The 127,969-nt window shown below is 37.3% G+C and overlaps 1 protein-coding gene and 1 long non-coding RNA gene across 2 annotated transcripts; one reads left to right on the top strand and one right to left on the bottom strand.

The window, feature by feature from the left end:
• The first annotated feature begins 5,037 nt into the window (after positions 1–5,037).
• Positions 5,038–71,778, top strand: FAM171B (family with sequence similarity 171 member B). Its single transcript, XM_027055088.2, has 8 exons — positions 5,038–5,412; positions 44,437–44,670; positions 50,557–50,649; positions 53,757–53,915; positions 57,954–58,124; positions 61,459–61,575; positions 66,990–67,113; positions 67,399–71,778. Exons 1-8 carry the CDS (start codon positions 5,199–5,201, stop codon positions 68,741–68,743), a joined length of 2,457 nt encoding a protein of 818 aa, XP_026910889.2. The 5' UTR covers positions 5,038–5,198; the 3' UTR covers positions 68,744–71,778.
• LOC113597927 (uncharacterized) lies at positions 49,711–62,634 on the bottom strand. Its single transcript, XR_008295476.1, has 7 exons — positions 62,459–62,634; positions 61,677–61,804; positions 61,451–61,569; positions 59,061–59,217; positions 56,608–56,715; positions 54,987–55,138; positions 49,711–53,611 (listed from the first exon to the last, which is right to left on the bottom strand). It is a non-coding gene; the product is annotated as an uncharacterized LOC113597927 (long non-coding RNA).
• Positions 71,779–127,969: the final 56,191 nt, after the last annotated feature.

Raw genomic sequence — 127,969 nt, forward strand, 5'->3', positions numbered from 1 at the left:
ATGTTGAGGTACATTTCTTCAATCTGATTTGTTGAGAATGTTTTTTATCATGAAAGGGTGTTAAGTTTTGTCAAATGCTTTTCTGAAACTATTGAGAACTTTTAAACTATTAAACTTTTATCCTTCATTTTGTTACTGTGGTGTATCACAACTGATTTCTGGATGTTGATGGATGTTGATGGAGGCAAGCATGGTGCCTGAATCAAGGAGGAAGTCCTGGACACAGAGTCCACTTGAGCCTGGGTGCATGGGTGCTGGTCTAGTGCTGTGGTGGGCCTAGAGACTGGGGCCATAGGGGCCATTCAGGCAATGGAGCAGGCCTGGAATTTGGGGCCATAGGAGCTAGACTGGACGCTGAGTCTGAAGGTGTTGGCCTGGTATATAGGGGGCTAGCCTTGCATTAGGGCATGCCTGGATTCTGGGACTGCAGGGGCAGATTCTTTCTTAATTCTTGATAGTGTTCATCTTTTTTTCAGAATCATTTGACTTTCCTATAATTTCTTTTATCCAATCTTTCTTACTTACACCAAAAGAAATGTATTATATAGATTACACACACAGGAGTAGTTCCTCCTCATTCATGATTCCATATTTCTGACTTTGCCTGTTTGCTGAAATGTATTTGTCACCCCCAAATCAGTACTTTCATGGTTATTCACGGAAATGTGCAGATCAGTGAAAAATTTGAGTTACACAGCATTCACATTCCCAGCTGAAGTCAAGCAAGGTGATGCTCTTCCTTCTTCCTTCTGCTCTCATAATAAGTGTCCTTTTGGTGGTCTACTCAGTGCCATTTTTTTTTCAGTTTTGTACTTTCCATTATTTATTCTGTTGTTTAAAATGGCCCTTAATTACAGTGCTGAAGTGCTGTCTAGTGTTCCTAAGCCCAAGAAGGCTGTGATGTTTCTTACAGAGAAAGTACATGTGTTAGAAAAACTTCTTTCAGGCATGAGTAATAGTATTATTGGCTGTGAGCTCAATGTTAATAAACTAACAAAATGTAATAAAGAAGGTGTCTTTAAACAAAGACACACATAAAACAAGTTATGCATTGATCAGTTGATAAAAATGTTGTGAACCAGAGACTCACAGGAATCTAACCCTATTCTTCTTAGGAGCAATCCATTTTAAATAATAGAATTCTAAGGGGAAATATGAGGTGATGTGAAAGCTCATATGAGGGGCACCTAATCAAAGCTAAGGGTGTTAGGAAATGTATTCTGGAGGAAGGAATATTTAAACTAACCTTTCGGGCTCTATGGGAGCTTACCAGTTAAAGATGTGAAGGACTAGAGTTCCAGGCAGAGGAAATCAACATGTGAAGGTCTAGGGGCAACTCAAATAAGTCTAATTTGAGGGAGTAAAAGAAATGCTTTGTCTCTTCGCTGGTGCTCTCTCTGTACACGCTCTGTGTGTGTGCGCGCGCGCGTGTGTGTCTGTGTGTGTGTGCATGTGTGCATAGCAAAGTATGTTTATGTAGCAAATATTCAGAGATGAGCCTAGGTAGTCAGAGGATAGATCGCAAATGGCTTTGTAAGTCTATTAGGGATTATGGACTTTATGCTAAGAGCAATTGGGAGGTACCAGCAGATATTAGGCAGTAAAAAGTTATTATATAATATATGTATGGTAGTATACTTTGCTTTTTGATGGCTCTGGAGTATTTTTTTTAAATAAAAATGAATTTCTAACACTAATAGTTACATTGTATCAAGCATGAACAGTATCCTAGATTATGAACTTGAAAATAACTTCCTACATCAGTTGGCAGCTTCCATTCCTCTGTAAAACACACTGACTGACAAGTAACCCACATGGAGTTAGCAGGATTCACCTTCCGGAAAGTCTGCTTGGTTTTGCTTTCTGCGTGTGTGCCAAAAATTCAGTTATGTCTCTTCTGAAACTTATTTTTGCTATGTATTTTAAGGAATGGGTGAAATATAAATTTGAGCAAAGTGTATTTTTCTATGAAAACAAAGTTTAACACAAAGTAGGTGAAAAAATTGTAAAAAATTGGGAAAAAATTAAATAGAACGAATTGGCACTCAGCTTGCTTGTCAGGAGTCTTTAAGAGCTCCTTCCACTTAAACTCAAACTGCAAATCATAGCGGTTCATTATAATTGTGGTTTATGACTTCAAACCCTAGGTTGTGGTTAAATACTTAAAAAATATCTTGGCCCTATATCAAAAGAGTAGTAAATAAATGTAGATTTACTTATTTTAAGATAAAACAAACAGTTTAAAACATATTTAAGATCTATTGATTTGTCTCTTGACCAACTTTTTTTGATTCGCTAAATGCTAGCCCTGATCGCATGAGATAATATGGTTTTTGTATATTGCGCAGAAATTAGGCATAAACTATATGAGTATTGGAACATTTAAAAATCCTCTAAAAACCATCTTGATAGGCAAAGCTTTTCCTTAACCACTCCACAGTGTTGAAGGATTTGATGTCCACCCTCTACTGGGGCCATGAAATCAGTGGCTTTGCCTCTGGAAGGTCAGCTTTTAACATATTAAAGAAGATCTGGCCACCATAAGGCAGATGACAGAAATCCTGGCAGTCTTCCTTCCCTTCTGATCTGCCAGTCAGGTTTTTGGAGCCATTTCCATTTTCTCCTTTCCTCTCTCCAGGAGCAGAGGTAACTTGGAAGAAAATGCAACAAAAACAGCTTGATGAGGCTGATAAAGGCTCCCTGCATTCCACCCCCCCCCCACCCCCCACCAGTAGCTCCTGCTCACACAGGCAGGGCAAAGCAGGAGTGGAACAATAGTGTTTAATGTGAGGGACCTCACTTTGGCATCTGTTTTCCAAAACTTACATAGCTCACATAGTTTATTTTTGTCTAGAAATCACTAAACAGCTCATGTAGCTTCAAAAAGTGCAGAAAGACAAAGTCACATATTATTAGTACAGCCTTGAGCAAGACGGTAAGTAGCCTCTCTGATCTTCAGTGTTTCCATTTGATAAACAGGATAATGAAAACTAATTCGTAGGATTGCTCTAAAGATACAGTGAGATAATATATATAACATGCCTATTATTATTATTATTATTATCTTTGTGGTTAAACAGGTATTATTTTCATGACCTTGGGCAAAGAATAATTTTCCACTACCAAGGAGTTTGTTTTTTTTTCCAGGAAGTTGGAAACATTAGGAGGAAGTCACATAAAAATGGTGAAGGTGGAAAGGGACATCCAATCAACCAAAACAGCTGAATCAACTATGATGGAAAATGATATGATGTCACGATCAGATAACATTTGTATTATATTAGGAGATCTCCAAATGCAAAGAGACCACAGCTGAACACACAGCCTATCATCTATTCTGTAGCCTATATTACCAGTCAATCTTGATGATGACATAAGCAGCCACTCAAGATCCTCAGTCTGACCATTTGGGTGTCATACTGAACATATCTCCCTTCCCCACCCAATCAACTATCTCTGTTGATTCTAGCCCTAAAAACTGAATCTCCCATGCCTTTCCTCTCCCTTCCAGTGTCACAAGACTTCTGCATCTCCTCACCGGCTTTTGGAAACACCTCTGAACTGGCCTCCTCTCCTTCAATCTATCCTTCAGTAATCCCACTTTCATACTGATAGCAAAGTGATCCTGCTAGGTAGACTGGTGCCAAGTCCCTTCCCTGATTATTTTCTTTCACTACTTCGTAATTACTTGCAGTGTATGTCAATGTCCTTATGTACATCTGGAGGGTTATTACAGGAGTTAGCACATATGAAGTGCTTAAACAGTGCGTGGACACAGTAATTACTATAGAGGTGTCTGCTATTATTTTTTAAATGACCTGATCTTCACTCTCCTTTTCAATCTAAAATACTGCCACTCTGTCACAATCATTGCTCAAATTTCCAAGCACATGGTACTATTACACATCTCTGGGCTTCACACACGTAGATGGTGCTCCATTAAAAAAATTTTTTTTAACGTTTATTTATTTTTGAGAGACAGAGACAAAGCATGAACAGGGGAGAGGCAGAGAGTGAGGGAGACACAGAATCCGAAGCAGCCTCCAGGTTCTGAGCTGTCAGCACAGAGCCGGATGGGGTCTTGGACTCACAAGCCATGAGATCAAGACCTGACCCGAAGTCCAACACTTAACAGACTGAGCCACCCAGGCGCCTCTGCCCTGTTGTTTTTAAGACTACCTGGTTGTACCCATCTACGAATGGAACTCTTATTCTTCTTAAAACCCCAGGTCCTCTGGTGTTTCATAGCCGACTTCCATATACCACATAGTTAATTTCTTCCAAACTCAGTGCAACCTTCTGCACGTACGTCTCCAGTGGTAACCACCACCTTGGATTATAATTTGCTTGTATTTTCCCCTGCCCTAACAGGTAGAGAACCCTAGAATGCAAGCAAGACTGTATCTTGCTTATTTTAAGCACCTGAGTGAATGCTGACACATAGTAAGCACCTAGTGTGCATTTATTTAATAAATGTTTTTTGAGTAAGCGAGAAGTGTAGGCTACAATCACACAAAATGTAATCAGGGATATTTTGTAATAAAGAAAGAAATTCCCACTTGAGCAGAAAGAGGAAGTTTAGTTAAAATTGGTAGAACTGTAGTTTAAGTGTTGGATAACCAATGATGGCTGTGATGCGGCAAAGCCCGAATGGCCACAGATCCTGGCTAATTGATGGGTGGGTGCTGCGTTAAGTGTTTTAGGAGAGTAATCAATACACCACCTTTTCCTCTACTTTGGGGCCAGGTGGGGGCAATTTTATTCCCATTTCTGCAAAATTTCCCGATGTTTCCGTAAGGCTGGAGGATCTGAAGGCCGACCAGCCCCCAGAAAGGCTCTTCTCGCTCCTTTCCCCTCGGAGGCCGCCGCCCGGCCCCGAGCCCCAGCGCTGCGCGCGGCCCCGGCCCTCCGAGCTGCCCCGCCGCCGGTGACAGCTGAGCCGCGGCCGCCGGCTCCCGGCTCGCCCCGCCCTGCGCATCACGTGCTTGAGGATGCTAACTTCCCCTCCTCCTCCACCGCCCCCCCCCCCCCCCCCCCCGTCCCCTCCGCCTCCCAGGCCTCCTCCTCCCGGCGAGGGCTTGCGAGGCAGACCGCGCGAGCGGGAGCGAGCTAGCGGGCGCCGCTGGAGCCCGCAGCCCTGGCGTCCGTCGCCGCCGGGAGCCCCGCAATATGCCGCCGCTGCCCTCTGGCTCTCGGCCATGGCGAGGCTCAGCCGGCGCGTCTCTTGTACCCTGCTGCTCGGCCTGGCCGCGGTGCTGCTGAAGGCGCGGCTGGTCCCCGCGGCCGCTCGAGCCGAGCTCAGCCGATCCGACCTCAGCCTCATCCAGCAGCAGCAGCAGCAAAGGCAGCGGGAGGAGGCTGAGGAGGAGAGGCCAGAGGTGCCGGGGGCATCCTTCACCCTCACTGTTCCAGGTAGGTCCCGGTAGCCCGGCCCTGCCTTTCCATCGCCGCGGGGGATCTCAGCTGGCGTCGCTGGCCTCCTCGCTTCTCCCGTGGCCGGCTCACTTCCAATCGCTTGTCCCTACCCATCCCCACCTCCCCGATCTCCCCAGACTCTGTCCAGGACTCGAGCTGTGCTCTGGTTTCGGGAAACTGCCCTTTGGGGTGCTGAGCTTTCTGGGAAGCGCAGAGCACTGCAGTAGGGTGGGGAGGGGTCGGGAGGGGTAGGGGTGAATGACTGCCTCGATTGATTTTTTTTCTTTTCTCTTCCTTCTTCCTGAATTCTTCCCTTTGCCCTGAGAATGACTGCACGCGAGCGCGCGCACACACACACACACACACACGCACACACACACACACTCCGTTCCCAAATCCATTTAGCATTCTGTTCTTTATTCTTTTCTTTCCTAGAGACGGGAAAATCTTGCAATAGACACCCACACGGCTTTTCATCATCTCGCCCCGCCTGGTTTATTTAAATTTAGATCTGGAGAAAGAAATCTTGATTTATTTTATTATTTCTGTCTCTTCTTAGCCCAGGAATGGTTTAGGTCAGTTTGCAAGAATACCTTCAATATACTAGGATGAAATAAAACAAAATGGAATCGGAGTTTGTAGTTGAAGGAAAAGGGTAAAGGGGAGGTGGAACGATACGATAAGTCAGTAGTGATGTGATTACAGCAAAGCCTGCCTCCAGAGAGGGGAATCTCCTTACTTGTTAGTGGAACTTAAGGAGGCAGATTCTTGACACTATTCATGAGGGTGAGGAAATGCACTCTAGTTTGTGTGGCTCTAACAATCCCTCAGTTCCTGGCTGGTTTCCCCCCATTAAAGCTCGATGGGTAAACAGAAAGCTGGATTATCCATTTTAATAGCCTCTCCCCACCCCCCACCCCAGTGCTCTTCCCTGCTGTAGATGCTGCCTGCTATTTAGAAAGGAAAAAAGCTATCGATATTTTTGGCAAGTGGGCCTGGGTTCCCACAAAACCAAAGTGAATTGTATTTTGACATTTGTTTTTGTTTTTAAAATCCTGCTTGGTAACCTATGAAATGCTGAAAATGAGATTTTGAAGAGTGGAATCAGCATCTTATTTTGTACTGCTTGCTCATCATCAAAGAGCAATACTCAGGCATGCCAGCTGCGATTCATGACAGACAGGATGATTTAATTTATCAGAGTGCTGGGAACATAGGATGAAATCACCGAAGTGTGCAGGAAAGCTTGTGTTTCTCACACCCTCTTAAACCAATTAATAACACTCAAGCATGGCTAGAAGTCCTGAAAGGTATGCATTGTGTGATGGTTTTCCTACCTAGCTTTTTATAACTGAAAGTGCCACCAACAGGGTTTGGGCGAGGCTGTTAAACATGCTGTTTGCTAAACTTACAGAAATTAGATGTAGAAGCACAGTTGAGAGCTTGTCTTCATTATGAGGGTCATTTCACAAACTAACCACAAAACAGAATTCTGAGAAAGTGTTGATGGACTCCGTGGTTTGACACGTATTTTTATTTCGATATATTTATTGAAATTATATATTTATTTCAGGAATATTAATTAGTTAAAGGGGGTTTTGACTACTATGATATATGTTGTGATGAAGGTTATGAAAAGCTGCGATAATATGAGAACTTTCGTGTGTAGCTGCAAATTAAAATATCTGTTTCCTGATATTTGTGAAAATATTTTTGAAAAAGGTTATTTTGCAAACTAGCAGTTTTTGTCTTACTTACCTATTGTTAGGTCCATTGAAATAAAGGAATCACTAGTAGGTCAAATGAGAGCCTGAAAAGTAGTCTCTTTTGACTTTTGCTTTTCCCTCAAAAATGAACTCCCCAAAGCCAGTGGCAAACAAGAGAGCAGTCCAGTTGATTGCAGTTTTAGTTACTGGAATATGGAGTATAACGAAGTACAACCAAAAAACAAATGAGTTAAAATATTCCTCTGAGCGCGTTGTGATCTCTGGATCGAACTGGTCTTCCTGTTTCAACCTTTGTTCCGCTACTGCCTGTTCTCCTCTCGCAGCTCCTGATCTTTTTAAAAACATTAAATAGGACTGTTTCTGCTCACAGTGCTCCAGTGGCTTCCCATCTCTTCCACACTAGATGCCCAGACCCTGAAAATGGCCCAGGAAGGCTTAGAGCCTCTCGGTGCCCCTCCCCCTCCTATCTCTCACATCTCTGACCCTAACTCACTCCACTGTAGCCACACTGGCTCCCTGTTTCTTCATTTTCCAAGTGCCACTCACAAAGGATAGGGTCTTTGCACTTGCCATTTTCTCTGCCCGGAATTCTGGAACTTCACATTCCTCAGGTTTGCTGCACATCGCTGTAACAAAGAAGCCTTTCCTAACCAGCTGTATTAAGTAGTAATCTGCATGCCCTGTTGTATTGATCCTTCTCCGTGCACTTATTCCCCTCAATCCTTCTTATAAGCTTGCCTCCTCTTACTGGAACATAAGTTCTGTGAGGGCATCAACCTTGTTTTGTTTGCTATTAAATTATTATACACATTTCTAGTACCTGGAAGAGCATCTGTTGCCCACAGGCATAGATAAATTTGTTGAATGAATGAATGAATGAATGAATGAATAAACAAAAATGCTGGCATCAAGGATCTTTTGAGTGTTTGCTATTTACTTTCCTTGTGAAATTCTTCACTGGAATTTAGCAGGGGATATGTAAAAATAAAGGAATGTTATGTAGAAATATTTGTAAGTAGAGATTATGAAATTTAGATCTTTAGCTAATTTCAGTGTTTATCTTATTCTGACCATAGAGAACTGTTTGATACTAATACTTGACAAGACATAATAAGAGGACTCAAGGTTCTTTACCCAAGTGCACTTATAATCCTCTTATGACCTAGGAGGGTATTTATATACCTTTATATAGCTGTGATTGAGCTTGAGTTTATTCTTTGCCTCTGGTGCTTCTGATTCTTGGGACTATAGAACTTGTTACAGGCAAAATTTGGAAATCTAATAAGGCATAGTTAGTGACTGGTATATGACTGAGCCTTGTCAGTCCATAATAGAGAAATTAAGCATTGTCCTTGATTAGTATTCTCTGGATTTTGTTATTCTGAAAATTTATGTCTCTTTGTGTTGCTGAGAAATTAGGAAGTAAGGTTAAAGAAGTTGAATATGAGATTGAAATAATCAGGATGTAAAAAACCTGAATTTTCATTTTCTCATTAACTTCTAAAACACCAGCTTCAGAGAGTAGTGAGAATAAAGACTGAGGTCGAGGTCTGTCACATCCATTGTTTTCTCCAGTGTATGCAGCAGCTCGAATTTCTCCATCTGCACCAGTAGTTGTTAGAAATAAATATTTGAGAGACCAGGGGAGAATTAATTTGGGGGCTGGTGGTAGCTGAGAAACCATATCATATTCACTCTGATGGTCCATTAGATGGGAGACATGCTGGGGGTGGGGACGAGGTGAGCTGGAGAAAATAATGAGCTCCATTTCAAATTCTCCACGTGAAGCACAGACACAGGGCACCTCTGTGAATTTTTATAAATGTCTTCTGCATACAGAAAAAGCTTCTTGAGAGATATATTTTCATGGTATAAAATTTTGATTGTACATTTCACTGATATATATTTCTAGCCTTTTTTTAATTTTATAAAATGTTAACTATATAGAAAGTAAACAGACTAGCATTAAAAAAAAGCCCACACCTGTCTCCTAGCTTTAACAGTGATTGAATTCTGCTGTTATTGTTTCACCCACACCTCCACCCATTTCCACTCTGTGGGATTTTTTTTTGGGGGGGGGATGTACATACATTGAAATGTACATACCTTAACTGTACTATTTTGTATTTTTGGTATATGGATAGGCCCATGTAACCATCATCACCCCTGTGAAGATATAGAACCTTGACATCACCATAGAAAGTTCCCTCCTGCCTACCTCCCAGGCAATTCCTGCCCCTTATCCAGAGACAATTACTGTTCTTTTTTTGTTTGTTTGCTTATTTATTTAGAGAATACGAGTGGGGAGAGTGGGAGAGAGAGAGGGAGAGGGAGAGAATTCCAAGCAGATTCCACACCCTCAGTGCAGAGCCCTAGCGGGGCTCAAATCCATGAATCAGGAGATCATGACCTGAGCCAAAACCAAGAGTTGGACGCTTAACTAACTGCACCACCCAGGCACCCCAAGACAACTACTGTTCTAATTATTTTTATAGATCAATTCTGCATTTTCTAGAGCTTCATAAAACAGAGTCATATAGCAGGCACTCTTTTGTGTCTGGCTTCTTTAGCTCAGTCTAATTTCCATCGGTTTCATCCATATCGTTGAATGTTCAATAGCTTATTTCTTTTTACTGCTGGGCCTTATTCCATTGTATGAATTACTCCACTTTGGTTTATTGCTTCTTTCTATTGATGGCTATTTGGGTTTTTTCCAGTTTTAGTCATTGTAAATGAAGCTGCTACATTCTTGGACAAATCTTTGTGTGGGTATGTCTTCATATCACTTATGTAAATGCCTCAGAGTGGAATTGCTGAAACCCAGCACACTTCTGTATAGCTGGAACCCACCACACTTAACCTTTTTTTAATGTTTATTTATTTTTGAGGGAGAGAGAGAGAGAGCGAGCAAGCAGGGGAGGGTCAGAGAGAAAGGGAAACACAGAATCCAAAGCAGGCTCCAGGCTCTGAGCTGTCAGCACAGAGCCCGATGCAGGGCTCGAACCCACAAATTGTGAGATCATGACCTGACCTGAAGTCAGATGCTTAACCGACTGAGCCACCCAGGCACTCCCACACTTAATAACAATCAACTTAAAAATTTTGAACTTTGATATGGACTATTACTATATACTTTCTATTAAATTCAATAACTTGATTTAAAACTTATTGACTTAAACAACCTGATGGAAATCTATCTGTGAAAGCATTTATTTACTTTTTTCTCTTCCAATGAATTTAAAAATCAGTAGGAGAAATGGGGTTAGAAATTGACTGTTCTATCTAAAGTACTCATGCCTTAAAGGCCATGTTCCCAGATGGGGTAATTATGATTTCTTTCCAGGATTTTAGTAACCAAAGGGTGCTATATCTTGGTGTTGATTACTGCTTGAAAAACACATGCCATTGTGTTGAGTTTGAGTCCAGTTTGTTTTAGTGGTGGTTTTCTAATGTTTTTAATGTGACTGAACAAAAACTACCAAATATTTTTCTGAAACAAAACTCTCTTCCCGCCACACCTCCACAGCCAAGTGTATAAATAGTGAACTGGATTCTCTTTCAATGTTCTGTCTGACTAGGTTAACTACAGTATTGCCATTCATTCACTTGGCTTAGTGTAATGTGCCTTAATTTCTTTTTGTCCAAATTGCCTTAGCTTGGAAATGGATACAATATGTTCCATCTGCTATTGTTAAAAAGTATACTTTATAGTAGTTACCTGGAAAATTCTAAAACTTTGAAAACTATGTGTTGTAATGCAATACATCATAAGCTTAAGAAATAGCTTCTGTTTGCTCTGAAGATTGTTTGGAGAGGTCTCTTTAATTGGCCTTTGTGTACACATAATCCATATGTCTAAAACATACAAGATTCTTTGCCTTTTAAATTCTCTTATGACTGTTTGTGTCATCGGGACCAGACAGTATTCTTAAAGTACTTGCCGATGATGTCTGTGAGTATAAAGGCCACTTTACTTGGGCCTGAAATGTGTGATTTCTTTTTTTTTTTTTTTAATTTTTTTTTAACGTTTATTTATTTGTGAGACAGAGAGACAGAGCATGAACAGGGGAGGGTCAGAGAGAGAGGGAGACACAGAATCTGGAACAGGCTCCAGGCTCTGAGCTGTCAGCACAGAGCCCGACGCGGGGCTCAAACTCACGGACCGTGAGATCATGACCTGAGCCGAAGTCGGATGCCCAACTGACTGAGCCACCCAGGCGCCCCTGAAATGTGTGATTTCATTTCATGTAGGGTAGAGTGTGTCAAGGAAGTGGTAATCATTTGCCACCATTACTAACATGTCGAATCTGCTTCTTTGGTCTAGTGAACCCAGACTGTGTCATGCCTTGATACTGTATTATGCTTCTCGAAAGCTTCAGTTGATGATGCCTGTTAAGATCTCCATGTTAAGGCTCTATGTCTTGCACAGAAATTAAGATTTAAAATGAATTTTGTTTATATATGACTGAGATTTCAATTTCCATTTAGTGTGCTTTCTTTCTGAAGTAAGTTTCTATATCATAACAAGTTAGAAAATAATTGAAAAATTAAACATTCATTCACATTATCAGTTATTGTACTTAGTCCAGTTTTGTTTCTGTTCAGTAGAGAATTACTTAAAAAGTATGTAGTTTTAATTCACTTGTTAGCTCTGTTGAAATGTAAAACACTTCTATAGCCAAGCCAATACCGATTCATATCTATGGACTTAAATGCTAGTTGGGTTTTAGGTGACCAGTTAGTTGGAAGCTGGTAGAATGTCCAGCTCAAACCAGAGCTCATGCGTTGAGGGCCCTGGGTTATCTCTGGGGTAAGTCCTCTAGGGATATTGTATAATCCTATATCAATTGGCTTTTCTAAACTAAAATAAACCCACCATCCATAGTTTTATTCCCACCTACCTATTCCTCTCTTTTATTACAACAGAAATAGAAACAGGATGGATAGATGGATGATTTGTTTTTCCTACCAGGTTAACTATAACCAGGAGTTGAATAGAAGTGTGTTGGGGTTTGTGACTTACTGGATTTTGTCACCCATTCCACTCATGCTTGCTCTCATGTTTTTGGAAAGGGTAGAAATTAAGTTGTCAAAATATGACTCTATATAGTTAAACGGATTATGTTTCTTCAGAACTTTAAACATGCTGCATGTTTGTATGAGTAGAGTTTGTTTGTAAATGTCTGGGTGACTGAGACAAGATTACCAAAGGTACCACAAGAATTTAAAATGATTACAATAACACTTTACAATTAAAAGAATTGTAAAATGAATTTATTGTAAAAATAAAATACAGGGAGGCTGTGCTTTTTATGTAAGGGGGAAAAATGCCTCCACGAGTAATGGGTATAGTAGTATTTTTAAAAAATATTTCACTAAGTAAAATGAACTAGGCATGGATCAGTGATGAGAGTGTGTCATGAAACACGGATGATATTCAATTCAATTTATATACCTGAAGTTTAAAAAAAGTCCACCTACTTATTTATATTAAATGAATTAGTGTATTCCAAGTATTTACATTTAAAGACAGATAACTTCTCTTCATAAAACAAGTACTTTCCAAAGTACAGTGTATGATATATATCTATTAGACTCTGGACTTTTAGCAGAAAAGCTGTGGCTTAATACTTCCTAAATCAGAGTTTAACTCTCATTCATGATCACAAACAAGAAAAATACTTGATAGTAATGTATGAAAGAACTAATCTGATCTTCCAGTGCTGTTTATAATGGAGCAGTGTCTAATATCTATGAAAATATGTAATAATTAAAAATTAAAAATTTTTCACTTTGTAGATTATAATAAGTCTTCTTGAAATCCCATGCTCTTAGAACTAGAATGGTAGAAATGACCTTGCCCTAAGTGCTTTGCCCTGGCAATGTTTGAAAAGTATATGACATAAGCTAGAAGACTTCCACATCTTAGATGTTGTGGTACCACCTGGCAGTTACAAAGTCTGATAAAAACTGATAGTTAATGATTTGATGATTTCTTTCCTAGTAAATATGGCTAAGTCGAGTGATCCTAGTTATAATCTAAACTTTGTCTATCAACTGACTCAAGTTTGTGAATGAGAAGAATCAAAAGGATGTGTATTTTAAAATTGCTTCTGAATCATAGTATTTCAAGTAGGGAAGAAGTCTTGTGAATTAATAAAGCTTGGTAGGTGTGGGATGTGAAAATGTAGGAAGTGAAGTCTGGAGGCTGAGGCTGAAGAGAAAAGAAGTCAGAAGTAATAGAGCTCACTGTGACGAGTAGGAGAGGGGGTCAAGTAAGCAATTTCATGGGAGTGAAAAGCACTTACAAGTTGTGAATGTTTTTTCCTTCCTGTATGTATAAGGGACTCACTGTCCTTTTTACCTTTTAAGATAGAGGTTCTAGGCAGCCAGTGGAAGGGTGTGGGGTGTTTATGAACACCCTGAAATTAATTATGTAGTCTGCAATTATCTTGTATTCGGAGTATCTGTAAGATTTTCAAAGGAATCCTTGACCCCAGAAATGTTAAGAAAACCTGCTATGGTTAATTAGGCCTTTGTAAGTGGACTCAAGAAAAGAACAAAGGCAACATTCAAACTCAAATAACAGTTTTGTATGTTCTTAACATGTGGAGTTTCTCTGTTATTGTGCACATGTGATGGGTAAAATTAGTAAGTGTGACCGCAGCATAACTAATCCTGACAAAAGGCTTTAACCCTTAAAAGAACTGGTTGCTTAGGATGCATGTGCCTTGGTCAATTCTTTCATTCTCTAGCTTTTCAATTCCATTTGAGGAATGGCTGCCATTCCATTTGTAGAATGGCTACCAATATGCAACATATATCTTTTGGTAAATCACATGACTTCGAATTGTTTTATATCCAGTTTTCATTATATAATGAACTGGTAGGATACCTTATACCTGAAAATACCCTCTGTTCAGAATTATTTGGCAGTCAACACAGAAACTCTCTGCGTCTTGGCTCTTGGCTCTTCCACTGAAGGGTAGGGTCACTGAGATTCAGTTAACAAGGGCTCTGATGATTTTGTGAGTCATCTAATCCCTCCAGGTCTGATTATAAACCTCAATCAGTTTTAGCAGATGAGGATGTACACTGGTTGTTATTAATTCCCCAAGAAGGCATTTATAAAAACCTAAGCCTTTCCTCACCCACTGAAACATGCATTAATACTTGGTCTTTAAACAGTTTTGGGGTCAAAATAGTAATTTCAGCTTACAGTGATTTAAATCTGCTAGCAATTAAACTTGCTGTTCTGGGCTTTGAAAATTAATATTGTTTCTAAACTCACTGAAACCCATATTTTTCTACTCACTTTTTTGATTCATGCCTTTCCCAGTTTCACTAATAACTGATTACATTGGGAGAGTTAGATGCTATGAAGATGAATGGCAGAGTGAAGAATTTTCTTTGTTTTGAGGAATAACTTTGTATTGCAGAATTCTTTCATTTGAAAATCCAAATGGAGAAATTTGTATTTCAACACATTCTGATGTTCCAAAGATAAATAATAGCATGTGTTGTGACTTGGAATGTTGTAGCTTCAGAAAACAGCATGGGGCACAGACACGGAGGTAGAAAAGGAATAGGCGCCCCTGACAAATCCAAGTCTTACTGTGATCATTGTGCTTCATGTACATAAGGACTGGTTCACAGTCCGGAACTCTATGCAGGGACTGTACATGGGGCCCATCATGGATCCAGTAGCTTAAAGATAGAGATCTAACAAAGGCAGATGAAAATCTGCTGGCCCAATGTACTCCCCTTTCTTCCCTCTCAGTATTTCTTAATTTTTTAAAAATGTTTTTATTTGTTATTTTTGAGAGACAGAGACAGAGCTTGAGCAGGGGAGGGACAGAGAAGAGAGGGAGACACAGAATCTGAAGTAGGCTCCAGGCTCTGGGCTGTCAGCACAGAGCCCGACCCAGGGCTCAAACTCACGAACTGCGAGATCATGACCTCAGCCAAAGTCGGATGCTTAACCGACTGAGCCACCCAGGTGCCTTTCAGTATTTCTTATAAATAATACAATCTCAAGTCTGTAGATTTGAATAGTTTGCTATGCAATAATTATGTTATTTTTAAAAAAGTTATGCTTAAGTATTAATATTCCAACCATCAGATGTTTGATACTATAATATATAGGTAGCTAAAATATCTTTATATTCTAAAACATAAAAATTGAAAAATAGTTTATTTTTTCATTTAATTTAACATTCTCTGACTCTCTTCCCACTCTTGCCTCTCATGAGGTGATCTCATCCACTTAAGATGCTTTAAATACCATCTATATGCTAAGACTCCCTAGAGCTCGCTCCTGAATATATCCACCAATTATTTTGACATCTTTATGTGGATATATCATAGGTATTTCAGTTTAAGCATGTCTAAAACCAGACTCTTGATTTTTCACCACAACTTCCAGAATAGAAAAATCTCCTTTATTCTTTTGTTCTTTTTAACTATAATCCTCAGGGGTGCCTGGGTGGCTCAGTCAGTTGGTCATGATCTCACGGTTTGCGTGTGGGTTCAGGCTCTGCGCTGACAGCTTAGAGCTTGGAGGCTGCTCCATATTCTGTGTCTCCCTGTCTCTCCACCCCTCCCCCCCTTTCAAAAATGAATAAAATATTTTTAAAAATTTTCAAAACCAATGAACTATAATCCTCAGAATTTATGTGTCTTATCACTGGGAGTTTTTACCTTTTGACCACCTTCTTCAAACTTCCTTCCATTCCTTATTGTTACTAAGAACCAGTGAAGTGTCTCACTAGCATACGAAGGAAAGATGAAGGGAAGGAAAGCTTGCCATTTTCTCCACCTTCCCCGTCCTCTAGTCAGTCACCAAATCCCGAGTCGATCTCCCAAGTATTCCTCATCTGTTAAGTTTTCTCCATCTTCACTGCCCCTGCTCTGGCTGAGGGTATTCTTATACTCTGGTTCAGGTTAGCATAGTAATGGCCACCTTCAGTCTGTTCTCAGTGCTTGAAAATCCATATTTCCCAGAGCAACCATGGATATCATCTCCTCCCCCACAATAGTAGTTATTTTATTTATTTATTTATTTATTGAGAGAGAGAGAGAGAGAGAGAGAGAGAGAGAGAGAGAGAGAGAAAGTGCTTGCGAACAAGGGAGGGGTAGAGAGTGAGCGAGAGAGAATCTTAGGCAGACTCCAAGCTCAGCATGGAGCCTGAAGCTGGGCTCGATCCCATGAACCCTGAGATCATGACCTGAGCCAAAATCAAGAGTAGGATGCTTAACCGACTGAGCCATCCAGGCACCCCTGGTTATTTTATTTTTAAGTAGAGATCTGATCAAGCTTCCCATGACCTTTAGAACCAAGTCAAAGGTCTTCACCTCACCTACAAGGCTTTGCAGGATGTATGATTCCAGTCTTCGCTTCGTTTTCTCTTTATTACTATGCTTCAGTTCTCTGTGCCTTGAGTGTGATAGGTTTTGTACCTCATGATCTTTGACACACACACACACACAATTCACCTGGGTTATTGCATTCAAACTTCAGATATTAGCTTAAATGCTACTTCTTTTAAACAGGTTTTCTTTGGCTTTTCAAACTGAGCTAGGTTCCTCTGTTATGTGCTCTCATAAGCACCTCCTACTTGTTCAAGGTATGTAATTGATTTGTAGCTAGGCACCCAGTCCATATTTCCATATTTGTCTTCTCTAGATTAGAGGCCAGATGAGGCCAGGTGCAATAATTATTTTGGTTGGGGTTGTATCCTGTATAAATATTTATTGAATAACTGAATGACTCCAAATAGAGAAATAGTTTATTGAATACCTTCTTTCATACCCAGGCTTGAGTTGGCTTTTCTAGAGAGTGTATATAGAAAAAGGACATAATATAGAGAAAAGGCTGTAGGACTTTCGGAATGAAGTGGCCAAAGTATATATGTTTTGGGTCAAGAGTATGCTTGGTTTGAAAGAAATACATGGGAAGAGGGATGTATTTACTTGAATTCAATATAACATATGCTCATTTATATATGGGGCCAGAGATAACATATAAGATTCCTACAGTGACTGATTTCATTCATCTTTTTTTTACTTATTTTTTTTAAACAAAACTCGCTGAATTTCTATTTGCCAGGCACTTCATCATGACTGATTACAGAGTACACCCAGTGGGGACATAGATAAAGAGACCATAAATGATAATAGAGTGTGGTAAGAGCTATGGTGCTGGAGAGTATAGGATACTGTGGAGACACACAGGTTGGGGGAAATAATTGGGCCTGTTTCCTGGAAGACAGCACACGTAAGGTGAGTTTCAAAGTGATGTAAAAAACAAAAGAAGGAAATTGTTTTCTTATTTTTGATTTAGATTTTTTTCCCACTTCCTTGATAACAACATAATAATAGAACAATATAATATGTAATAATATAACAATACAATAATTCTATTACCTTTTATCTTTGGTATTCTCTAGAATTTTTTTTATTTCTTACTTTTATGGCTCATTGTTTTGAGGCTTTTAGAAAAGAAAAAAAATAACGTAGCTTCTTCCACAGTGCCCACATTTCTTGAAGACACCAGATCGATGATGCATACTCTTAAAGGAATTCAAACATAAGGCCATTTCTTTCAGTGTAGATCTGCTGTGACCTAGCAATCAGTACCTTTTGCATTTATAGTGAAATATTTTGCCATTAAAACAGTTGGGGTATCATGACCAAACTGTGCTGTTTTCTTTTTACATTTTTTTAATGCTTGTTTATTTTTGAGAGTGAGAGAGTGAGTGGGGAAAGGGGCAGAGAGAGGGAGACAGAGGATCTGAAGTAGGCTCCTTGCTGAGAGTGGAAAGCCCAGCATGGGGGGCTCGAACCCACAGATCACGAGATTGTGACCTGAGCCGAAGTCAGACGCTTAACCGACTGAGCTACCCAGGCTCTCCTGTGCTGTTTTCTTCGTATGTTAGTCCTCAACATGAACACAACACAGACCAGTTGTTTCTTGATGTCTCCTACCTCTTTCTCTTTCATCTGTACCAGCCTGGTGGCCATTTCCCAAATCTGTCATGAAAACAACTTGGCTTCTCCTCTTTCCCCTTCAGTGACCCTAAATTTCATATCCACACCCCACCAGAAAAAAGTGAGTGATTTAAAATATATTTTGTTAATGATTGTGGTTGACCATCTGAATTGAGACTTTTAAGAAAGGTAATTGTACAAAGCAGTTACCTGGTTTTTTGCTAAATCAGAAAGTTTATAAAACCTAATAGATAGGGATATTATTATTCATGAAGGTTTCTCCATGAAACTTAATCTAGAGACGTACTCCTAGCAAGAGGCCATTTAGCTGAAAATTACCAAAGCAAGAGAAAGGGCATCACACTTACTTTCAGCTATATACATTGATATATTTTTTGTGGATATAATTGAAGTTTGCTCTTACCACTTAAAACATTCTATAATGCAGTTTTTGAATTTCTTTAAACTCCTGAAGTCTTGTAAGTCTTCCAAGCTAGGGGAATTGAGACCCTGAAGCAGGTGGCTTACCAGGGAAAGCATATGGGCTGCCTGTGGCTGTTCTCCCTTGGGCTCTAGCCCCAGTGTGTTTGTTTCTCAGGGTACCTGTGTGTTGTGTTGGCTTTTAGAGACTAAGGAAGAGACCACCTCATACCCCACCATTCAAAATGTGAACTGTATTTACATGGAAGAGGCAGTATATAAATCTGTTTAATGGAAGACATTGTCTTAACCCAGCAGATCTGCCCTCTGCCCATTATATTTATTCAATCCTTTCTCTAACTATCTGACCTGCAGAACCTGGAATCATCATTGATTCTGCCTTCTCCCTCTCTTACCATTACCAGTCGGTCACTCAATGAGTTCTGTTAAGTATCTATCACTGTGTCTTCAGTGTCCATTCCTTCTGTTTTATTTTTACAGCCACGTTCTCTGTCCGAGCCCACACTTCATTTGTTTGGTCTGTTACAATAATCTGTTAGGTCTCCCTATTTTTCCTCCCTCTAACTCAGACGATATGCCCTTACTGCATGCATCTTCCTGCAACATTGCTTTCTTTTCTTAAGCTTTCATTATATTGTCATTAAAATTTGAAGTCTTCTGTCAGCCTTCTGCTTCCCTCCAACTTTTTATAATGAATGTTTTGAAATATACTGAAAAATTGAAAAAAATAATACAATGACTATCCACATATCCTTCACCAGGATGCAGCAGTTGTCAAAATTTTGTTGTATTTGCTTTATCTCTATTACGATCTATCTTTCTACACACACACACACACACACACACACACACACACACACACCCAAACGCTCAATGTTGCAGAACCAGTTGAGACTTAGTCCTGTGCATCCTGACTTTTCATCCCTGAAAGCTTTAGCATGCCTCTCTTAACAGCTAGGTAACTTTCTGTGGGTAAGTAATAATTCTTTTGAAATGGTAAAATAATTATTAAGAACTTTTTAGTGAGCTGTATAAAAAATAATGAGGAAAAGGTGGAGATTCAAGTAACAAATGAATAAAGAAACCTTATAGATTGTATGTGACAAATTCTTAAGGTTTCACTTTGGCTTGCTATGTTTATGCAAATAACATTTTATTTATATTACACGTATACCATGTTGTGGTAGGACTGTGCTTTGTATAAAGGGAGCATTTTAGTCAGTTATGTGGCTCTCCAAAATGAGATGTTCTGCTAGGCTTCCAATTTATTTTGTTCTTTGGTCATTGTCCACCAATCTAGGTCAGCTGTTTTACGTGTAACTTCTATGCGGTCATATGTAGAACGTCTGGTCCCTTAGTTACCCTTTCCTTTGCTGCCCCCATCCATCCATGTTTGGTGGTTGGAAATGGTAACCTATAAAACCTGGGAGTTATCATCAGCCTTGCTTGCTACTATGTGGACAGAGCCAGTAGCCTGTGAATGGGAAGGAAGAAGCCAGTATACAGAGATGGGGTTACTGGTTTCAGTCATTCCCAAGATCCAGTCAGATAATTGTTATCCTCATGTTTTGCTTGTACAGCCTTTCCTTGAATGAGTTGATGAATTCTCATTCTTACCTCAGCAAATTCTGGTTGGATTTCTGTTAACTAAAAAGCCCCATAGCTAGCTCAATATGTTATTTCCTGCACTAAGTTCTAACTCCAGGAAAAATTTAAAATTGTAGATATTTTCTTTCCTCACTGGCACTGGCCTACCTCTGTCTTACCCCTAACTCCAGCAGAACCCAACTTTGTTCTACTTTCTCTGTGAAGCTTTCCCAGGCCATAATTATTTCTGTCCTACTAGACCACTTACAATCTCTATCTGGTGATTCTGTATTTGATAACATGGTGTTTTAAATTAGTGTCTAATTTTAGCTTTCTGATGTGTTTTTGTCTTCTCTTGAGCTTCTGAATTCCTTCAGATCATAGATCTATTCATTTACTCATTTACATCTGGATGCCTAATATCCAGTAAGTACTCAATAAAAGTGTGTTGATTCATAGCATGTTATGACCATATCCTTAGAAATATCTATGGAACTCTCAGTATCTTTTATTATTTATGTGTTTACTCCTCATGCCTATCACAGTGCTGGGCATATACTACGTACTCCAAACACATGGTAATTAAAAAAAATATGCGTTCTTAGACTTATGAGTTTGCGACAGATGCTGACAGTATTGAAATGAATTTAAGAAACAAAACAGATGAACATAGGAGAGGGGAAACAGAAAATAAGATAAAAACAGAGAGGGAGCTAAACCATAAAAGACTCCTAAATACAGACAACAAAGTGTGGGTTACTGGAAGGGTGTTGGGTGCGGGGATGGGCTAAATTCATGATGGGCATTAAGGAGGGCACTTGGGATGAGCACTGGGTGTTGTATGTAAGTGATGAATCACTCAATTCTACTCCTGAAATCATTATTACACTATATGTTAACTAACTTGGATTTAAATTAAAAAATAACATAAAATCTTAAAATTCATTTTTTTAAGTTTTTTTAAAAGATGATGAATTGAATAATACTATATGGTGCTTTAAGATTGAGAACTGTCAGTCAGTCATGATGTTATTATACCAGAGTTGATGACTTAAACCTGGAGTGCTTTTCAGAGTCCTTCCCTTTCCCTGCCCTATATTTTTGTTTCATTCCATTTTTACTTTTATTTACTTATTTGTGTCTCTTATCAACACTTAGTTTTGTCACTTTTTGGTCCATGATGATAAGCTCATGCCTCTCACTCTCTGCTCCCCTCCTTTTCCCACCTTCATTTTCCTATCACTTCAAGGTGCTAATTTAGATGTGGGATTGCTGACGACAACCTTTTTATCTTCTCAAAATCCTGCCCTAGGGCCTCTGAATTATAAGAACAAATTTCTAAATCTACATTGCAAACAAGTACATTTAATTAATCAGTCTTCAATAATTATCAAACAAAAGTCCTCTTTCTCACAGAAAGCATAATAAAAGAGGGCAAACTTTTTTTTGGCACTGTAAAGAACTGGATGCTTAGCTGAATATTAGCTTATGGTCGTAATGTTGCAGAGGAAGGAGCCTTCGTGAATTTGAGACCTATAAGAGGGCCAGTATGGCTGCCCCGGAGAGCGTGAGATGAAGCACGGTTTAGGTGTTGTTGGGGAGGGCAGAGTATAGGGTTCTCTGTATTCACCCGAGTATCTGTGGTTAATTTCCTTACCAAGAGAGGCGTCATTCTAAGGCTGCATGGCTTGGTGGTTAGACCATGGGCTTGGGGGCTCAGGCAACTGGACTTCAGAAATCTGCTCTGCCTCCTTAGGTATGCTCTTGGGAACTGGGGTACCTTGTGGAATTGTTATTAAGCATTAAGTTGATGTATGTGAAATACCTGGAACTTAACAGATGCTTGCCAATTACTGTTATTAATAGAGATTATTTTTAGGAAATGAAATATTTCAGTACAAATATTCTGTCTTGGTTCATGTTCTTGATAGTATGTTCGTAAGGGTTTTGACTAGGTAGACAGGAAAGGTAAATGTGCCAGTTTTACAACTTTCTAGTAAATGAGGCTGAATCTGTTTTCATTGTTTTATTATGTTTCTTTGTAAATTAGACTCTAAAAGTGCATATGTGTTTCTGTAATAAGAAATATTAAAGTATATTTGGAATAAAATGACTGTTTTCTTTTAAAACAATCTAGAAACAACATTGTTTTTGGAATGTTACCTCAAGCAAGCAAAATCTACTTGAAAGCCAAAAAACAGTGAGGTATTCATCCCTGAGCTTCAAGTTTTCACTATTATATTGATTCCTTTTGTTTTGCTAAGAAGACAAATTGGCTTTTAAGAAAGGCTGAATTCAAACAGTAGTTCTTATTATTCTTTTTCTGTCCAGAAAATCTTAACATGAGCTGGCATATCCTCAGCATGCAAATGAGCCAAGGAATCCTGGCTCGGGTCCTTTGGAAGACTTGGTATTCAAAGGACAGTGTTTCTTTTTTATGGAAGAAACAAGAATGTTTTGCAGTTCTCCCTTTTCGCTAGCCTTGGCATTATGCTGGGGGTACTATTTGTTCATTAAAATAGTGCGTCTTGAAACACTCTCCTTAGAAAAGAATGCTGCAAAGCAGATGAAATCTTATTTATTTTTGAATGCATACCTCAGAGGAGCAGTAAATCATGTTTGTCTCCAGTACTCAGGTACTGCTCCACAGCAGAGAGGGACATTCACATCCTAATGGAGGCAGCTGATTGATTAACATATTGATTAGATCTAGAGGATTGTGTTCTGTGAAATTCCAGGCTGACTGAATTCTCAAATCGGTATGGCAGTTGCACCTAACCAGTTTAAAAAATTTCTAGCGTTAACAATATTCACAAACAAAACAAATTTCAGCAGTTTTCATTAAAAGATGGGATGAAAGAATGGGATAGAATTATAAACTATACATTATGAGAAAAGTGGTCAGAAATGATTTGCTATTCTTATTTCTCTAAGTAGGAAGCAGGAGAAAGTCATGAATTATAAAGGCCAAATAGAATTCATCAGGAATTTATTAAAAATTCCTAGCCATGATATATATATATATCTATATATATATCTATATATATCTATATATATATATATCTCATGAGATATAATTTAGACACACACACATCTATATATATATATATATATCATGATATATAATTTAGACACACACACATCTATCTATCTATCTATCTATATCTATATCTATATATATAGATATATGGGTTGTGTCTAAATTAAAGTAATAAACCAGACAAAGGTTTGGAAAGCTGATAGGACAAAAATAAACCAGAGCAAGTAGTGTAGGAATTATTTTTTTGTCCTCTTTGAATATAACTGAAAACAAAGGAATGAGCCATGTCAAACTGATCTTTTTTTCTCTAAACTACCAGAGCCTGGCAAATGGCAGGAATGCAGTATTAACCTTGGACTTGTGTGGGGTTCACAGTAATAGCTTCCTGAATGGTTGGATCAGTGAATAAATGTGTGCTTCTTGATTGGTTAGATGAAACTGATTGACAGGTGTGGCAAAGGCTAATAAGAGAGCTATGTCTAAACTGATGGCTGGCTAAATATAAGATTTTATCACTCATTAAAAAAATTTTTTTTAATTTTAGATAGAGCACAAGTGAGAAGATGCGAGCCGGGGAGAGGCGCAGATGGGGAGTGAGAGAGAATCTTAAGCAGTGAGCATGGAGCCCCGATGTTGGGCTAGATCTCACAACCCCTGGGATCATGACCTAAGCTGAAACCAAGAGTTAGTCACTCAACCAACTGAGCCACCCAGGTGGCTGCACCTCTATCACTCAATTTTTAACATACAGCAGCTTATGCTATTCTCTTAGTCTTTGTCATAAGAGAAAGAATTAGAAAACTTTACTTTAGAGATGGTAATTTCTTAGTCTATAAAGTCCAATAGTGAAAAATTAAATATATGGAGATTCTAAGATGGAAAATTATTCAAACAAATAGAGATGGGCATATAGTAGAACATTGAAGAGCAAGTTTTCTACTCTCAAGATATCTAATGTTTATAGGGGGAGAGGACATAAGCATATATAAATACAATACAAGGCAGGATGTTATAATATGCCCATTAGAGTTTAAAAAAAATTGTTTTTTGCATTTATTTATTTTTGAGAGACAGAGAGAAACAGGATGAGCAGGGGAGGGGCAGAGAAAGAGGAAGACACAGAATCAGAAGCAGGCTCCAGGCTCCGAGCTGTCAGCACAGAGCCCCATGAGGGGCTCAAACCCACGAACTGTGAGATCATGACCTGAGCCGAAGTCGGACGCTCATCCGACTGAGCCACCCAAGCGCCCCAAGAGTTTTAAAGTGCTGTGGGAACAGGAGGGTGAGGAGACAGACTTTCAGTTATTAAGGGGCTGATTTTCTGATTGTTTATAGCTTAATTACCTGCTTTTTGATCACCACAGCTTTAGAACCTATGTAAGGCAGGGTGGCTGGAAAGAAATAGAATTTTTTTCTCCTATTGTGTCTAAAAAGAAGACTAGCTGGTAGAACTTAAGTCAGGAAATAGAAACTAAGATTTTGGTTTGTATTTTTAGAAGTACTCATATCTTCACTGTAGAAATAAATTCCTGTACTTCTGCTTTTATTTAAAACATTTTCATCTTAATTATGAAATATTTCAAACATAAAAATATGATCTACATATATTGGACATCCATGTACTCACCACTGAAGTTAATCAAATATTAGCTTTTTGCTGTATTTGCTTCAGATTTGTTGTTCCCTCTTTAGGTAATAAAGATTGAAGATTCATTCCTTTACCCTACATTATCCAGAATTATTATATGTTATATAATAATTATTCTGAAGTGGGTGTCAATATTTTTGTTTGAAAATCTGTAAGAGATATATGTACATATTATACATATTGCAGTTTGATGTTTTTCATTCAACATCGTATTTGGGGGACTTGTTGATATATTCGCATTTCATTAATTTGGGTTAATTACTGCATAGTATTCCATGATATAAATAAGGCACATTGATGTACAATCAGGTTTTACCTATCAATTTGCTATTATGTAGTGGATAGTGGTCAATCTAGCAGGTGTCTCCTTCTAGATGACTCTAAGAATTTATATGGTGTTCATACAGAGAAATGGAATTGCCAAATCGTATGCTGTGTACATTTTTAATGTTTCTGGGTCTGTCTGATTAAGTAATTGTATAACTTGCATTTTCCTGGTTATAGAAAGGTGCCAAACATTTTTTTTTTCAAAAATTTCTACTTTTATTCTCTGTGAGTTGTCTTTCTTATATGCATTGTCTCTTTGTGTCTTCTTTTTTCTTATTGATTTTGTAGTTTTCTGTATCTTTTGAATAGTAGTCTTTATAGTTTATATATATTTTTTGAATATTCCTTTTTCCAGTGTCTAGCTTGTCTTTTAACAGTGTTTTTTAGAGTCTTTTGTGGAAATTTTTAAACATTTTGATGTAGCAAAATTTCTTAATCATATTTATGTATCCAGCTTAAGAATTCTTTCCCTAATCTAATGTAATTTAAAAAACCCTCTGTATTTAATTCTAAAAGCTTTTCAGTTCATATTTAAGTGTTTAATCCATCTGGAATTTATTTTTGTGTACAGGCATAAGATGAAATAATTTAAATCTTTCAAGTTCTTCAAAACCCGTATGTATTACATACTTTATTCTGTTTTTAGTTCCCAGTAAGCTTCAAGAAATATTAGAATTACATATGTATTTTCTCGTAAATTACTTTATTTATGAAGTAATCTTGCTTTCAAAGCTTTCAAAGTGAAAATGATACTTACGGAAAATGATCTCATGTCATACCTAGTACTCGTGTGAAAGATGCAGCAAGCAGTATTAGGCTTCGAAGAATGTTAGTGAAATTATTTTTTCACGTGGGAAATATTGTGTTTTGTGTCTGCTAAGACCTGAAACAGCATCTGTGTGTCAAAGGATGAGGCTACCCTTTGATGTCTGAAACAAACAAACAAAAAGTGCTAAATTTATTGCTTACTGAGAGAGGGAGCCATGCTAGTCAGGCACAGATTTTCTCAGCAAAGGAAGAAACTGAACTCACATAATGTTTCTGAGGAAGTATTGGATTCAGAGGTTGGGGAACTTTCAGAGGTGGTGATAGGATAACGTCAGTAGAAGCTGGCTTCTCTGAGATTTTTGCTGTTTGGTTGGCATACAGAGGCACTGTTATCGTAGTGAGTCCTTTCCTCATTGGCTGATGTTTGAGACCGTTGGTTATTGATTGGTTGCCTTACAGGAATAAGTTCAGTGAGCCAAGTTGTCAATGATTTGTTGGTTAAAGGAGCTTCACACCAGTTCTGTGGTTCTAAGGCTATATAGAACTCTATATTGATTAAGGAAATTTAATGCTTGTTCTTGTGGCTACCTATTACCATGGTTGCAGAACAGTCTGTCTTAGGAGTGAGGGTGCCTTCTTTTATTCTTGCATGTATGATTTGTTTCTAGAGTTGACTGCTTCAAAAATTGAATTATATAGCTTCTATAGAGAAACCTGTATTCAGATTTGGGAGTGGAAAAAAGGAGTGTATCTTATTCGGTAATAAATATGTCTCTCTATATATACAGTTTTGGCATTGCTTGAGATGGGGAAAAGAATTATATAGAAGTTCATCTAATGTTCTACAATATTCCACAATGACTGATATCACCTTTTGGATGCCTGAATTTTCTGCTTGAGAAAGAATAATGTCTTTAATTGAGCAACACACTATCTTCACTACTTTTGTAGCAATGAGATGTGAGTGGTTTACTTTTTGAATCCTGTTTCCTCATTTGTAAATTGGGTTTATGAGACTTGAGATGAGTTAATAGATACAACACAATGAGAACAATGTAACTCCCTGGGCAAAGTGTTCTTATCCACCCAGTGTTAACCTTTCTTGCTTAATAAATGTTTGTTGAATACATAACATTTCTTATTTGAACTAGACTTCTTTTTTATCCAGTTCATTCCAGATAGATTAAATGAAGGTTAAAATGTATGATTAATACCTTTGCCTAACAGAAGTAATAAAGACTAATGAAGTCTTTTTTCTCATTGGTAATTCACAAATGTGAATCATTTATCAAAATTCACTTAATATTTTTGTAAATACTAATTATTCTATTGCATTATACTTATATAATTTGTCTTTCATGCAAAAGTATCTTATTGAGGTTGTTTAGTTTCACAGAAGTAAATAGCCTTACCAATTTCTTAAAGTAAAAGAAAAATGTCCAGAAATGCCAAATTATACAAGCTAAAATGTGTACAAAATATGTGCTAGCTTTTCTGGGGAGGTTTTAGTGAAGTCAGAGCATTCCTTAGAGATATTTTCAGAAGCTAAAAAAAAATATTTACAAGTATGGACAAATAATACTAAACATTAGTATAATGTTCATGGTCAGGTGCTGTCTTAAGTACTGTATATTATTTCATTTAATCCCCCATTAACCCAATGAGGCGTATCTATAGTCAGGTGCTGTTATTGTTCTCATTTCACAGATGAGATTGGCACAGATTGGCTGTGTAACTTGTCACAATCACTTTAAGTAGTAAGAGACGGAGCTGGGATTGGTACTCTGGCTGTTTGGCTTTTAAAATAGACCATACTGGGGCACCTGGGTAGCTCAGTCGGGTAAGTGTCTTGACTCTTGCTTTCAGCTCAGGTCATGATCTCATGGTTTGTGAGTTTGAGCCCTGCATCAGGTTCTGTGCTGACAGCATGGAGCCTGCTTGGATTCTCTCTCTCCCCTCTCTCTCTGTCTCTACCCCACATGTGTGCTCGTGTGTGCTCTCTCTCTCTCTCTCTCTCTTTCTCTCCAAATAAAAAACTTAAAATGAACTGTACTATCTCTCTGGGAAAAATGACCCATGTGTATCCATAAAGTTAAAACACAGTTTTGAAGTTAGCAGTGATAGTTCTAACAGTCATTTCTGTTTTCAAAAAATGTGACACAGGGAACCTGTTGATGTCCTTAGCAACATTTAGAAATTTAGTTTATGGGAATCTTTGAGCTCAGTGAAATCACAAGCAACATTTTTGTGTATTTATGGGTACATGTATTTGTGTATGTGTGTGTTGTGGGGGTGGTAGTAAAGAGAGATCATAGATCCATCAGATTGTCAAAGGGATAAAAAAATCGCTGCTCTGGTATAAAGAGGGGGAAATCTCTTAAGTGGAGTTAGATCATAATGACCAGGATGGGCAAATTTGAAAGCTCATTTAATTTATATTTCTTTCCAGAAGGACAGTAGATGAATCTACTGTAATGGGTGCTTCTGTTCAAATGCCACTCTTTCTTCTCCATCCCCTTTTTGGTTCCATTCTATGCTCTCTTGTCTGTAGTTCCTGCCCTCTGCTGGCTTAAGACTCAGCATTTTGGCCCAGTCCACCTAGAATTTTCTCCTGTCTGCGTGGTTTCTTTTGTTAAGGTCACAGGTGCTTTCTGATATCAGCTTAACTCTCACTTCTGTCAGGAACCATAGTGGACCCTCGAGATCTGGCATGGTGTCCCTGATCTGTGTTTCCATAGCATTTGAGGTATTGGAACACTTTGGGTGCTCAGTTGAAATGGCCTGTCGGCTTGCCTGTGGCCTCCCACTGAACTTCCTGGCACACTGTCAAGATCTTGTGCTATTTGGCTAAACATCAATGCCTATCACCTTGATCAACAAGTATCAGCTACTCAATAATTGTTGAATAAAAGAGTATTTTTTCTGTTCCCTTAGTCATTGAAACTCAAAAGTTTATTATTCTAAGTTGACCTCAACTGCAATATCGTATCAGTTGCCAGATGATGTTTTTGCTTCTGATCCTTCTTTATACTGCCTCTACTCTAATTTTGACTTTCTTCATTTGATCCTAAAGTATTTCAATAGCTACCTCCGGTTTCTCACTATCCAAGTCCATTTTACAGATTGCTCCCAGGGAGATCGTGCATGTCTCTCCTGATCTTGTCACATGCTTCTCAACCTTTCATTACATAGAGAATAGAATGAGATTCAGTCATTTCCCATTGTTCCCAGATTCCTTTTTTCTTACTTGCTACAACTGACTGTTATTCCCTTATCATTGCATTTACATCGAGCTCTGCACTGAGAGTGCAGAGCCTGCTTGGGATTCTCTGTCTCCCTCTGTCTGCATGCTTGCTCATGCTCTGTAAATAAATAAATAAATACAACATTAAAAAAATAAAATTTATCTCTTCCTTCAAGTTCAGCCTCAATTCATTCCTACTTGAAAACATCCCTCATTTAGAATTCATATTTCCCTTTTCTGTATATAATTTGTTTATATTATTTTTGTATACTTTTCCCACTGGATTTTCAACTAGCTCAGACTTGAAACTGTGTAATATTAAATCTAATAACATACATAAAAAGTTGGCACAGTTTATGCACGAAGAAAGTGTTGAATAAATAGAAGTTATGGTATATGCTCCCTCTGGACTTGGCATTTCATCTGATGCCTGGTCAGGATGCAATGAATGTTTACTCAAGTGAGTTTAATTGATATCTGAAGTTCAAAAATACTGCAATGCTACCTATAGGCCTTTCTTTCAAACAAAATACATACTGCATGCGCATTGTCATATCTGCTTTGTCTTTTAAGATCTTTCAATTTCATGTTAGTTTTTCACTGAAAAAATAAATTAATGAATGATTCGTTTTGCTTAAAATTTCCAGGTCTGGCAGTATATTGGCTATCTACTAATACTAGGCTGCATCTTGTATATGTTGTAGAATTCATGCTGTGCTAATGCTTTAGGCACTCGATGTTTTTGGTGTAGCACCTGAATTTCCATTTACTGGTCAGTATTCCTCTCAGATGTCTAATTACCAGGAAAAGGCTACTAGAGTGTCAGAGAAGCATTGGAGAAAATGCTGGACTCATTCTGTTTAAATCTAACCACTCTCCCAGCAGGGTGGATCTCATCTGCTTTAACGAAATGCTGATAGTAGGTTTCAAACCCTTTCTAAAAGACACGCTGAAGCATGTGTCTGGCAGGTTCTAAATAAATTCCATTTTCTCTTTATTGATTTCAACATACTTTGCATATAGAAAGAAGAAAGAAAGACTCTGTAAAAGGGAAAATGGATGTTTTATTAAATCCTTTTCATTTGATTTTACTGTGAATAAAGTCCATGAATTCACCAGTGCAATCCCAAAACAACCAAAGAGGGTATGATGGGCTCCTGTTATTCTTACGCTGTTGTTCGTATATTTAATTTTCTTCATAAGAGGCTCTCTCACCCTATCAAGAGGTATGAAGAAAAAACAGGACAAAGCAACTAACAATGTTGGGAATAAAAGGTAAACTTAAAGGACAATAGAATGATTTTGAAACTTTACTGAATATTGGTTTTCACCTTAACTCCCTGGGGTAAGGGAGCAGTCATGTTGATGATATATCAACTATGGTAAAATAAAATATGAAAACTCTACATTTACAGTATAAATGGATGTAACTTTCTGGAAAGCATTTTAGTAATACAAATCAAGAAGCTTTAAACAGTTTATACTTTGACCTATTATTTCTCCTACCAAGGCAATAATTGAAAATTCAGATGAACATTTATGTACATGGATTTTTAATTAAAACATTATTTGCAAATGTGAAAAATAGAAATGACTGAACATACACTAATAGGAGAAAGTTAAATGAATAATAACATATAGAATGTTCTTCAGTAGTGAAATGTGGTAATTTTGAAAAATATTTAATACTATTGATACATGTTCACAATACAATCTTAACTGAAAAACCCGGCTTATAACATTCTTTACTGGCTTATTTTTTTTTCTTTCCTACGTATAATGCAAGCTCACTGTAGTAAGTCATGTCACATGTTGTAGCAAGTGAAATGGTATTCTGTTCCCTCAGTGACCCAATTGATATAGTTAATATTAATGTGGTGAGTTTTTTTCATACCTTACTTCATGCTTATATAACCATATACACAGTTACACACATATACACAATGTAATCTTAATTTTGTAAATCTATTTTTTTAAGTACTGGATTAAGTATTTTCAAAGTACTGGATGGAATCCAAGTTACTTCTGAGAGGTTGAATTAGGAAATAACTTATTTTCCTCTGTTTTTTCTGTATTTTCTATATACAACATTAAAAAAGAAGAAAACTAATGGAAAATATTGAGTGGTGCCAAACCCTTTTAAATATGAGGACACAGAGGTGACTCAGTTAAGCAGCTTACTCTTGATATCAGCTCAGGTCTTGATCTCAGGGTCGTGAGTTCAAGACCCATGTTGTGTTCTATGATGCACATGGAGTCTACTTAAATAAATAAATATGAGGACCCAGAGATAAGGGATTAGAAAATGGCAGCTATCGGTGATTAAAAAACACACACACACAAAACCTAAACAACTAACAATAACTATCAGCAGACGCAGCCACTAAGGTTAGGTTTTTTTCACATCTGTGTCCTATATCTCCGATTCTCTGGGGTGCTCATGCCTTTAGGGGTGAGCAACAGCAAGAGAGGAACCACCAGCAAGCCCTGGAGTAAATGGGCAGGCCAATTCAATCCAAGATAAGTAATTTAAATTCTTTTATATTAAAAGAGACAGAACAATTGAACTGAAGAGGATGGCTTTAGGTCATATCCCTGCCCCTTTGGGATATACTTATTCTTTATCCTAGGTCAGTGGTTTCAACCTTGGCTATGCATTAGAATCATCTGGGACCTTTTAAAACTGTGACTCCCTGGACCCCATCTGCAATGATTCTGACTTAATTGGACTAGAGTGGGGCCTGGGAATACAGCAAAAGTTCCCCCAGATGATTTTAATGTTTACCCAGGTTGAGAAACCATGTCCTAGGTCAAGGGAGTCGAGTGTCCTAGAAACGGTAACAATAGTGACACTTTATGCAAACTGATAATCTTGAGGTTTTGTAAGATTTTCATTTAATATTTCACTTATTTGTACATTTAAACAATTAGGCATTCAGAAAAGAGTTAAGTAGACACATATGTGTTTACAATAACACATGTGTTTTCAAAGAACAGTTGTTTCCTGGAATATTTATAGTAAGACAATAAAGTGTGAACAGGCACTTTGTAGAAAGATGTACATTCAGAATTCACATATGACTCATTTCTTGCTTCATAACATTGTTAACCAGAATAGTATAGTCCAGAATACCAGAACTGTAATTCTACAGTTCTCTGAACTCAAACACTCTGCATGCACTTTTCTTGGTACCCTCACTCTTTCCATTTGACTCTTTCATGTACTTAACTTGAGGGCAACTAATTTCCTTTTATCTCTCACAGTGACCAGTATAGACCTTACATATAGTAGGTACTTAATAAAACTGTGTAGCAAACAAATACAAAGACTCCTAAATTTTCTTTGTTCACAGATCCTTTAGTGTCTCAGTAATTTTTTGTGTGTGTGACCTAACAACTTAGTAGTTATTTCAAGAAAAAAATACTTGCTGATTACTTAATGGGATGTATTTGTTAGACATGGCACAGCTTCTCAGATTTTGGAATGAGATTGAACACTGCGTCTTCATTTCCTGTTTGACATTCATTTTCATGCAGTATTTGCATTTTATCACAGCAGTCACTGAACACCCAACTTCACAAAATGGAATGGCCTTGATTTGAGTGTAGTACATTGAATCGTGGGCGGTCTCCAGTTTCTGCGATGTCCAGAGGATGTTATTATCGTGCCTGCATGGAATTTTACCCCTCTGAATTTATGTCCCCTCTGTTGGCTTTGAGCACAGTTTGGGAACTGTGGCCCCAAATCTCGGGCTTTTGATGTTTTTGTTTTGTTTTAGGTATCACGGAAGATTTGTTTCCTAAATATTTGTTGATTATGTCATTGGCTTTAGATACTCAGTTGCTAAGCCTCTGCATACATTCTAAGAGAGGAGATTAATCACACTATTTCTTTGTAGCATTAAGATATGGAACCATTAAAAAGAGGTACTTAAAGTGCTTAACTAGATTCAAGGCACTGTACTAATAAGTACTTTACAGTACTGTATTCTTTGATTCTGAGTTGTCTTTAAAGTTTTAATTCATTTTATACACAATGGTAAAGAAAAATTTCCTGTTTGCAGGAGGGGTAGATAGGCTGGTCTTTGGGCAGTACTGGACAGATCCCCTGGCAGGAGATGAAGGCTGCTGGCCGTCCCAGTTGGTACAGACAGTTGACCTACCTTAAAGCCCAGTCTAGAGAAAGGTGTTAGCAGGGACTTCAGTGATGAGTTCTCTCTTACTCCAGGTCTCCTGAGTCAGAGTTGTGCAGCTCAAAATAATAATCACACTCTACAATTATTTAGTTTGGAGATTTTACATCCTTTCTAGAAACTTGGGGGGGGGTAATTTTTGGGGGACATTGTCGGTTTGGTATACTAAATCCTTTTTCAGGATGGTATATAAATAGCAATAATTTGATTTCTTTTTGGCATGCATGACATAGTCTTCTCTAGATTTCATAAATTATACTAATTGGGAGTACTGAAGAACACTGCATCATTAAATTGCAAAGGAGGCTATAGTACTTTGTGTTCAATTTAAGCAATTTATACTTAGATCATCCCCAACAGGGTATTGTACCCAGGCTAACACATCCAACCCAATTTCCATTGTTCATCACTCTTCCCTCTCATGAATGTTTCTCTAAAGTTGTTCTTGTCTCTCCCATATATTTGAAACACCTAGGGGAAAACATGAGCTACTCAAAGATTCCTAATGGTTATTCCTTTTAAGTAGCAATGTATTAAGAAACATAAGTCATTGTGAAATATATATAATAAAAACTTTATATTAAAAATATTCTTATTTATTTTATTATTTTCCCAAATGGGGTTTTTCTAGTAGTCTTTTTTTTTTTTTCACGGAAATTACTTTGTTCCATTTTTACTTCCAACTTCAATTCTGGTTTCTTGGTAATCTACTGGAGTATTATCCTACAAATTAAAGTTGAGTAATAATTGGTGGAAACTGATCCTCATATGATTGCTTAAAGCAACAATGGTTGCCCTAACAAAAAACTTGTGTTTTGAAGTTCTTTCTCAATATCATGAGAATGAATGTATCTGTTGAAAGAAATTACCGAAGGAAGAAGTGGTAATGAATCAAAGACCGTGCACTTAGCTTGAAGTACATCACTTACAAATAGTCTGTATGCAGAAATGATTGCTTGCCCATCTCCTTGTCCTGCCCTCTACTTCAAGGCTTATCTACCTCAGTTTACACATTTGCATCCTCCCTTGCAGTTAAGTAGTTCTGAGCCAGTGATCTTACTTAATGGTATCAGAGGAAGGAATTCATTCACTAACCCAATCATTCATTCAAAAGTAAGGATTGTTATTTGAGGATACAGGAGTAAATAAAATGAAAAAGTCCATGTTATAGAGCTAATGTTCTAAATTTATTTTTGAGAGAGAGAGAGTTAGAGTGCAAGTTGGGGAGGGGCAGAGAGAGAGGGAGACACAGAATCCGAAGCAGGCTCCAGGCTCTGAGCTGTCAACACAGTCTGATGCAGGGCTTGAACTCACAAACTGTGAGATCATGACCTGAGCCGAAGTCGGGTGCTTAACCAACTGAGCCACCCAGGCGCCCCTCATAGAGCTAACAGTCTGGTAGGGGAAACAAAATGAACATAATGAGTAAATTATATAGTATGTAAAGAAGGTAGTATGGAAAAATAGGGTGCGAGGAGAGTGTTAACACAGCAGAGTTGGTTGCTCAGTCCTTGCATGTGTCCAGTGGGGCCTGCAACCATGATTGCTCCTTGGCTAGATTCTGGGAATGCGGCCCTTGTGATGTTGTTTGTGTTACTGATGAATGCTCCTGTATATGCCTGGAGCAATGGGGCATGCTCTTTTAGCTTGTCAAGCAAGCCCCTTTCTCCACCTCAGTCTGTGTTAGGTACCCAGTACTTCTGTGGCAGCTGGGACCAATGCCTTTTCAAACAAGTGAAAAACTGATCCCTAACCTTTCCTCTCTGGGTTCTAGGTTCTGTTGCTCCACATTTAGTGCCTCCATATATGGCATACTTTATTTAAATTTTTTTTTTAACTGTTTATTTATTTTGAAAGAGAGAGAGCGAGAGGGAGACAGCATGTGTGAGCAGGCGAGGGGCAGAGAGCGAGAGGGAGAGAGAGAATCCCAAGCAGGCTACATACTTAGCCCAATGTGAGGCTCGATCTCATGGCTGCAAGATCATGACCTGAGCTGATCTCCAGTAAGAGGCTTAACTAACTGAGCCACGCAGGCACCCCTGTATACCATAGTTTATGAGTGAATTTGTAAGTGAGTGAGGGAGTAATTGTAAGTGATTAAGAAGCAGGATGAAAAATTGGGAAGAAAAGATAAAAGTCAGGATGAGAAATACCTGTGGAGTGAGTTGGACAGTATGTTTTAGGAGCTGGAGTCAGACTGACTTATTTGCATTGAGGAAAAGGTCTTTTGCATGGGTAAGAAGGAACAGAGTCCAAGTGCTAATGGCCCAGCCCTCTCATTTGTTCCCTATTGAGTTATCTGCAATGTGCTTATTCTTAAATTATAAGGATTCTTTTTATGTCATTCTTTTCATTAGTTTTGGTGAATCATATTCATTGAAGCCCCTGATTGAAATGAAGAAAATGTGTATTTTATTTGCTTTATAGCATGTTTCACCTTTGGAGATAATGTTCTTAATCTAACTCTTTGATTTCTCTTTAGATTTGACATTTCCTCTGTAATATTAATTTACTGCAAATAAATTTGTTTCTGTTTCAAACAGGAACAGATTTTTGTTTGTTTGTTAAACTCTAGAGCCAGTAAGAATTTTGGATCCAATCTGGTACTTAAGCAATCAATGAAAAGGAGACTTTTTTATTTTAGCGAGTTTTTTTTTTAATTCAGCACCCTTTTGTTCCTTTAAAAGAAGGCTATGTGTCCACATTTGAAATGCCAGAAAGAGTAAACTGTTGCAGCCCTTTCCACTCTGCATTACAGAATGTGGAATCATATGCTCCTTTCTCTTTACGAGCTTCTTTGTTGTCCTTGCTTTTTTGCTGAACTTTCAACCCTCCTTCCAACTCAAATAGGGAAATTTTGCTGGTACCCTGGGAGAAAGAGTTGTCAAACTATGTTGGTATTCTGTAACAGAAGTAAAAATTTTAATTTTAATCTTTGCTGTAATACAGTTGCATTATATTTATTAAGCAAGTTTTGCTACTTCTATATTATTCTCTAGTCAAAATTTCCCAGTCAAATATTCTTTTGAAAAAGAAGGAAAAATATTAGTTTCCAAAAGGAAAAGGAAAAGGAATTTTAATATTTATTTGTTGCTGTGATTGTTGCAATAATATATTTCTCACTGGGTAACTGAGATTAAACTCAAAATTTTACCAAATAGTGGGGTTAGAAAGCTGGCTGTAACTTCAGGTGGCCTCTGTGGAAATTCTACAGTTATCATTCTTTCCCCGGTGTTTGGCCACTTCTGATCTTCTGTGTCCTCCTCCCTCTACCTCTCTTCCTTTATTTCTCCTCTTTCTCCTACTCTCCTTCTCCCCACTTTTCCTCCTGACCTTTATTCCATTCAGAATACATATTCTAAATCCCTTACTAAACTCTGGCAAAACACAAGGCTGAGTTTGAAATGCATTGATTGTGGAGAAACTTATTCTCACAGAGAAGACAAATAAACAGAAAGCAAAGCAAAGGCCAGAATATATCATGTGCCATTAGACTAGCAGGTACAGAAGAGAAGTTCCCATCTGACTGAAATAAGAGTAAATTTATTTGAAGAGGGGGTGTTTGAGCTAAATGTTAAAGAATGGAGTAGGATTTTGGCAGGAAGAGATGGAAAAAAAAAAAGGGAGACTTTTCAATAGAAAGAAAGAAATGAATAATGTAGCAAGAAAGTGGGTTGGTCTTGGATAGTGACCCTTGACCCATTTATGTGACAGTAGAGCAGAGGTCTGCAAAGTTTTTCTGTAATGTGCCAGATAGATCATTTTAGGCCATATGGCCTCTGGTGCAACTATCAACTCAGCTGTTGTAGCGAAAGCAGCTGTAGGCAATACATAAATGAATACTGTGGCAGTATTCCAAGAAAACTTTATTTACAGTAGTAAGTGGTGGGTCAGAGTTGGCCTGTAGGCTGTCATTTGTCAACCCCTAATTAGATAAGGCTCGAAAGGAAGGTGATGGCCAGATCTTAGATTTTGAATGCCAGGCTAAAGAGTTGGGGATTAATTTATATTCTTTTTAGTGAAATCATGATTGTTACGTCTCTACTAAAGGTTTTAAATACCCAGACATTGAAATTTGGGACCAGATGTTTTCTGTGTACATTTTAAGATATTTATATAGTTAGCGCTAAATTAAAATTTCTGTGACTGGATATCTTGTATGAAAATGGCAAAGTACAAATAAAGCCTGATTGGGGTCATAGCCAGAAGTTTGTCATCTTTTGGGTTCTCACCACAAAGTCTCTATTATAATGGACCAAAAAGTCAGATTATGGAAAACAAGCAAGAATGAATGGGCAGGCCCTTTAGAGATCTGAACTCAAAATATCAACATTCTCCCTGTTCAAAAAATGATAGTGTGAACTGATTCTAAAGTAAATACTAAATCCACAGTTTTTGATACTTTTTAAAACTACTTTATCAAGGTATGATTGACATGTAAAAAGTTGTACATATTTAATGTATATGCTCCATGAGTTTGGAGTTATACTCATGAAACCATCATCGGCATCAAGACCATAGATGTACTCATCACCTTGCCAAGTTTCCTCCCATCCCTATTAACAATGAATTTTTTTGTGGTAAGCACTTAAAGATTTACCCTTTTAGCAATTTTTAAATATATAATACATATTATTAGCAATAGGCGCTATGCTGTATAGATCTTCAGAACTTATTTATCTTATAATTGAAGCTTAGTACACTTTGACCATCACCTCCCCCTCCACTCACCCCGTGGCAATCACCATTCTATTCTCTGCTTCTGTGAGTTTGATTATTCTGGATTCCACACATAAGTGAGATCATAACATTTGTCTTTATGTGTCTGGCTTATTTCGCTTAGCATAATGTCTTCCAGGTCCATCCGTATTGTTGCAAATGGCAGGATTTCCTTCTTTCTTTAAGGTTGAGTAGTAGCCCACTGTATGTATATACCACATTTTCTTTATCCATTTATGCAGTGATGTGCATTTAGGTTGTTTCCATATCTTGGCTGTTGTGAATAATGCAGTGAACCTAGGAATGAAGGTATCTCTTTGAGGTGGATACTTATCATACAGATTGTAATCTACATAGATTCTAAATTAATCCTCAAGGCAAGACTGTTTCTTCTTAATGTTTTTATCCCTAATACCTAGCTACTGCAGATCTGGCCCAAAGTGAGCAGTCAATAAACATTTGATGAATTAATGTAGGTGAATATTTCTAATTGTTCCCAACCATTTTATTCCACTATATTTTTGTGCTCTTCATTTTTAGTCTAGTTCTCATTTGAATGCTTAAACCTCAGTAAAGTTTTAAAATTTATTTTATTGTCAGAGTATCTTATACTTAAAATTTGATCTGTGATCTATTTATAAAAGCTTTATAAACCTACTGTGTTTTTAGCCTTACATTCATAGAAAAATGTTGCATATTAAATGAAATTATTGTAGATGCTTGAAATATAACAGAAAAGAAGGGGGCTAGTTTTTGTACAGTAGAAATCTGAAAATAAGGTACAACTCTATGGATACAGTTGTAACCTACATAATGGTAACAACATAATAAGATGATGTCAAGTTCTTTTGAAAAGAAGTGGGGGTTATAATTTATCAGCCCACCCACTTCAAGCTCTAGATGTCACCCAAACAAATAGCTAGCTTTATTTTTCTAAAACCCCTATTAGACTGACTCACTCATCTATATCTTATAGCAAAATCATAATATAGTGTTGGTTCTAATATGCTTTTTCAAGAGCACTTCTTTATGTATAGAGTACTCTTTTGAATTTTAGTTATTCTCATTACTTAACAATGCTTTTAATTATATGATAGTTAATTTTTTCCCCGGCAACCTTAGGACTGTGCTCATTGATGTGTATTTTATTTTTACTTGTTTCTCTCAACATCTAGATTATATGTTTTCTAAGGGTGCAGTTGAAATCATTTGATATTGAACCATTTTTAAACTAATTGTGACATATTGAAAAGAAGATTATGTGGGCAAGACATAATGATTATAATTAAGTGACAGAGAAAATAATAAGTGCATGAAAAGCTGAAAAATGCAATGGAGGAGAGTGGATAGATTATGGAGACAAAAGCACCTGTGGTTGAAAATTATATGTTTAATCGCGGAATCTGTCCCATTTAAATGCCAAAGTATTTTTGTTGGATAATTAGTAGGGGGATTGTTACGGAGATTATATATACATCTATAACATCTGGTTGCCAGCCCTGTTTGCTTAATCAAAATGTTAACACCATGGAAATCAGAAGTGTCTTATTTAAGTCTTGGGCAGGCAATTCTTTATTCTTGTCCTTTTATTTGTAGGAGAAAGAATTGTTTATGCCCCTTTAATAGCAGCAAGCAGGCTTCCAGCTGAGACTTTTTGTTTTTTTTAATGCTATTTTTACTGTTGCTTATGCTGGGGCCACATAAACCCAGCCTAGGGATGGGGTGAAAGGCTCATAGGACCAGCAAATTCTTCTCTGCACTTTCTTCTCTGCACTGGTTGGAAGGAAACAAATAAGCTACTGAATATGGTAAAAACCAAAGCCCTACTGGTTTTCAAGAAGAGATGTGGGGAGTAGAATGCATAGAACTTGGAGTCAGATGAACCTGTCTGTGAATCCTGCCTTAATTGTGCAACTCTAGCCTTAGATTCCTTGCCTTAAAATGGGGGGAAAGTCTTGCAGGTTTGTATTAGGATGAAATTGGACAACACGGATAAGGTTTCTCGCACTCAGCTTGGTGTGTGTGTGTGTCTGTGTGTGTGTGTGTGTGTGTCTGTGTGTCTGTGTGTGTGTGTGTGTGTGTGTCTGTGTCTGTGTATGTGCATGTCATAAATAGCATTAGTTTTTTTTTCCAAATTGAGCTAGAGAGGACCCTGCTGGTCAGGGCTACATTATGTCCTGAGTCTAATAGATCTAAGGAGCAGAAATACGGGATCTCTTCAGAGGAACACTGATTTTGATCGGCAGTATTTGACCTTTGCAAATCATTTTTTTTCCTGAACTTAATAATCATTTTCTCACCAAATTTATTCTTTAATATAATTATTACATGTGGAAAAATAAAACCATCCATTCTAGATTAAAAAATGTTTTGGAAAACATTAAGAATCAAGTCCAGCCTCAGAATGTCAGGAGCCTTTAGTGTGTCTTATTTTGACAACTGTACTTTGACAGGAGGAAACAGAAGACACAGGTTTGTTTTTTTTTATGAATTTCGCTTAAGATCTTACTACACACTGGAGTTTGTCTATAAATCAAAGGCTCTCAGAATTTCTGAAATTAATCTTTGCAGCAAAGGAATTAATCAGAATTCCTACTCCTGAAGATGCTGTTGAAGGAGCCATTGTGGGTACATTTGATTTGAATAAGACCCATTATTAAATTTTATTAGCGAGTCTTAATTCGCTTTTAGTTATGTGCAGTCTCCCTCTTATATGCTTTATCCTCTTTTTGGTACATAACATTATCCTTCCTTCCTGTACCTTCTCTTATGAAAGATAGAGTAGCCCATTAAATAACACATGCTGCGTTTACAGTTGTATCCTGTATCATCCAAGGTGCTTGCTTTGGAAGCAACAGAATCTGCCTCTGGCTACAAGGAATAAAGGGCCTCTGGGGAGGGATGATGCTACAGCTCACAGATCAGCAGGAGGAGCTGTACAACCCACCTCTGGAAGGACAAAGGGCAGGGAGACTTTGGAAAGCTCAGTGGGTAGGTGCTCCTAGACTTTCTAAGATGTTTCAGCTTCAGCAACCATTTGCTTCTGTGTATCTTCAGCCACATTTTGAGGTCCTGACAGAATGTTTCTGGCCCCCGTTAGTGAGGTACTTTGTGCCAGCGGCTCAGTAAATTTCATCTAGGGGATTAGGAGCTGGGCAGTTGGAGGAATTATTTTGAATGGGGCAACTATTTGTCTTCTACACATAGCTTTTATTCTAGGTGGACCTGTTCAAGGACGTTTAGTTTAGGAGGCCATCATGTCACATGTCTGACTTGTTTTTTACACAAGAGTTATATTTCCCATATGAGTTTAAGGCCATGGTTTAATGTGTGTGTCTGTTGGGGAGCTCCCTTTTTTCCTTTTTCTTTCTTTTTTTTTTTTTTTTTAATATTGATTGATTTATTTTTGAGACCGAGAGAGTGCAAGCGGGGGAAAGGCAGAAAGGGAAGGAGACAGAGAATCCCAAGCAGGCTTTGCACTGTTAGCACAGAGCCTGATGCAGGGCATGAATTCATGAGTCATGAGATCATGACCTGGATGGAAGCCAAGAGTTGGACGCTTAACCGACTGAGCCACCCAGACGCCCCCCCTTTTTTTCTTTTTAGTTCATGTTATATAAGCATTTCTCAGTAATTGCAACAATATATTCCTTGAATTAATTTTAGTAGCGTGATCCCAAGACTCCCTGTTACATGGTGTATAAAGATGGCTTTGCAGTCATTCATAGGGATGTGTTTCGGCTAACAAGACCTCTTAAAATGAGTGAGACTTGGAGCAGTTCACATTACTTACCTGAATTCTCATTTTTTCATTGGTAAAGTAGACTTGATATCACATATTTTATAAAAGTATATTGAGATTTTTGTGATAATATACATGCAAGGCTTGGCATTAGGAACATGTGTTTATCCACAGCCCTTCTTCATATTTTGATTTTAAATGTTACAGGATTTTTTTTTTAATTTTAGAGTAATGGGCTGAACTTATAAAATGATGGGAAAATAAATAATTTGAGGAACAGTAGGTGCTAAAAACCAAGGCTTCGTTGACCTTTTAGTACCTGATGCTCCTGAATTTATTAAAAGCAATGATAGTAATGACTAATCACAAATAATTTAACCTCCCACAAAGCTGCCTATTATTAAAAATGCTGAGAGGGCATAGGTATGGATAAATATCAGTAATATATATTTTGCTTTGTTTTCTATTCTCCATATATACATTTGAATATATAGAGATAGTTGTCCTGGAAATTAACAGCTTTTTAGACAGACTAATGGAACCTCATTTTAAGGTATAGCTATCCAGAATATAATCCTCCCTTTTCTTTCCTTTTTCCCAATTCATTCTTCCCATCTCTTCACTCTAAACTGGGGTTAGGATTGCTTTTAAGAGTTGAATCAGGCAGGGCGCCTGGGTGGCTCAGTCGGTTAAGCATCGGACTCTTGGTTTTGGCTCATGATCTCTAGCTTTGTGAGTTCGAGCCCTGCATCAGGCTCCACACTGCACTGCTGTGCAGAGCCTACTTGGGAATCTCTCTCTGTCTCTCTGTCTCCCCCCCTCTCTCTCAGCACCTCCCCTGCTTGTGCTCTCTCTCACACTTAATAAATAAAAAGAAAAGAGTTAAATCAGGCAGTTGTAATGCAGTGGCTTAAGAGCACACACTTTGAGGAGAGATGGTCCCAAGTTTGTGTCCTGTTACTTCCATCTACTGCGGGTTGGCCATGGATGATTTACAAACCTAACCCACAGTTACCAATATATATGATGAAGGAAACAATAATGTCTCTGTAATTAGGATTTTGAAGAGTAAATGGAATGATGCACTTAAAAATGAACACAATGCCTGACTCATTAACCCTCAACACATTTTAGTTCTTGTGGTTATAATTATTATTCTATATATTATTAACATATTTTATTATCATACAGAAGAGGAAATATACTAAAAAATCTTTGTGTCTAAATAGATAATAGTGTTTGAATAACATTTAACTTGAATTTTAGAGTCTTGAAAGGATCAGAGCTCTCTTCTAGCCTGCTAGATTGCATCTTTTCTAGGACTGGGTGATTACTGCAGTAGTTCGACTTGTATTTAAAATGTCTTTGTTATGGTCCAAAAGCAATTTAAAACCTAGTTTATTTTTAACAAAGTTAGAGTATATAAGGTGTAAGAATAGTTTGGTAGTAATCTTCTAGCTCAGGCAATGGTGACAAGGATTTTTTACCTGACCTGCTATTCTTGTGAAAAAATATTTGGAGTGAAATGGGTTTTTGCAAATGTATACCCGCAACATCAGTCCTCATGAGTTATTTCTTACAGATGACGCTAATGTTTGTGAAATGGTCTCCAACTGTTTGTGGAATGGTCTCCAACTGTGGAGAAATAATTTTTATTACTAATGATATTAAGTGACAGCTAACCTCTGTGCTGAACACATTATTTGCATTATTTCATTTTATTACCTCAAAGTAGTTACTATTCTAATTTTACACATGAGCAAATGGACTTTGAGAGGTAACTTCCCCAAAGTCACACATCTAGGGAATGGCAGAGATGGGCATCAACTGACTCCAAAGCCCATTAATAGCGGAAGAGAAGGCCTCTTTGGCAAAGGTGGTAAAGTTGTGATACAGGCTTTACAAACGAATTTCCATGGTGATACAAGTTTTTTTTTTATGAGACATTAACATTGGTATATCCATGAACATATTGTCAAAGATCTATAAAGCTGTAGGTTTAAGTTAGAAACCAGTTAATTCTTATTTTCCTCAATTTATTATCTTACTGTGCTTTCTTACATATTTAACAGATAATATACTTCTTGGTATTTTAAAGATATTATTTTGATATTTGGTAATTTGGAACTGAAACACATCCCATGCTTTCCAGACAACAGAACAAAATAAAGGAGCTAGTCATGCACTAAGGTTTAGTGAGATTGCATTTTATTCTAGGAACTTTGACTATATTTTGAATTAGTTACTTGATAGTATTAGAATTAGTGAGGCCAAGTGAAAATGGGTTTTTCTGAAGACAGAACCTTTGTCTTCCCCTTATTCACTGCTTCCTTTTCTTCTCCTTTTTACTGGCAGAAAAAAAATTGGGATAATAACACTGTGCCTTATTAATAATAAAAATTTATTCAGTTTTAGAAAGAATAATGAATTTGTTGGAATGTTTCTCCCCCTGTGTCAATGCATCCATACATATGTATTTCCAGATTTTATCAGTTTTGTATGGTTATTCAGATGTCTTGAATGACATTTTAAGGTATAGTGACATATGCACCCTAGGATCTGACATGCTGTTATTTCTGGCTTCTTTCTCTTCCAGTGTCTGTATTTATGCTGAAAGTACAGGTGAATGACATCATCAGTCGTCAGTACCTGAGTCAAGCAGTTGTAGAAGTGTTTGTAAACTACACGAAAACAAATTCCACAGTAACTAAGAACAATGGAGCAGTGTTGATAAAAGTACCCTATAAATTAGGGCTCAGCTTAACCATTGTTGCTTACAAGGATGGCTACGTGTTGACACCTCTGCCTTGGAAGACTGGAAAAATGCCAAGTAAGCACTCAACAACAGTGTAAAAGCCTTTACTTAAATGTACATGACTTTTTTTTTTTTTTTTTTTCCTGCTTTGGGAATCTCTTGTTCTAGTAAACTGACAATGAGACAACCCATGTGAAGTCAATACAGAGAGGTTAGAAAGGAGTGCCAGTTGGAAGAAAACATGAAAGTCTTTTTTTTTTTTTTCCCTCACAGAAGCTTGAAAGAGTCCTGAGCAAGAGCTCTGCTCTGGTACAGAGCTTGTCTGCAGGTGGCGGTGAGAGGCTTGGCATGCCCAGAGGATTAGTGAGGAGCAGGGTGGGCCAGATGGTGCAAGGACATTCTTGAAAGTAGAGGCAAAAAGTTTAGATTTATGGGAATCATAAGGCAGTGCAGATTCTTGAGTACAGTAACTGTAAGTTGTTTGGAAACTGAATTTACTTAACAGTGTATGATGTTTAGGCCAAAAACAGGGCTAGAATGGATTCAGGGAGCCTTGCTACAAAGCTGTGGTTGTGCTCCTGGTGGAGAGTAACAGTCTGATGTGAGCGAGGGAATGAAAGGGAGGGGTAAATATAAGAGGCATACTGAAGGAAGAATTGGTAATTACTGTGCCAATCATCATATACACCTTAAACTTACAGTTCTATCAGGTATAGCTCAATAAATCTGAGGAAAAAAAATAAGTGGATAAGACTTAGTGTGACTAATTGGATATTGAGAAGTACAGGCCATAGAAGATACTAGAATGCAAGTCTGATTGGAAGGATGATACTTAGGTAATCAATCTTTTGTGTGTGTGTGTGTGATGGTTATTAGAATTTAGATACTTAATTTGGTTTCATACTGGAAACATTTGAATTCTTGTACTCTTATTCAAGTTTAGAATGAGAAAGAAAATGAAAAATGAATTAGATAAATTAGGACTCATGTGAATGAGATTTAATAAAATCATGACTCAAAAATCTGACTAGGGATATAAAAGGGATATAAAACTGAGGTGAATTCTTGGTCTTATATACTTTAGTTTTTTTTATACAAAATTTTTTTTTAACGTTTATTTATTTTTGAGACAGAGCATGAATCGGGGAGGGTCAGAGAGAGGGAGACACAGAATCTGAAACAGGCTCCAGGCTCTGAGCTGTCAGCACAGAGCCCGACGTGGGGCTTGAACTCACGGACCGCGAGGTCATGACCTGAGCCGAAGTCGGCCGCTTAACCTACTGAGCCACCCAGGCGCCCCACTTTAGTTTTTTTTTAGAAGACGGAGATGAAGCACACTTACTCATTAAATTAGAATTAGAAAAATAATGAAAGAAACTAAAAGATGGGAGAAAGGAAATAAAGATGAAAGTAGATGGACATTAATTAGAAAATGTAGAGAATTGACAAAATGCTAGTTCTTCAAAATAAATTATACATGCATCTGTAATCTAAACAAATAAAGAAATAAAAGACAAGAAAAAATATATAAAATCTTTAAAAAATCAAATGTTCTGTATCAAAGCAATAATCTTAAAAAATCTAATAATTTTGTGATAATATAAATGACTATATTGATTTTAGATGAGGTAGACTGTAACCATGGATAAATGTTCTGAATAAAAATAGCTTGATTCAAAGGCTATTTAAAATTTTTTTAATGTTTAGTTTTGAGAGAGTCAGGGTGTGAGCAGGCGAGGGGCAGAGAGAGGGAGACACAGAATCTGAAACAGACTCCGGGCTATGAGTTGTCAGCACAGAGCCCGATGCAGGGCCTGAACCCATGAACTGGAAGATTGTGACCTGAGCCGGTCAGACGCCCAACTGGCTGAGTCACCCAAGTGCCCCCGCAAAAGGCTATTTTAAAAAAAGACACTCCAAATCATTTTATAAAACCAGTGCAGCCTTGATTCTAACAAAGGTAATGAAAAATTAATGCCTTCACATGTGCTCTCTCTCATATACACATGTACTCCTTTATAGACCAATCTTACTTATAACTCTAAATACAAAAATCCTAAACAGAATAATACAAAAGAGTTTCACCATTGTTTAAATATAGCATTCTGTTAAAACCAAGTAGGATTTTTCTTCTTTGCAGGATTATAAGGATGTGAAATGTGTCAGTCAAATTTACATATCATATTAGTGGAACACTTTATAAGTATCAGATAGCATCAATAATTTTCTGAAATGCATGTTACAAGTTGACCATCCATGCCCAACTAAGAACAAGCTCTTTAAAAACTAGGACCATAAAGATATCCTTAACATGGTAAATATCTCAAATTCATACTTGACTATAAAATAGTAGAGGTGATCCTATGAAAATAAGAAATGGAACACAGATGTCCATATTATTTTACATTATAGATTCTTATCAGAGCAAAAATATATCAACAGACCAAAAAAGAGGATAAGTATAAGAAAGAATCAAAGACATTACTATTTCCAGTTATCATATCCCTGGGAAATTACAAAGCATGAATCTTAAAAATCTCAAAATTAATGGAATTAATGGAATTTGACAGAACTACTAAGTATAGAATTAGCATTGGTACAAGTCAATACATATTCTTATATACCAGAAGTAGTGACCAGTTATGAAAAATAATGAAAAGAAATCCTTTTCAAAACAACAAGGACAAACAAAATATGCAGAAAACCTACAAAAAGTGTGAAATAACCATATATTGGGGAAAATAGAACTACAAATGTTACTAATTGACCTTAAAAAAAAAAAAACTAAAACCCTGGATAAATGGAATGCATTGTACTTCTTTAAGCCTGAATATTGTAAAGATTTCACTTCTTTTTATAGATTTAATGCATTAAAAAACTTGGCAAAATAATTCTTGGAGAATAAAAACCTGGAAATCATTTTAAAAGAAGATTTACTAGAGGTGATTTGCCATTTCATATAACTAAAATAATATGTAGCTACACAATTAAAATTCTGTAATACTGTGATACAAATTAGATACTAAGTAGCATGTATAAGAAAATGTAATCTATGATAAGGTACCAGTATAAATCATTAAGAAAAGGCTGAAAAAAAGTAGTATTAGGATATTTTGGATTCATATTCCAGATATATTGCTCATAGAGTTCAAATGTGGAAAATCAAATTATGTTAAATACAAGAAAATAAAAATGATTAAAAATTTTTTTTAATGTTTATTTTTGAGAGAGAGAGAGACATGGGGGGGGGGAGGGGAAGAGAGAGAGGGAGACACAGAATCCAAAGCAGGCTCCAGGCTCTGAGCTGTCAGCACAGAGCCCGACATGGGGCTCGAACCCACAAGCTGTGAGATCATGACCTGAGCTGAAGTCAGACGTTTGACTGAGCCATCCAGGTGCCCCAAAAATGATTTTTTTTATAAGGAAGGAAACCTAAAAGCAATGAAAGATGTCGCAAAAAGTAGATTGCACTATTTTTAACAAAGGTATTATACAGCATGTGACTATAGGTAAAAATACTGTATTCTATATTTGAAAGTTGCTAAGAGAGTATATCTTAAAAGTTCTTATCACAGGGGGAAAATGTATGTAAGGTGGTGGATATTAACCAGACTTAGTGTGGTAATCACTTTGCAATATATATAAATATTGAATCATTATGTTGACACCTGCAGCTAATAAGTCATACATCAATTATATTTCGAAAAATGTCTAAAAATAGGAAAATATTAGACAGTAAAGAGTAATAGCCTCAACATGTAAATAATTCATACAAATTAGTTAGAAAACACTCAGGTCCTAACTAAATAAGGTAAATGGGCAAAATCCTTACCTGGAATTTTTCAAAACCAGAAAAACAAAAGATTACTAGATATGATAAACTGTTTTATTTTCCTAATAGTCTCAGATTTGCTGTACCAAAGACATACACATTTCTTAGATTTTTCACCTTAGAAAAGTTTTTAAAAAGTGAACATAGTACTGAGAGAGTGAGGTATAGTGAGCTTTCTCGAACATGGTTGGTGGGTGTACAAGTCAGCAAAATTATCTGGTTAGCAATTTTGAAATATGTGTGTCAAAAGTCTTCAAAATCTTCACCTTTGACCCAGTATTCCACTGCTAAGAGTCTATCCTAAAAATAGATATATAAATAACTGAAGTTGCCAGATCTTTGTACATAAGAATGTTGATTCAAATGTTATTTTTTGCAATAATGGTAAAAATGAAAACTATGTGATACTAGTACAGTGGTTAAGTCTTGATATTTCAAGAAAGGACATAAGTGACCTTGACAATGTTAGGAAGAGTTTCTAATGGATGGAAATGCTTATCTTAAATGAAAAAAACAGGGTAAAAATATTCCGCATATAATATTGTACTCCCTATTTAAAAAAAATTTTTTTAACGTTTATTTATTTTTGAGACAGAGAGTATGAACGGGGGAGGGTCAGAGAGAGAGGGAGACACAGAATCTGAAACAGTCTCCAGGCTCTGAGCTGTCAGCACAGAGCCCGACGCGGGGCTCGAACCCACGGACCGCGAGATCGTGCCCTCAGCCGAAGTCAGCCGCTTAACCGACTGAGCCGCCCAGGCGCCCCTGTAGTCCCTATTTAAAAAAAAAACACAGGAAAAATCCAGGAAGACTATACTGAAATATTAATAGTGATTGTCTTTGTCATGGGATTGGGAGGGCCATCACTTTATTCTTACTTTTTTTCTGTATTTCTCAACTTTTCTAGAGTGGATATTCATCCCTTTTATAATGAGAAACCTTTTTTTTTTTTTAAGTGAAAGGAAATCCACATATAAGTTTTAGTGAAGTTCAAAAGATTCTCCTCGGGCTTAATAACCTTCACCTGTGAGGGCTGCCCCCCACCCCTTTTAACAAAGTATCCAAATGTGGGAAAGTGCCCTACTTATAATCATCTCAAGGTCCAAGCTACTACCCTGACACTTTCTAATTTCATAAAGCCACTAATTAGTCTAGCTATCAATGTATTCTGAATTGAAATTATACTTTTGTTTGGTATTTCTTTTCCTATTGTAGGAAAATGGTGTATTTCATTTTATACCCATTCATATATTTTTGTGTTTTATCCTCTTATCAGTCTTTACAGCTCTTTGAAATATCTTAAAACATATTTCCATGCAAATGTATTTTATCCTGTCCTAAGTGATTTAGGATTTTGTTATTTCTGTTAAGTGCTTGTATCGAATAGAAGAGAGCTATCAAATGAGAACTCATTTTTAGTAAGTTTATTTGATCTGTTCTTGCTTATAAAATGGTCTCCCCTCCCCCACACACTTCTGATCTTGAAATAATTTTGTTATCTTTCAGGCCATCTGCACTTACTGATCCCACCCGTTATTTAAGGTACCTACTCTTGTAGGCAGATTTGGCCTCATCCTGCATTGCTACCAATGACTGTGGATAATTTGTTCTGTTACGCATTAAACTGTTTCCTCTTCTGCCAACTTAGAGCTGACAAACCATACTGTGTGGTGAAGAGAGTTGTGCCCTTATGCAGGAAGTTAAAAAAACATCAGTGCATGTAGTCTCTATCTTAGAGAACCTTGAATTGTGGAGCCAAAGTTTTATTTATTTATTTTAATCATAAGGAAATAACAAGTAACAATTGTATGGAGAAAACAGAGGATTATTCAAACATTTAATCTGACAATACATGTCTGGGGTTATAGAACATCATTAGTAATTTTGGTACAAACTATTGGAAATAGAAAGGATTAGTAAAATAGTGATGCCTGACCTTTTTCCCCCTGACTTTACTATAATACTCTTTTTTCCCCTTCATCGTATTTTACATTTATTTTTCCTTTGTTTCCACAGTTTCCCCCCCACCCCACCCCTTCCCACTTTTTAGGGCCTGCTGGAACAGACTATATTTAACCTAGTTTTTCCCCACATTTAATAAAATATTTTAATTGTTCCATATTTCACAGTATATTCATCAGTTACACTTTCGCTGTTCCCGCAAAGCCAAGCAAATATATGGCTATTTGAAGACACTGTTTTAATTACTGGAAAATTAGCTGGTAAGTACAACATTTCTTCTCAACTTGTAGGTAAAAACTTAGTGATAATCACTTTAATTATGTTACTGTAGTTCTTCACTAATGAATTCATGTTAGTTGTAAAAGTCTAAATTGCTCAAGGATGATTAGTACTGCTGTAAGTTGATCTTAACTGATTCTTATTTCACTGTCAAACAACAATATGGGGGTTTGTATAGTGGGAATCATTCTGTACTATTTTAGCATCCTGGCCCCAGTAGGAACATTTGAGTTTCCGAAAGACTGCACTGAGATTCTGAGCTTCTTTCCAAATCACATCTCTCACGGAGCTTTAGTGGTCAGTGAAATTAGGAAAAGGTTGGAACTTTGGGACTCTCTAATGCAGGCACTTCCATCCCTGAGTGGGAAGGGCCTGAGAGTGGGTAAGGTCTTCCCATAGCAGGTGGGATTTACCCCACTTGCATATCCCATGGGCCAGATACAGGAAGCTTTATTTGGAGTCTGATTTAAACTATGACCTCTAGTTCTGCTTTACCAACCCTGAGAATGACAGTTCCAGCATGACCTTTACCCCCCTGCCATCTTCCTTAACTAGTTCTTAGGGGAACCCCCACATTTTGCACTCTTTTACTGCATGTTATATAAAACCTCTATCGATGACAAAAAAATTATTTTTTTGTATTGGGGAATCGATGTTTAAGACTAAAGCATAATAGTAATGACTGATTGGTAAAGGCAGAAAATCCTCAAAGTAAGAGTCCAATAAGAGTCATGGTAAAAAGAAATTGTGAAAGTTCATTTTCAGAAGCTATCTTTTTTTAATGTTTATTTTTGACAGGAGGAAGGGCAGAGAGAGAGAGAGAGTACAAGTGGGAGAGGGAACAGAAAGAGAGAGAGAAAGAGAATCCAAATCAGGCTCCAGGCTCTGAGCTGTCAGCACACAGCCCAATGCGGGGCTTGAACTCACCGTGAGATCACAACCTGAGCCAAAGTCTGATAATCGACTGAGCCACCCAGGCGCCCCTCAGAAGTTATCTTATTTCAAAAATATTAAAGAAAATATTTGGAAAAAAAAATTAAACCAGCGTGTGATTAATTTACTGAGGAAATTACCAGAATCTTACTCTTGAAATCTAATAGATTTAATAGAATTTTGAGTTGCAAGTTTGCTCTGCCTGGCAGGATGGGTGCATGTGGCATGGTGTGCAGAAGGATGAAAAGTAAATAGGAACTATTTACCATAGAGAAAGGCTACACGTTATGCTGCTGGGACCTTAGTAAAAACGGTCCCTCTTCAGCAGCACCTTCTTGTTAAGGTTGTGTTTTGACACATTCCTACTTCATACTGTCTTCTTCAAACCCCATTACAAATTGTAATTTCCTCCAGAATATATGAAATAGATTAGTGTGAACATGTCCATATGCCACTCCTTTGCATTTTACCAAGCAATGGTGAGCACTCATTTATCTGGGAGATACTGTCTATATCTCCATGAGAACACTGTGGGCTCTCTTGAGTTCTCAGCTTCCTTTTACTACCTCAGTGTCCTAAGAGTTGACCCATTGAAAAGCTAAGCAGGAAAGGAGGGGTGTTTCTGCAGATGATAAATCCTTCCTTGGAAGATACACATCCTCACTTCTCAACTTCCATAAAACATTAATATTTTTTCTTCCAGGATTTGATCAGACAGGTGTTCAGTTTGTACAATGAAAATGTGTTAGGTTTGTGTGTGTTTGTGATAAAAAGGGAGCAGGAGAAATTAGAAACTTCAGGAATGTACAAAACCTTAGAGAGGCTCAGGCAGACATTTTACTTAGTGTACATGTTTTCAGTTATAAGAAATTTGGGGCTTCAGCATAATTAAGGCACATGTATATTTTTAACTTTATATTTGAAAATAACTTCAAATGCAGAAATAATTTCAAAATATAGAAAAGTTGCAAGGATAAGAGACAACTCCTGTATAACCTCTACTCAAATTTAGCTATTGATAACATTTTATTCCATTTGCTTTACTACATGTGTATTTGTGCTCTGGGGATGCATACTTTTTTTCTGAACCATTTGAAGGTAAGTTACATGCATCGTGGACTTTTACCTCTAAATACTTAAGCATGCACTTGATAAGATTTGGGATATTAAGTGGCCACAACACAGTTCAGCCAATTTAATGTTGAAAGGATAACTTACCATCCAAATTCCAATTTTGGCCACTGGAGCTTTTTTTTTTTTTGTCACTCCAGTTTAGGGTCAAATGTTACATTCAGTTTTCATGTCTCAGCCTCTATTAATGTGAAATATTTCCACAACACTTTTTTAAGGCAGGTATTTTAACAGAGTAAGGTGTAGATAGTACTTGTAAAGTGATCAGAAGGTATTAGATTATACCCTCAATTTAACCAAAGAAGAGTAATATAAATGTGTTGTTTTTAGTTATATCTCTTACTTTCCAGGTATTAGTTTTTCTAGCTTCATATGTAAATAATACACTGATTTTGAAAATTATGTTACATTTTTGTCATGTTTTGTGATGTAACTATTTAGAAACTGACACTTTAAAAATTCTAATAATTGAACTGATTGCTTTCGTCTTTGTCAGCAACCTTAAAGTCCAAAGCAATAGCTGATGTTTCTGATGAGTTTCAAGGATTTAAGAGTTGACCCTTAAATTGTTAAAAATACATTGATTACAGAAATATCAATACTATCACTGAATTTTCACTTTGTAAGTTATATTAAAGGATAGTCAATTCAAAGTTATTAACACGAGATAACATTTATCAATTGAATACCTGACATTTGGATTGGTTCCAGGCCATTCTGGCATGCACCATTAGCTTGTGTTACAGAAATGAAACCCCAAGTGAATCAAATGGGCTAAAATGGTCAGTATGCGGTTTCCTAGAGTAAAACCCAAAAAGGATGAAGAAATTCTGGGCAGTAGAATCAAGTGGTCTCCAGGATAAAGGTGCCTTGTGTGACCTAAAGAAAGGAAGATTTCTTATTTCAATTCAGAATTTAAAATATTAATTATAAGGAGATGTTAACGTAACATGTCCTGAGCAACGATGTTATGCCTAATATGCATTTGTTTTGTCCATTTGTTAATGAAATTTCCTTTTTGCAGATGCCAAATCTCAACCAAGTGTTCAGTTTTCAAAAGCCTTAATTAAACTACCTGACAACCATCATATTAGCAACGTAACAGGCTATCTTACAGTTCTACAACAATTTTTGAAAGTGGACAATTTCCTGTATACAACTGGAATTATGCTCAATAAATCAGGTACTATCTAGCTTTTATATAAATAATATTTAAAAGAAACAGTATATAAAGCTAGTTATTAAAATGTTATAAGGCAATTTTCTTTTATCCAGTGAAAGAAAAATTATACCATAATCTTCTGTATACATTATATTAAATTAATGAAAAGTTTAATGTACAGGATATTTCTATCCAAAGAAAATAGTAATGATACTGTATAACTTTGCAGGTTAAAAAAATACATAAAAATGAAAATTTGACCTAAAGAAGTTTATACATGTTTTTAGAATTTGACCTTCAATTATTATCAAATTAATCAGAACTGTCAATAATTGTTAGACATAAAAAGTTTATAGATGGGAGTAACCAACTGGAAGTTTTTCTTAAATAAATTTGATATTCTAAGTTAGTAAAATTATAAGTTTTTGAAAAACATATACAGTTGACCCTTGAACAATGTAGAGATTGCCTCCCCCCAGTTAAAAAACTCATATAACTTTTTGATTCTCCAGAAATGTAACTACTGATTGCCTACTGTTGACCAGAAGCCTTACCAATAACTGTCAATTAACACATATTTTGTATATTATATGTGTTATTTACTGTATTCTTACAATAAGCTAGAGGAAGGAAAGTGTTAAGAAAATCCTAAGAAAGAGAAAATACATTTACGGTACTGCATTTATCAAAAACAATGCACATGTGCACTTCAAACCCATGTTATTCAAGGGTCAGCTGTATTCCAGATTCAGCAGCATATATATATAGTTCTCTCTCTATATATATACACACACAGTATAGGGCTGTCACAACCTAACAGGTAAGAGGATGATGGGCTTTTACATTTTATTTAATATACCCATGAATAAACCCCGTAAAATCTCTCTTCTCTCTACATCCACCTTTGTTCCACTATTTCTACCACCTGTGGCAACATATAATGGAAACGCCACTGTTTTTAAAAATCACCCCAGTCTATAATTTTGATGATTTTATTTAGGTCAAATTTTGTTCCATTTCATTTGGGGAACAACCAGAAATTAGAGTAATAAGCGTATAGATGTTTTGGTTAGTTTTGTTTTTTTTTCTTACCTGTTGTAGCCAATGCTATTGGTGCTTCAGCAAGATGACTGTCCCTCCTCTGTTATGGGCCTGTGTTTTCTGCTGCACACATCTGTGACTCTGCCTAAAGGCATTCCGTGGTCCAGCAAGCAGGCGAGGCCCTCACTAGGGCAAGCTCTCAACTAATAGACAAGAGTACAAAGAGAGTGCATATCTATTCCTTAATAATCTTTTTTTGTCTTCCTTCTTCTTTATATGTCTCCACTCCCTCAATGGTGGGTACTTCCTCCCAAATTGATATCTCAGGCTTAGCTTCTTGAAGAAGCCAATCTAAGACACCTGCCAAAATTTTCCAGATGGAAGTTATAGGATGCTCAAAATAAAAACATTTACAAGGATGGGACCAGTCTACCATATCACAAATGAAGCTCATGTGGTCCTGAGGACTTTTTATGGTCAAGATTCATTAGGCCCAGTGGGAAGGGGACATAATGGGTGCTTCCTTCCAGCATTCCTCTACCACCTGCTTTTGAGACTATTCATTCACTGTTTCAGTTATCCTGAGAGTGCTGCTAACATTTTAAAAGTTCTAGAGCAGTGCCGCCAATGGCAATGTTCTTCTGCTCTATCCGATATGGTAGCTACTAGCCACGTGTCTGTTGAGCTCTTGAAATATAACTAGTACACTGAGGAACTAAAGCACTAACGTCCTTTAAATTGCAACATGTTGCTGGTGGCTACTGTATTGGATTGGCTATTGTATTGGATAGTTCTAGTGGTCTGTGAGTAAAAGTTTTTTTCAAGTTGCGTCCTTATCATTATCTTTTAGTCTCTTTTTCTCTTGTACCATTCTCTTTTCCTTCTTTTTTGAGTTGAGTTGGCCTTATCTCACATGGTGGGGAGCTGATCTCATAATTTCAGCTGCATTTAGGATGTAAAGCCACTGATGCACAGAACCGAGGGGTGGGAGTGGAGTGAAGAGCAGGCACCTCAGAAAGCCAGCTGGCTTTACTAAACAGTTTGACATAAGAAATTATAACTACTTACAGATTACATAATAATTTATTTGTGCTTACATTGGATTTGTACTAGTGTAACTGGTCTACAAAATATGTATGCCATTACTTTGCTTATCTTATATTAGTGTTTCAGGAAGTTTACCAAGGCTAATTGTCTTCTATTTCATTGAAGTTTTTCATTAAGCCAGTAATTGCTCTGACAGGTGAAGATACACACCAGATATAGTAGTAGTGATCATGAGAATTCCTTTCCAGGGCCTGGAAGGCCCTCTGTATTTCTACCTCTCTGCCCTCCAACCTTCTTTCGTTCTTAAACATGCCAAGATCACCTCTGATTTGGGGGTTTTTCACTTGTTTCTTCTTCCTGGAAAGCTCTTCTCTGAGGTCTTTGTATGGATGGCATCTTATCATTTGGCCACAGCTCAAACATCCCCTCCTTAGAGAGGCAACTTTTATGACCATGCAATTACATTGCCTTTCCAGATTTTCCTTAAAGCACTGATAAAGCAGCTTCTACCATACATTTATATTCCGGTGGAGGAAAAATTGACAATGAGCAAAGAAATGGAAAAAAGCATTCTTGATGGTAATGCAGATGGTGAAAAACATATCTCAAGAGATCATGTACTCACTGTGTCTTTGGAACCAAGATGAGTAGGTGGTGCCAATAGGGGCTCTGTTATAAATATTTGTTAAATGATGAACAAAACTCTAGCTTTTATTCAAAGATTCAGGTTTATCTACAAAGAGCAAATTATATATAATAAATACACTAGAGTCAACTCTTTCTAATGTGTTAGTAAATTACTTGGAAAATCTAAAATTATCAAATTATTTGTAGAAAATTTATATTAAATTTTAACATCTGTAACCATATTACTTTATTCATTATAAATATTCTGGTATAGATTATTTTTGGCATCGCTAATATTTAAAAACAAAACAAAGGCATTTTCTACTCTTTTCCTGTCAGTAATAGAGAAATATAGGTAGCTCCTGATGTTTAAGAAGGCATATTATAAATTGTATGTATAATTATACTTTAAAACCTTAGGCAAAACACTATAACCAATTCTTCTCTTAATCTCATTTCCCTACTTTCAAGCTTTGAAGTCTAATAATATTTTATTATTAATATTTAGTCTGTTTATATTCCTTCAGTTATGCTATTAATCAAATATATATCAAAGCTTATTACTTTTATCAGCAAACAATATTGCTGATTTTGTTTCATGTTTGTCAAACCTGTGAAAATTTGCATTTTGAATCAGAATGTTTTTTCCACGAGGTAACTTCAAGGAACATAGCTCAGTCTGTTGGTTCTTGTACTTGAAACAGACACTCTTAGGGACAGGAGAGACTGGCTTATAGACCCAAATCTGCATTGATGACTTGAGGTGGTAGAACCTTTATTTGGGTAGGACACTTGTGAACTGTATTTTTTTGCTGTTGTTTTGTAGGTTTTTAAAACATTGAATTAGGTTCTGGTGACCTTAAATCACATGACTCTGAAAGAATTAGATCTCTGGGCTCATGTTGATTTGTCAAGTTACATGAGTATAACCTATATTTATGATATATTTTACAATTCTTTCATGAGGACCCAGTATCTATTTAATATTAAAGTGGATAACCATAGGTGAAATAAATGAATTAGATATTTTAGGCCCGTATTACTTTGTTATTTTTTTTTAATTTTTTTTAACCTTTTTATTTATTTTTGAGACAGAGAGAGACAGAGCATGAATGGGAGAGGGGCAGAGAGAGAGGGAGACACAGAATCGGAAGCAGGCTCCAGGCCCTGAGCCATCAGCCCAGAGCCCGACGCGGGGCTCGAACTCACGGACCGCGAGATCGTGACCTAGCCGAAGTCGGACGCTTAACTGACTGAGCCACCCAGGCGCCCAAACTTTGTTATTAATATGTAACTACAACGTGTATTCTACATATGGTTTTAATAAACTGTCTTCTTTTTTAGGTTTTGAAAGTACTGAATTGACTCCTCTTGCTGCAATATGCGTGAAAATATATTCTGGAGGAAAAGAATTAAAGGTGGATGGCTCTATTCAAGTGTCTCTCCCCCTTATACATACAAATGATGTAAGTGCAGGGGATCAGATACCTGCCTGGACATTTGATATGAACATAGGTATGTGAGCTACGTGAAAATACTCTGAATATTTTCCTTTTGGGTGTTTGAATGTTTGATCTTAAAGATAGGTTTCCATATTACTATTAAAGATTTTTTCAGCTTTATTGAGGTATAATTGGCAAATTTTTATATGCTGACTATAGAATAATTAAAAATTAATGTGTCTTATTTAAAACATTAAAATATATCATTTATATTTGAATGATTTATCTTTAGTAGAGCACTAAATCAGTAATGTTACAATTTTAAGCACTTTATCAATGACCAGAATTTGGCCCCACTTTGATTAATATAATACAATTGTGGGGAAAATGATGCCAATATGTTACATGTAAAGAATAGTATTATTTATTCACATTCCTTTTTTATTAAAGTAAGCACTATGCCCAACATAGGGCTTGAACTCATAACCGAGATCGAGAGTCGTGTGCTCTACTGGCTGAACCACCCAGTCACCCCTCCCTTGCCTTTTATATTTCCTAAGATCTTTAACAGAAAAGTATAAATAAATTTTTAAAAAAACTATTTCTACTCTTCTAGGTTTTTGTTTTGATAAGCAATATGAACTTATATCTAAAAGGTTGGTTAAGGCAATTAAGAAATGTATGTTAATTTCATGAAAATAAATGACATTCTGCTATTAAGATACAGAGTGGTTATTAAAAAAAAAAAAAATCTCAGGTACCAATTTTGGTCCTGAGTTTAGTCTCCTAAGTAGAAGTACTTTTTCCTTCTCTGCTTCCCTTGGTTTTGTTCTTGTGTTTCCATGTAAATAAGAGGAGTGTCTTTAAATTACTAAAAAAGGGGGGAGGGGGCGGGGATATGATCCACAATTGTTTTGGATGAGTCAAGATACAGAGCCTAGACAGTTTCACAGGATTTGATTTCTCTCATGTTTTCTCTGTGTTAATACCTTTCTGGGATAAGATTTACCTTCAGAGTGGCAAGAAGAGAGTGTAGGTGTTCTGACTTGACACACAGGTTGAAGTCCAATGGCAAGAGATTCTTTTCCCAGTAGCAATTGTACAAGCTCTTGGATTCACTGCAGTTATAGAATTTTCATGCCCATCTCCGAACCAGCCTTTGTGGTCTGCAAATAGACTGTACAGATTTATTTAGGCTTAAGATTCTGTGTTGGAGGCCCAAACTAATCATGTGGACTGAGAATATGGAGCAGTTAACCTTCAAAAGAGATTTGGAATGAGATTTCACTGCAGTTGGATTGGAAGGGTAGTTAGGCAAAAAAAAAAAAAAAAAAAAAAAGAAAAAAAATCCAAATACCTGTTTACTACAAAATGTAAACAATAATATATAGTTGCCACTGTTTTTAAAAACATGTATATAAGTAGAAAGGATAGTTGTAAGAGAAAGTCTCTCAATGTGATTCTATGCTCAGTACTGCACTTCTGTCACCAAATGTGGGGGTGTTTTTCTCACACCAAGCAGTTCTCTACCAGCCGGGTATCCTAAAATTCAATTCAGACACTACCTACCTAGAATTAGCATCAGATTCCACAGGTTAAAGGCTCAGTCTTCCAAGAGTGTCCCCTAACCCCCACCTCAGAGGCCAATTACAAGTCCAGTTTATCATCTGTGCTTCTGACCAACTGGCTATAAACTGGAGGTTCCCATGATCTTCTCCTCAACCTTGATAGTTGCTAGAACAGCTCACAGGAAAACAGTTTACTTACTATATTATCAGTTTATTATAGAAGAATATCCTCTCCTCTGGGTGCATCCCCTCCCACCACCTCCATGTGTTCACCAGCTCTGTTCTTCGAACCCTGTAGTTCAGGTATTTTTATGTAGGCATGATTGTCATTGACCATTGGTGATTGAACTTAATCTTCAGCCCATCTCCCCTTTCTGCAGGAGTAGGGTGAAGCTGAAAATTCCAACCTTCTAATCACTTGGTGGGTTTCCCTGGCAACCAGCCCAATCCACAGGGACTTTCCAAAACTCACCTCATTAACATGAACTCAGGTGTAGTTGAAAGTGGCTTGTTAGGAACTACAAGAGGTACTCTTTCCATAGGTAACATTGCATTTTATTACATAGATAACTCCAAGGATTTCCAAAGCTCTGTGTAAGGACTGGGGACTAAAACCAAATATAATATATTGTAATCATTGGATTAAGAGCTCTAAGCCCTAGATTCTAGTCCATTCACCAGCAGTGTGATTTTTTAAAAAAATGTTTATTATGAGAGCGAGAGAGATTTATTTACTATGAGCGTGAGCGAGAGAAAGAGAGCACAAGCAGGGGAGGGGTAGAGAGAGATAATCCCAAGCAGACTCTGTACATCAGCACAGAGCCTAAGGCGGGGCTCGATCACGAACCCATGAGATAATGACCTGAGCCGAAATCAAGAGTCCAGTGCTTAACCAACTGAGCCACCCAGGCACCCCACCAGCCGTGTGATTTTGAACAAATCACTTATTTGGGCCTGAATTTCCTAATTTGTTGAATGAAAGAATTGTTTTAAAACAACATTTTAAAGAATCTGTTTTGAGTTCTGATTTCTGATTATTCGTCCTGACAGAGGCTTTGTACCCTCCAGTAACAAAATTTTTAAATTCATATATTCGATATATAATGCTTAATTGTATGACTATTTAAAAACCAGTAAGTTGATCCATTTCTGTCATTTCAAGTTTGTCTACCTTATTAAATACTGTTTTACATGTTGTAGGTATATCATTACAGTGAATTAATAAACCAAGTACAAATATACACTGAACTTATAAAAAACTTTGTTATGCTGAACTTTATAAAAGATCTGGGTTTTACTGAATTTTTTTCTATGGATGGCATTTTATTAGATAGTATTTTTAAAAACATTCTTAAAAATTTCATTCTAAAAGAGCTATGCCAACAGTAATAGACCAAAACAGTATTTAATAAAAAAATTAATGAGGCCATAAAACATATATTACAAGTGTTTAATCAGAATCCTGGAACAGGTGACAAATAGCCACCTATTGATAAATTTGAATTTCACTATTCACATCCTTAAAACCTATCTCAATATGTACAATTTAAACATTATTCGGAGAGTTGTGATTTCTCTAAATAATGTGTACATTCTTAGTTTATTTATAATGATTTTCTTTCCTTTAGTCATAACAATCATTCAAATCATCCCATTGTATATATTACAATATAAACTATATTTTGATATAATATGTATTATCTCATAATATATTGCCAGAGTCTTCATAATTTTTGAAAGAGTTCTGCAAAAACAGTCTATACATGACTAGCAGCAAACAACTATCAGCCTTAAAGATCTATACACTAACTGATTGGGATTTTTTACTTACCTTTTTAGGTGCTTGGGTAAATCATGGCCAGGGAATGGTCAAGGAACATAACAATCACTTCGTCTGGACATATGATGCACCACGTTTGGGCTACTGGATAGCTGCTCCACTTCCAGGAACTAGAGGTATTGTAAAAATGAAACAAAAGGCATTTGAAAACATCCAAATAGTCAAACTGGAATTGATATCACTAGATCTCGATTTTATTCTAAACTTTGCCACTTACAGACTGTATGATGTTGGAAAAAGCTTCTAGTCTGTTGATCTCCGCTTTCTTTTAATTTTTTTCATGTGTATAAGAAAAGATTAAGCTCTGTGAACTCTGAGGTTTTTATAGCATGATGTCTGATGAATCTGTAAAGTGTAAAGTTTGTTCAATAAAGCGTTTACTTTTCACGATAAATTTTACCCAGATCAGTTAAAGCGTTGGGTTGCAAGCAACAGGAACAGATCTTAGATAATTACATAAAATGTATTAGGATGCAGGGAGTTCATAGGATCCCAGGGAAGGCTGAAGAACTAGGTTCTAAAAGGCAGGAATCCTAGGGCACCCGGTTACCAGGCCTACTTGACTGTCTTTGCAGAATTGCTGCTCCATGTACAGCTGACTCCAACCCTTTGTGATCTTTCCTCACACTGTTCCTTCATTCTAGAGATAAAGAGTTTGGTTTGCCCAGACATGGGTCATGAGCACACCCCTGGGGTGAGGGCTATTGAAAAATAGTGTCCCCAGATTTTCTCAATATAAGACATGTGATACCCCAAATGAAGGTTGGCCTGACATAGGAGCTGAGGGTGGACAAAAACTAAGTCTTGTCCACTAGGAATGATCTATTCATGTTCTAGGTCAAATGAGTATTTTATTTTTCCTAGATTGGACATGCTATCAGATTATTTATATGATTTAAAGTAAGGAAATCCTATACATGCATCTTGAGTTGTGTAAATCTCTCAAAATACTCAAACATTGCATGTTTTATCCATTAAATCTTCTTACAGTCTTCTAACCTGCGGTAGTGTAGTCTGATTGCACCACGGGCTTAGTATCATTTTCTGGGCCTTTTGGGTGCTCACTGTATCAATTGAATGCTTCGTGGCTTTGCCTGTCGCCAGCTTTGCTAAGTCAGCTTCCAGCCTTCATCATCTTCTTCCTCTGGTCTCTTACGACATTCTCCTTTAACCTGTGGGTTTGTTTATAAAAACAAAACCAAGTAAAACCATCAGGGTCATTTTAGTGAAGCTTTGGGGGAGTGTGAAGGTTGAATGCATATGTCGTTCCTACATCTTTAATCATGTGTCAGAGAATTCTTTTGGTTTGTTGAGTGTTTTGGCTCCCAGCTGAGAGGCAGCTGCAACCTGGCTATTTCATGCTAGTCAGGCACAGCCCCAGTGCACACCCTGACCCAGGATGTGGATGACATTGTACATACATTTCTCTGCAGCCTTCTATCACCTAACTTTGTTATGGCGGCCTGTTAATAATTCGAAGGCTCTCAGTTCTTTCTGAAGATGTCTTTTTCGATAGTTTAATTTTTATCATTTTATATTGACAGCCTTTGAATTTTAAACCATGCAAGGTAACAAGACTTTTTTTTTTTTTCAATGAAGCTAACATGTAATATTCCAAGAGAAGAAATATGAGCCATTTAACCATTATGATCAAGGGGGATGTTCTCTCTGTTTTTGTTTGAACTTAGTACTTATGAGATTATTTATTCAGAAACTAGAGGGTGGTTACTTTTGTTCTTCATGATGCAAAATATCCTGCAGTCTTGCCAGCTGTCTGGCCATATTTCATTCTAGATTTGCAACTGTAATGAAATATTGATGAAAACGAACAATTAATATTTAATACTCAGCTCAACTAAATCCCAGTTATTTCATTTCCAATAAAAATAACCCAGGGAACACTTGAGTTTTATAGAGAAGTGTACTTTCCATTAAAAAATACCTGAAATCACCTTATAGAAGATGACTAGGAATTACAAAAGCCAAATTTTCCAAAGTAGGTGGAAGTTTTGTTTTAGCTTATAGTTCAGAGAAGATTTTGTGTGAATCAGAGTATGAAAATAGAAATGTGGGATTCCCATTTAGTTTGAATTAGATAACTTCTAGTGATGCTTTTGAAAAATCCATTCTGCGAGCCTATCACAGAGGAACACTATACTAGAAATATGGATAGCTTGATTGTAGCTCTGGCTTTGCCGATAATTTATCCGGCTGAGTTTGAAATATGTACTTGCCTATCTGAGTGTTAGTTTTCTTATTTCTAAATGGTAGGAGTTGGATATGATGATCCTTAATGCCCCCTAAAATTTTAGATTGTGAGTAAAATCACATTTTGTAAAATCAACATTGGTCTTCTGATGGACTAGGTGCTGGAGCCACTTAAAGTTTAGCCAATAACATACTAAATCTGTTTTTTAAATACATTTTGAATGGAATTCTAGAATTCCTTGGAAAATAAGTGCAAGAAATTAAAATCAAGTGATTGCTATAGGCAAGTAGACAGCTGAGTAGTTTAATAAACAAGTACTTATGACAGTTTTTAAATATGCACTTTCAAATATATTTAAATGAAAATATAATTTCCTGCCTTTTTGATTCTTTTTAGGCATACACACAAACACACAGATGCATACTTTTTGGTGTTGTCATGTATATAAAATTTGGGAGAAATCCAAAAGTATCAGCCTCGTGTGTCCAAAAGGGAGTTCTGTTGGAATTGTGTGCTATGAAAAGTGTTACTCTATTGTGGAAACATAGACTTTTAGAGAAGTTGAATTTCACCCAGTTATAATCAAACTTTACTCCATTGCAACCCTAGATCCTAAATAAGAATCTGCAGATAGAAATGTTACTTTTATTTCTTTTCTTTTTGAAGAAATTTCATATTGTGAGTGCTGTACTTGGTTGTCTATCAGATATGATAAACACTTTGTTAATACTTACCATATATATAGGAAAGTGTGGCCAATACTGGAGTGCCAGTGAAGTTTCATTTAATAACAATGATGCTGTACACTGACTGCTTATCATGTGCCAAGCACTAAGTGTTTTAATAAGTACTTTTTTTTTTTTAAAGTTTATTTATTTATTCTAAGAGAAAGGGCAAGTGGGGGAGGGGCAGAGAGAGAGAGGGAGAGAGAGAATCCCTAGCAGGTTCCGTGCTGTCAGCATAGAGCCCGACTCAGGGCTCAAACCCAGGAACCATGAGATCATGACCTGAACCCAAATCAAGAGTCGGATACTTAACCAGATGCCCCTAATAAGTATTAACTCTCTTAATCCTCATAACAAGCCATATAGGTGAGATCTTCTAGATATGAAATGAGACACAAAGTAATGAAACTTGCCCCAAAACTAAATGAGAATGTTACAAAGAAATAAATGATGATGTTGGGTTTGAGTCCTCCTCTAGAGGAAGGGCTTATTCTACACTCAAATCTAAAGGAGCAAAAGGGGCATGTGGTAATGGAGGCTGGGGGTTTCTAAAGGTTAAGGTAGCAACAGGTACCTTCTTCCCTTTTGTTAATAGTATTTTTATACTTCATCCTCACCATATAAGACTTTATACATGGAATCTCCTGGGGATATTCTGTTCCTCCCCAGAGAGGGTAGAGGGTGGGAGAAGGGTATATATTTAAAGAAATTACATTAATAAAGTTTTTTTAATGTTTATTTTTGAGAGAAAGAGACAGGGCGTGAGTGGGGGAGAGGCAGAGAGAGAGAGAGAGGGAGACACAGAATCCAAAGCAGGCTCCAGGCTCTAGGCTCTGAGCTGTCAGCACAGAATCATTGAACCCATGAACCGTGAGATCTTGACCTGAGCTGAACTGGGATGCTTAACTGAGCCACCCAAGCGCCCCAAGAAATTACATTTTGATAATAAGTTTCTCTGAAAAGAAAAAAGAAATAGTGAGACTGGGATTCTAATTGAGGCACTCTGGCTCCAAAGTTTGTATGCATAACCACAATACTACTTCTCCAAAACCTTTCTTACTACCATTATTATTATTATTTTATTTTTATCAAATAAGATGATGCAAAAGTTAAAGGATCTAAAGTCTGTCATCCTCAGTCTTTTCTAGGGTCCTTGGTGAAGCTGAAAGCCTCATTCTGGATGTTTCTCGTGGTAGAGATTGCCAGAGAACCACCTGTCTGACCAGTCTTATCACTTTATCACCCTGAATTCATATTAGACTCTAGTTGATAATGATCAGTAGACTTGTTATATGTATTTAAAAAAGTTTTTTTAACATTTTGTTTATTTTTGAGAGAGACAGAGACAGAGTACTAGCAGGGGAAGGGCAGAGAGAGAGGGAGACACAGAATCCAATGCAGGCTCCAGGATCTGAGCTGGCAGCACAGAGCCTGATGAGGGGCTCAAACTCTTGAACCATGAGATCGTGACCTGAGCCATAGTCGGACGATTAACCAACTGAGCCACCTAGGTGCCCCATATGCATTTTTTAACAAAGTGAAATCTTAGTGATATTAAAACAGATTACCTCAACATTAATTACATTTACGCTCATGCAGAATCTTTTTTTCCTTTTTTTTTGAGAGAGAGTACATGCAGGGGAGAGAGAGAGAATCTTCAGTGGGCTCCATGCTCAGTGTGGAGCCCAGTGTGGGGTTTAATCCCACAACCGTGGGATCATGACCTGAGCTGAAGTCAAGAGTTGGGGGCTCAACCAACTGAGCAACCCAGGCACCCCTCATGTAGAATCTTAATAGCCTACACTGATCATCCTAGTGCATTAATCTACTTTTACTGCAGTTAAGGTGATTACAACAGCAGTGTATATCTGTGCTCTCATAAAGAAAGACGGTGGGTATCTTGTGCCTCTGCATGGTGTCTTATTCTAAAGGCCAGACTGAAAGTTGCATCTCTGAATCCTTCGAGTGCCCAATTTTTAGATTCTGTCTAGAAAACCTTTCATACCTATTTACCTTGGCAAATTCCTTTTTGAATTTATCTTTAGATTTTTGTTTATAATTGAATATAGCTACTAAGTCAACCCTCATTATCAACATTCTATCCCCAAACCTCTCTGCACAGAAATATTTTCCCCTAGTTTATTCCACTACATATCTTGCTACCACACAACAGGAGTCAGTTTTACTGCCTCTTGAAGCAGATTTCCTCACTGGCCCAGCAGCAGGGCCTCATGACTTTTGGGCCTGGCTTGGTTCAGTTCAGCATTTGTTTTTATTCCAGAACCTAGGTTGAAGGAATAGCAGCACTTTTGGATATTCTGTCTGGATACTAGAAAATCTTAGCAAGAGGGCAGGGCCATTTCATGCCACTTCATTTAAGGTGCTCACATTTAATTGAACAGAACAAGAACTGATTAAGCCCAACACATAGGGAGTTATGTTCTACCCACAGGGAAGCCGCCATTGGATGGGAGCAAACAAGTATAGCTGTGTACACACACTTAATCTGCTTTACCCAGGATAGGACATGATTGAAAATCTGATCTACCTAAAATAATATATTCTCTGTTTTACTTGTTTATATTAAACCATTTAGGTTCAGGTATAAATGGAGACTCAAGGGATATAACTGCCTACCACACAGTGTTTCTTACAGCCATATTAGGAGGAACAATAGTCATTGTCATTGGATTTTTTGCTGTGCTTCTTTGTTATTGCAGGTAAGAAGAATATTAATATGTATAAACACAGAAAACTATCTGATCATAGTATCATATCAATGTGTTCTGGGTATGACAGTTTATTTATAAAAATCAGCAGTGTGACCTTTAAAATATGTTGATTAAAATAAAACTGGATACAGTCTAAGAGCACTGCATATATAATATATATGATTATATATATATATGTATATATATATATATAATATATCATGGGATGGTTTTTAAAAATGAATTTTCTAGGTCATAAGTTTTGAACACTTTCTGCTCTCTCTTCTCCTTTAGGGACAAGTGTGGTACTCCACAGAAGAGAGAAAGAAATATCACTAAACTCGAGGTCCTCAAGAGAGACCAGACAACTTCAACAACACACATAAATCACATCAGTTCAGTCAAAGTTGCATTAAAAGCCGAGGACAAGTCACAGTTATTTAATGCCAAAAACTCCTCATATAGCCCTCAGAAAAAGGAACCATCAAAGGCAGAAGCAGAAGAAAGAGTTTCCATGGTAAAAACTCGGGACAATTTTAAAGTCTACAATGAAGAGGTTTCATTTCTATCAGCCAATCCAAATAATTACTCAAGAAACCCAACACAGTCTTTGGAGCCCAATGTAGGGTCCAAACAACCTAAACACATTAACAACAAACCATCTTCATCTCTAGGTGATGCACAAGAGGAAAAGAGGTATCTCACAGGTAACGAAGAGGTATATGGACATTCCCACATTCCTGAACAGCTTATGCACATCTACAGCCAGCCCATCGCCATCCTTCAAACATCTGACCTTTTCTCCACTCCAGAGCAGTTACATACTGCTAAGTCAGCTACTTTGCCAAGAAAGGGACAGTTAGTCTATGGCCAATTGATGGAACCAGTTAGTAGAGAGAACTTTACACAGACGTTGCCCAAAATGCCAGTGCATTCTCACACACAGCCCCCAGATGCGAGGGAAGAGAATATTCCACTCGAAGGTCAACAGAGCCTGCCATCCCAAACTTCAGACTGGAGCCGGTATTCAAACAGCTTACTAGAATCTGTTTCCGTTCCTGGAACACTAAATGAAGCTGTTGTAATGACTCCCTTTTCCTCAGAGCTTCAAGGAATTTCAGAACAGACCCTCCTGGAGTTGTCCAAAGGAAAGCCTTCCCCCCATCCCAGAGCATGGTTTGTATCTCTTGATGGAAAACCAGTCGCACAAGTGAGACATTCCTTCATAGACCTGAAAAAGGGCAAGAGAGCCCAGAGCAATGACACGAGTTTGGACTCTGGGGTGGACATGAATGAGCACCACTCAAGTAGAAAACTTGAGAGGGAGAAAACTTTCATCAAAAGCATGCATCAGCCTAAGATCCTTTACTTAGAAGATTTAGACCTGAGCAGCAGTGAGAGTGGAACCACTGTCTGCTCCCCTGAGGACCCAGCTTTAAGACACATTCTAGATGGAGGGAGTGGAGCTATCATGGAACACCCTGGGGAAGAGTCTCCAGGAAGAAAAAGCACTGTTGAAGATTTTGAAGCCAATATGTCCCCCACTAAAAAAAGGGGCAGACCACCACTAGCCAAAAAAGATAGCAAGACTAATATCTGGAAGAAGCGAGAAGAACGTCCACTGATTCCCATAAATTAACATCAAGGGTGGTTGTGTCTCTGCTCTCTCGTGTTGTTTATTCTTGCTTCGTGTAAATTGCTGTATGAACTTTCTAAGAAGTTGAGACTGAGCAATCTCATGGTCCCTGGACATGTCTCAAGCAGAGTAAATAGTAAAATGGCAATTCACTAACAAAAGAGAAAGATACCAAGGAATGCTTTTTCTGGCCTATTCTTTTCATTTATTTTTGGGTGATGAATTTGAAGTATCCAAGAGTTCAAAATGTAAAATAGTTTCAAGATGTAAGTTATCTGAAAATGCTCAGCCACTTTAGCCCTCTCTAAAGAACAACTGTGAAATGTGTACTCCTAAAGTTGCTTTCAAAAAATGTTGCTTCTGCTTTGATGACTGCCCCTGTGAAATATTTAGGAATGAAACTGTATTCTTCAGGCATCATAGTCTTGTGAAATGTTACTATTATGTTCTCCTCTGCCTTTCCCTGAAAATAAGGACAAATATTGGGAATTGATGTTATTCTAGAACATAAAGGCCAAACAATATTTTCTTTTTTTTGCAGTCAACAGCATGTGTACTGTGTCAACCCAAAAATAAATCTTACTTTTAAGATGGGCAAGAAGCTACTTGGTGGTTAGAAAGGAAAATGCCAGCTCTTTGGTTGTTTTTAGATATAACCTCACAGAATAATAAGGTGTTAATTTGTTATTTAGAAATATGGAAAATGAATGCTCTGATACTTTCATTTTTATTTAAAAAAATTTCCCCCTGTTTCTAAAGAGAAATGAGCTTAGCTGTCAAGGAAAACTTCTTACCAGTCTGAACATAAAACAAAACAAAAAAACAACCCATATCTTTAGTTTAAGACTCATTGATACATGTAGGCAGCTTTAAGATATTTTTTAATTCATTCACTTAAACCTTTTAAACTTGTTTAAAAAATTAAGTTTCTTATGAACACCTAAATATTAACTTATTAAAATATTTAATTTTTTTCTGAAATGTTGATAAACAGGAGAAGAAATTCTATTTCCCTAAGACTCAAAAATATCTCCAGAATTTAGGTATATATCCACATGGTCTCTTCTTAAATCACTTATAGAATTTACAGTTCTTCTTCTAGTTTTGGAAGTAATATATCCATATTATTTTCATCATAGCAAAGAGTTCAGTATGAACACACTGAACAGCTGTTTTTAATTATAAGTGTCTTCAACTCTGAATTATCATTCATATGTCCTAAAAATAAAGCTCCTTGTTAATTAAAATCAACTCATCCAATTTTCTAAAAATCCCCATGAAGGCAAATGTCTGAAGCAGCTTCCCCTGTCCCTTGGGGGAAGAATAAAACTAAATTGCTTTATTTCTCATTCGCATCTACTCAACATGGGAGCAACATAGACACGCAAGGCACATAAACAAGTTGAAAGAAGCAAAATTAGCCATATTAGCTGTAGTCAAATTATAGATGGATATCCAGTGAAAGACAACAGCTTTTTTTCCCCGAGATAGACTTCAGCCAGTTTTTTCCTACAATTACTTCAGTTTTTCCTATAACACCTAACCTGTCAGGTCACACTCCTCCCATTCTGTATTAACCCAAAGAACTTAAAAACCCATTTTTTACCCAATCCACAGAAGAGCTAAATATTTGGGGTAATACCTAGGTCTAGTTTTTTGAGGAGGAGGTTTCTTGGTCTACAGAAAGATGCATTAAAAGCGGCATAAATGAAAAGGACTTGGAAAAGGTTAAGGAGTTAGTGCTCTGCTGAAGTGCCTTTGATATAGACTTGCTTTATTGGAAGGATATGAGAACATCTTTCTTTAATGTGCATTTTCTTTGTTAGCCAAATTAAACAGATGTGCAGGTTTTAATTAAAAAATATAGACCTAGTGTTTCATGTTGGAACAATGAATTTTGCATGCAAGTAACATTTCTCTCTTTTGTGTGTTTCTTTGAATCCAGGTTATATTGGTAAATTATGTTGTGCCGGAATGAAGTTAGAAACTATATAGTAAGATGTTGCACTTCAATATCTTAAGTTTATATTTTCTCTACCTTTAAATAAAAATATTTCATCTTTTAGTTTGGTAATGGAATACACATGTTGACATAATGGTACACCATTGAAGTATGCCACTTATTCATTCTTATGTAAAGGAAATGAGAAGACGTATCCCCAGGGGCTTTTCTAGAAATACCTTTTCTTTGGTTTCAGAATAAAACCTTATTTTTTTTTTAATACACTGCACATTCTGTTCTCAGTGGGGAAGTATAGGCAATTTACCTTTTCTAATGATCAAAAATGTGTAACTTCTCATTTTGAGTAGTTCACAAATTTCCTGTTAAAAAAGCTGAAGCCATCTACTTTTTCTTAACCCAAGTAATAATAAGCCTACAATATTCACATCTTTCTTAAATTTTTAAATTGAAAACCAACACAGTTTTTTGCAAATGTAACTCTAGAGAATTTTGATCACAAATTGTTAACATTTGTGTATCCTTTGTATATACTTTGGCTATATCTTAAACGCAAAATTATCCCTCAATTAACTGATGGATTCGTTTATGAAAGCACAGCTGTGTGTATTTTTGAATACATATTATGATCTTGAGACTTTATAAAATCAATTTTTATGACATTTATGCAGTTTACGGTTTATGCCCTTTTATATAATACACAGTATACCACGAAGGTCACAAATGTTGAGGAATAAAAGCACTTCTTTGCTTTGGCAATCATTTTCAGATCACTCTCTGTGTTTGAATCCTCTGATATCAATACATATAGAATTTTAGGAATCTGTGGGTCAAATAATGTCCCTCAAAATGTATTGACATTGTAAAGAATTTGACCATTTTAATTTCCATCTCAAACCTTAAGTTGACATTTTGCCCTCTTGTTTCCAAGTATTTCTATCTTTTGTATTTCAACAGAGAAATCTCACATTTCACTGTGTTTATTGCCATTATTACTATATTTACTGCTGAAAACTGTAACAATCTGAAGATTTGTAAAATGTTAAACATAGTTCATTAAAGATAATAAATATAAAAATGTACTTGATTCACTCTTTAATTTTGGGTAAACTACAAAACATTTCTCCCTAAACTGTCATTTAATAATGAATAATAATTCAGTTATTACTTCACCCATTATTACACTCCCTATAGAAAAATAAATATTATATATTTGAATACCATTTGGTTATATAATGAACTTGATTTCTCTTTATATTTCATGTTTTCCATGTTCACGTTTTTACTGTTAAAGCTAAGTATAGAGAAATTATTTTTCCATTCAATGAGAAGAATTCTTAAGATTGTGTGATAGAGTGTAAACTAAATTGCAGTACCCAAAATTCCTAAGTGAGAACAAGATACAATATCACCTCTCCACTTAAAAAATTATTTGGACTTTAAACGTAAGAGCAGATACAAGATACTAACACAAAGGTTGTTCACAATTAAGAGTGTTAGAACTTCAAGAGGTCTTCTGCTCACCTAGTTGAACCATACTTAAGTTCAGGCAGTTTGCACTTCGGGGTTTTAGTATGTTTGATTTTTTTATATAACCTCTACACCCAGCATGGGGCTCAAATTTACAACCCTGAGATCAAGAGGCAAATTCTCTACTTACTGAGTCAGCCAGGGACACCTAGAATATCTTTTAGAATCCTTATCTTGGCTGCCATGTTTTCAGACATTTTGTATAACTTGTATAAATTAATATTGTAGTAGAAATACCTTTGGTTAGTTCTAATGGGAATTGGGCTCTGAATCCATTTACATTTATAGTGGAGATTATGACCCAGGACTATTGTTTGAGGTAGACACTTCCATTTGGATCCCTGCAGAGTATAAGCCAGGCTGTGGTTACCTTTTTTCCAAGGCCTGATCTCCCACTGGATAGTATAGAGTCTTAACAGAAATAATGCAGTTTCTGGAGGAGTCATGGAAGACCCAAGCTCACAGGGAATGGATTGTAATAGAAAATAGATTTCATAAATCACAAACATAGCTGCCAAACAGATGATGTTCATGAGCTGGTCATCACAGGCTCATCTCAGAAGGGAAATTAATATGGGACGACTAGTATGTAAGAACTATAGGAGAGGTAGTTGGGTGAAGTTAGGTTAATCACTTCTGATAAATTCACTAAAAAAATCTCCTATCACAGGTGCCTGGGTGGCTCAGTTGGTTGAGAGTCCGACTTTGGCTCAGGTCATGATCTCGCTGTCTGTGAGTTCGAGCCCTGCGTTGGGCTCTGTGCTGACAGCTCAGAGCCTGGAGACTGCTTCGGATTCTGTGTTTCCCTCTCTCTCTGCCTCTCCCCTGCTAATGCTCTGTCTCTCTCTGTCAAAAATAAATAAACATTAAAAAAAATCTATCAGTACTTGATAATCGTGACAGCTAATTAAGGACGTTTCCCTAAACTACATGCTGTTAATATAGTGCCCGTTAAAATTATACCACAGTGTTCTTTTATCCAGACTGCTTAAAATCACTTTTTGGCCTTCTTTTTATAGGTAGATTTCTCTATTATGGTTTACAGTGAAATAAACTAATTCTATCAGTAAGCTCTCTCTGAATCAATTGTGGGGTTAATTCAAGAACTCTGCTCTATTGTCCCTAGATTTGGATTTATTTGCTCCATCAAAATCCTTGATTTGCTTACTTTCTTTATCCTTTATTTTGAACCTGTGCTTATTTTAGGATTATGGACTTATGTCCATTTTTTTTTATAAAAACATTTTCAGAATTTGACTAGAAAAAAGTAATCTAGAAATAAACCATATTGATTTTAATCAATTTATAATGTTAAATACCAAAAAGGTAATAAAATCAATTCAAATGATAGAAAAACATTTTCACTTAATATATATGGCAGTTTTCTTAGGGAAAAAGTTGTGATAATTATTTTCTTTCTAAATTAGATAAACTTAAGGATATTTTAAAATTACTTGAGTTGTTTATCAAAACATTGCAATAACACTTCTTTTCACTTTGTTAGCTATAGTAGATAAATACCTACCTGCTTCTGTTGGGAAAGTTTACATGTTGAGAAATATATGATATTTTTTTTCCCTTTGACAAAACCTTTCTTGATTGAAGCTTTTATTTCCTGGTTTTCAAACCTATACTTGCTATGGTTGCAAATAATACTTCATAGTCCTGTAGGGATACCCAATTTCCCACATGATTTAGTTTTTTTTTTTGTCTGTACTTCAGCCTGAAACTAGAAGTTTCATAATTCATATGTTGACTGATTCTAATCCTTATAGACCTTATTAAAACACTCGACTAACCGCAGACAGTCTGATTCAAAACAAACCAGATAATTACATTCCCAGGAGTCTCTGGGCTTATTACACTTGAACAGCTTTGTTAAAAACCTTTCCTAAATACTGTATTGAAAAGCATAATTGTGGCTATTAAGCAACATAGAGTAATTGGCTGAAAATAATTTTTATTTTATATATTTCTATAGTTCAGTCCAGAAAGTGTAGATTTTTGTTTTACATAGGAAATACTTCTTTCAAGTATATTTATTCAGCTTAAATTTGCCTCCAATATCCAGCTTTCTGTTATAAATGCTATTTTGAAACCCTGATTTCTAATTTAGATAACTTCTGAAAGATTTGTGTAAATTAGATACAGAAATGTTTCATTATTAACATGTACTTTTATAGATACTTAGTTCCTGTTACTAATTTTTTTTCATTTAGTGTTTATTACTGATTTTTGGGGGTGTCTGGGGGAGATTAGTCCCTTTCTTTCAGATGTTCTGAGTTATAAGGTTTGGTGGGGCATCTAGATTTCCACTGCATCTTTGAATCCATCTTGGGTTAGCTACTCAGGTAACATCAGATGTTAGTTCTTATGCAGATAGTAGAGACTTGGAAAATTCCAGATGATTGTTTGGAATTAAAGGTGAAGGGGAGATGTCTCAGAAAGAGTGTGTAAGGTGAGAAAAGATTTCCACTGAAATCATTAAATTATTTGTGTAATAAATAACTTAAAAATATAAATAAAATATCAATATTAACTTTTATAAATAAACATGTATTTAAGTTGGAAAAAAGAGTGACTTCAGTCATTAAATTTTATGAATTTTTATGAATGTGACTTTTTTATGAAATTTTATGCATGTGACTTTCACTTTATATCTCATTGGGTATAAATTCAATTTTTGTAAGTAGAATTTTATTTAAAAATAAGTGGCGGGGAGCTTAGGTGGCTGTCAGTTAAGTGTCTGACTCTTGGTCTTGGCTCAAGTCATGGTCCCATGGTTTGTGAGACTGAGCCACAAATTGAGCTCCTTCCTCACTGACAGTGCAGAATTCTCTTTCTCCCTTCCTTTCTGTCCCTCTCCCACTCATGTGCACGCTCTCTTTCTCTCTCTCTCTGAAAATAAACTTTAAGAAAAAGTGATGAATAACTATTTTTATGTTAATTTCTATCCTCTTCACTGAAATTTTTTTCTGTATAGCATTTTCACAATGTAGATTTTCAGTAAACATTTGACAAACATAGGAACAAAAGTCAGGAGGATCTGGGTTCAAATCATGGTGATTCACATTTATAGCAAATTTCAATTTCCTCATGTTATAGCCATCTAGCTATGCCCACAATGGTAATACCTCCTTTACATGGCTGATGGAAAACTTAAATAAGGTGGTATAGAGGAAAAGCACAGACTAGGCAAATATTAGTTATTGTTTGTTTGTTTTGCAAGAGAGCAAGGACATGTGCACATGGTGGGGGATGGGACAGAGGAGAGGGAGAGAGAATCTTAAGCAGGCTCCATGACCAGCACGGAGCCCAACATGGGGCTCTATTTCATGAACTGTGAGATCATGACCTGAGCCGAAATCAAGACCTGACGCTTACCTGACTGAGCCACTAGGTACTCTTGGTTATTGTTTTTTGACACTACATTTGATGAATTCAAATTATAAGGGGTTGCTTTTTGTGGTTCAACTTTGTTAACCAACATTATCTCACTTAAGGTTTCATTAGCATCACTGCAAACTAATTGGTATTTGAAGGCTACACTTTGATAATTGACTGAGTTCTTACAGCCATTATTGTGTTTTTCATCAGGACCACTAGATATTGGGGGAAAAAAAGAGAATCACTAAAATTAGGGGGAAAGGGATCCAAGATGGTGGTGTAGGAAGACCTTCCTCTCAGGAACACAACAAACTTACAGCTATATATAGAATAATTTTCCTCTGAAAGGGAGGAACCAGAGAGTTAGATGAACAATGTATTCACAACAATTCAACATATTCACAACAAAGAGATGCACTGAGAAGAATAAAAGAGGCAAAGACATGACCTTGTTATGGATCCTACTGAAGATGTGGTGACCCCACAATCAGGAAGGATCTCCAAAATATGGGACTCTCTTTTGAGAAGTGAAGGGACTATTCCCACACTAGGCATCACAACACTTGGAGCTGGCACTGGAAAGATGAACTCCCAAAATGTCTGGCATTGAAAATCAGGGCAATAAAAATCAGTAGAATCGCAGAGCTATAGGGAACAGAAATCCCACTGTCATAGGGCTTGCACACAAACCCATTTGCCCTGAGATCTAAGACTAAGCCATAAGCAAGGGAGACACACTTACTAATTTTATTTTATTTTTAAAAATTTTTTAAATGTTTATTAATTTTTGACAGAGAGTCAGAGCATGAGCAGGTGAGGGGCAGAGAAAGAGGGAGACACAGAATCTGAAGCAGGCTCCAGGCTCCAAGCTGTCAGCCCAGAGTCTGACGCAGGGCTCGAACTCATGGAGTGTGAGATCATGACCTGAGCTGAAGTCGGATGCTCAGCTGACTGAGCCACCCAGGCACCCCTACACACTTACTAATTTTAAAGCAGTTTCTGGAGAGGCAGAAATCTTCAGGGACTTTATCCAGGGATGGAAGTCCTCACAGACACTATTTTTACAATCTCATTCTTAACGTTTTAGTAACAGAGCCAAAAGGCACAATTTTTGGTGCCCTCCCTCTAACCTGCAAGCACCAGAGGGAATGATCTGCCTACCCTGTGCCATAACTGAACTGGGTGAGAATCAAGACCCCACTCATAAAACATAACACCCAACCCCCAACAAGGTCAAGTCAGAGTTCTGAGCCCCATGCCCCTTGCTCAGCAGTGGAGAGACAAACAGACTGAGTTAGAGCATCAGGTCCTGCCCAGCCCTCACAGATACCAAGCTACAACTGGCCAAGGGAGTACCCTGAGCCCTTCCCTCCCTATTCAGCACCTAAGATACAACTGGGTTAGGTGAGCACCCTGAACCATGGCTATTCTGCACAGAAGTGGAATGGATCAGTGCCCTGGGCTTTGCACAGCAGCTGTAGCCCTATCACAGCTGCTGGGCAATAGCCTATATGAGGGATGCTCATATAGTTCCTGGCTCTGGTGACCAAGCCTAGTTCTGGTTACCAAGGGAGATTGTACTTCTGGCCCACATGGAACAGCTCCTATACAAGACCAGTCCTTCAAGACTAAGGGAGGTAGCTGTTTTGCCTAATACACATAGACAAACAGAAACAGGCAAAATGAGACAGAGGAAAATGTTCCAAGATAAAAACATGGCAAATCCCCAGAAAAAGACTGTAATAAAATGGAGACAAGCAACCTATGTAATACAGAATTCAAAGTAATGGTCATGGAGACACTCACTGAACTTGGGAGAATTAGATGAACACAGACAGCAAGAACTTCAACAACGAGTTAGAAAATAAAAGCAAGTACCAAACAAAAGTCATAACTGGACTGAAAAATACACTATTGGGGTACAGCAGCATTACTGATGAAATAGAAGCACAAATCAACAAGCTGGAAGACAAAGCAACAGAAAACATCCACACAGAGCAGCAGAATGAAAAAAGGAGTTAAAAAAAAAGTGAGGATACCTTAAGGGAGCTCAGGGACAACATCAAAGGGAAATAACTTTCACATTATATATATCTCAGAAGGAAGAGAGAGAAAAAAAGTGCCAGAAAAATTATTTGAAGAAATAATACCTGAAAATTTCTCCAACCTGAGGAAGGAAACAGACATCCAGATCCAGGAAGCCCAGAGAATTCCAAACAAGATGAATCCAAAGAGAAACACACTGAAACACATTGTAGTTAAAATGATAAAATTTAAGGATAAAGAGAATCTTAAAATCAGCAAGAGATAAGCAACATATGGATAAAAGAGTTTTCATATGGGTGTCAGCAGATGTCTCAGAAAATTTACAGGCCAGAAGGGAGTGGCATGAGATATCCAAAGTGTTGAGAGGGAATAACCACCAACCAAGAAATCTCTACAGAGGCAAGGTTATCATTCAGAATTGAAGGAAAGATTAAGAATTCTCCAGACAAGCAAAAGCCAAAGTTCTTCACCACTAAACCAGCCTTGCAAGAAATGTTAAAGGGACCTCTCTGAGCTAAAAAGAAAAGGCACTAATTAATAATAAGAAAATATAGGAGAGTAGATGTGTCACCAGAAGAGATTTATAAATAAAGGTGGTAGATCAACTACTTATAAAAGTATGAAGGATAAAAGATAGAAGTACTAAAATTAATTTAAAAAAATGCAGTAAAAGCTAAAAACTTGGTTTGCAAGCACAATTTGTTCTGGAAACATGCTTGAAATTCAAAGGACTCATATATCAAAGCGAATTTCAAAACCATTGGCTTACTTGTGATCATGTGACATTCAGCGTCACATTCTACTTGTATTGCAAGACATCACTCGTTTATCATGTTAAAATTTATTAGAAATATTTGTCTTGTGGAACACTTGCAGAACAAGTTACTCACAATCCAAGGTTTTACTGTATAATAATTAAGGAATATATGAAGTCCGTAAAATAAAAGATGCAAGATGTGGGTTCCAATCCAAGATGGTGATATAGGAAGACCCTGAACTCACCTCCCCACTGGACATACCAAATCTATACCTGTTTATAGAATAATTCCTCTTGAAGAAGAACTGAGGACTGACTGGACAGTTTCTGCGCAACAAAAGACAGACCACAGAGATAGAGAATGGCAAGAAAGACAAAGACACAGTAAGGGAAAAAACCAACCTCCTGCTGTGAACTACAGTGGGGAGAAATAGTACTACAGGACCATGAGAAGATTGATTTGTTTTGGAGCACAGAAAAAAAGCAATGGTCTAAAAAGGCAACTAGAATATAAAGAAACCAGCTCTAAAACCCTGCCAAACAGTGGGGTTGCTGCTAGAACTCTCCAGGTTCAAGGGGCTGGTGAGCCATGGTTTATACGCCCCCTCCATCTTGATAGCACAGATGGGAACCATAGCTGGCCTGGTGCCTCAGTGAGCCTCGGGACCCTAGTCTACTCTGGCCCTGGATGCCCTGGCTACAGGAAAAAAAAAAAAAGCCATGGTTTAAACACCTAGAATATAAAGGAACTAGCCCCTAGAACCCTCTCAAATGGTAAGGAGTTGCTGGAACTCTTTCCAGGTCAGAGGGGCTGGCAAATACCATAGTTTATGTTCCCTCTCTACCTTGATAGTATGGACAGGAACAGGGTCCAGATGTTCGAGCTGGCTTGCTGCCTCGGTGAGCCCCACAAGGTGACTTCAGCATGGCATTCACTGGGACAATACAGCTCCAGCCATCTTGCCAAGGTGACACGGGTGCCAATTACCCTGGAACACTCCAGGCCCACCCCAATTTGGCTCCTAGGGCACCCCCAGTGCAGAGTCCTTTGAGCCCTTCTAGTTAATGTCTGTTTGGGATCCAGCTACCTTGCCAGGGTGCTTCTTGGATGGATCACCCCATGAACCACAGCCTGTGCTCTGTTCCAACTGTCCCACCAGAGCATGCCCTGCATAGAGCATTTTGGGACAGCCTGGTCCACACTCCACCTTGGCTCCAGCTGCTGTGTCAAGGCACCCATGCACAGAGTACCCCGGGATACCCTGCCTTGCACCCACTTCAGCTAGAGCTGTCTTACCAGAGCCCCACCTAGGCTCCAGCTACCATACCGGAGCAACCCCTGCACAGAGCACTCTGTCACCTCCTGGCCTGCACCCCAGCTTGGCTCCTGCCACTCTGCCAGTCTACTCCCTGTGTGGAACACCCTAAGACCCTCTGGCTTACACCAAAATTTTGCCCCCAAATTTAGCTTTAGCTGTCCTAATAGGGCATTTTCTATGCAAAGAGCCCCAGCATCACCTGGGACATGTCTACTTCAGCTCCAGCCATCCTGCCACAGCAACCCCAGCATGGAGTGCTCTGGGACCTCCTGTCCACATCAGCCACAGCACCAGCCAGCCAGCCAAAGTCCCCAGGCACACACTCTACACACAGGGGTGGCCATACAGAAAACCATTTCTTCAAATTTAGGAGAAGTAGCTCTTTTACCTAATTCATAGAAATAAACACAGAAGGTCAAGAAAAATGAGACAGAGGAATATGCTGCAAATAAAAGAAAAAGATAAAATGTTAGAAAAGTAACTAAATGAAATGGAGATAAGAAATACGTCTGATAGACAGTTTAAAATAATGATCATAATGATGCTTACTGGGCTGGAGAGAAGAATAGAAGAACTCAGTGAGAACTTCAACAGAGAGATAGAAAATATAAAAAAGAAGCAATTAGAGTTGAAGAACACAACTGAAATGATCAAGAGAGAAAGAAACAGAAAACTTATTTGAAAAAATAATAATTGAAAACTTCTCTAACATGGGGAAGAAAACAGAAATCCAGGTTCAGGAAGCAGATAGAGCTCCAAACAAGGTGAACCAAGGAGGTCCACACTGTGACACATAATTAAAATGTCAAAGATTTAAGACAGAATTTAAAAGAAGCAAGAGAGAAGCAAAATTTTATATATAGGAAACCCCATAAGGCTCTCACCTGATTTTTCATCAGAAACTTTACAGTCCAAAAGGGAATACCATAATCCATTCAAAGTGCTAAAAGAAAAAGGCCCACAACTGAGAATACTCTATTCAGCAAGACTGTCATTCAAAATGGAAGGAGAGATAGTTTCCCAGGCAAACAAAAGTTAAAGGAGGTCATCATTACTAAACAGTCTTATAAGAAATGTTAAAAGGACTTCCTTAAGTCAAAAAGAACATAATTAGAAGAAAATTATGAATAAAAAGATGTAAAATATGACAACATATATATAAAACATGATGGAGGGAATAAAAAAGATTTTTAAGAATGTGCTCAAATATAAGTGATCATAATATAGACAATATAGAGCATTATACACTTAGGATGTTATATATGCACCTCATGGTAACCACAAACCCAAAACTTTTAACAAATATACAAAAAGAGAAAGAAAGAAAAACATAACATTACAGAAAGTCATCAATTACAAAAAAAGAGGGCAAGAAGAAAAGAACAGAGAAGAACTACAGAAACAACCAGAAAACAAATTTTAAAACTGGCAATAACTATATATCTATCAGTAATCAATAAATGATCTAAATACTCTAATCAAAAAATATAGGTTGGTGAATGAATAAATAAATAAGACCCATCTATATGCTGCCTACAAGAGACTCACTTCAGACTCACAGACTGAAAATAAATGAGGGAAAAAGATATTCCATAAAAATGGAAGGAAAAAAAAGAAGCTAGGTAGCAATACTCATATCAGAAAAAAATAGACTTTAAAGCAGGCTGTAATATGAGAAAAAGAAGGAATCAATTCAATAAGAAGGTATAACAATTGTAAATATCTATGCACCCAACATGAAAGCATCTAAATACATAAAGTAAATATTAACAGACATAAAGGGAGAAATTGACAGTTATAAAATAATAGTAGGGGACTTTAATACCTCACTTACATCAACAGATAAATCATCTAGGCAGAGAATCAGCAAGGAAACAGTGTCTTTGGGGCGACTGGGTAGCTCAGTCAGTTGAGTATCCAACTTCAGCTCAGGTCATAATCTCACACTCCATGAGTTCGAGCCCCACACCAGGCTCTGTGCTGACAGCTCAGAGCCTGGAGCCTGTTTCAGATTCTGTGTCTCCCTCTCTCTCTGTCCCTCCCCTGCTCATGCTCTGTCTCTCTCTGTCTCAAAAATAAATAAAAACATTAAAAAAATTAAAGAAAACAGTGTCCTTGAACACTCCATTAGACTAGATAGACTTAACATATATGCAGAACATTCCATTTAAAATCAGCAGAATATACATTCTTTTCAAGTGTACATGAAACATTCTCCAGCGTAGATGATATGTTAGGCCACAAAAACAATTCTCAATAAATTTAAGAAAACTGAAATAATATCATTCATCTTTTTTTTAATTTTTAAAAAAATGTTTACCTTAAAAAAATTTTTTTTAAGTTTATTTATTTTTGAAAGAAAGAGTGTCAGAGTGTGAGCAGGGGGAGGGGCAGAGACAGGGAGACACAGAATCTGAAGCAGGCTCCAGGATCTGAGCTGTTAGCACAGAGCCTGGCGTGGGGCTCGAACTCATAAACCATGAGATCATGACCTGGGCCAAAGTTGGTTGCTTAACTGACTGAGCCATCCAGGAATCCCTATCATGCATCTTTTCTAACTATAACGTTATGAAACTAGAAATCAATCATAAGAAAAAAGACTGGCAAAAACACAAACATATGGAGGATAAACAACATGCTACTGAACAACCAATGAGTCAATGAAGAAATCGAAGAGGAAATTTAAAAAAAATATGTAGAAATGAATGAAAATGAAACAGTGGTCCAAATCTGTAGGAGGCAGTTAAAGCAGTTGTAAGAGGTAAATTTATATAGTGATATAGGCCTACCTCAAGAAACAAGAAAAATCTCAATCTAACCTTATGCCAAAAGGGTCTAAAAAAAGAACAAAGAAAATCCAAGGTGAGTAGAAGGAAGAAAATAATAAAGATCAGAACAGAAATAAATAGAGACTACAAAATAAAATAGAAAAGATCAGTGAAACCAAGGGCTGGTTCTAAAATTGACAAACCTTTAGCTAGACTCATCACAAAAAAATGAGAATGGAGTCAAGTAAATAAAATCAGAAACAAAAAAGGAGAAATTACAACCAATACCACAGAAATACAAATCATAAGAGTATTATAAATAATTATATGATAACAAATTAGACAATCTAGAAAAAATGTATAAATCCCTAGAAACATACAGTCTTCAAAGACTGAATCATGAAGAAATAGAAAATCTGAACAGACTGACTACTAGTAATGGAATTGAGACATTAATCAAAAACTTCCCCCAGACAAAAGTCCAGGTCCAGGTGGCTTCACAAGTGATTTCTACCAAATATTTAAAGATTAGTTAATACCTAAACTCCTCAAATTATTCCAAAAATTGAAGAGGAAGGAATGCTACCAAATTCATTTTACAAGGCCAACATTACCCTATGATTAAAACCAGACAAAGACACTCCAAAAAGAAAAAAGAAAGAAAATTACAGGCCGATATCCCTGATAAACATAAATACAAATCCTCAACAAAACATTAAAGAACATCATATACCATGACCAAGTGGGATTCACTTCAAGGATGCAAGAATGGTTTAACACCACAAATCAATCAACACAATGTACCACATACCACAATGAGAAATAAAAGTCATATGATCATTTCAGTAGATGCAGAAAAAACATTTGACAAAATTCAGCATCCACTTATGATAAAAACTCTCAACAAAGAGCATTTAGAGAGAATATATCTCAACATAATGAAGGTTGTATAGGACAAACCCACAGCTAATATCATATGCAATAGTGAAAATCTGAAAGTGTTTCCTCTAAGATAAGGAATAAGAAAAGGATGCCCACTCTTGCCACTTTTATTCAACATAGTATTGGAAGTCCTAACCAGAGCAATTAGGCAAAAACAAAAACAAACACAACAAACAAACAAAACCCAAAACCAAAGCCAAAAGCAAACCAAAACAAAATGAAACAAAAAAATCCCCAAACAACAAAAAAAACAAAAGCCATCCAATTTGAAAAAAAAAGGTAGTAAAGCTGTCACTATTTGCAGATGACATGATACTATATATAGAAAACCCTAAAGATCCTACCAAAAAACTGTCAGAATAAATGAATTCAATAAAATTTCAGGATATAAAATTAATACATAGGAATCTGTTTTTATACACCAATAATCAACTATGAGAAAGAAATTAAGAAAACAATCCAATTTACAATTGAATCATAAAGAATAGAATACTTATGAATACATTTAACCAAAGAGGTGAAAGACCTGTACTCTGAAATCCATAAGATACTGATGAAAGAAATTGAAGACAACACGAGTGAATGGAAAGATATTCTATACTCACAGTTTGGAAAAAATATTTTTAAATGTTTACAATACCCAAGGTAATCTACAGATTTAACATAATCCCTGTCAAAGTGCCAACATATTTTACAGAATTAGAACATATAATCCTAAAGTTTACATGGAACCACAAAAGATCCCAAATAGACAAAGCAATCTTGATGAAAAAAACAAAGCTGGAAGTATTACCATCACAGATTTCAAGGTATACTATAAAAGCTGCACTGATCAAATTAGCTGTACTAATCATGGTATTGGCACAAAAACAGACACACAGACCAATGAAACAGAATAGAGAGACCAGAAATAACCCCCCACTTATATGGTCACTTAATCTATGACAGAGGAGGCAAGAATATAAAATGGGGAAAAGACAGTCTCTGCAAATGAGGCTGGGAAAACTGGACAGCTACCTAGAAAAGAATGAAACTGGACCACTTTCTTATACTATACACAAAAATAAACTCAAAATGGATTAAAGACCTAAATATGAGACATAAACCTCCTAGAAGAAAACATAGAGGGTAAGCTATAGAACACTGTTCACAGCAATATTTTTTTTGGACAGGTCTTCTCAGGCAAGTGCAAAAATAGCAAAAATAAACAAATGGGACTATGCCAAAAATAAAGAGCAGAGGAAAAAAAATCAACAAACTCAAAAAGCAACCTATGGAATGGGAAGAGATATTTGCAAATGATATATCCAATAAGGGTCGATATCCAAAATATATAAAGAACTCATACACTTCAATAACAACAAAAAATGAACACAATTAAAACACGGGCAGAAGACCTGAATAGGCATTTTCCAAAGTAGACATATGGATGGCCAATAGGCACATGAAAAGATGCTCAACATCAATAATTATCAGAGAAATGCAAATCAAAACTATAATGAGATATTACCTCATACCAATCAAAATGGTCATTATCAAAAGAACAAGATATAACAAGTGCTGATGAGGATGTGCAGAAAATGGAACACTTGTGCACTGTTGGTGGGAATGTAAATTGGTGTACTCACTTGGAAAACGGTATGGAGGATCCTCAAAATTTTAAAATAGGAATACCATATGATCCAGAAATTCTACTTTTGGGTGTTTATTCAACAAAAATGAAAATGATAATTCAAAAAGATATATGCACCCCATGTTCTTTGCAGCATTTTTTTTCAATAGCCATGACATGAAAGCAATCTTTGTCCATCAATAGGCGAATGGATAAAGAATATGTGAGACATATGTGTGTGTGTATGTGTGTGTGTGTGTGTGTGTGTGTGTGTGTGTGTGTGTGAGATATATTACTCAGCCATAAAAAAGAATCAAATCTTGCCATTTGTGATAACACGAATGAACCTAAAGGGTATTATACTAAGTGAAATAAGATAAAGACAAATACCGTATGCTTTGATTTATACTTGGAATCTAAAAAATAAAACAAACAGAATAGAAGCAGTTCATAGATACAGAGAATAAACTTACAGTTGCCAGAGGGGAGGGGGGGTTCAGGGAATGGGCAAAATAGGTGAAGAGGATTATAGGTACAAACTTCCAGTTACAAAATAAATTAAGTCTCATGGATGTAATATATAGCATAGGGAATAGAGTCAATAATATTGTAGCAACTTTGTATAGTGGCAGATAGTAACTGGGCCTGTGGTGGTGATCATTTCATAATGTATAAAAATATGAATCACTGTGTTACATACCTGAAACTAATATAATATTGTAGGTCAATTAGGGGATTTAATAGGATGGGGTAATACAGCTCAGATGCTCTCATGCATAGTTTGCTTCTCATACTTCATACTAAATCTCATATAACTGAAATAATTGCTCAGCTATCTAGAATGATTTAGCAATAACTGTTGAAAAGGCATTACGAAGAATGTTTTAATGGGCCTGTTATTCAGTGATTCATGAATCGAAGGAAAATGGCTTATTTTTAACATCTGCCACCCCACTATTTTTTTTGTAATTTTTTATTAAGTCAAAGTATAAGTTACACAATTTTATTTTTTTTCAACGTTTATTTATTTTTGGGACAGAGAGAGACAGAGCATGAACGGGGGAGGGGCAGAGAGAGAGGGAGACACAGAATCGGAAACAGGCTCCAGGCTCTGAGCCATCAGCCCAGAGCCTGACGCGGGGCTCGAGCTCCCGGACCGCGAGATCGTGACCTGGCTGAAGTCGGAGGCTTAACCGACTGCGCCACCCAGGCGCCCCCTATTTTAAAGTATTTAATTATACAGTTTTCTTCAGCAAAAAAATGCTTCTAGAAAAGTTTTTTTTCTTGATCTTTTCACTCATAGTTTGAATATATTCTAAACTTTTAAGAGACCGTACCAAAATATAGGAAATTTCCCCTTAGCCTGAAGACTCAAGTCCATAGAAGAAAAACATGTTTTAAGTATAGAGAATGCTCAGTTATCAGGCCAACCATTTCTTCAAAGGGTTTATTGAGACCTACCCTTTTGCAGAGCTGGTACTCACTTCACATTTCCTACCCCATCTTATTAACACCAGGAAGCTGAGAAGTACCTTTTCTGGAGAGGCGCGTTTATAAAGGGAGCTATCCCCTTCACGTCACCTTCTATGGTGGTGAAGAGAACACCTTACTGGTATTTCTTCCAGAACCTTGGGTGGGGAATAAGAAGGTCACTGGTGAAGTTTGGGGGTTTCCACAATAAGGGGACATAGATACCTTTTCCCGTGATAGTGAAAATGTGCCCCAGAGGGTTAATGAGACTAAAACAATCACTAGCAAGAACCCCCCTGATCTCCCTTTTCCTTCACAGGAATATTAACCTTATCTTTTAGAGGCAAACAGGAAGAGCCCCTGCTGGCCTAAACCAGTTTGAGCCTGACCAGCAACTCACAACTATGCAGATGGACCCTGGAGTGTCTAGCAGTTACTTCTACCTCTTTATAATGTTAGAATCTCCACCCAATGAGAGACACAAGCTTCGTTAACATAGGATGCATGCCTAGGTATGTTTTCTAAGTATGCCTGTGCAACCTTATGCCCACCTCTACATATGATGACAAAACTCCCCTTTCTGAATATTCATCCTACCTAAATAAAAGAAATCCACTCATTCCCTCATGAGGAGTCATGGCTTTGGAAGTTATTCCCTGTGATCGCCTTATTTGCTGCAAATAAAGTTTCCTTTGTTTGACACCTCCATCTGGTGCAATCTCTATCTATAATGACTGGGTTGAGGACAGCTCTCCCTTCCTCTTCCCATCTCCCCCCTCCCCCTGCTGCAAATGTGCCACTTTGGCATATGAAGTATTTTGAGCTGAAAGCAGTTGAATCTCTATGGGCTCAAAAGAAACTTTTGTCCCTCCCTTAACCATACAGAAACAGCTAAACTGGTGGCCTTCCCCAGAATAAGGGTTATTAACAGAGATAAATTTTATCTGAATGACCCATGTGTATGGCAGGGCAAACATCTAATTACCAAACATTTGCTCTTCTTATCACCCTGTAAATTGCATTCCTTTCCTCTGAAGTCCCAGACCCCTACCCTCTTCTCCTTAGTTCAGGATGACATATATACCTCATTTTGCCTATTTTTGGAATTCCCATGTCTGTGCAGATTGCCTGTACATATGCTATTAAATTTGATTTTCTCCTGTTAATCTGTCTCATGTCAACTTGATTCTTAGTCCAGCTAGAAGGATCTTTGAGGGGACAGGAATTCCTACTCCCTGACAGTAACTCACCAAGGAGTAAACCCAGATTAGTTTGATTACAAAAGGATTCCTGCCCTGTCCTAGTACAAGTGGGGAAAGAGCATTAGGGGAGATGGCATTGTGATTCTGATCAGGTGGGAAGAATTATTCCTTTACCAAAGAGGCCTAGAGTGTAAGGACTAAAAAAAACTTCAGAGATCTTATTTATGAGAAGTATGAGTTAGAGAGTTCCAGTGGTTCACACCAGGCCACAAAACCCATTAGAAGCTGAAATCTTATAGGGATCAAAAGTCCCTAGTTTCAGTCCTACTTTATTCTTTCTTTCTCCCAGCAACTTGAACTCTTTCTCTCTTGATCTTTTAATCCAGAGATCATTATGTTTTCTCACTTTAAAGTAATCTTTAATTGATTCCAACTACACAATATTTTCTGAAGTTCATAAAAGTAAAATATCTTTCTAAACAAGAAAGAGTAGCTAACTTATATTTACAGATCACACCTTCCTACTTCCCATATTTTATTTCCCTGGCCTGTAGTGTTTTGTCAGTACTCTTCAAACTTGGTAGCTGGGCCACCTAAAGTGCTTTGTTTTTGTTTTAACATTCTTGGGTCCTATTTCCAGAAATTCCAAGTAGTTCGGCCCACAACAAAATATATTTACTAGAAGATAAACAGGTGATTTTGATGATGAGCAAGATTTGTAAATCTAATACCTAATACTTTTCTAATGTAAATGTGGTCCTTAGACCAGCAATATCAGCATCACCTGTGAACTTGTTACAAATGCAGACTCTTAGGGGCTGCTCCCACACACATTTCATTCACATTCACATTTTAATAAGATCTCCCAAGTGATTTGTGGGCAATACAGTTTGAGAAGCACAACTCTAATCCTCATCTCTGCAAGTAAAGTCTTTTAGGATCTGATTTACATGCTATGGAAATCTCACAGACTATCAGGAAAACCCCCTGGTCCATTCTTTCTTTGGCCCATATACAAAAACATTTCTTTCTACTGGAACAGTGCATTCTAAACCCACTGGTTTTTGTTTTTATTTTTCTAAGTCCTTGAAATTTCTAAGATATTTCTGGCCTTGGGATGTTGCATTTGCCCTTCCCTCTTTGGAATGCTCCTGCCTATTTCTGATTGTTGTTATTAAGGTCTCTGATGAATTCCTTTGACCTCCTCCCACCCCGTCTAAATTGGCTTCTGAACCCTAATCCCTAGATACTCCCTATCATATTATCTTGCTCTTATGCTTTCTGTTCATTCTCACTGTTTGAAATTACCTAGGTTGTCTACTTGATGAAGTTTTGGTGTGATGGTGGGGTTTGGAGCTGATGGCCAAGAAAGAATTCTTGAAGACATCTTTGGTGCAAAAAAAGGTGATTTTATTAAAGCATGGGGATAGGACCCATGGGCACTGGGGTTGTGAAGAATGACTGGTTATATACCATGGACTTGGAAGAGGTAAAGTCAAAAGGGAAGTTTCCAAAGAGATTTTCAAATGCTAAAGACTCATAGATTACTGGAGGCCTAGCTATTGTCAAGCTAAAGTTGTTTTTCTCTTTTGCAAGGCATTAACATTAAGACAGTAGGGAGTTCCTGGACTTAGGCTATTGATGGGATTGGCTTTTTCTTGTAAACTGGTGGAGACTCTTATCAACTTAACCATTTGTTTGGTCCCTTTCTGTTTTGGGGAGCCTGGAGTGTCCAAGGAATATCATATATATCCCACCTGCTGGGGGGGGGGGTGCTAGCTTATACGTTTCCCTCAGTCTGCCTTATGCTCCTCATCATACTTCTCTCCCTTCCCTGGTAGATATTAAGCTTCTGGAGGATAAGGACCTGTTCTGTCCCTTGAAATAGAGATTCCATAATATGGCGAGTAGTTTATTTATTTTCTGAACAATTATGTCAAATTTGAATTGTTCTGTATTCATTTACTTTTTGAAATTAATAATTTTCTGAGAGCTCAAAGTAAAGTTTTCAAAAGATACATATCTGTGTACACACACACACACACACACACACACACACACAGTCTTTTGGGTTCTCAGTGTCAAAAGCATAGAATCTCAGGGAGCTACATTGAATAAGAATTATTTTTGAAAAGAAATATTTCTTCTTATTTAAGTTGACTTTTCAAAAGAAAAAGAGAATAGATCCTCAATGGAATAATATTTGTAGTAGAGGAACTCTTTAAACTTTCAGAATTTATAGTAGGGGTCTAACCACAACAAAAATTTTGTAAAATTAAAAGAAACAAAGTAAATATACATAACCCATTTTGTAATTAAAATAATCCTTGGAAATATCTCCTCCCATAAAGTGGAAGTTTGGGAAGCAACCAAGATATCCTACATGGCTTCAGTAGGGGAATGGATAAACTTGTGGTATATCCATACAATCGAATATTATTCAGAGCGAAAATGAAAGGAGCTATCAGGACATGAAAAGACATGACAGAAACTTAAATGCACATTACTAAATGAGATTCCAATCTAAAAAGGCTACATACGATTCCAACAACATGGCATTCTAGAAAAGGCAAAACTATGGAGACAGTAAAAATATCAGTTGTGGTGGGGGGGATAAACATGCAGAGCACAGAAGATTTTAGGGCAGTGAAAATATTCTGTATGATAATAATGGATATATGTTATTACATTTGTCCAAACCCAAAGACTATACACTACTAAGAATGAACCCTAAAGTTCACTCTTTATTGGTTTTGGTGATTTGTGGACTTTGGGTGGTTATGATGTATCAATATAGATTCACCTTTGGTAAAACAGGAACCATTCTGGTGAGTGATGTTGATAATGGTGGAGGCTATACATGTATGGGAGCAAGAGGCATATGGTACTCTGTATCTGTCTCTCAGTTTTATTGTAAAATTGAAACTGCCTAAGAAAATAAAGTCTTAAAAAAAGGAGACAAAAACTTCTTAGATTTTTGATCCAAGATGGTAACATAGAAGCCTTGTGAATTAACCTCCTCCCAAGCACACAACTGAATCAACAGTTACACATGGGGCAAGTCCCTCTGAAGGAAATCCAGAGACTCATTGAATGAATCCCATATTCAGGAAAACAAGAAAATACCCACATCACCTACACTGAAATGGGCAGGGAAGGTGGAGACACACTTTTATCATGAACTTCACTACTAGCATAGAGCCATGCAATCAGGAAGGAACTCCCAACTCCCAGCTTCTCTCTGAGAAGCAAAATGTTTGGACTCCAAATATAATGCTCCAAATTTTAAGAGTTCCAACTGTGGGACAGGCCCCAAGATAACTAGCTCTGAAAACCAATGAGGCACACATCCAGAAGGATCAATAAGACTATAGCAAGCAAAGAAATAGTTCTTAAGGAACTCACAAGAATTCACTGTGGCTATTCCCCGGGGACTCAGCATGGAGGCAGTGGGCAAAAAATGCCACTTCCATCTTTCCCTGACAGAGGCCTATTTGTACAACCTTGAAAGTTGCTGTCAAAGTTCAGACTTCTAATTTAACATTCATATAGAGGATGACCGTGTGATCCTCCCCCAAGGCCAGGGAAGTCCATGGATATTTCCCCTGGCCTCTTCCTCTAGCCCACTCCAAGTAACCAATATCTCCAAGGAAGGAACTTGCACACATGTCTAGTACCCCAGCTGTTGGGGCTGCTAACCAAGGGACAGACACCTAGATCATCTGACTCTTGTAGCCAAGAAGGCTTATATTCATGAGGATTCACACCTGACTGTAGCAAAGAAATAGTTATTAACTGACTGTTCTCCCAGGGGTTGCATTCACAAACCTACAGGACAGTAGCAAACAATGAAACAGTTCTTAATGGGTGTAGGAGCATTCTCCACCCCCCCACAGCTATACCCCAAGGTATAGATAAGGGAGGGAGCAGATAAAAAACCCATCCCCCAGTTTCTCCATGGAGGTCACCCAATGACATACTTTCCCAGCTGCTGTGTGAGGGTCCTGCTGCCAACAGGTTTCATTCAGGTGCTGTGATCCTCTCCTTTGGGACACTGACGGTCTTGGTACACTGTCAACTACTGTGAGCCACTAAGAACAAAGAAGCAACCTGAACAATCACAAAAAAATTGAGAGACAGCCAAGAGCTCAGACACAGGCGAACAATAAGTTTCATCTTACACTCAGGACTACTCCTCAAAACTGGGAAATGTGACTATGTTATCTAATGTGAAGAAACCAACACAGAGATTCAAGGAAAATGAATAAACAGAGGGATATGTTCCAAACAAGAGAACAAGCTAAAACTATAGAAACAGACCTTAGTGAAATGGAGACAGTAATATATCTGATAGAGTTCAAATAACAGTCATAAAGCTATGCTTACAGAGCTCAGGAAACAATGCATGAACAAAATGAGGATTTCAATAAAAAGCAAATATAAGACAAGCACCAAACAGAAATCACTCAGCTGAAGTATTCAATGATTGAACTGAAAAATTCAATAGAGGTGTCCAACATCAAGCTAGATAAAGCAGAAGAAGGAGGTCAGTGAACTTGAATACAGGGCAGTGGAATTCATACAGTCAGAGCAGTGAAAAGAAAATAGAATAAAAGGGAGGGAGGGAGGGACTTTATGGGACAACATCAAGAGGAACAGTATTTTCATTATAGGGATCCAAGATGAAGACGAAATGAGAGAAAGGGGCAGAAAATTTATTTAAAGAAATAGTGGCTGAAATCATCCTTAATCTGGGAATGAAACAGATATCCAGATTTATAAAGCCCATAGAAATCCAAAAAGATGAATCTAGAGACTCATACCAAAACATGTTATATTTAAACAGTCAAACATTAAAGGCAAGGAAAGAATATCAAAATCAAAGAGAAAAACCTATGTACAAGGGAAAACCCCATAAGACTATCAGAAGAGTTTTCTGCAGAAAGTTTGCAAAAAGGAGTGACATGACATATTCATAGTGCTAAAAGGAAAAAAAACTGTCAACCAAGAATATTCTGCCTGGAAAAGCTGTCATTCAGAATTGAAGGAGAGATAAGAAGTTTTCTAAAAGCAAGAGCAGAAGGAGGTCACCATCACTAAACTAGATTTAGAAGAAATGTTAAAGGGAGTTTTTCAAGCTGAAGGAAGAATATTAGTAGCAGGAAAACACAGAACAGAATAAATCTCACTGGTAGAAGAAAATATACAGTTAAATTCAGAATAGTGCAATGATATAATGATGACGGATAAATCACTTATAACTCAGGTATAAAGGTTAAAAGACAAAATCATTACAAATAACTACAATAATTTGTTAATGTTAAACAAGCTAAAAACATGTAAAATGTGACATCAAAAACAAAATGTGAGGAGTGAAAAATGTAGAGCCTTAGTATCCCTTTAAAATTTAGTTTTTATCCCCTTAAAATTGACTGTTATAAAATGTTTTACATAAGCCTCATGGCAATCACAAAGCAAAAACCTATAATAGACACACAAAATGTTATAAAATGTTTTACAAAAGCTTCATGGCAATCACAAAGCAAAAACCTATAATTGATACACAAAATGTGAAGAGAAAGGAATCTAAGCATATAACCACAAAATCATTAAATCCCAGAGAAAGAGATCAAGAAAGGAAAATGAAAAAATTAATTATAAAACAGCCAGAAAACAACTTTAAATGGCAATAGTAAGTCCATACCTATTAATAATTATTTTAAACTGGACTAAATTCTCCAATCAAAGGACATAGAGCAGCTGAATGGATTAAAAAAAAAAAAACAACAAAACTATTTGCTGTCTACAAGAGACTCACTTCAGCTTTAAGAACACACAAGTGAAAGTAAAAAGTAAAAGAAAAAAGTAAAAGTAAAAAGATACTTTATGCAAATGGGAACCTAAAGAAAGCAAAGATATATATATTAGATGCAATAGACTACCTGTCAAAAATTTTTATAAGAGATAAAGAAGGTCAATATACAATGATAAACATGTCAATCCAATAAAAGTATACAATACTTATATACATTTATGCATCCAACACAGGAGAACCTAAATATATTAAGCAAATATTAACACACTAGGAGTCAGAAATAGACAGTAATACAATTATAGTAGGGGACTTTAATTCCATACTTTTATCAATGGACAGTTTATCCAAACAAGCAAAAAAAATCAATGAGAAAATATCGGACTTAAATGACATATTAGACCAGATGGACTTAATAGTCATTTATAGAACATTCTATTCAACAGGAGCAGAACATATATTCTTCTCAAGTACACATGGTTGGATCTCCAGGTTAGATCATATGTTCGGCCACAAAACATATTATTTAAGAAGATTGGAATCGTATCAACCTTCTTTTCTGACAATAGTGGTATGAGACTAAAAATCACTTGCATGAAAAAAAAATTGAAAACTCACAAGTATGTGGAGATTAAACAACATGCTACTGAACAACCAATGAATGGGCCAAAGAAAAATCACAAGAGAAATGAAAAAAAAAATACCTTGAGAGAAATGAAAATGGAAATGCAACATACCAAAACTTACGGGATCCAGTAAAAGCAGTTCTAAGAGCAAAGTTTGTAGTGATAAATGCCTACATTAAGACACAAGAAGCATCTCAAATAAACAACTTTTCACCTCAAAGAACTAGAAAAAGACCCAACTAAGCCCAGTGTTAGTAGCGGGAAGGAAACAGCAAATATCAAAGTGGAAATAAATGAAATAGACTAAAAGACTAAATAGAGCTGGGTTTTTGAAAAGATAAACAAAATAGAAACATTTTTAGCTACTCTTACCAAGATAAAAAAAAAAGAGAGAGATGACTGAAATAAATAAATTTAGTAGTTAAAGAATTTATAACTGATAACATAGATATACAAAGGATTATAAGAGACTACAATGAACAAATATACACCAACTAACTGGGCAACCTAAAAGAAATGAACAAATTATTAGAAACATACAGCCATAAGACTACATGATGAAATAATAGAAAATCTGAACAGACTGATTTCCAGTAAGGAGATTTAATTAGTAACTGAAAACCTCCAAAACAAACAAAAATCCAGGATCAGACAGCTTCACTGGTAAATTCTACCAAACATTCAAAGAAGAAACAAGGCCAATTCTTCTCAAACTTTTTCAAAACATAGAGGAGAAAGAAATACTTCCAAACTCATTTTACCAGGCCAGCAATACCCTGTTACAAAAGCCAGTCAAGGATCCCACAAGAAAGAAAATTACAGGCCAATATCCCTAACGAACATTGATACAAAAATCCTCAACAGGAAAGTGCTGGCACCAAGATGGCAAAATAGGTTGTTCCTAACTTCATCCACCCTCACAAGAACAACTAATAACTATTCATGGACGAAACACCAAGAGAATCATAGAACACAAAGGTGAGGCTGAAGCACCTCCCTGTACCACAAAGACCAAGACAGACTGCATTAGAAAGGCAAGGGAAATGGCTACATGCTGACTACATTCCTTTTCCCCAGGCTGGTGCAGCAACACCCTGAGAGATCTCCTCTGAGAAAAGGGATTTCATGGTGGACTAGATCCTTCAGCATTGTTGTTTACTTCTTGGGAGCCCCAATTCTGATCCTCCACAGAGGAGAGAGAATGTAGAGAAATGTAGAGGAGAGAGAATGTAGCCCTCCACAGAGAATGTAGAGGAGTCTGCAGGGCTTAAACACCGATTGTGATGGAGAAAGGGAAGGGGCTTGCAGTAACCAGCACTCAGATCTTGGTAGACTGAATTCCTACCTACAGCACCCAAGTAGTACTTATAACCAGCAGCGTTGCTTATCAGCAGAACCAAGTTGGTAGCACAGTTTGACCAGAGAATAGTTGAATACATTTCTCCCTGAATCAGATCCTCAAATGAAGAGTTTTGTTGTTCCTGTAGCCTGGTCTGCTCCAGCACACACAGAGGGGCTGAATCATAACTCCATATACTGCTAAGTAAAGCTCCCAGCCTTAATTAACTAGAAAGGCAAGCAAGAACATCTGGAAGCAGCATAGCCAAGCAAACCTCAAGTAGAGTATGGTAGGCAGAGCTGATCAGGAACAAAGCCAGTGGCAGGCATGGAGAATTTCTCAACCCTACCCAGGTGAAGAAGCTAATTCAGAGCCCCACCCAACCAGAAAGCCTGGCCACAATGCATAGAAAGTTACATAGCCTAGCAAACTTGAAACAGAGCCCAGCAGGCAGAGCTGATAATGCAGCCCAAAGTCAGTGATGCTGGCTAGGGAATTTAAAGAACCCAGGCAATGACAAAGCCTATCCTATAGCCTCACATAGTCTGGAAACTGTTCAACTGCTCTAGGCCAGTGGTACTCCTCCAACCTCAGAACTTGGACAGTTACCTTGTTCCCAAATATACCCAGATTAGCAAGCCCCACGTGACCAAGGATATTATTAGCAGGTATATCCAGAAACCCACACTGAGCTGACTGATGAAGAACTGTCTCTGCCACCGTGAACTTGTAAAGTCTGGATGAGAAGACCACTTACTCATATAGGCAGATACTAATGTAAGGAGTCAAGTACCATGAAATATCTGGTAAACATGAGCACTAAAGGAAACCAATAAAGCTCCAATAACTGACCCTAAAGAAATAGAGATCTGTGAACTGTCAAAAAATTTAGAATAATCCTTTTAAAGAAGTTTAGTGAAAGGCAAGAACTAAACAAAATAAGGAAAACAATGCATAGACAGAAATGAGTTCACCAAAGAAAGAGGATTAAAAGCAAAGAAGCACACATCCTTGAGCTGAAAAATACAATGATTGAAAGGAAGAATTCCGTAGAGCTTCATATGGGGACTCAACCTGCAGAAGAATCAATAATCTAGAAGATACTTGAAATTATCTAGTCAAAGGAGCAAAAAGAAAAAAGTATGAAAAAGAATGAAGAAAGCCAATGAGACATATGGGGCACAATTAAAAGAAGCAATATCCACATTATATTAATTCCAGGAGAAGAGAAAGAGACAGAAATATGTTTAATGCTGAAAATTTACCTAACCTAGGGAGAGAGATAAACATCTGTCTGGATCCATGATGCAAAAATGACCTCAAATATGTTGTACCCAAAAAGGGCTACACTGAGACATGTTATAATTAAATTGTTAAAAGTCAAAGACAAGGACAGAATTTTGAAAGTAGTAAGAAAAAAAGTAATTACACACAAGGAAACCCACATAAGACAATCAGTGGGTTTCTCAACAGAGATGTTTCAGTCTAGAAGAGATTGTGATAAGAAGTTCAAAATTTTGAAAACAACAATCAATATAGATTCTAAATTTTTTTAATGTTTATTTATTTTTGAGAAAGAGAAAGACAGATTGCGAGTAGGGGAGGAGCGGAGAGAGAGGGAGACACAGAATCCAAAGCAGGTTCCAGGCTCTGAGCTGTCAGCATAGTGCCCTAGGCAGGGCTCAAACCCATGTATTGTGAGATCAAGACCTGAGCCGAAGTTGAACGCTTAACCGACTGAGCCACCCAGGCGCCCCTATCAATATGGATTCTATACCATTAAAGCTGTTATCCAGGAATGAAGAAGAGATAAAGACTTTCTTGAACAAACAAAAGCTGAAGAAGTTTATACCACTAGACTTGTCTTATAAGAAACGCTAAAGGAACTTCTTTGAGTGGAAGTAAAAGTATGCTAAGTCACATCACAAAAACTTAAGAAAGTAGTGCAAAATATACTGGTAATGGTAAATATATAGTCGACATTAAATTCTCTAATATAGTAAGGGTGGTGTGCAGTTCACTTAAAACTCTAGTTTAAAAGGTAAGGAACAAATGTAGTAAAAATAACCCTAGCTACAATAATCTGTTGTTACACAATATAAAAAATATAGAAACTGTAATATCAACAACCTAAAATGTGAGCTGGAGGAGAAGTAAAAGTGTCAAGTTCAGGCACTGTATTGAATTTAAGTTGTTATCAGTTTAAAGTAGGGTGTTACAATTTTAAGATATATATTTTTAAATTCTTAAATTAAAAAAAAATTTTAATGTTTATTTTTGAGAGGGGGGTGGGGAAGGAGCAGAAAGAGAGGGAGACACAGAATCCAAAGCAGGCTCCAGGGCTCTCAGCTGTCAGTATAGCACCCAATGTGGGGCTTGAACTCACGAGCCATGAGACCATGACCTGAGCTGAAGTTGGGCACTTAACCAACTAAGCCACCCAGGCACCCCCAATTTTAAGATATTTTATATAGTCCTCATGGAAACATGGAAAAAATTTGTAGTAATTACACAAAAGAACATGATAAAGAAGTTAAAGCATACCAATAGCAAAGTCATCAATCTAAAATTAAAAAATAAATAAATAAAATAAAATCGGGGTGCTGGATGGCTCAGTCAGTTAAGCATCTGACTTCAGCTCAGGTCATGATCTCAGGGTTTGTGAGTCTGAGCCCCACATTGGGCTCTCTGCTATCAGCATGGAGCCCATTTTGGATCCTTTGTCCCCCCTCCCCATCCCTCCCCAGCTTATTCTCTATCAAAATAAATAAATAAGTTTTAATAATAAAATAAAACAAAACAAAATTAAACCAAAAACCTACTATGAGATATCGCCTTATGCCTGTTGGAATGGACACCACCAAAAGGACAAGAGATGACAAATGCTTACATGGTTGTGGAAAAAGGAACACTTGTGCTCTGTTTGCAGAAATGTATATTAAAAATGTGAAAAAAATGATTTTTGTGAAAAAATATGAAAAAAGTATGGAGGATCCTCAAAAAATTAAAAACAGAACTGTAATTAAAAACAGAATCCAAGCAATTCTACTTCTGGGAATATAGGCAAATGTAACAAAAACACTAATTTAAAAAGATATCTGTCCTTCCATGTTCATAGAAACATTATTTACAATAGCTCAAACAAGGAAACAATCTAAGCTTCCCTCAATGAATGAATGGATAAAGAAGTTTTTGTATATATATACAATGGAATATTATTCAACCACAAAAATGAAAAATTCCTACCATTGGCAACCACATGGAAGGACCTTGAGGGCACTATGCTTAGTGAAATAAGTTAGAGAAAGACAAATACTGTAAGGTTTCATTCATATGTGGAATCTAAAAATGAACAAAAACAAACAAACAAAAAACCCAAAAAAATCCCACCCCAAACACATAGAAGAAAAGATTAGACTTGTGGTTGACAGAGGCAGGCAGTGGGAAAGGGGGAGGTGGAGGAGGGTTCTCAAAAGTACAAACTCCTAGTTATAAGTATTTGTGATGTCCTGTACATAATGATTATAGCTAACATTGCTGTATGATATATAGGAAAGTTGTTTAGAGATTAAATCCTGAGTTCTCATTACAAAGGGAAATTTTTTTCCTTGTTCTTTCTTTTCATTGTCTCTAGATGAGACTGGAAGTTAGCTGAAGCTACTGTGTTTATCATTTCACAGTATATGGAAGTCAAACCATTATGCTGTATGCCTTAAATTTATACAGTGATGTGTGTCAATAGTTTTTCAGTAAAACTGGGAAAAAAAGAAGATTGAAATCATGCCAGATCTCTTTTCTGACCACAATGATAAGAAACTGGAAATTAACAGGAGGAAAACTGGAAAAGTCACAAATACATGTAATTAAATAACATTCTCATGATTAACAAATGGAGAAAAAAAGAAATGTAAAAAAAAGTAAAAAAGTATCTTGAGATAAATGAAAATAAAAACACAACATGCCAACATGCCAAAACTATGGAATGCAGCAAAAGTAGTTCTAAGAGGGAGGTTTATAGCAATAAACACCTACTTAAGAAACAAATAAGATTTCAAACAACATAACTCAACATTTAAGAAACTAGAAAAGGAGTAAAAAAAATAAAACAAAATAGCCCTAAGTTAGCAGAGAGAAGTAATACAGATTAGAGCAAAAAAGAATATAAAGAACAAGAAAAAAATAGAAAACATAAAACTACAATGTGATGTGATTCTTTGAAAAGATTAAAAAAAATGACAGACTTTTAGCTACACTAACCATGGAAAAAACAGAGGACTCAAAAATATTACAAATAAAATGGAGACATCACAAACTGATATCACAGAAATATAAAGGATCATAAGAAGCTACTATGAAAAACTATACAACAATGAATTGAACAACTTAGAATAAATGGAAAAATTCTTAGACTGAAAAAGGAAGAAATAGAAAATCTGAATAGACCAATTACTAGTAAGAAGATTGAATTAGTAATAAAAAATCTCCCAATGATTTACCGGTGAGTTTTATAAAACATTTAAGGAATTAGCAACAATCCATCTCAAACTCTTTCAAAAAAATAAAAGAGGAAGAAACACTTCAAAACTCATTTTATGAAGCAAGCATTACTCTGATGCCAAAGCCAGAAAAGAGCACCACCAGAAAACTACACCCAATATCCTTGATGTATATGGATGTAAAAATGCTCAAAAAAATTAATAGAATAAAAGAAAATATCATATGAACATTTCAATAGAGGCAGAAAAAGCATTCGACAAAATCCAACCAATTCATGGAGAAAACATTTAAATATACATATAGAAGGAATGTACCTCAATATAACAGAAGTCATATATGACAAGCCCACAGCTAACATACTCAGTGGTGAAAGCTTGAAAAGTTTCCCTCAAAGATCAGGAACAAGACAAAGATGCCTACTCTCACCACTGCTATTTAACATAGTACTGGAAGTCCTATCCAGAGAAATCTGGCAAGAAAAAATGCATCACAATTAAAACTGAAGTAAAATTCAGGTGCCCAGGTGGCTCAGCTGGTTAAGCATCCGACTTTAGCTCAGGTCATGATCTCACGGTTTGTGGGTTTGAGCCCCATGTCAAGCTCTGTGCTGACAGCTCAGAGCCTGGAGCCTGCTTCAGATTCTGTGTCTCCCTCTCTCTCTGCCCCTCCCTCGCTCATGCTGTCTCTCTCTTAAGAATAAATAAACATAAAAAAAAATCCCTAAAGGGTGTGGAGTCAACATGGTAGAGAAGTAGGGGGACCTGAATTTCCCTCATCCCTCAAACACAGCAGGATTGAGGCCAGAAGACTTGGAATTTCAGCAATCACAGCTACAGAGTGAAACATCTCCAGGGGCCCATGGGGACAACTTGTTGGGCCATAGGTGTGTGACTGTGAACTGGGAAAGATAAAACAGGCAGTGTAGGCACAGAGGGGAAGGATCCCCTTCTGTGGAGAGAAAAAAGGAAAAGAAAGAGAGGCTATGGAAGTGTAGGACTGAATTTGGACAAGAGAAAAACCGTGGACCGGGGAACAGAAAAAATGGAGAAAGAACCAATTTCTACCTCATTCTAGGGTTGTGGGGCTTTCTCCAGACTGGGACCAGCCACCCTGGTCCCATGCCTGGGGAGGAGGGGAGCCAGCTCTGGGCTTGGTAGGCAGCTCAGAGGTACAGTTGGAAAGAGCAGTCCTCTCCCTTGAGTGCTGTGGGAAGAAGCATATAGCCTTCAAGGACAGAAGACCTTGCAGATGCCCACCAGCCAGAGATTCTTAGTCAGTGGGCTGCGTGGAATGGCACTTCCCCAGAACTGGGGCATGTGGAGCGGGACCCTTTAAGACATCAGGGTTTGAATCTCAGCTGAGTACCTGGGAGGCACCATAGACTGTGGAACAGAACGAGCCAGCACAGTTGCATCCACACAGCACTGTGAGGACTGACTGCCTGAACAGTGGTGTGGGACGCCCGGTCTGGTGGGGGAGAGACTGGGTGTCACCATTTTTCTCCCCATCACCAACAAGGTGGGGCTTCAGGGAATGGACAAAGGGCCTCCGGTGCAGGCAGGACCCACTACACCAAACCACGCCCCCCACACCTGGTAACTGCATATCTACCAGAGCAAGATAGAAACCGACCAAGCCAGACAGCCCCTCCTCCAGACCAGCACAGCCACTGGTTCCAAGGCACCATCAGGTATCAGTCCAGTGGTTTTGCATTTTCTGATTTGATTCTTGGTCAGTTCTTATATATATATACAAATATATATATTTTCTTCCTCCTCCTCCTCCTCTTCCTCCTCTTCCTCCCTTTCTATGTTCTGGTTATTCTGAGTGTTGGTTTGTTTAAGCAGATATTTTTAATCTATTCTTTTTATACCTCTTCTGTATCTCCTTCTTCTTTATTTTTCCCACTCTCTCTCTGGATTAAACTGTATAGATTTTCTAATTTTCTGCCTGGTCAACTTTTTTTCCTCCCTTTTTCCCCACCCCTGTCATTTCTCTCTTTGTACGGGATAAGGCTTCTTCTACCACTCTCCCCCCCAACTTAAAAACATTTTTTTCAATGGTTACTTCAAAGAAAAATCAAAGCACACCTGGTTGAAGGCCCAAACCACCACTATGAGTTAGGGAGATAAAGAACCAGAGTCACAACATCAGAGAGCATGCAACACACTCCAAAAACACCTCTTGAGGGGCCACGCCCTGGACAGTGTATGACCCCTTTTTAATATAATAGTGCTCGCAGGTGCAGTACACACAATAAGCTAGTAAAACACACAAGGGACAGAAAACTAGCCAAAATGATGAAATGGAAGAATTCTCCCCAAAAGAAATTCCAGGAAGAAATGACAACCAGATAATTGCTTAAAAAAATATAAACAATATATATGAGCAAGAATTTAGAATAATAATCATAAGATTAATAGCTGGGCATGGATAAAGCATAGAAGACAGCAGAGAATCTAATGCTACAGAGGTCAAAGAACTGAGAAATAGCCACGATGAATTAAGAAATGTTGTAAATGAGGTATAAAATAAACTAGATGCAGTGACATCAAAGATAGAGGAATCAGAGGACAGAATGAATGAAATAGAAGATAAAATTATGGAAAACAATGAAGCCGAGAAAAAAGAGATACGAAAATACTAGACCACGAGGGGAGAATTAGAGAATTAAGTGATTCAATGAAATGTAATAATATCCATATCATAGGAGTTCCAGAAGAACTCTCAGAGAGAGAGAAAGGGGCAGAAGATTTACTTGAACAAATTATAGTTGAGAACTTCTCTAATTCGAGGAAGGGACAAACATCCAAATCCAGGAGGCACAGAGAACCCCATCTTCAGATTTAACAACAATAGGTATTCTCCATGGCATATCATGGTGAAACTGGCAAAATACAAAGATAAAGAGAATTCTGAAAGCAGCTAGAGACAAACGGGCCTTAACCTACAAGGGAACACACATAAGGGTAGTAGCAGACCTGAAACTTGGCAGGCCAAAGGGAGTGGCAGGAAATATTCAATGTGCTGAATAGGAAAAATATTCAGCCAAGAATCCTTTACCCAGCAAAGTTGTCATTCAAAATAGAAGGAGAGATAAAGACTTTCCCAGACAAATAAAAACTGAAGGAGTTTATGACCACTAAACCAACCCTGCAAGAAATCCTAAGGGGGACTCTGTGAGTAGAATGCTGAAAAGAATACAAACGACCAGAGACATCACCACAAGCATGAAACCTACATCACAATGACTCTAAACCCATATCTTTCAATAATAATCTGAATGTAAATGGATTGAGTGTTCCAACCAAAAGACACAGGGTATCAGAATGAATTAAAAAAAATAAAAACAAAAAAACCCAAGATCCATCTGTATGCTACATACAAGAGACTCATTTTAGACCTGAGGACACCTTCAGATTGAAAGTGAGGGAATGGAGAACCATCTATCATGCTGCTGGAAGTCAAAAGAAAGCTGGAGTAGCCATACTTCTACCAGACAAACTAGATTTTAAACCAAAGGCTGTAACAAGAGATGGAGAAGGGCATTATATCATAATTACAGGATCTATCCATCAAGAAGAGCTAACAATTGTAAATGTTTATGCCTCCAACTTGGTATACCCAAATATATAAATTAATCACAAACATAAGCAATCTTATTGGCAAGAATACGGTAATTGCAGGGGACTTTAATACTCCACTTACAGCAATGGACAGATCATCTAGGCAGAAAATCAATAAAGAAACAATGGCCTTGAATGATACACTGTACCAGATAGACTTGACAGACATATTCAGAACTTTTCATCCAAAAGCAGTAGAATACACATTCTTCTCGAGTGCACATGGAACATTCTCCAAGATAGATCACATAACAGCCCTCAATAAATTGAGGGCTCAAAACCTTTTGAGCCCTCAAAAGAATTGAGATCATACCATGAACACTTTCAGATAATAATGCTATGAAACTTGAAATCAACCATAAGAAAAAATTTGGAAAGCCTACAAATGCATGGAGGTTAAAGAACATCCTACTAAAGAATTAATGGGTCAACCAGGTAGTTAAAGAAGAAATTAAAAAATATATGAAAAAAAAATGAAAATGAAAACATGACAGTCCAAACCTTTTGGGATGCAGGAAAGTTAGTCCTAAGTGGAAATACATTGCAATCCAGGCCTATCTCAAGAAACAAGAAAAATCCCAAATACAAAACCTAACTGCACACTTAAAGGAAATAGAAGCAGAACAGCAAAGAAGCCCCAAAGCAAGAAGAAGGGAAATAATAGAGAATAGAACAGAAATAAAACATATAGAATTAAAAAAAAAATACAGTAGAACAGACCATTGAACCTAAGAGCTGTTTTTTTTTGAAAAAGTAAACAAAATTGATAAACCCCTAGCCAGACTTCTCAAAAACAAAAGAGAGAGGACCTGAATAGATAAAAATCACAAATGAAAGAGGAGAGATCCCAACCAATATCACAGAAATACAAACAATTATCAGAGAATACTATGAAAAAATATATGCCAACAAACTGGACAACTTGGAGAAAATAGACAAATTCCTAGACACCCACACACTACCAAAACTCAAATGGGAAGAAATAGAAAATTTGAACAGACCCATAACCAGTGAAGAAAGTGAATCAGTTATCAAAAATCTCCCAACAAATAAGAGTTCTGGGCTAGATGGCTTCCCAGGGGAATTCTACGAGACATTTAAAGCAGAGTTAATATATATCTTTCTCAAGCTGTTCTAAAAACTAGAAGATGAAGGAAAAATTCTGGACTCATTCTATGAAACCAGAATTACTTTGATTCCCAAACTAGACAGAGACCCCACAAAAAAGGAGAATTACAGGCCAATATCCCTGATGAACATGGATGCGAAAATTCTCAACAAGGGACTAGCAAATATAATTCAACAGTATATCAAAAGAATTATTCACCACACTGAAGTGAGATTCATTCCTGGGCTGCAGTGCTGGTTCAATATTTTCAAATCAATGTGATACATCACAATAACAGAAGAAAGAATAAGAACCATATGATCCTGTCAATAGATGCAGAAAAAGTATTTGACAAAATTCCGCATCCTTTCTTAATAAAAACCCTCAAGAAAGTTGGGATAGAAGGAACATACTTAGACACCATAAAAGCCATATGTGGAAAGCTCATAGCTAATATCATCTTCAATGGGGGAAAACTGAGATCTTTCCCCCTGAGATCAGGAACACAGCGGGGATGTCCACTCTCACCACTGTTGTTTAACATAGTGTTAGAAGTCCTAGCCTCAGAAATCAGACAACAAGATGAAATAAGAGGCATCCAAATTGGCAAAGAAGAAGTCAAACTTTCACTTTTTGCAGATGACATGATACTCTACATAATAAACCTGAAAGATTTGCACCAAATAGCTTCTAGAACTGATCCATGAATTCAGCAAAGTCACAGGATACAAAATCAATGTACAGAAATTGGTTGCATTTCTATACACCAATAATGAAGCAACAGAAATAGAAATCAAGAAATAGATCACATTTACAATTGCACCAAGAACCATAAAATACCTAGGAATAAACTTAATCAAAGATGTAAAAGATCTGTATGCTGACAACTATAGAAAGCTTATGAAAGAAATTAAAGAATACACAAAGAAATGGAAAAACATTCCATACTCATGGATTAGAAGAACAAATATTGTTAAAATGTCCATATTACCCAAAGCCATCTACACATTCAATGCAATCCCAATCAAAATTGCACCGACATTCTTCTTAAAGCTAGAACTAACAATCCTAAATTTTGTATGGAACCACAAAAGACCCCAAATAGCCAAAGTAATGTTGAAAAAGAAAACCAAAGTGGGAGGCATCACAATTCTGGACTTTAGCTTCTACTACAAAGCTGTAATCATCAAGACAATATGGTATTGGCACAAAAACAGACACATAGACCAATGGAGTAGAATAGAGAGCCCAGAATTGGACCCACAAATGTATGGCCAACTAATCTCTGACAAAGCAGGAAAGAGTACCCAATGGAAAAAAGACAGTCTCTTTACCAAATGGTGCTGGGAGAACTGGACAGCAACATAAAGAATGAAAATGGACCACTTTATTACACCAAACACAAAAATAAACTCAAAATGGAAGAAAGACCTATATGTGAGACAGGAAACCACCAAAACTCTAGAAGAGAAAACAGGCAACAACCTCTTTGACCTTAGCCACAGCAATTTCTTGCTTGACACATCTCTAAAGGCAACGGAAATAAAAGTAAAAATGAACTATTGGGACCTCATCAAAATAAGCTTCTGCATAGCAAAGGAAACAATCAACAAAACTAAAAGGCAATGGACAGAATGGAAGAAGATATTTGCAAATGGCATGTTGGATAAAGGTTAGTATCCAAAATCTATAAATTACCAAACTCAACACCAGAAAAACAAATAATCCAGTGAAGACATGGGCAGAAGACATGAATAGATCCTTTTCTAAAGAAGACATCCAGATGGCCAACAGACACATGAAAAGATGCTCAACATCACTCATCACCAGGCAAATACAAATCAAAACCACACTGAGATACCACCTCACACCAGTCAGAGTGGCTAAAATTAACAACTCAGGAAACAATGGATGTTGGCAAGGATGTAGAGAAACGTGAACCTCTTGCACTGTTGGTGGGAATGCAACCTGGTGCAGCTGCTCTGGAAACAGTGTAGAGGTTCCTCAAAAAATTAAAAGTAGAACTACCCTACGACCCAGCAATACCACTACTAGGAATTTATTCAAAGGATACAGGAGTGTTGATTAATAGAGGCACTTGTAACCCAATGTTTATAGCAGCGCTTTCAACAATAGCCAAATCATGGAAAGAGCCCAAATGTCCAATAACTGATAAATGGATAAAGATGTGGTTTATATACACAATGGAATACTACTTGGCAATGAGAAAGAATGAAATCCTGCCATTTGCAAAAACGTTGATGGAACTGGAGGGTATTATGTTAAATGAAATAAATAAGTCAGTCAGAGAAAGACAGATACCACATGTTTTCACTCATTTGTGGATCTTGAGAAACTTAACAGAAGACCATGGGGGAAGAGAAGGGAAAAAATAGTTTCAAACAGAGAGGGAGGCAAACCCATAAGAAACTCTTAAATATAGAGAACAAACAGAGTTGATTGGGGGAGGGCAGGGGAGAGGGGAAAATGGGTGATGGCTATTGAGGAGGGCACTTGTTGGGATAAGCACTGGGTGTTGTATGTAAGCGATGAATCACAGAAATCCACCCCTGAAACCAAAAGTACACTGTATATACTGTATGTTAGCTAGCTTGATGATAAATTAAAAAAAAATTTTTTTAATGGAAAAAAAAGAACTGAAGTAAAATTGTCTCTATTTGCAGATGATATATTTTATATGTGTAAAATCTTAAAGACCCCACCAAAACACTAAACCAAATGAAATAATTAAGCAAATTTGCAAGATACAAAGTTAAATAGAAATCAGTAGCATTTCTAAACACTAACCATAAATTATCTAAAAATAAAGAAATTGATCCCATTTACAATAGCATCAAAAACAATAAAATACTTAGAGATAAACTTAATCAAGGAGGTAAAAGATCTCTACACTGAGAACTGTAAGACATTTTAATAAAAGAAAATGAAGATACAAATAAATTACCCCATGTTCATGGATTGGAGGAATAGTATTAAAATATTCATACTATGAAAAGCCACCTGTAGAAATTCCTATCTAGATTCCCATGGCATTTTTTACAGAAGAAAAGAATCCTAAAATTTATATGTAACACAAAACACCTAAATAGCAAAAGCAATTCTGAGAAAGAAAAACAAAGCAGGAGGCACCATACTTCCTGATTTTATGCTATATTATAAAGCTATAATAATCAAAATAGTAAGGTACTGGTACAAAAACAAATACATAGACCAGAGGAATGCATAGACTAAAAATATCACAATGGAAATAGATATTATATGCAAATAGAAACTAAACGAATGCTGGGGAGGTACATTTATTTCAGGCAAAATAGACTTTAGGAGAAAGACTGTGATAATAGAAAAGAATGTCATTATAAAATTGATAATTGATTCTATGACTCCCCCATACTACATGGCTGGTAAGTGGTAGAGCCAGTATCTTCAACTCTCTGATGCCATTGCCTGGGCTGGTTCTTTTGTACCATGCTGTACCTTGACTCTTGCGTCACCTAGGGTATAGCAACAATCTCTCACTGGTGTTCTTATCTCTTGTATTTTTTCCCCCAACCTAATCCCCAGACTCCTGCAAGCTGAACTTCCTAAAATACTACATTATTTACCTTGACTCAACATTGATTGGCTTCTCTTTAGTAATAAGGGTCAAAACTGTTTCACATTTAATGGTGGCAAGAATCAATTTTTGTGACCTTAGGTAAATCATTCTCTTGTAAACTGACCCATGACACCTTGTATAATATCACTGTATTAATTTCTAATGGTATTAATCATATTATATTAATATTTAAAAATAAGGTCATTATTATCCCTGATGAACACTGATGCAAAAATCTTCAATAAAATGTTAGCAAACTGCATTAAACTGAATTAAAAAATTCATTGAAAGTATTATTCACCAGAGTGGTTCAATATTTCCAAATCAATCAAAGTGATATATACCACATTAACAAAAGATAAAAATCATATTATCTCTTCAATAGGTGCATAAAAAGCATTTGATAAAATTTATAATGTTGATGACAAAAACTCAACAAAGTGGCTTTAGAGAGAATATACCTCAATGTAATAGAGGCCATCTGTAAAAAAAGACACAGCTAACATCATACTCATTGGTGAAAAACTGAGAGCTTTCCCTCCTAAGATCTGGAATGAGACAAGAATGGAAACTCTTGCTATTTTTATTCATCATATTAGAAGTCCTTAGCCACATCAAGCAGACAAGGGAAAGAAATATGAAGGTATCCACATTAGTATGGAGGACATTAAATTGTCACTATTCACAGATAACATGGTACTACACAGAGAAAATCCTGAAGATCCCACCAAAAAACAACTTTAAGAAATAAATGAATTCAGCAAAATTACAGGATACAAAATTAATACACAGCAATTGGTTGTTTTTCTATATACTAATAATGAAATAGCAGAGAAACTAGAAAAAAATTTCACTTACAATTGCACCAAACATAATAAAATACCTAGGAATAAACTTAGCAAAGGAGATGAAAGACCTCTACTCTGAAAACTTTAAAACACCATTGAAAGAAATTGAATATGACACAAATGGAAAGATATTCCAAGTTCCAGGAGTCAAAGAATTAATATTTAAATGCCTATACTATGCAAAGCAATCTATAGAGTCAATGAAATTTCTATCAAAATACTAACAACATTTTTCACAGAACTACAATAAATAATCTTAAAATTTGTATGGAACCACAAAAGACGCTGAAGAGCCAAAGACATCTTGAGATAGAAAAAAAACAAGCCAGAGGTATCACAATTCCAGATTTGAAGATATATACAAAGCTGTGGTAATCAAAACAGTAAAATACTGGCACAAAAATAGATACAAAGATCAACAGAACAGAGAGTCCAGAAATAAACCCAAATTTGTATGGTCCGTCTATGACAAAAGAGAATATACAATGGGGAAAAGATAGTTTCTTGAACAAACAGGTATTGGGAAAACTGAACATCTACACGCAAAAGAATAAAACTGGACCACTTTCTTACACCATACACAAAAATAAATTCAAAATGGATTCAAGATCTAAACGTGAGACCTGAAACCATAAAAATCCCTGAAGAAAACAGGCAGTAATTTCTTTGACCTTAGTCACATTGACCTTAGTAACATTTTTCCAGATATCTCCTCTCGGGCCAGGGAAACAAAAGCAGAAATAAAATATCGGGAGTACACTAAAATTAAAAGCTTCTGCACAGTGAAAAAAAACCATCAACAAAATGAAAAAGCAACCTACTGAATGGGACAAGATGTTTGCAAATAACATATCTGATGGGGGGTTAATATCCAAAATATATAAAGAACTTATAGAAATCAACAGCAAACAACAACAAACAACAACACAACCAAATAATTGATTTAAAAATGTGCAGAGGACTTGGATAGACATTTTTCCAAAGAAGACATGCAGATGGCCAACAGACATATGAAAAGATGCTGAACATCACTAATCAGAAAAATTCAAATGAAAACTACAATGAAACATCACCTCATGCCTGTCAGAATGGCTAAAATAAAAAGACAAGGCATAACAAGTGTTGATGAGGATATGGAGAAAAAGGAACCCTCATGCACTGTTGGTGGGAATGTAATTGGTACAGCCACTATGGAAAACAGTATAGAGGTTCCTCAAAAAATTAAAATTACAATGACCATATGATCCAGTAATTCCTCTATTGTGTATTTATCCAGAAAAAATGAAAACATTAATTCCAAAAGATATATGCACCTCTATGTTTATTGCACAGTATTTACAATAGCTAAGACATGGAAGTAAACCAAGTGTCCACTGACAGTTGAATGGATAAAGAAGACATAGTATACATGCGTGTGAGCACATGTGCACATGCATACACACACACACACACACACACACACACAGGGATATCATGAAAAAGAATGAGATTTCACCATTTGCAATAACATGGATGGACCTAAAGGTATTATGCTGGGTAAAATGTCAGGGAAAGACAAATATATGATTTTACTTATATGTGGAATCTAAAAAACAAATGAATAAACAAAAGCAGAAACAGGTTCATAAATACAAAGAATAAACTCAAGATTGTAAGAAAAGTGGGTAAGGTAATGGGCAAAATGGGTAAAGGGGAGTGGGAGATATAAGCTTTCATTTATGGAATAAACTCATGGGGATAAAGGGCACAACAGAGGGAATATAGTAAGTGGTATTAGCATAGTGACAGATAGTAGCTACACTGTGGTGAGCATAATATAACATATGGGTTAGTGAAGCACTGTGTCATATACCTGAAACTAATGTAAGACTGTGTGTCAACTATACTTCAAAAAGAAAGCAACATAAAAATTTAAAAAGTTATTATGTAATGATAAAACTGTTCCTCCAATGAAAGATTATAATATTTATAAATATTTGTGCACCCAATATAGGAACATCTAATATATGAAGTATTAACACACCTGAAGTGAGAAATAGATAGCAATATGATAGTAGAGGACTTTAATGTCCACTTTTATCAACGGATTAATCACCCAGACAGAAAATCAATAAGAAAACATTGGACCTAAATGACACATTAAATAAAATGAACTTAACAGACATTTACAGAACAATCCATTGAACAACAGCACAATACACATTCTTCTTAAGCATACATGGAACATGCTCTAGGTTAGATCATATCACAAACAATTCTTAATAAATTTAAGAAGATTGAACCATATCAAACATTTATTCTGACCACAATGGTATGAAACTAGAAATTATAAGAAAATTGGAAAATTCACAAAAACATAGAGACTAAACAATATGCTATGGTCAACGAATAGGTCAAAAAAGAAGTTAAAAGTTGAAAGAGAAGTCAAAAAACACCTTGAAAGAAATGAAAATGGAAATACAATATACCAAAACTGTACCCCCATTTTCACTGCAGCATTATTTACAATAGCCAAGACATGATGGAAATAGCCAATGAAAATGTAATGTGATGTGATGTGTGTGTGTGTGTGTGTGTGTGTGTGTGTGTGTGTACACATTCTGAAATTTTGGACAACATGGTTGGACCTTGCGGGCATTATGTTAAGTAAAATAAATCAGAGGATGATAAATACCGTATCATCTCACGTATATATTGAATCTTAAAAACAATCAACCAACCAAACTTACAGACAGTGAACAGGTTGGTGGTTGCTAGTGGTGGGGGTGGGTTATCTGTGAGGTAGGTGGCCAAAAGATACAAAGTTTCAGTTACATAAAAGCAATAGGGTTTAATGTACTACATGGTGCTTTAGTTAATAATATTGTGTGGTATATTTGAAATTTGCTGAGAGTAGATCTTAAAAGTTCTCATAAGAAAAAATATATAACTGGGGTGATGGATGTTAACTAGACTTATTGTAGTAATCATTTTTAATATATACATATATAAAATCATTATTGTGTATACCGGAAACTAATACAGTATTTTGGGCCAATTATATTTCAATGAAAACAACTATTTTTTTAATTTCTTTTTATTTAAAAAAAATTTTTTTAACGTTTTATTTATTTTTGAGACAGAGAGAGACAGAGCATGAACGGGGGAGGGGCAGAGAGAGAGGGAGACACAGAATCAGAAGCAGGCTCCAGGCTCTGAGCCATCAGCCCAGAGCCCGACACGGGGCTCAAACTCACGGACCACGAGATCGTGACCTGAGCTGAAGTCGGAGGTTCAACCGACTGAGCCACCCAGGCGCCCCAACAACTATTTTTTTTTAATCCAAGCAAATACAGGTTAGATGCCAAGCAAGTTAGCTTTCATTTTCATAATAGGTCTTGAAAACTTTCCAGGCCTCTTAAATCTTGCTTTAAGGAAATGATTTCTCAGACCCTCAACTTTTCCCCCACCATCTTCTCCAAGCAGCTGCTGAAATTTACCATTTGGAGGCTAATGGACATTAACTCATATTCTTTCCAGAAATGTATACAGTAAGGTGCCTGCATCCTTAGCCTTGGTCCAGAGAGCATTATCTGGGCATCAATCATCACCATCAAAACATTCCATTTCAAGGGGCTGTGTAACTCCTGGCATTGGGACAGAATAGGACAAAGGAAATAAAACATTACCCTGTACAAAAAATGTGCTCCCTCCTAACATCAGTACGCTGAGTAATATTCCTTCAGGTTACTGCTTCTCCTTTTCTAATCCCCTTTCATTTCACAAAATCCTACCAAACAAAAAGACAACATAATCTGAAAACCATTTTCTGGTTCTACTTGATTGAATCTTAAAATCGATTTTTCTAGGTCTTGTATGTAACTGCAAAACACTTACAACAATTATAAAAGTTACACATATTGGCAAAAACTATAAGAAGGCCTTCATCTTTAAGTTCAGTCGAAAAAATATTACTTTCAAGCATCATTAAACAAAAAAATTTCAGAATATTTAATACATGCAATCTTTATGTAAGATTGGTAATTGTTGACCAGATTTCTTCACCTGACTTATCTTACAAATGCAAAATATTTAAAACTCAAAAATATTTTTTTCAACGTTTTTTTATTTATTTTTGGGACAGAGAGAGACAGAGCATGAACGGGGGAGGGGCAGAGAGAGAGGGAGACACAGAATCGGAAACAGGCTCCAGGCTCCAAGCCATCAGCCGAGAGCCTGACGCGGGGCTCGAACTCATGGACCGCGAGATTGTTACCTGGCTGAAGTCAGACGCTTAACCGACTGCACCACCCAGGCGCCCCTAAAACTCAAAAATATTTTACAATATTTTTAGCTAGGTCAAAAACACATCATTTGATGCTATACAAACAGGATATTCATGCCTCCATTTTTAAAAATTATTTTTATAAAATCTCTAGAATAGAAAAATAAATGTAATTGTGTATGCTCTTGAGTGCATTTTCTTTTTTAATTTTTTTTTTCAACGTTTATTTATTTTTGGGACAGAGAGAGACAGAGCATGAACAGGGGAGGGGCAGAGAGAGAGGGAGACACAGAATCAGAAATAGGCTCCAGGCTCTGAGCCATCAGCCCAGAGCCCGACGCGGGGCTCGAACTCACGGACCGGGAGATCATGACCTGGCTGAAGTCAGACGCTTAACCGACTACGCCACCCAGGCGCCCCTTGAATGCATTTTCTTAATTGAATCACAGTTTTAGCTATTACTTTAGGGAAGGTATATATAAAGTTCTAAAATATTCAGTGTGAACAGCTGATATTACCTATAATTAATACCAACTACTTTGTGTGTGTGTTTTTTTAAGTTTATTTATTCTTTTTTTGGGGGGTTTGGGGGAGAGATAGAGGAAGTGAGTGCAAGGGAAGGGCAAAGAAAGAGGGACAGAGTGAGAATTCCAAGCAGGCTCCTAGCTGTCAGCATAGAGTCTGACGCAGGGCTCAATCTCACAAATGGTGAAATCATGACCTGAGCCGAAATCAAGAGTCCAATGTTTAACCAACTGAGCCATGCAGGCACTCTGAGAGAGAGAATCTTAAGCAGCCTCCATGCTCAGTGCAGAGCCCGATGCAGGGCTTGATCTCATAACTATGAGATGATGACTTGAGCCAAAATCAAGAGTCAATGCTTAACCAACTGAGCCACCCAGGTGCTCTTTTTTCAGATATTATTGAAATATCACTAAAATACTTCTGGTCAATTATTGACATTTTTCAAATAAAAGCAACTACTTAAAATATTTAAATTTTCTTCACTACCATGCTCCTTTACACCATGCTAATTAAGTTGCATTGGAAGTACAATTTTATCTTTAGTGTTATATTTTCCAGTTCTTACTCTCAGGATTTCAAATATTTGAACAAGTATACATCTAACGAATGTGTTTCATTATGGAACAGATGGCCACAAAACAGTACAATTTATTCAACAGCTGAAATCTAACTTTCAAACAGTAGAGCCTCTCCAATGATTTAAACATTCAGGATATGCCAAATTGTCTTATATAAATCAATGTTTCCTATTCCAACTTGAAAAATGCTCCTTCCAGCCCAAAGGGATCGCTCACTCACCCAACCATTATGACATTTTAACTTAAAAAAAATTGGTCATCCTCTTCAAAGAACAGATTAAAAGTAGAACTTGTTTCACAGTAGACATCACTTAGAAAATATTTCCATCAGTTTGCAATCTTCTAATTGCGTTTGGAAATGTTGTTGCAAATGTGTACCTCTGAATATTTCATTTTAATGGCTTTGAATAAAATATTTATTACCATGTGTAAAGGAAACATTATATGGAGTAACTGAACATGATAATATTCATGAAGGTATGTGCTCCGTATAATACTGACTATAACTACATTACACTGTTAAGAACAATATTTTTTCTTTACAAGCTCCAGCAAACATAAAATAAAAAAAAATTGGTTTAAAATGGGATAATATAATACTCCCTCAATTAAAATCTGAAAGAAACTCAGAGAAAGAGATGAGAAAGAACACCACTATGTTCTAGTGTCAGACTAGAAGAAAATGGGACTTTTCGTTCTCATTTTGGCTTCTCACCTTGGGTTTGACATTAAAACCCTTTAAACTTTATTTTTCCTCATTAAAAAAAACCCAGGACCCCCTCCAAATTCTTTCAGCTCTTACACTCTGACAGGTGAAATTAAGAGACACAGAAAAGGGTTTCAGCCAACTAGCCAGCCAGCTTCCTTTCACCCAAGTCTCCTGCCATGTTCCCCCTGGGTTCTTGGTTACTCTTCCCACCAGTGCACAGCCGCACTGCCCAGCAACCTTCCATTGATTTAGGCTCCTGCTGCCTCACTACATGCTTCGTTGCCATAACACCTGGCAACACAACTTGGCCTATAAATTTGTGACTGAGATATTGACTTTAAGGAGCATCCAGTGCTGAAGGTCATATCCACCTGTGAGTCTCCCTACCTGTCCACAACCAAGTGGCAACTAAAAGTCAATCTTAGAAATGACCTGTTAACTCTGCCTCAAATTTCCATTTGTTGGTTACTTCTCAAGAAAAGTCCCATCTTCTTATGCTCACCTTTATTTCTAGAATACCTTGTGTTTCCTTTCTTCCCAACACTCCCCTAACAGCACACTCCGCTTCCCAACCCAAACCCCTACCTTTTTTCTCTGGATTTCTGATTCCATTACCATGAGCTCCCTACACCTGTGGTCTTTTCATAAAATGCTTCATTTCCTTCCTCCCTCCCCTCTTGCTTTAACGTGTGTTCCTTCTGAGAAATTCTCTTTCCTGGAGCCATGTCAGAAAACATTTATTTTCTCACACTGTCCTTGCATCAGGATCACGGAGTGGGGTCAAGTTCTCTGTACTCCTCATTGATGTTTTCAGATCACAGCTCCAGACTTTCTTATAAAAATGCCAGTTCCGCTTGATTGGAAGATGGCAGTGTAGGAGGACGCTGGGCTCACCGCATCCTGCTGATCACTTAGATTCCACCTACAGCTGCCTAAATAACCCAGTAAACTGCCACAAGACTAGCAGAACAGAGTCTCAGGAGCCAAGCGCAGACAAAAGGCCCACGGAAGAGGGTAGGAAGGGTGGCAAGGCGGTGCACGCTACACGGACTGGCAGGAGGGAGCCGGGGTGGAGGGGCAGCCCGCCAACCAAGCAGAGCCCCCGAGTCTGGCTTGCAAAAGCAGAGGGGCCAGACAGAGTGTGTTCGGACAGCAAGCAGGACTTAACATCTGGAAGGTTATAAGTTAACAGCTCTGCTCGGAGAGCAGGAAGGCTGGAGGACAATGGGAGGGAGAGTTGCTGAGCCCCGGGACGACAGAGCTTAGTTTGGTGGGGAACAAAGGCACTCGGCAGTGCCATCTTCCTCGCCCATCCCCCAGCCAAAATCCCAAAGGGAACCAGTTCCTGCCAGGGAACTTGCTGGCACCACGCAAACACCCAATGCTGTGCTTCTGAGGATCCACACCTCTGGCGGCGGGTCTGACTCCCTCCCGCTGCCGCAGGACCCCTCCTGAAGTGGATCACCGAAGGAGAAGTAAGCTAAGCCTGCCCTTCCCGCCACCGTGCACCTTGCCTACCCACCCCAGCTAATAGGTCAGATCCCCAGCACCACAAGCCTGGCAGTGTGCAAGTAGCCCAGACAGGCCACGCCACCCCACAGTGAATCCCGCCCCTAGGAGAGGGGAGGAGAAGGCACACACCAGTCTGACTGTGGCCCCAGTGGTGGGCTGGGGGCAGACATCAGATCTGACTGCGGCCCCGCCCACCATCACAAGTTATTCAAGACAGCACAGAGGAAGTGCCCCGCAGTTCCGCACCACTCCAGGAACTATCCAAAATGACCAAACGGAAGAATTCCCCTCAAATAACCTCCAGGAAATAACAACAGCTAACAAACTGATCAAAAAGGATTTAAACAATATAACAGAAAGTGAATTTAGAATAATAGTCATAAAATTAATCGCTGGGCTTGAAAACAGTATAAAGGACAGCAGAGAATCTCTTGCTACAGAGATTAAGGGTCTAAGGAATAGTCAGGAGGACCTAAAAAATGCGCTAAATGAGCTGCAAAATAAAATGGAAACAACCACGGCTCGGTTTGAAGAGGCAGAGGAGAGAATAGGTGAACTAGACGATAAAATTATGGAAAAAGAAGAAGGTGAGAAAAAGAGAGATAAAAAAATCCAGGAGTATGAGGGGAAAATTAGAGAACTAAGTGATGCACTAAAGAGAAATAATATATGCATAATTGGTATTCCAGAGGAGAAAGAGAGAGGGAAAGGTGCTGAAGGTGTACTTGAAGAAATAATAGCTGAGAACTTCCTGGATCTGGGGAAGGAAAAAGGCATTGAAATCAAAGAGGCACAGAGAACTCCTTTCAGACGTAACTTGAACCGATCTTCTGCACGACATATCATAGTGAAACTGGCAAAATACAAGGACAAAGAGAAAATTCTGAAAGCAGCTAGGGATAAACGTGCTCTAACATATAAAGGGAGACCTATAAGACTCGTGACCGATCTCTCTTCTGAAACTTGGCAGGCCAGAAAGGAATGGCAGGAGATCTTCAATGTGATGAACAGAAAAAATATGCAGCTGAGAATCCTTTATCCAGCAAGTCTGTCATTTAGAATAGAAGGAGAGATAAAGGTCTTCCCAAACAAACAAAAACTGAAGGAATTTGTCACTAGACAGTCCTACAAGAGATCCTAAGGGGGATCCTGTGAGACAAATACCAGAGACATTGCTACATGAAACATATAGACATCACAATTACTCTAAACCCGTATCTTTCTATAATAACACTGAATGTAAATGGATTAAATGCGCCAACCAAAAGACATAGGGTATCAGAATGGATAAAAAAACAAGACCCATCTATTTGCTGTCTACAAGAGACTCATTTTAGACCTGAGGACACCTTCAGATTGAGAGTGAGGGGATGGAGAACTATTTATCATGCTACTGGAAGCCAAAAGAAAGCTGGAGTAGCCATACTTATATCAGACAAACTAGACTTTAAATTAAAGGCTGTAACAAAAGAGGAAGAAGGGCATTATATGATAATTACAGGGTCTATCCATCAGGAAGAGCTAACTATTATAAATGTCTATGTGCCAAATACGGGAGCCCCCAAATATATAAAACAATTACTCACAAACATAAGCAACCTTATTGATAAGAATGTGGTAATTGCAGGGGACTTTAACACTCCACTTACAGAAATGGATAGATCATCTAGACACGTGGTCAATAAAGAAACAAGGGCCCTGAATGATACATTGGATCAGATGGACTTGACAGATATATTTAAAACTCTCCATCCCAAAGCAACAGAATATACTTTCTTTTCAAGTGCACATGGAACGTTCTCCAAGATAGATCACATACTGGGTCACAAAACAGCCCTTCATAAGTATACAAGAATTGAGATCATACCATGCATACTTTCAGACCACAATGCTATGAAGCTTGAAATCAACCACAGGAAAAAGTCTGGAAAACCTCCAAAAGCATGGAGGTTAAAGAGCACCCTACTAAAGAATGAGTGGGTCAAGCAGGCAATTAGAGAAGAAATTAAAAAATATATGGAAACAAATGAAAATGAAAATACAACAATCCAAACGCTTTGGGATGCAGCGAAGGCAATCCTAAGAGGAAAATACATTGCAATCCAGGCCTATCTCAAGAAACAAGAAAAATCCCAAATACAAAATCTAACAGCACACCTAAAGGAAATAGAAGCAGAACAGCAAAGACAGCCTAAACCCAGCAGAAGAAGAGAAATAATAAAGATCAGAGCAGAAATAAACAATATAGAATCTAAAAAAACTGTAGAGCAGATCAACGAAACCAAGAGTTGGTTTTTTGAAAAAATAAACAAAATTGATAAACCTCTAGCCAGGCTTCTCAAAAAGAAAAGGGAGATGACCCAAATAGACAAAATCATGAATGAAAATGGAATTATTACAACCAATCCCTCAGAGATACAAGCAATTATCAGGGAATACTATGAAAAATTATATGCCAACAAACTGGACAACCTGGAAGAAATGGACAAATTCCTAAACACCCACACACTTCCAAAACTCAATCAGGAGGAAATAGAAAGCGTGAACAGACCCATAACCAGCGAAGAAATTGAATCAGTTATCAAAAATCTCCCAACAAATAAGAGTCCAGGACCAGATGGCTTCCCAGGGGAGTTCTACCAGACATTTAAAGCAGAAATAATACCTATCCTTCTGAAGCTATTCCAAAAATAGAAAGGGAAGGAAAACTTCCAGGCTCATTCTATGAAGCCAGCATTACTTTGATTCCTAAACCAGACAGAGACCCATTAAAGAGAACTACAGACCAATATCCCTGATGAATATGGATGCAAAAATTCTCAATAAGATACTAGCAAATCGAATTCAACAGCATATAAAAAGAATTATTCACCATGATCAAGTGGGATTCATTCCTGGTATGCAGGGCTGGTTCAACATTTGCAAATCAATCAGCATGATACATAACATTAATAAAAGAAAAGAACCATATGATCCTGTCAATCGATGCAGAAAAAGCATTAACAAATTAGCACCCTTTCTTAATAAAAACCCTTGAGAAAGTCAGGATAGAAGGAACATACTTAAACATCATAAAAGCCTTTATGAAAGGCCCACAGCTAACATCATCCTCAATGAGGAAAAACTGAGAGCTTTTTCCCTGAGATCAGGAAACGACAGGGATGTCCACTCTCACCGCTGTTGTTTAACATAATGCTGGAAGTTCTACCATCAGCAATCAGACAACAAAAGGAAATCAAAGGCATCAAAATTGGCAAAGATGAAGTCAAGCTTTCACTTTTTGCAGATGACATGATATTATACATGGAAAATCCGATAGACTCCACCAGAAGTCTGCTAGACTGATACATGAATTCAGCAAAGTTGCAGGATACAAAATCAATGTACAGAAATCAGTTGCATTCTTATACACTAACAATGAAGCAACAGAAAGACAAATAAAGAAACTGATCCCATTCACAATTGCACCAAGAAGCATAAAATACCTAGGAATAAATCTAACCAAAGATGTAAAAGATCTGTATGCTGAAAAGTATGGAAAGCTTATGAAGGACATTGAAGAAGATATAAAGAAACGGAAAAAAATTCAGTGCTCATGGATTGGAAGAATATTTTCAAAATGTCAATTTTGAAATTGAATACCCAAAGCTATCTACACATTCAATGCAATCCCAATCAAAATTGCACCAGCATTCTTCTCGAAACTAGAACAAGCAATCCTAAAATTCATATGAAACCACAAAAGGCCCCGAATAGCCAAAGTAATTTTGAAGAAGAAGACCAAGCAGGAGGCATCACAATCCCAGACTTTAGCCTTTACTACAAAGCTGTAATCATCAAGACAGCATGCTATTGGCACAAAAACAGACACATAGACCAATGGAATAGAATAGAAACCCCAGAACTAGACCCACAAACGTATGGCCAACTCATCTTTGACAAAGCAGGAAAGAACATCCAATGGAAAAAAGACAGTCTCTTTAACAAATGGGGCTGGGAGAACTGGACAGCAACATACAGAAGGTCGAAACTAGACCACTTTCTCACACCATTCACAAAAATAAACTCAAAATGGATAAAGGACCTGAATGTGAAACAGGAAACCATCAAAACCCTAGAGGAGAAAGCAGGAAAAGACCTCTCTGACCTCGGCCATAGCAATTTCTTACTTGACACATCCCCAAAGGCAAGGGAATTAAAAGCAAAAATGAACTACTGGGACCTCATGAAGATAAAAATCTTCTGCACAGCATAGGAAACAACCAACAAAACTAAAAGGCAACCAACGGAATGGAAAAAGATATTTGCAAATGACATATCAGACAAAGGGCTAGTATCCAAAATCTATAAAGAGCTCACCAAACTCCACACCCCAAAAACAAATAACCCAGTGAAGAAATGGGCAGAAGACATGAATAGACACTTCTCTAAAGAAGACATCCGGATGGCCAACAGGCACATGAGAAGATGCTCAACATCACTCCTCATCAGGGCAATACAAATCAAAACCACACTCAGATATCACCTCATGCCAGTCAGAGTGGCCAAAATGAACAAATCAGGGGACTATAGATGCTGGAGAGGTTGTGGAGAAACGGGAACCCTCTTGCACTGTTGGTGGGAATGCTAATTGGTGCAGCCACTCTGGAAAACAGTGTGGAGGTTCCTCAAAAAATTAAAAATAGACCCACCCTATGACCCAGCAATAGCACGGCTAGGAATTTACCCAAGGGATACAGGAGTACTGCTGCATAGGGGCACTTGTACCCCAATGTTTATAGCAGCACTCTCAACAATAGCCAAATTATGGAAAGAGCCTAAATGTCCATCAACTGATGAATGGAGAAAGAAATTGTGGTTTATATACACAATGGAGTACTACGTGGCAATGAGAAAGAATGAAATATGGCCCTTTGTAGCAACATGGATGGAACTGGAGAGTGTGATGCTAAGTGAAATAAGCCATATGGAGAAAGACAGATACCATATGGTTTCACTCTTATGTGGATCCTGAGAAACTTAACAAAAGTCCATGGGGGAGGGGAAGAAAAAAAAAAAGAGATTAGAGAGGGAGAGAGCCAAAGCATAAGAGACTCTTAAAAACTGAGAACAAACTGAGGGTTGATGGGGGGTGGGAGAGAGAGGAGGGTGGGTGATGGGTATTGAGGAGGGCACCTTTTGGGATGAGCACTGGGTGTTGTATGGAAACCAATTTGACAATAAATTTCATATATTGGAAAAAAATGCCAGTTCCCTTGAAGGTTTACCATTTCTTGATTTCTCTTTTTTTATACATAGTCCCTCCTTTGTAGATCTTGTAGACACTCCCCTACTGAGGATTTTTTGGCAACAGATTTATGAACTTTCTTTCCTCCCTAACTCCTCTTATCAAGGAGGATGTTAATGTCTAGGAGGTTGACCCAGTTATTGCCATTGGGTCTCATTCTTCCTTCCTGTTTTCATTATTGCAGGTTCTTTCTGTTGCCTCCACCAACCTATGGCCATACCTGGAACCTCACTGAAACCTGCCTCCTTCTGAAGTCTCTTCTTCAGGTATCACTGTCTCTGACCCAAACTTCCTGTTTTTGCAGCTTGTCTGCCTAAGACCTCCTGTTTGACCAATCTTAGTCTTCCAATTCATTTCACTTATTTATCTTGTCTTGTGAGTCAGCCTTTTCCTACAGTCTCTTCTAATTTGTTCAGATTTTGAGTCTCTTTGATCTCTCCCTTGCTGAGGCCTTAAACTTGCTTGCCCCTTTTCCTTTAATTGGAACTGCCTACTGAGATGCAAACCATGATGAATTCAACCCTTCAAATTCTCTGGTTACACATAGACTGCATTGTGCTTGCTAAACATCATCCAAATGAGTCAGATTGGTAGCACTGTATAAATGTATAGCCAGCAAACTTAAAAGAACCTTCAAATTGCCTGAATTGCTATCATCCTTCAGCAGTTCACTTTCCATTTCTCTCAATAAAATAGTTTCTTTAATTCTTTTCCAATAACCTTAAACCACTTCTTTATTCTCTGCTGACCTAGACTGCAATTTCACCACCTTTTGCATCTAAACCTATCTACATCTATATTAGGCACTGCTCCCTTCAGTTATAGTGGATATGTCCCTGCATCCCACTATAGGCTATCCTGACATCTATGCTCTAGATCCTTCTGTCCTTATCAGCTATCATACACACCAGCTTTATCTGTCTGCTATCAATTATCACACACACCAGATGTATTTTTAATGACATTTAAATAGTTTTAAGTCATAGCTTAAAAAAAAACCTTGAAACAAACATCTCCTTCCAGTTACTTTTTGTTCTTCTCTCATTCATAATCTCTTGTCTTGAGTTGTATACATTCCCTGTTTCCATGCCCACACCTGCCGTTTTCTCTTCAACCCAATCCAATCTGGACTTTGCTCCCACCACCCCACCAAAACTCTCCTAGCTAAGTTCACTAACATTCTCCTTATTGCTAAAGCAAAATTACATTTTTCAGTCCTGATCTTACCTGACCAATACCTACTAATTGACTAGATTTCCTTCTTTGGTTTTCTAATACCACATATTTTTTTCTTTTTGCCTCCCTCCTATCTGGTCACTTGTCTTCATAATTCAGTAGTTCAACAAATATTGTAGAATACCCATGTTTATTAAGCACTGTATGCTAAGCATACAGCAGTAAGCAAGACAACAAGGTCCTTTCCCCAAATATCTTATATTTTAAGGGGGGGAGGAATTAAGTAATTTCACAGAGTCACCAAAAGTTATATGAAGATAGAATAGTTATATTGTTAGATACCACATTAGAACATTTCTTACTCTTTTTCAGCCTCCTTTGCTAGTCTATTCTCCTGAGTTTTAATGTTAGCATTCTTCCGAGCTCTGTCCAGTGTCATGTATTTACGCTGTATTCACTCCTTGGCTGATATTTATTCATGTAGGTTCCATCAGCATGCCTATGCCCCTTAAATTTGTATTTTCACCCCAAACTTCTTCTGACCTCCAAACTTATGTTTAAGTGCTTACCTCAGGGTTCGAGCTGTTGGACGCTCCACTCTTTTGTTGCTGTACCACCTAGAACAAATTTTCTGTGATTCAAGTACTGTGGCTGCAGAAGAGAGGCTGGACAGCGGAGGAGCTTTTCACAGTCTCTAGCAGGAAGTGACAGCCTTCACTTTTTCTTACGTTTCCTTAGTCTGAACTAGTCATAGAGCTCAACCTAACCACAAAGGGGCTAGGAGGTGTAGTAAATGGCCAGAAAGGAACCAGATATCTGTGAGCACAAGTAATAGCTACCACAGAAAAAAGTTTGTTTAGACTTCTATTTCCTCCTTTTTCTTATCAATCACCTTCTAAACGTCTCTTTAATTCAGTAATTTTCTCTATGCCTACAGTAAACTGGAGGTGCATTGCCCAGATCGGCCTTCCAAAAAGGACTTGTCTTGGCTCCTGAGCGTGCAATCTGCTAACAGCCTGCAGCTGTCTGCTTCTTTTAGCATCTGCCTCAGCTGCAGAGCATTACCTGGGCCAAGAGCACACCCAAGATAATGGCCTATATCCCATGACTGATTGTGGCGGGAGTATGAACAAATCTTTACAGTTCTGCTTCTCCCTCTGACAAAGTTGGTTTTCTTTCCCCAGAAAAGGGACCAGGGTAAGGAGAGATGATGAACATCAAAATTTCAAATAAAGACAGGCTCATGTTCCTCCTTTCCACAGGTGTTGATAGTTAATGAACAGCTTGCATACCGATTTCTATTTAAACATTTGCTTTTGGAAGAAATAAGCTTTGCCAGCTGGCAATGGGAGGGGTAGGAGAAATTAGGTGAAATATTGGGATTTGAGAGATGAATCGTTTCCAGCCCAGCTTGCAATGAGGACCCTGTCATTGGTAAGGGGAACACAGACATCCTGGGCAGAAGGTGTATGCCCAATTATTAAAATTCTCTTTGTTGGTGAGGTATGAGAGTATACCCCTGGGGTAGGAAAATATTCCTTGCATAAAGAATCAGACCTTTGAGAAGTACTGGGGAAACTAATTATTAGGACAATGAGAATGGATGGCTATTGTCAAGCCCACCGCTACCCTAGAAAAAGATATTCACAATGAAACTCCAAGTGTGAAAGCCAACAGACCTTCCTGGTAGCTTACGAAAACACTCTCCTGCAGGGAAGCAGAGGAAATACTGAGGATCAGGAGTTAATGGAGTGGTAGAACTCCAGATAAGATTAAATGCCCAATCAAGGCAGGTTAATTATGATAAGATCAGGGTCTGGTTGGGGAAGAATGGGATCCTAACATTTGGGAAGAGAACATTTGGGTGGATGACCCTGTACATTTGGAACCACTTGAATCTTCTGAACTCTCTGAAAATGCTAAAGTAAGCGGACCCTTTCTCTTAAAGAGCTAGCCTGCCCACCCCTCTTACTTGAAGGCAATGCAGAGTCCTCTCTCCACAAAACATCATTTGCCCCCCTCCAGAATCTGGCCACTTACATTTTTATGGCCACTAGGCATATAATTAAGGTTAAGTCACAGAAGAACTCAGGAATATGCTGGTGCTAATAAGGCCTAATATCCTAAAGAATATGTGAAGACCTAGACATTGTGTACTGGAGGAGAATCTGTGGGTCTGAAATCTGAGAGTGCTTAATCAAGGGGACCAGAATATATGATAGGGCAGGGTGAGTTTATTAACGTGCGAACTTTCTAGGGATATTGGATTAATCAGCTTGGTGAGGACTACAGGTGATGGTGTATTCACTATGGAGATGACTCCTAGAGACGTGGAAAAAGCAATGCCCATGCTAAGTTGAAATACCAGAACACCATAGCAAACAGTAGACCAAGGGATTTAAAAACCCATGGAAGCCAGCATGCTGGAGTAAATACACTTTGTAAGGCCAAAAGCCCCACCATCAAAGGCCTGCAAAATATACCATTAACCAAAGTTATAAACTGTTCTGCTTTGAGCACCAGAATCACTAAAAGTTCAGTGGTAGCTCTCTTCTATAACCTAGGGCTGAGAGTAGGAAAGGCCCTTACTAATAGGCTCAGGATATCACGGGGGGTGGCGGTGGTGGTGGTGACTGGATCTAAATAAAGGCCAAGTGGTAGCACTTAAATGTCAAAATCCAGGTAGATGAAATCATTGTAACAAGTGGAAATTTCAAACTAGTAGCCAGGAAATCTGACCCTGCCCCTTGGTAGACACATCGTGCTCCAGAGAGATTCAGGGACTTCTCATTAGTAAAATTTTGGGGGTTTCTGTGGACAGAGGCATGCCAGATATCCACCCCAAAATAAAAGACAAATGATCACATCTTGCACTCCCCACAACAGAAAAGGAAGTTTAACACTTGGTTGGTATCTCTGAGTTATGGAGCAGTATATTCCATTATCCCACATCTGGGAATACTGCTGTGGCCCATATGGCTGACACTAATGGTTGCTAGCTTTGGTGGCACTTGGGGCACACAAGAGCTCTGCCACAGGTCTAGATTGTGGTATAAGCAATAATGCTGCTCTGGCCATACAACCTGGAAGGCCCTATAATATTAGAAGTATTGATGATAAGTAACATGACCAGTGGAGCTTGTGGCAAGCCCATGTATAGGGGAATCACATGTGGTTTCTGAGGTTTTGGAGCAAGGCCATAAAATTTGCCTTTTGAAAAACAATTCATGGCATGCTCTGGTGGAGGAGCCCCTGACCATGGTATTCCACTTGATTGCTCATGTATCCATAAATGCCCATCATGAGCTGGAGTCTATTAGAGCCATCATGTCATAAAGTTGGTTGGGTGCAGCAGCAAACCATCATCATGTGGAAGCAGTACATCCAGATAACTTTAGCAGTATCAGAAGGCAAGCTGCATCAGCAGAGAGCCCAGACTGCCATGTCATTCATCAGTATTAATGTTGGACCAGTGTCCCTCCTTTGGTTAATAACCTATGACTGACTGACAGAGAAAAAAATGTGGTCTTGGCTTCTGGATGGGTTGGCTGGATATGTAGGTGAAAACTGAAAATGGATGGCCAACTGCCCTGTAGCCTCACTAGGAGTAGCCTTTAAAGGCAGTGGTAAGAGAAAATTCTCCCAGTGGGTGGAGCTTTCGGCAGGACCCTCACCCATATGTCCATCAGCACCTAGCCTGCTTGTCTGCAATCTTTCAATGTTTCTTCTTCTAGGTCCCTGACCAGGCTGTTAGGTCATTCATCGCTACCCTTGATCTCAGGCCATATCTTCTTCTTCATAAATAGGATTACCTCTATTCTTAGAAATCAGACATCTTCTATGAAATTCATTTTGTCTAATAACAAACCAGAGAACTATTTATCCTCTTCTGCTTTGTCACCTAATTCATATCCCTAACTCTTTCAGGGCAAAGCTTGCTCATAACCTAAGAAATTTTTATTCCAGTAGTTATCTACTCTCCTTTCAAAATCATGGGTGTAGTATTTTATGTATAGTATACTACTGCAATAATAAAAACTCAAATAATTGCAGAATGATCATGATAAGTTTGACTAGTATAGGAATAGTGTCCATAGTATATCTTTCTTTAAACTAAATAATAAATCTTTTTTTTTTCTTTACTAACATCCCAATTTCTTATGGTTCTTTTGTATCTCTTTCATATACTTTGCTTTCCAAAGCATTTTCTTTCCTTTTTCCTTTTGGAAGAATTCTTTTAAAAAGAATATCAATTAGAACATAAATAATATTTGATTAATTGGAAAGTTATTTTGCAGTTTGCTTCACCTTAACTTAGCAAGGGAAAAAAAAAAGGCTGATAAAATTTGTGATTGCTGACAAATGTATTTGGTCCTCCATTTGCATATCAAAAATGAACCAAATTTTCCATTCATTTAAAAATGTAGCTCATGGTCTAATGAACTCTCGGTTACTATTTCTGAACTACATTTTAGTGATTTCTGTCTGTGATTAACTTCAATTTAGTCATTTCTTTAAATTCAAATGCTATTTCAAAGAACTTTCTCTGCTTGATGTCTTCAAGATCTGTTTCATAGAACTATGTATTCCATTAACACTGTGACAAAAATATTATGTGAGGTTTTTTTCCTTGTCATAGATAATAAAAGTCAATGAAATAATATCAATATTTTAATACAAAAATTTGAAAAGATACTGAGCCATAAATTTTTT

The sequence above is a fragment of the Acinonyx jubatus genome, chromosome C1 (assembly GCF_027475565.1).
Source record: "Acinonyx jubatus isolate Ajub_Pintada_27869175 chromosome C1, VMU_Ajub_asm_v1.0, whole genome shotgun sequence".
NCBI classification, from domain to species: Eukaryota; Metazoa; Chordata; class Mammalia; order Carnivora; family Felidae; genus Acinonyx; species Acinonyx jubatus.

Bases quoted from the DNA above. Each gene is read 5' to 3' on its own strand.
- FAM171B (XM_027055088.2), top strand. From the start codon at position 5,199: ATGGCGAGGCTCAGCCGGCGCGTCTCTTGTACCCTGCTGCTCGGCCTG. The intron at 58,125-61,458 runs GTATGTGAGCTA...TTACCTTTTTAG, and splicing joins GACATTTGATATGAACATAG to GTGCTTGGGTAAATCATGGC. The intron at 61,576-66,989 runs GTATTGTAAAAA...TAAACCATTTAG, and splicing joins TCCACTTCCAGGAACTAGAG to GTTCAGGTATAAATGGAGAC.